Here is a 144,179-nt window from a genome sequence, read left to right as displayed (position 1 = left end):
TTCTTTTAAACTGTTTTCCACAAAGTTCACAATGATATGCTTTCTCTCCAGAAAATGTCTTCTTTTGTGGTGTTAGGTTATCATCACATTGATGTACATTAGATGGTTTTAAGTTATATCCACTTGACTTTCTTTCTCTGCTAATATTGTTGTTTGAAAATTTTAAGTCTTCTATAAAGTGATTTTCTTGTTTTATTACACAACCAGTAAACTGACTTCCAATATAGTTGTCCACACTGGTCTTCATATCTAAAGTAGATATGCATGATGTTACAAATTAGATAATAATAAATAAATCACACATTATATAATTTGATGAACATCTACGTATATTTTTATGTTGAAACATGATCAACACAAATATCAATATTAAAAAGATCAAAGATATAACTAAATTTTACAACTTATTAAAAAAATGTTTCTATCTATCTTTATCAGAATAACACATTCAAGAGACATTTTAAGTTAATAAAATATAAAACTGCCTATACAAATATAACAGTAGTGTGTAACATTAACCAGTGCCTTTCTGAATTAGCTGTCAGTGTTTTCTAACTTCAGGTGATAGTTTAACATGTTAAGTAACACCAATACTTTATCATTCTTCTTTAAAAGTACTGCATGTGTAAAATGAATATTTATAAATTCCAAGATTTAAACTAAATATTTATCTATATATATTATTTATCAACTTTAGGTATCAGACTCTGTTTCATTACTCACTTAAGTATGTCAAATTAAATGACTGGAGATTTGGTATTATTAAAGTCTCTGGTTCTATAGGTGTCATTCAGGATAACTACATTTACAGAAATAAATAAATAGCAGTAAATTCTTTGAAGAGGAAGATATAAAAATATAACAAAAGTGGTCATTTTGAAGATGGCTTTTATTTAAGTTTTGAAAAGTGTTGTCATTTTATCAAATTACATAACAATTTCCAAGTGGAAGTAACAAAAGACTTACCAAAGAGAGATTAATACACTTCATATTAATCTCATTAGATTCAATAAATCTTAAACGATCAACAAGAGTTCCAGTACTTTCTTACCTGCACTCAGTCTATATATTTGAAGACATTTCTGAACTGGTAGATCATGTCACTACTCTCTATCAATAGTATGGTGCCATCTACACTGCTATTCCTGCTTAATTTAACTTTGTTGATTGGCATTGTATTTTATCAATTGTTTTAATTTTTGGAATTTGATTTCAATTGTTTGAATAGTCTTGCATTTGAAATGTTTTTGGTTCCCAATTTTTGCATGTTATTCGTATGAATTTCAGGTTTAGATTGTCAGAAACTATAACACAAATGGAAGGAGTTCCTAGGATGCTGATTTTAGATTATCTGTCGAGGAAGTATGGGCCTTAATTTGCTGGCAGACAGAATCCTATGTTTGGCCAACAATTTCTTCTTTTCAACATAAGCACATTTCTGACCAAGAATACCATCAGGTTTAACAAACTTTACTCTCTTTTTATGTAGCTTTTTCGGTTAGTCACATTTTACAGGAGATTTTACTTTCCATTCCTGGGTGAGTTAGTTCATCAACTTGTTAGGCTGGCATAGTTTAACTTATCTACACAAAATTTCTTTTCATCAAATTCATTGCATAACCATGTCCTTGGCTGATTATCTTTGTCATTTATTGGAGGAGATCATTCAGGATGGAAATTGGACTTTTCCCAACATCTTTATCACTAATTATTCTCACAATCTGCCTATCTTGCACTGGTGATATTCATCTTCCTCCCATAGCTATTATAAACACATCTGTCCACCTTTGACTGGGGTAATTTTTATCAATTCTTTTCATTCATTTTTTTTTTCTTTTTAGTGACTAGTTTTAAGCACAGTCACAGGCTGACAAAGATTGAGATAGCTTTTTGTGAGGAAGGTAAGTACATATTGGAAATACATTTTGATAGCTTTTTGTGAGGAAGGTAAGTACATATTGGAAATACATTTTGAGTATAAGAAAAAATTATTTAACCCTTTCATCATGAATAGATCAAAGTGCAAGTCATAGCTTTTAGACATTTATATTCAAAATTTGGTATCAGAATATAATTAAGGAAATGAAGTGTAGTATTATATAACTTTTAAGTTGTTAATTTCATAAGGAAATGTTAAAACAAGTATCCTCAATCTTCCCTTGAATGAGAGCTGCAACATTTGTTCTCCCTCCACTCTCTTTCTGAGAGGTACAAAATTTATTGCAAATTATTCCTCATAGTATAAACATTATTAAGGAAAAGTCTACCTTTAAGAGTCTTCAATGTTCTTTGTTTATAAATTTACAAACATTTTACACATGTTGCAAATAAGTTCTTCTGTATTTTGTACTGCATCTTACAATACGTTTTGTAGTTTGAACATCAGTACCTACATATTTAACCAAAAATCCTATGCCCTTTACTGGATGGTATTAGCAACAAAATTCCATGAACAAATTTCCCATTTGGGTGTTCAAGATTTATAATTCTCCTACACTAAAAATGTATTTCTGATTGGTACTTACCTCCTGTCACAATATTAACTATTCCCATTTGGTGCTGTCCTCTAACTGCAAACGTTTTTATTAATGCATGCCATAAGTCTTATGTTCCCCAATGTTGGAAATAAAAGAGTCCAACACATTTCTCATGTAAATGATTATGTGTCACTTGTTAACCAACAGAAGTATGACATGTACCCCCAAGATGGTTGATATAAAGATGAAATAAAGTAGAGAACAATGTTTCAACTTTTCTAGGTCATCTTCAGGTTAACAAAGAGTTTGCAACTGACAGTTGCCAGGAATGTCTTCAAGACGAGAGCATAAATGGGTACGGGATTATAGGAGGCATTGGAGCATATGTTAGGTTATTAATTGGCATAGATATTTGTTTAATTTCACTTTGAGCTGTTGTATAAGTCGGGCTTCTTTGATTTTGTGTCTGTTTATGTTTGTCTCCCTACTTAATATCTGGGTGTTTTCTATGGTTATGTTGTGTTCATTTTATTTGTAGTGTTCAAAAATGTGAATGTATTCTTTGAATCTGGTTTCCATTTTTATACTTGTTTCTCCAATATAGAAGTCATGACAGTTGTTGCATTGTATTTTATAAATAATGTTGGTGTTCTGTTTGTCAGTGTAGTTTTTACATAGTATGGACTTTAGTTTTGTACCTGGTTTTTAATAAATGTGGTGTCTAGTGGAATGTTGTGATTTGTTATAAGTTTTTTTCCAAATGTTGGTTATTGTTTCACTGGTATCAGGAATATATGTTATGCAGCACTGTAGTTTGTTGTTTCTTGAGACTTATTGTTATTTGTTGTTTTTGTTGTTGTTGACCTAGGATGTGTGTGTGTACGTTTTCAATAGAATTTGGAAGAAATGTATAGTTCAGTGTGGGTGATTTTTCTGTGGACTTCTGTTTTGAATTGTGTATCAGTTCTTGTGATGTTGAGGTTTAGAAATGCTACTTGATTAATTTTCTCATGTTCACAGGTGAACTTAATGTTGGGATGTATGGAGTTAACACAGTTGAAACAACTTTATATGCAAAAACGGCTCGTTTGGGTTGAGAAAATATTTTACATAGAAGAGCGAACAACGTTTCGACCTTCTTCGGTCATCGTCAGGTTCACAAAGAAAGAGGTAACTGACCGGAAGCTGACCACATGTTCGAAAGGGGTTGTGTAACTGTATGTCGAAATGTAGAGGGCGGTATTAGATGTTTGAATATATAATTTTATTTATATTATTATATTAATATAGGTATAAAGGCGTTCCTTTATATTGGTTTATTTTGGGTTTAAGTTGTTGTATAAGTAAGGCTTCTTTAATTTTGCATTTGTTTATGTTTGTTTCTTTATTTAGTATTTGAGTGTTTTCTATGGTTATGTTGTGTTTATTTGACTTGCAGTGTTCGAAAACGTGTAAAGGTGACTTTTTATGTTCTTTGAATCTCGTTTCCATTTTTCTACTTGTTTCTCCAATATAGAAGTTGTGGCGGTTATCACATTGTATTTTATAAATAATGTTGGTGTGGTGTTTGCCAGTGTAGTTTTTACACAGTATAGACCTTAGTTTTGTGTCTGGTTTTTGAATAAATTTGGTATTAACTGGAATGTCATATTTTGTTACTAATTTTTGCCAAATGTTTGCTGATGTCAGTAATATATGGTATACAGCAGTATATCGTTTCGTGATTTTTTAATTCATAAGATATATTTACTTTAGTTGGTTGATTTTGCTTTCTGTCTAGGCGTGTGCATATAATGTTTTCTACGGTTTGTGAAGGAAACTTATTGATGTTGATGAAGTATTGTTTTATTTTGTCTAATTCATCATTAATTTTATCTGGTGAGCATAGTTTTATGGCTGTGTTTATTTGGTTTCTCAGTATGTTGAGTTTTTGTTTTGTTTCATGTGCTGAGTCCCAAGGAATGTATAGTCCAGTATGGGTGATTTTTCGGTGGATTTCTGTTTTGAATTGTGTGTCGGTTCTTGTAATTTTGAGGTTAAGAAATGATATTTGATTGCTTTCTTCCTGTTCACATATGAAGTTAATGTTGGGATGTATAGAGTTAATGTGATTGAAAAAATTAAGTATGTGTTCTATAGATTTGAATCCCAAACCGTGTCATCTACATATCTGTACCAGTATAGTGGTGGATGTAATGCTGTGTTAATTGCTTGTGTTTCAACTTGTGTCATAAAAATATTGGCTAGAACTGGTAGTACTGGGTTGCCCATGCTTAGGCCATTTGTTTGTCTATAGTTTTGGTTGTTGAACATGAAGTTTGTCTTTATCGTGGTGAATCCTATGAGGGTTGCTAACTGGTTACTGGGAATTTCTATAGTTGGGTTAGGGTCTCGGATATAGAGTTCTAAGGCTATCTTGCAGGCGTCAGTGGTTGGAACTTCTGTAAAGAGGGATATAACATCGAAACTGGCCATTAAGGCTTTATGATTAAGTTGATTTAGATTAGAGTTGAAATTAAAAGAGTCTTTGATGAATGAGCTGGCTGATGTTACATATTTGGAGAATGCCCATCCTATGTATTTACCAAGATTGTAATTAAACGATTCATATGTGGACATTATTGGTTGTAATGGACAATCTGGTTTATGAGGTTTGGGGATGCCGTATATTTGCGGTGTGCATGAGTCGGTTTTACGTAGGTAGGAATAAAGTGTTTGTGAAATTGTGTTGGCTTTTTTCATTTGTAGTAGTAATTTATTCAGTTGCGTCTCGTGTTGCTTTGTTGGATTTGTGTGTATTGGTTTAAATTTGTTCGTGTCTGATAGGATGTTATTCATTTTTTGGATGTATTCATTCGTGTTCATTATGACTACAGCGTTACCTTTATCTGCTTTTAGAATTTTTATGTTTTTGTCTTGTTTTAGGTTTTTAATGGAATTAATGTCTCTTTTTGTAAGGTTGAAACAACTAAGAGTGTGTTCTGTAGATGTGAATTCATCAATTGTATCACAAGAACACACATATATTTTTACTTCAAGTAGGTTTCCCACCATCACAAATTACTACGGAGGAGTGTGACATACTCGTGATGCATGTTGTTCTCTCTACACTCCTCTACCTTACTCTCACTTCAAAGTTTAGCAGAAGGAGTGAGCATCAGCAGTAGTGAAGAGAAAGAGTGGGAAGTATGAGTGGTGATAAGTACCCATCAGAAATATATTTTCAGTGTAGGAAAATTATATCCTTCAATATGGCACTAACCTGCCCTCACAATATATGCTATTTTTCACTTTTGTGTATGATTCAAGAAAAACAAGGGCAGAAAACATGAGGTGTAATGTGGCTAGGGTGCATCAGATCATACATGGCAAGTATGCAACATCCAATATATCCTCTACTGGGAACAGACATCTTGCAATGGTAGAATGAGAACACCCAATCAAAGGTGGTGAACTGCAGATGATGGCTGAATTCTAAGTGTTACAAAAGTGTATATGGTGTACTAGTTCACATTCATCCAAATCCTCCTCCATGGGAAACTGATATCCCATGAAAGAAGAACGAGGACCCATTCTGTAAGTGCAAATTAAGCATGGATGCAGCTAGTATAAAGGAAAGTGAGAATTGGTTCACTCAATTCATAACTTCCTCTGTAGGGAAGCCAATATCCTATGAGGGAAGGACACGGGCATCAAATTTGTACATACAACACTGAGAGAGGTCATGTTTTGTTTTATCTTGCACTAGCAGAACACCACCAGCCTACTCTCAACTGAACTGTTATAGCCATCTGTGTTGAACTCATCACCCCAGTGGTTTGGTATCAGAAAGTGGCAAGAACTTCTATACTCCAATTAAAGGGAGGAAATAATGAGATGAGGAGTCCAGAGGATCATCATGATTGGAGACAGTGCAATGGATGACCATAAAAAAATTTGGAAAAGCAGACCCTATCAAGTTTTTCACTCAAGGCATGATATGAATGGGAAGCTATCCCTGTCTTCTTTACCCATATCATCCATGGTTTATACAGTCTGGAACAGACGTATTTATGAAGCAAATATTGCATGGTTATTCACCTGCAAGTGATCTTGTGGAATATCCCTTCAGTATCATGACTGTGTGAAGTAATAGACAAGAGCACACAAACAATATGGTGTACAGTTTGTATTTAATACTCACCACAGAGTAGTGTTGAAAAGGTGAATGTGAAGCAAGAAGCCCTATAACAAAAGAAAGCATTAAGAAAATCTTACCCACTGTCTATGCTGCAACAAAATGTGACATGAAGCCACAGGCAGTAGGCAGTACCCCAAGGATACAGAACTTGCTATGCAATAGAAATAATAGAAGATGAATATTAGTACAGTGAACATGCCCAAAGCCAGAATCTCATTTGAGATTGACTTAGAGAAGAACAAGGGGAAAAGGTGAAGAGGCCAATGGGAAGTGAGGAAAAATGGAAGATAGGAAGGCAAGATGAGTAATGAACCAACAGATGAAACAATAAACTGAAGTGATTGATTGATTGATTGATTTAGTGTTTTATGGCACAAAGCAGCGAGGCTATCTGCGCCAGACATTCGGTAAAAATGTAAAAATAAAATAAATAAATGTAGTAATAGACATAAATGGAAATGAAGATAAAACAAAAAAGTATAAAACCAATGTTGACACCTAGTCTACAATGTTAAGATAGAAGGCAGAGTATAAGAAGTTGTAAGGTATTTACTCTAGCAAAAAGGTAATGATCATAACCTGCCAAGAAGACTAACAGGTAAGTTCAAGAACCACCATCAGTCACCTGAAGTTGGTCTTTCCAGTCCTGGTTCCGGGTTATGTGTCATAGCAACCAGTATCAAAATGTAAAAGAATAGAAGTTTTAAAAGATACATAGCAAAATTGTAACAATGAGTAGTCAAATGTCCAGTAAAAAGATAAAGTCAAGTAAATGGAGTAAAATTTGTAAAAGTAAATGAAGGTAAAAACAAAACAGCAATTAAAACAGAAAATGGTGTAAAAACCAATGCCAATGGTGACATCCAGTCAACAAAGTTGTAAAGAACTACCTGTAGCAGAATGGTAATGATCATAACCCGCCAGGATGACTAACAGGTAAGTATAAAAACTACCGTCAGTCACCTGAAGTTGGTCCATCCAGTCCTGGTTCCGGGTTATGAGTCAATATGGCCAGTACTAAAAAGTAAAGTAGTAAAAGTGTGAAATGATATGGAACAAAAGTATAATAACAACTAGCCAGGAGAACTAACAAGTAGTTCAAATGGATAGTTCAAACAGTAGCGTTAGTCACCTGAAGTTGGCCTTTCCAGTCCTGGTGTCGAGTTATTTAATGTTCTGGCCATTGTCCAATGTCAAATTGAAGGAGAGAGATTAAAACTGTAAAAAAGAAACCACAATTAAAAAGGTGTAATGAATAAATATGCAACACTTCAATGAGATTAAAAAGATTAATGGCCATTAAAAAATTAAAAACATTATCAAAATGGACAGAGTCACCATCACCAATAACTCTGTCCAATGTTACAGACTGACCCTGGGAAAAAATATGTTTAAAATATTGCCGTCGTTGAGAATTGTAACAATGGCAAGAAAGTAAAACGTGGCTGATAGTGATTTGAGTGTTACACAAACTACACATTGGTGCATCAGTTCCAGATAAAAGAAAATGATGAGTTAAAAAACTGTGACCAATGCGTAGCCTAGTGAGAACAACTTCCTCCTTCTGAACTTTACGGAAGCTAGACGGCCAAAGTCCAATTTTGGGTTTGATTTGAAAAAGTTTGTTGTCGCGTTGCTCACTCCAAGTGGACTGCCAGCTGGCACGGAGCCGAGCCTTGAAGACAACACCATAGTCCATGTATGGAATAGGCACAGGAGTGATGGTGCTGAAGCAGACATATTTAGCTGCCATGTCTGCAAGCTCGTTCCCGCGAATTCCAACATGGCCTGGTATCCAGAAAAACTGGATTGAAGTAGCTGCTAATGAGAAATGGGCCAGTCAGTATCGAATATCAGCGAGAATAGGATGTGAGCTAACGTGTAGTGATTCCAAGGCAAGTATAGAACTAAGCGAATCAGTATAAATAGTGCAGTTGGAGTACTGCTCAGCTGCAATATGATCCAGGGCAAGAGATATGGCATACAGTTCAGCAGTGAACACAGAAGCTGTAGAAGGGATTCTGCGCGCAACTACTGACCCATAGCAAACCATAGCAGAGCTCACTGAGTTACCTGATTTGGAACCATCTGTATAAATGGGAACTGAATGATTGTTTGAAAGATATTCATTGAATAAAAGACGGTACTTCCAATCTGGAGTATCTGCCTTTTTTAGGTGACTGAAAGAAAGGTCACATTTGGGGCTGTAATAAACTATGGTGGGATGGGCCGACCTGTGGAATCTGCAATGTTATTCAAGGACAGACCCAATTCATCCAATTGCCCGGATCGAAGGCCAAACGGAGCAATGACAGATCGTCTGTTCTGAAAAGTACTGCCCAACCGAGGAAAGAAAACACATTTCCAGGTGGGATGCTTTGGTAAGGAATGAAGTTTCGAAGTATATTGTAAAGATAGTTGCAAACGGCGAAGGTGTAGAGAAGGTTCATGAGATTCAATGTATATACTTTGAACTGGAGAGGTATGGAAAGCCCCAGTGCAGAGTCAAAGTCCTTGGTGATGAATGGGGTCCAGCATCTTTAAGACCGAGGGTCTGGCAGAGCCATAGACCATTAATCCATAATCGAGTTTCGATCTAATAAGAGCATGATATACCTTTAACATTGAACAACGATCTGTCCCCCAACTGGTAGAAGAGAGAACATGGAGGATGTTCAGTGCTCTTGTGCATTTGACCCGAAGCTGCTTTAAGTGTGGTATAAAGGTCAGTTTACGATCAAAGATAAGCCCCAAGAACTTGGTTTCCGGGACCACTGGCAGCAAAACTTCACCGATATGAAGTTCAGGAACAGGGTGAATACCCTGTCGACGGCAAAAGTGCATGCATACAGTTTTGGAGAGAGAGAAATTAAAGCCCTTCGCCAGAGTCCACTTCCGTACACAATTGAAGGCAGTTTGTAGTTGCCGCTCAATATATCTCATGTTTGACGACTGACATGAGATGTGAAAGTCGTCGACATACAGCCCATTCGCAACAGTGAGAGGGAGTTGTTCATTGATGACATTTATCTTTATACTGAAGAATGTAACACTCAATACACAGCCTTGAGGGACTCCAGGTTCCTGTACAAAAAAACAGGAAAGTGTCGAACCCACACGAACTTGGAATCTCCCGTCCATTAAAAAATTTTCAATAAACATGGGTAGATGGCCACATAACCCATATGTATGGAGGTCTCAAAAACGCCATACCTCCATGTTGTGTCGTAAGCCTTCTCTATGTCAAAGAATATTGATACAAGATGTTGGCGGTTGAGAAAGGCTTCTCTGATAGATGTTTCAAGACGAATTAGGTGGTCTGTGGTGGAGTGCTGTCGACGGAACCCACATTGGGTGGGCGAGAGGAGGTTGTTTGATTCAAGGAACCAAACAAGACGAGCATTAACCATCCTATCTAATGTCTTACAGAGACAGCTCGTCAAAGCAATTGGACGGTAGTTTGAAGGAATCTTGGGATCTTTCCCTGGCTTAGAGAAAGGTAAAATAATAGCCTGGCGCTAGGCATCAGGAAAAACATTCTCCTGCCAGATCCGGTTGAAAACAATCAGAAGGACATCAAGAGAAGCAGGAGATAGATGGTGCAGCATGTCATAATGAATATCATCAGGTCCAACAGACGTACTGGCAGACTGATGAAGGGCCATTTTTAGTTCCAACAGGGTAAAGGGACAATTATAGTCAAAGAAACAGTCAGTTCGAAAGGAAAGAGGTGATCGCTCTGCCTGAGTCTTGATGGCCAGGAAGATGAAGGAACAAGCAGAGGTGCTAGATACCCGGCAAAAGCTTTCACCTAGAGTGTTAGCGATGTTCCGAACATCAGTCACCTCCTGACCGTCAGAGAGTAAGATCGAGAGGGGGACAGAATTGTAGTGCCCATTAACCTTTCAAATCCTGTGAATTCGAGGGTAAACTGAAGTGAGAATGGTAAAAGAGAAAGATCCTAGAAGGAAGAGGGTTGTCTCGGAATAAATAGCCAGGAACAGGAACCACTGAAGATAACTGTGTGGACAATAAAACAACGAAGAGCACATACTGGACATAAAAGTCCAGACAGATTGTGATGAGGGTAAATGACGAGAAAGGAAATTAACCAAAACAACAACAACTCATGGTTAGTTGAAAACAAACGAAAGAAGGAATAAACTGGAGACAGGAAAGGACATGGACTGTGGTACAGTGTTTAAATGATAGCATAGCAAAGAAACATGACTGATGTCATTTGAAAGTTAAGGGAGGGAATGCCCTTGAAGAGAAAATAGAAATAAGAAAAACCAAGCAAGAGGAGCAAAGAGGAGTAATGAAATGGAACATGAAAAAAAACAATCTGGAAGCACTAGAATGCAGAGGTGGTCAATGTGTCCAGAAAGAACAGGAGATGTGGTAACAAGAAATGAAGGGAATGAAATAAAGGAAGTGACACTTAATGTGAAAGCCAGACCACAAAGCCAGGAACTGGACAGTAGACAGGTGTGAAAATGAAGGACAGGGAAGTTGGGATGTAGGATTAGTAACAGCAACTGAAGAAGGAAGAAGAAGAGAGGCAGAGAAGGAATAACTGAAACTGAAGTAATTTCATGATGTTGGAGAAACATGAAGGTTCAAGAATAATAGAAATGAAATAAAATCCTTATAACCCAATGAAGTAAGATAAGACGACATACGAGTGAACTAGAAAGGTATAATCTGAAAGACCATGAATGGAGTGTTAAGAAAGATGGAGACAAACAGATAAAGTAATTAGAGTAAAGGATAAACAAAAGACAATATGTTCAACTAAATCCAAGTAAAGGCAGCCATAGGCAAAACCTGATGATGTGGAACAAGAAAGAAACTAATTGGTAAAATAAGGATGAGATAACTGCACCAATACTAGAGGCAAATCACTGACTACGAAGGAAAAAGATCACTCCATTGTGTAAACCAATTTCAGACTGGAGAACAGAAGTATAAAGGCACCCTGTACATGATACAACAAACTAACCAGAGAATCATAAGACCAAAAGATTCAAGTGGAAAAACATGAGGATCCAGGCTAGGTGTATCAGTGAAAATATGAGCCACAACTGTTAAGTGGTCAGACTAAAACATGACTAACCAACCCCTAGTTAAAGGAAATAACAATTCCAAGACTGCCATATAGCAAGCAGCTTAAGGATGATAATAAAAAGAGAATGCACAGTCTCAAACCAACAACTGAAAGTCAGATTGTGGTTGACAAATGCATCCCAGTCCTGAGGTGTATGTCATACACCTGTGGAAAGAGGGTAGTAAAGCTATCAAGATCCTTGTCAACTATGCCAAGTACAAAAGACACAGGTAAAAATAAAGGATGTCCATAAAACACTCAAATTCCTGGAAAATCAAGGCTGATAAATCTCCCAGTGCATCTCAAAGTATGACCTAAGGTATGGTTACAAACTAAACAGGCAGACTCAGCATTGTAACATGAACTTTAAAATACATGTTTGACTAAACAGGCAGACTCAGCATTGTAACATGAACTTTAAAATACATGTTTGACTAAACAGGCAGACTCAGCATTGTAACATGAACTTTAAAATACATGTTTGACTAAACAGGCAGACTCAGCATTGTAACATGAACTTTAAAATACATGCTTGAATTTCATCAAACAAGCAAAAAGTTTGGGTAAAGACAAGCTTTCAAAAAAAAGTGAACTTAAACAAATCAAAGTGGTAAGGAAACCACTTTAAGACCAATCTAGAACAAAATGAAAGATGTCTGCACTTGAATGCTGCCAAACAAGATGTGAGGGTTAGTTTGGCTGGTTGGTTGATTTAGTGTTTTATGGCACAAAACAGCTAGGCTATCTGCACCAAACATCTGGTAAAAAGGTGAAATTAAAGTAAATTTAGTAAAATTCATAAAAAGACGTAAAGGTAAAACAAAGTTTAGAAAAAATATAAATATCATAAAACCAATGTTTACATCTCGTCTACAATGTTAAGAGAAAAACTACAGTAATGCAAAATGTAAAGGACTTTCTGTAGCCTAATGGTAATTATCATAACATGCGAGGAAGACTAACAGGTAAGTACAAAATCCACTGTCAGTCACCTGAAGTTGGCCTTTCCAGTCCTGGTTCCGAGTTATTTGATGTTATGGCCATTTTCAAAAAGTAAAGTAGTAAAAGTTTTAAGACGTATAGCAAAATTTTAATAATATCTCACCAGGATGACTAATGGGTAATTCTACCAGCAACGTTAGTCACCTGAAGTTGGCATTTCCAGTCCTGGTTTTGAGTTATTTAATGATACAGGCCATTTTCTAATTTCAAATCAAAGTAGATGGACTGTGATCCTTAAAATAAAACCACATTAAAAAAGGTTTAATGTATAAATTACAAAACTTAAATGGCATTAAAAAGATTTATGGCCCTTAAAAAACTAAAAACATTACCAAGGTGGACAGTGTCACCATCACTAATAACACTGTCTAACATCATGGACAAAGCTTGGGACAGAACATGTTTAAAATGGTGCTGTCATTGAGAGTCGTAACGATGGTAAGAAAGTAAAATGTGGCTTATTGTGATTTGAGTGTTACACAGACTATACACTGGTGCATCGGTTCCAGATAAAAGTAAACGATGAGTTAAAAAACTGTGACCAATGCATAGTCCAGTTAGAATAACTTCCTCTTTCCAAAGTTCTCTACTGGAATCGCTTCACATTGGTCCACACTCTGTTCTCACCGATATTCAAAACTGACTGGTACCTTTCTCTTCAACATCTACTTCTATCCAGTTTTTCTGGATACCGGGCCACGTTGGTATTCATGGGAACAAACTCGCCGACACTGCAGCTAAATCTGTCTGCTCTGACACTATCACAGCTGTGCCTGTTCCATACATGGACTATGGTCCTGTATTCAAAGCATGGCATGAGCAAAGAGAAAACAAGCTTTTCCAAATAAAACCCTAAACTGGACTTTGGCCATCTTGCTTCCTCTATAAGGACTTAGAGAGACAGCTCATCAAAGTAATTGGATGGTAGTTTGAAGGAATCTTAGGATCCTTCCCAGGCTTAGAGAAAGGTAGAACAATAGCTTGGTGCCAGGCATCACAGAAAACATTCTCCTGCCAAATCTGGTTAAAAACAATGAAAAGAACAGCAGGAAAAGCAGGAGATAGATGGTGTAGCATGCCATAGTGTACATCCTCAGGTCCAATGTACTGCCAGACCGATGTTGGGCCAGTTTGAGTTCCACCAGTGTAAAGAGATGATTAAAGTCAAAGAGACAATCAACTCAAAAGGAAAGAGATGATCGTTCTGCTTGAGTCTTGATGGCTAAGAAGGTGGAGGAAGAAGCAGAAGTGCTAGATACCTGGCAAAAGCTTTCATCCAGAGAATTGGTGAAGCTCCAGTTATCAGCTACTTCCTGGCAAGATCTAGAGGGAAACAGAATTATATTGCCCATTGACCTTTTGAATCTTGTCCCATATGACTTTGGAACTGATAGTAGAAGATACGCCAGTTGTGAACTTAATCCAAGATTCGTTCTGGAAAGAGATGAGGTTTGAGAGTGTGGGATATCTACAGAAAGTATCCCAGGCCCATTCTTAAGCCTTCCATGCCATGTGACAGGCAGGATTGCACCACAGACGAGGATACCATGGAATACATTAAGCAGATGCTTGTATAATACAGTCAGTTACTGCTGCCACACAGTCCTCTATTGATGGCAGGATCAAGTTCTGCAAAAGCAGTGAAAGAGGGCCAATTTGTGTGATCCAGCTTCCATTGGGGCACACAGGTCGGGTGGCATCGACCACGGTCAGTCTCTCTCAAAATTATAGGAAAATGATCACTGCCTCATGGATTATTATCAACATTTCATGAAAATGGGGAGAATAGTGAAGGGGAGCAAACTGAGAGATCAATAGCAGTAAAGGACTGACTAGGTGTATGAAAATAAGTAGAATAACCAGCATTGAAAAGAGAAAGGTTGTGATCAGAGAGCATATGCTATACAGAGCAACCCTTCCTATCAATATCAGTACTTCCCCAAAGGGGATGATGTCAATTAAAGCCCCCCAGGATTAAAAGGTAGATGGCAACTGCTCAATGATAGTGTTTTAAAATGCTGCACCTCTTTTTCTTCCAACCATTTAGGGCAAAAACAAAAGTAAGACAGGTGTAAGCCATTACAATTGATGCAGTGAGGGTCCATTTCACACTCACAGGCATCATGGTTCTTGCCACCACAATAAGCACACGAATGATGTCTTTGAGTGACCAAACCTCTGACACTGGAAACATTGGAGAGGGTTTGGAATGTACAGCCATATCCTGAAATTAAGATAACCTGCCTTGATGGTAGCAGGTGGATGTGGTGATGTAAATGTCAGAACAAGGATATTGGTTGGCATCATAATTCTATCTTTGTGAGTGGAGATACGCCTCACTGCAGAAACTCCTTGAGTGAAGAAACCAGTGAGAATCTCGGACTCGGGGATGTTCTTCAAATCCTTGTCAACAGTAACTCCTCATGATGAATTCAAAGTAGCACGAGGTGTAACCTCAATAGGTATATCCTCAATTAGCTTTATATTCAAGTGGAGTTCACTATGTTGAGATGTGGATGTTTCCACTAATATGTTACCAGATCGAAGCTTCTTTACTGATTTTGGAGACCCAGCAAACTCCAGGTTTGTCTGAAAGAGAATGTAGAATAAGAAAATGAGGTACAACAGTGGTCATTTACCTATGGACTGTTTTTTCACTATTTTATTTAACTTTTATTTGGAAGATCCATAATAAAAAAAAAGGAAATTCTGGTGCCCACTGACCCCACCCACCATGGAGCCTAATAAGAGGATGCACTACAAAGTCAATACAAAGACACTGCAGCAATGCCAGGGTTTCAAGAGCACTATACCCAAACACCAGCATCAGATACAATGTTCACAACACCTGTTGAGAACATCCAACACTGGTACTTGGTTGACCCTAACCCAAGAAGACCAGCTGATTGGCCCAAGGGGGGCCACCCCAAGGCCACCTGTCTACAGGAATTTAAGGCCAAAGTGATGTGTAAAGGTTGGACCCCTCAACCAACCTTCATGGGTTGCCACACAAGGCAAATGTGGGTGGATTTTTAGTTCCCAGAGGAGGGAAACTGAAAGAACAGAACCTTCCCTGGGAAGTCTCCTCATCTGGTATAGGAATCCACACCGAGGGGAAGGTTAGACATGGGAATGTAAAGAAAGTCACATGAACATGTCAAGGTTATACTGATTAACAAGTGATGCATGATGATCTGCATGAGAAACATGTTGAAATCATCCAATTTCAAAAGGAAGGAGCATAAGGCTTATGGCATGCATTAAAAGAAAGTTTGCAGTTAAAGGGCATCACCAAACACGAATAGCTAATCATGTGAGTTAAGGTAAGTACCCCATAGGAAAAATAAGTGAAGTATGTCCAACAATCATTTCTTTATAATAAAATACAATTTCAAAATGAAAGTTCTGTCTTTATAAAACAAAAACACAACTTTCACTAAGACTGCAGATGAGGATTTGACTATATCTTAACCAATGTGAGTTTTAAAGTGAGTACTCAGAAACTGGAGTTCTTAAGAAAATTATTATGTATTCAATAGGCAGTACCACTTTTAACGTATAAAAACATAGTGTAATCTACAGCTGATAGTTAGTACCACAAAATTCTGCCCTACAGGTGACATTTTTGCTTGTTCTTGATAACCAATTTAAATTCAATGTTTTGATTGAATTGAATCAATGATATATCACATTACACTGTTTGAAGCACAGTGTTTACTTCACTTTCAGTCTGAAAGTTTTTCTCAAAGTGTTTAGGTCAACAAGTAAAAGGAAAGCTTTAAAAAGGTGCTTCTAACATAGTCAGAAAGCCAGATTAATTATGATAGTTATCTTATTAAACAAAAATTTATTATATATAGTTGCACCTAAGTCTATAAAAGTAGGCTTAAATGTATTCAGAAATAGACAGCAAAGAAAACAAAGAGATCAGTGATATATTTCTTGTTTTTGGTGTATATTTTATATTCACCATTTTAAAAGTAACTAAAAATTACCAATTACAATGATCTTAAGTTAAATTAAGTAAGAAAATGAATAATAATAATATTTTCATGAGAAATCCAGAGGTTATGTTTACAAAACAGTGACACAAGCTACACATTCACCCAATAATTTATAAGTGCAGGATTATTAATTATACATGGGTCCAAGTGCAATACAGCAATAACATTGGGTATGAATATATACACACTGTTAGGAGTTTTAAGTTATTTGACATAAACAAATTGTAGTATTACTTTCAACTTGAAGCCATTCTGTACAGAAAAAAATTGACAATTTAGATATATTTGGGTTAATTTTTTATGATTGTTACAAAATTTGGTTAAATCAAGAGATCATATATAGAGTTAACGTAAATAAAATAATAGGTACGATACTGTTTTACTCAAAAAATCATTTCAAATTTATTTAGGATAGTTTAGAGATTATTCAAATAAAATTTGACAGATTTAAGTTGAAGAAAGTACTTTTAATCTTATGAATAAAATCACTTTGTGCTTGGAGTAGTCAACAATAGAGTTTGTACAGTAAGTGTTGAGCCAATGTCAACAAACTTAAGTTTTAGGTGATGTTTGTACTTACCAGATGTTCTTTCTAACCCTGATTCAATATCTCTTTGATATTCAGTTTCTGTTTTCAGATTCATAACATTATAACATGAATTATCCTGGTCCTCATCATCACTGTAACTGAATTTAGAAATAACACCTTCTTGTAGCATTTCATCAGATAGCTTCATTTTCACTCCAACAGACATGTTCTAAAATAAAAAAAAAACACTTGAAAGGGTTAACAGAAATAACTAATAGTTATTATTTCATATAGACTCCACAGTTTACTAATTTAAAACATCATGCTATAGTTCATAAACCTAACATTTCAAATTTAGTAATGTATATACAAAGTTCTAAAACCAGTTAAATACAAAACATTTCATGTCTGATTCTATGGGCAAACAAAACATTAAAAAAGGAAGTTATTCTACAAGAAATTCAAAATAACCACTTATGTAAAACAGACAAGAAATAATTCTAAGGGAAATATCCAGTATCAATTTTCTTACTTAAAGAGGCAATAAATTATTAAACAGGAAAGACTCAATAATGTCTCTTATTTACCCAAATATTTACATTTTACTTCAGTAAAATATCAGAGGTACCTAGAAACATTGGGTTATAAGCAGTGAGAAAAACAAAATATTTATAAAAAAGTAGATAATCAAATACATAACAAAAATATCTCAAATTTATTTTTATCATATTCTTAACAAACATATTCAAGGGCAAGAAAACAGCATATTACTCAATAGTGCACACAGAATCTGTAAAGAGGGATCATACAATTATTTGCTATAACAATCTATGGCAGCAACAAAAGAGCCATGAGATTTCAAACCATCCATAAAAATGGGAATAGAAATATGGTTTTAAAGGTGTTCAGGAGTACTGGACTTCTTCAGATTATTTAAACAAAGATCACACACTGTAACAAGCGATGGTAGAATGGTCTGATCACCAAATTCAACAATATCATTTTATTGGTGATCCACTTCAGTATGTTGCACCTGGATACTAAAATAAAAAATCATCTATTTACCAGTTCAATAAGCTGTACCTGGATACTGAGATCAAAGATCATCTATTTATCAAAAGTATGGCCTACTAACTCATGAAGACACAATGACAGATAGGACACTATGGTAAAACCAGAGATTACCAGTATACTGTAAAAAAAAATCCAAATGTCTGATGTGAAGCTGGAGTCCATACAATTCAATGTATAGACACTGGACTAGAGAAGTGTGTAGAAAGTCCTGATGTTCTTGATGATGTAGAATTCCTGGTTGAACCACAGACACAATCTAGCTTTGATTGAAAGTGTAACTTACTAGCAATTTAGGCCAATCCATATTGGCTAAATTCTTACACTGGATACATATTATTATGACAAGTGCTAGAAAAAGCATTGTAAATTCGTGGACATACTACTGTACTAGCAGAGAATGACAGCTACTGTAAAGAAGTGTTCTGTACTACAATTCGTAACATCCTAGCCATATATCTCAAAATAAAATTGAGCCCAACTGATTTTTTATTGTAGTGAAGCATCACTTACTTTACAATAACTCCCCCAGCAGCTTGGAACCATAGAAAGATGTGTTTTTTTTTGTACTCTACTACAAAACTGGGGTGATAATTCTAATAAGGCTGAACACATGAGGGTAAGCATGGACCACTGTCATCTGGCACAATTACTGAAATTTGATCCTCATAAAAAGACAAGTGTATGGGTTACCAATATGACCAAAGTGGCATTCCATGTTAAATCATCCAGATTTTGGAAAATTTTCCAGGTGACCCCCTCAAAATGCCTTGAAAAATTCACCCATATAATGAAAAATTGCCAAAGATTAGATCAATATCTCTAATAGTTTCTGATTTACAGCCCTGTAAAATTTAATTAATATTTTGTTATTATTTGGCAAATTCATTTTCTGACACCTTTAGCTGCTTAACCCTTTCGGCACAGTTGGCGATCGCAGTCGACTTAAAGGCTCAGCACAGCAGGCGACCTTCCTTTATTCCTGTTATTCTTATGTATTGAATTTAACATATATAATATTGGGTACAATCACTAAATATTTCAGGGACTTTTGTTGAGATATTGCCAAGATATCATGCTTTTTGTACTGATACCGTAATTAGTTCAAGTTTCACACATGTATATTCAGTGCCGAAAGGGTTACAGCTGCAAGAGTAACAGTGGTAGAAGGCTAAAATTTGCTACACTGACTGAATTAATTTTACAAATTCAAAAATGGTCTCAAACCAAGTTTATCTATCTTAGTATTTTCATAGTGAGGCTGTAAAATCACCTCAAAACCCAAAATCATAAAAAAACATTGGTTTATTTAATAAGCCATAGCTCTAAGACTTAATATAATACAAAGCTGAATTTTGTTTTCAAATTTCCTATAACATATCAGTTTATAAATCAGCAATTGTTGTATATAAGGTCTGTTAGATCTCCTTAAAAAAATGAGCTGTATGCAACTTTTTATGATTTAGCTAAAACTAGCCCTACTTCAGGCCACAGTTTGACCATGTCACCAGTTATTCAGCCTTTTCAGATTTTTACCAGATACTCTTACATCTCTGAATATGATCTTACAAAAAAAATCAGGATGGTGTTCAACCTTCTTTTTGAGTAATAATTTTTTAATGTATCCTCTGACACTGAGATGAATCAAACACCTGATTTTAGCATTGTAACTCCACAGATCAGTCTCACTAGGGCACTCTGCCATGAGAAGAAGAGACAATAGAATATCCATGTAAAAAGGCAGTGTGATCAGAAGAGCAATAGACAGTGCTGACTGTAAGTAAGAGAAAGCGGGAACATAAAAACAAAATGAGAAAATAAATGGGACAAAAACAACTGATCTACCTCCAATGGAATCAAAATCTTTGGAGAAAGGAGTCAAGGAAGAAATTAAGCAGGTTTTAAAAGATATACGGGATAGAAAGCTGAAAAGTACAAATATTTCAACAGTGATGATCATAAGCAAAATGAATAAAACAGCTGAAAAAAAATTCCTGAAGAGAAATGGTTGAGCACAAAGCTTTGTTTTGTTTTTATTTGATAATATTGTAATTGTGGTAAGTAAAGAATGGTGAGTGCAGAAAATATGAAGATGTAAGCAGTAGGATGGAGAAAATGTAATGTAACATTAAATAAAAAAGGGCAATCCATTAATGTGACTAGAAACTCCAAAAGTAATAAAAAAGAACAAACCTGAACACAGGCAATACAAGGGAAAGAATAACCTTATGATCATGTGCTAATGCTCATAGGGAGAACGTGCATGTAAGTTGTGCCACCCTGCTCTTGATAGAGGAATATAATGTTATAATTGTTACATTACAAGCCAGTGCAGTACAGGTGTAATTTTGGAAGGTTACTTAAGGTTTGTGGTTGTTGCACTAAATTCCATGAGAGTGGTGTGATATTTTATAGCTCATAATGGTGCACAGAGGTAAGTTCTGTTTCTGAAATTATACCTGTATATTATATTAAAGAGTATTACTTCTGTAATTTTACATAAAGAACCAAAAAATATACATTTTTCAAGCCTTAATCAATTTCTAATTACATGTGACTTTTGTTTGAAATTATATTCATTCAGACATTGTGCATTTGTTACTGTGTTAAACTTGCAATAAAATATTCTTTATTTCTCATTCAACCCATTTCTACAATTGGGTATCTTATCAAAGTTACCTGTTATTTGTTTGCTTAAGAAAGCTTTTATTAGTTTAAAACACAAAATTCACAAGGAACATATGCATTAAATAAATTTGTAAACCTATACAAATATATATGTTAACATTTTCTTTATAAATATATTTTTTTCTTTGGTAACCGCTGCATTAGTAATTTGTGGTGAAAACAGGTAACAAAATAAGAGAAGATTCTATTAGGCAACGCTAATAGGCATTTAGATCTGAATATATTTTGAAAGATAATTTAAGTATCGTTTGTAATTATACTTGTGGATAAAAAGTTTCAATTATTCCTAAAATTTGTTACTTCACTTTGAAACTTTGCTTACCTAAAATTGAAAAAAGAAAAGCTCAGTCTTAACGGATAGTTGTCAACAAGGTATGTCTTCTCCGGAGGTTCAAAATTGTGAGAAACGAACTTGCGTGTTAAGGCTCTAATAAAATGTAAGGAATCGTCGTTGTTTATTACAAATACTCTTCAAGACACACTATGTGATAACCAGTCTAAACATTCCACTCTATAAAATATCATTTCTGTTCTTTGAAGGATATTTATAGAAATTGTTTTCATAGAACTATTTGAATACCCCTTCAAAAAGTTTTATTTAAAATAGGTAGTAAATAAAAGTGTTTCTTCCATTTTACTTGAAGATTTCCTTGAGTTTCTTAATCTTCTTGATAGCCTTTCTCCACCTGGTGTCAGTAATTTGAAACAAACATGCTTGTTTATCTTCAGAGTAAATTTCCTTCTTTATTTTTTACAATCCACTGGGACAATCTTTCTCTGGTTTTCATATCACATTTATCATTCAGTTATTTTTCTTCTGAATTGTGTTCTTCCAGTCTTACTTCTTTGAAACTGTCTTCTCAGGACACTATTGAACATTTATACACGATTTGTTGTAATCGTGATGGAGGACAGTACAACCCATGTCCTTCTAAACCCCATAAACAAGAATGTTGTATCAGAGTATTTTCTAACTGTACTTTAAAATAATGAGCAAGTTCAATGCTTTACTTATTTTTAACCTTAAAAACGGAGAATCGTACACATATTTAACAAGTTTTAGATATCTTTGTTTCGCCCTTTTTGCTTTCCTCTATGTTTGTTTTGGTGAATGGTAGAGTACATATGTGTGGCTTTTCTAAAACATCTCTGTCTCTTATCATCTTACCACACCACTATCATAACCAAGATAATATACAAGGACAAAAGTTTTCACAATTGTTGATATCCTCTGATATAACGTGGAAATAATGTCTTTTAAAGTTTTTTAACATTTCGCTTCATGATATTTCTTAATCAGGTTTATAGTTTCAATAGAAGTTGTTATACCCCTACAAACCTATTGTGTGCCACCACAGCACCGATCATTTCTTTTACTCCTTCCATTAAAAAAAGAAGCAATATGTTTCACCAAGTTGCAATGATTTGGTTAGAAGTTTATAACGTTTATTTGTAGTACAAAATATATAATTTCTTATCGTCTCCAATGATAATGACTCCTTTAAGAAACTAAAAGGAATATACTTTTCTTCCTGTCAGGTTTTTATGTATATTTGGTCTTAGAATTCTTCCAAAGTAGGTGTCTGTAACTCATTGGCGATAAGTTCGACAATAAAAAGAGATCACATAGTTCGCTTGTTTTAAAATAATATATTCAAAACAACTCAAACAACATACAAAAATTCTTTACATTATGAAAAATCTGAGATATATCTAAAACTCTAAATAATTCTCTTTTTCTTGTCAAAGCTCCACTTAGGATGATTCAATTTCTTTAAAATTCAATTGAATAGAGAAATTATTTTTCTCTACTCTTATCAGTTGTATTTTGAACTTTAAATAATTATCTTTTCTGTTCTAAAAAGTAGGGTTTTCTGTGACACGTTGTCCCTCCTTTTGAAACACTTTCCTGCTCCTTTAGGTTATGTTGATGAAATAAATTAAACAGTATCTCTGAACTTGAAAAATTCAAAGTTACAGATGCGTGTTCAATCGTAGCTTGATTTAAAGTTTCAAACTCAAGAATTGGGCAATGGGCTTTTTCTTCCTGAACTTTATGTTTTTCATCTCTTTTTCCTGGATAAATTCGCAACACCATTTTGATTTCTCTTCCAGGCCATGTAAAGTAGTTTTTATTTGTTGAAGAATTTCTTACTCTTAACAGATCAAGCAAGCTTTCCCCAAATGAAAATTTCATCCAAGTAATTTCCTTGTTTCAAAAAATCTCTCTATGAATTATTATTTACTGAAAAGTCGCGACGTACCAACTGCTGTTCACTTAGGTTTTTGCTTATTTTTATGACACAGTTAACATCGGGATTTTAACACTTACAGAGAAACATTACGAAAATCTAACTCTTAAAACTTCATTTATAAAACTAAAACTTTATAAAAGTTTGTGTTACCTGTAGAAGAATAAACTTCCAGTAAGATGGAGGGGTTACTGTATTTTGTATCCAAAAGTGCTTTTAAAACCATTTATAGAACTATAAATAAATATACAGCATTCAAACTTATTCAGTTAAGATGAGCAAACACTTTTAAAAGACACTTTGTTATAAACCTCAGTTTTCTTAAATCTGCTTGAATGTTAAGTGAATAAAGTTACACTAAATATTAACACCATCGCTCATATGATCACGTGAGCTTTATTGATTTTCCTTGGTTAACCAACAACTCACAGCTCTAAATAATTAAAGAAAGTACCCAGTTTTAGCTAGGTAACTGTTTTACTGTCATATGAACAAAATGAATAGTTAACATGGTTTATGGAGCAAAAGTAAACAAACAACATACACGCCTGCTTAACGACTTTATTGATATCCCACAACAACATACACGCCTGCTTAACGACTTTATTGATATCCCACAACAACATACACGCCTGCTAAACGACTTTATTGATACCCCAGAACAACATATACGCCTGCTAAACGATTTTATTTACTCATACATCTGAATAACATACATGTCTGATTGACTATTTTACTGGTACTTCTGTTCAAAATGCATGCCTGACTGAATACGTTACGGAAGCATCTGCACAACATACATGCCTTGTTGACTACTCTACTGATACCACTCTACAACATACATACCTGTTTGACTACTTTACTGATACCTCTGAGCACCATACATGCCTGGTAGACTACTTAGTGGTACATTTGTACAACATACATTCCTGATTACCTACTTTACTGATACATCTGAACAACATACGTTCCTGGTTGACTACTTTACTTGTTCATCTGTACAACGTACGACTTTAAATGAAAATAATAATTATAAATCTGTACGGACAGTTTCACTTAGATATACCTTTAGACCTTTTTAAAGATTTATTCACTGTAAGTCACAAAGATGTGAGAAACCAATCGAGACTTATATGTTTGTTTACATGTGAAGTCTGACGAGATTCCGCAGTATACAATTTACCTTTTGTTTTTAACCCTTAATCCCATAGGCTATGGACGTATTTTTAGCAATAGAAAATTTACCTATTATTTTATAACTTCTAATCCCAAATCATATTATTGTATTTGTTAAGTAATTCTCATTTCTTGACATACTAAATACTCAAGCCTCGTTTTTCGTACAATTTTCTTAGTGGTTTACTTTCTACAGACTATTTATTTTACCCTTTTAAGATATTGCAGAATTAGATCTCAACAACAATCAATGAAGGCCAGCTTTGAAAGCAGCTGTAGATAATATTTTAATGTGATTGAATATAGAACATTATCTAGTATTTGTTTTAAAATTACTGTGAATAGTGGTGTCTGTCCATCCGTTCATTTGTCTTCTGTTTATAACGGCCACTTCTCATGTTGAGTGTGAAAAGCTACGGATAAAGGTAAAGTTCAATAATAACTATTTAAATAACGGTATAACAGGTATGAATAATGTTGACAACAAACAGGATATTCTACAATAACTTGTCAGGAATTAATAACACTATCATTCACATATCAACATGTGACATAACAGTATGTTATTGTTGACTAGTTTTTAATATGAATGAAATACTCAATCACCACTTCTTGTAGTTATTGGTATAAGTTGGTTTGTGTCTGAGAGAAACATAATTAATAATTTAACTTGTTAGATAAACGTTTCCCGTTATGAGTTATGAATGTTTCTCTATAATTAGAAATTAGGTAAAGAATACAGGTTTAGAAAGTTGGAGAAATAACAGCAAAATATACTGGTTATTCAAACAAAGAGAACTTTAACACTGATTGTTTGAAAAATTATGTTTGGTATTTTGTCTGAGATGTTTACCAACTTTAGGTTCCAATTACATACAAATTTGAACACATTTAATCCTATCATTTGGTTTGTTTTCTTTTTTGAATTTCGCACAAAGCTACGTTCGAGGGCTATCTGTGCTAGCCGTCCCCAATTTAACAGTGTAAGACTAGAGGGAAAGCAGCTAGTTATCACCACCCACCGCCAACTCTTGGACTACTCTTTTACTAACGCCTCCACGGCTGAAAGGGTGAGCAGGTTTGGTACAACGGGGATGCGATCCTGCAACCCTCGGATTACGTACGAGTCGCACGTCTTAACACGCTTGGCCATGCCTCTATCGTTTGGTTGCTATCATATAACAAGTACCATGTTTTATATCTTTTAATATAATTCAGTTCGTATATGGTACAGCACTTATTGTACAGAGTTACAACGTTAAAATCAGGGTTTAAATTATTCTCAGTTAGCACAACAGATAGCCCGATATGGTTTTACTTCAGAAAGAACACATACATATTATCATTTAATTTTATTTGTTGTTATACTTGGAAAAATGCATATTTTACAATATATTTTTCAACAGATTATGTATTAATATTTTATTCAGGTATCTTGTACTTCATATAAAGTTACCAGTTCTGATTTTATTTAAATATTGATTTTAGATATTATTACATTATTATTTGTCATATAAAATGTGGAGTTTTGTTTACATACTTGTATTCATAGTTAATGGTTTGTTTTGATTTACAGAATTCTACCAAATATACTTCAGCATAATTATCTGAGATAACTTGAAATTACTGGTTCAAGTGTTAATGGAAACTATAAGAAGAAACGAAGGAGAAAAGATATTTCTGTTTGTCTGCCACATTAATTGGCTGAATTCAGAGTATTAGAAATGTTTGATTGACAGACACAAACTTTATTTTGGAAGGACAATGTAATAAGATTCGCAAAATGTTTTGTTAGGCATCGTTTTGAAAAATATTTAAAACTATACACACAAAGAAAGTAACACCAGATTATTGTACATAGTCTTAAAATATCTAGTTTCATACTATTTTCGATACAATATCTTTTTGTTCACACATAACAGCTATTATTGTTCAGTGCAGAATTCAATATGCGAAAATATCTTTGGTTTCACTAGCCTTAAAAATCTCACCTATTCTATGTTCCAACTTGACTCATCTGCGTTGTAGCATGTAAATGAGCAAGCACAACGCTTCACTGAAACATACTCTACTATCAAAGCTGGAAGCTGGCTTCCTATTTACTGTAGAACACAGTCTTCAAAGTTGACAGAAAAGAAGTACCAGAAGTGTGAGGAGAGTAAAGTATCTATCGGAAATATATTTTCAGTGTAAGAAAACATCAACTTTGATACGATATTTTACCTAAAAACACATAATAACAGGAATCTCATTGAGAATCTCACATTGACTTGGTGGAGGAATCTAGACGAGCAGTCCTCGGAAAGTGTCCACAGAATGTCGTTGGAGTGTGACTTCTCTTCTTGGAGGAACACACTAGTGAGATAACGCACAAACCAGGTATACTTTACTTGTATCTTGAAAGTACGAGTCACGAAGTTGGGTGTAAAAAATAACATTCTTGACTGTAGATACGCTGGCTGGTCCACCCTCTTTCCCATGGTGGGGGAGGAACATCTTAGCAAACAAAATACATATAAATTAGTCCACCTTCTTTCTCAGGATAGAGTGAGGAGCATCCTTGCCAACACAATACATTTAAAGGGGTCCATCTTCTCTCCCATGGTAGGGTGAGGAGCATCTTAGCAAACACAATACATTAGTTCACCTTCCTTCACAGGATAGGGTGGAAAACACCCTTGTCAGCACAATACATCTAAATGGGTCCACCTTCTTACCTATGGTAGGGTGGGGACAATGCTATCAAACACAATGTACATAAATTAGTCCTCTTTCTTTCCCAGGAGAGGGTGGGAGCATCCTTGCCAATACAATACCTTTAAGTGGGTCCACCTTCTTTCGTAGGATAGGGTGGAGAGCATCTTAGCAAACACAATAATCTAAATAGGTTCACCTTTTTCACATGGTAGGGTGGGAAACATCCGAGTTAAAACATTACATCTAAAGTGGTCCACCTTCTTTCCCATGATTGGGTGGGGGCATCCTAGCCAACACAATATATCTAAACTGGTCCACCTCCTTTCCAGATCAGATTTCCAAAGAAGCAACCTGAAGGAGATGGTATTAAAGGAGTTTCTCAGCCGACTGGTATGTTCTCTGGCTGGTACAGCTCCTTCTGAAACAAGACGGTTAAGATGTCTACTCTGTTAGTTTGCCTTAGGGATTTGCTCTTTAGGCAATTGCCATCTTAACTCATGAGATTTCTTATAATGCAGCATGTGTCTTCCAACAATCTTAGAAACACCAACTTTGTATTTTCTAGTTCTCTTTATAGTTTTGCGCTCGTGAAACTTTAAAAAATTGTGTTTTTTTAAACTTCCTAGTTTTTAATAACAGAAAATGCTTTGTTTTTCGAATTACTTTTTTTATTTAGTAACTTAGAAGTCCATATTACTATTTCTCTATCCTTTCTGAGAGAAGAATTTCTTCACATAAGTGAAATTTCAACAGTGGCGAGGAAAGGAAAGTTACGTGTTGATGACATGACAGCCACTTTTCATATATTCGTGAACACCATTATGTACCCTGCAACTTCATTCATATATATTTGACTCTCTTTTATCCTTTCGATTTCAATAGGAAATTTAGAAGGCGGTCAGCTTGTTTGTTTACGTTCATCTACTTCTAAGGTTATGTGAACTTCCCATTGAGGACAGTATTCGACCATCCTCTCATTATGTGGGCTTAATTTCTCATGTATGTTCTTTTCCAGGTCTTTTTCTCTCTTTTACAATCCCGTTTGTATAAATCTAATCCTGATGCATTACTTGCTTATCCTCTTTTACTTACATTTGCATACATACTGATTTCTTTTCAGACCAACTACATTTCCAGGACTATATGTCTGGTCCTCGTGGTCTTATTGATTCCTACATTAAGAATTATAGTTATTTTTACATGCACTATCTAGATTCACAAACTGTGGTATAAATTTTGAATGTTTGGACAGCTGACCGACCCATTTAGTTCAGTTCAACTATCCAGTACACAATTACCCTGTCTTTTCGTGAACCTTCTTTGTTTACCTTCTTGCACTTTACGTCTTCATTTCATGTCAGAAGTATTTCATAGAAATGCTGCTTCCTTTGGAATGATTCTTGTTCCATCATGATTTCTGCTGTGACTTGTTCCATACAATTTTTACTCCTCTGGTCCCACATGTCAAATTAAGGATGGATTACAACAATTCTTACACATGGGCTTTCACTCCAGTTCTTTTCTCCCTTACTATCAGTGCTCAAACTGTCCAGTTTCATCCTCTTTAGAATCTATTCTGTCCTCTTTAAATGTGAAAAAAATTACGAACCCTCTTACAAGGAGGGTATTGAGTTATTAATGTGTCCAAAGTATTCATATGGAAAATATATCTTCACTTCATTGGACCATTACTCCATATTAAAGTTTAATCTCAAAAGCCTTTCTTCCTATTCCCATTTCTGAGTTCTGTAGTTGCCTCCTTTTCTTCGTCCATTGTTACTTTTTGTTGTTTTAAATACTACATTGTCTCCTATAATTTCAATTACGTGGTCAGAGTGTTTGCTCAACATCTCCTATCTTCATAGGAGTCATATCTTCATTCTTCTGGTGGTGGAAACCCATCTTGGGTGAATTGACAAAATGTTTTAATCCTTACTCACTCCCACCCAATACTTTATCCTCTTGACCCAATCATTTTACCTGTTCCTTAATGCGCTCGAGAAACTCATGTTGTGGCGAGATAATCCATTACCACTGGTTTGGTTTCCTCACTTTGAATCGCACCAAACCCACACCTTTTCAGAAATGTTTATGTTTACTGGTTAGGATACATCATTGAACAATAATCTCATCTTAAACATATGTAGTAGCATAAGCAATTCCTCCACATCAGTGTGCCCAACCTCTGTTCTGTTCATTGGACGTGTTTGTATTTCTTACCACTGCTAGTGAATTGTTTCCTTATGATCCATTCTGACAATTTCGTGGTGATTTTTACATCAATCTTAGAGCAGGTATGAGATCTTTAATTCTGTTTTAAAACACTCGACCGTCATTATTCGGCATCTAGCCAATGGATTTGCTATATAGCTTCTCATGTATTTGAAGCGATGAACTTGAAAACAGATCATCTGTATCATGAACTGCCTATCAAATAGTCGCTTCACCCACAAGTTTTCTGATGCGTATGTGTTCATTTGGGTAATTACGACTTATTTCCTCGTCAATAATGAAAGTTCATGAGTGAAGCAGTATAGAGGGAGCTAGTAAACAATAACATCTTTATCCATTAATAACAATTACGTGAGTTTAGGTTGAAGTTGCTTAAAAACAAGTGTCATGCAGATACTCAAGGCAGATGATCACAGAAGATATAATCTCTGTGTGAAATGGTAAGTATCTAATGGAAACACACTTTCATGTAAAAAATGTTAACTTTCCAAAACCAGATATCTTCTAAACTGACCAGCAGGAGATAATAAAATTCACTCCATTTAAACACGAATCTTAAATTTCATATTGCTTTTCATACCCCTTTCACCTGAGAATATTTTTCAACACATTTCTCAATTGGTCAGAATTTTCTTTCTTTTCGTTCAGGTTGATGCAGATGATAAATTAATTCAATCAAGATTGGACCAAGTTACCTATGTTTCTGCATGTTTCCTTCTCAAGGTTTTATCCGTCACTCAGTCCACACCTACATCTGTCCTTTTTATAACACATTTATTGCTAGTTCTAACTTATTTTCCAGTCCTTATCCTTCTTCACAAAATACCTTCTCTTAGTACTTCCCCTTTAAATATCGATCAATCATCAGATTCGGTGTCACATTATCATCCCGCTATCACCACTCTTTGGTTTTAAACGTGGTTTTTGGATTAACTGTACATATAGCTTATTTACTTTTCATTTCCATATATCATTTTTCCTTTGTGGTATACAAGAGAACGTTATAACTGGCGGGTACAATCTTCTGCTGGTTACTTTTGGAAGAACTGGTTTCAGAAAGGTACTGGACCAATCAAATAATGTTAGTTGGTTAAGAAACCCCCTGTCATATCTTCTTCAAAATGTTGATTCTCAGGTGGTCTGGTATAGAAAGGAGATAGACTAGTCTAGAGGGCCTGGCATGGCCAAGCGCGTAAGGCGTGCGACTCGTAATCCGAGGGTCGCGGGTTCGCGCCCGAGTCGCGCTAAACATGCTCGCCCTCCCAGCCGTGGGGGCGTATAATGTGACGGTCAATCCCACTATTCGTTGGTAAAAGAGTAGCCCAAGAGTTGGCGGTGGGTGGTGATGACTAGCTGCCTTCCCTCTAGTCTTACACTGCTAAATTAGGGACGGCTAGCACAGATAGACAAACTAGTCTAGATATACTGTGTTGGCTACGATATGACACATTACCATGGGAAAGGTGGGCCAACCATCATATCTACAATTAAGGATGTCATCCTCTTTTTAACACCCAGTTTAGTGAAACATACTGTCAAGATGGGCAAAGACTGTATCTAGTTATGAGCGTTCTACCACATGTGTTTTTCTCTATGTTGAGATGTCACACTCCATAGAGATGAATTTGGACACTTTCCGAAGGGTGCTCATCACTGTTTCCTCAACCAAGTCAATGTGAGTTTAGGTAAGATATCGTAATAATTTCTTACACTTATACCACGACTCAGACTTCTGGTACTTCTTCTCTTGGAAGCAGTTGCGAGAGTAGAAGTAGTCACGTTCCTGTTGAAGCCTTGAGTTGGTGAAACTTGTGGCGGCAGAAACTGAACGGTAAAGCCAATTTTCCTTAATATTAAATTATTAACTTTGGTACTGTGTCAAAGAGTGATATATATCATTGAATAGGACATTACTTTCACATATGTGTTTTTTACTTGTGACATAAAGCGTCCTCTATAAGTCATTGCAGTTTCACAGATTGAATAATGAGGTCATTTAGTATTCAGTATTTATGTTGGTATTACAGACTGTTGTTACAGGAAGTATTTTTACGTCATGAAATGGAGCAATTAAAATGTTTATTCTGATTTGGGGCACAAAAAGTCCAGGGGTTCGATTCTCCTCGGTGGACTCAGCAGATAGCCCGATGTGGCTTTGCTATAAGAAAACACACACACTCACAAATAGTTTTTAATAGGTTAAAGCAGTTTCAGAGATTGACTTATTTAATTTATTTGGTATTCAGTGTCAAATATAGGTGTTACACACTGTCTTTGTCAAGAGGTGTTTTACATCGTGAAACAAGTATTTACTGAACCTCAAAATATGTGTTTTGTTTTGTGATACAAAGAATCTGTATTAAGTTAATGATATTTAAATGATCGAGTAATGAGGTGCAGTTAGTGCCGATTGCCGTTATTACAGACTGTTTGTCTCAAGAATTGTTATATACCAAGGGACAGAGCAAATGTGTTTTTATTTGTGATACAAAGAGTGTGTAGTTGGTTGAGGCACTTTCAAAGATTTATTAATTGAATGTATTTATTGTTCAGTGTCGGTTATAAATATTAAAGACCGTGTTAAGAAATGTCACACATCACAGAATAGTGCATTTAATGATCTACACAGTTGTGTGTTTTATTTACTACACAAAGGGTCATTAATAAATTAATGCAGTTTCAAAGATTAACTTTTAAAATAAATGTTGAAACATTATTTATAGCCGTGCACTCTTTAGATTAAAAAAGGAAATTATATGTATATATATTATTATTCAAATGAAATTTATTACTACAAGTATTAATAAATTCAATTGTATTTGTATGATATATAACCTATGAAAGGCGTCGAACATTCTGGTGTAATAAAAGAAACTTTAGCCCTCATCAGTAGGATTTTTAATATTTCAAAACTGTTATTTTTCTAAGGATTACTTTAATTTTTTGAGAAATATTGACATTATTCCTTTGTAGATGTGATGGTTCCGCGTTTCACCTTGTCCCATCTTGAGAGGTTACAGTTATGCTGTCATTGAATTGTATAAAAAGTTTTGAAACACGAGAATAAACTTTAAATTACAAAGGAGATAATAATGATATCGTAGAGGTTTAGCTGAGTAAAGTATTATAATATGTTTGCATCTTCATTCTAAATGCTATTTTTAGGTGTTTAACACATTTTAAACTTATTTTAAGAAAAGCATTCAAGTACGTTTGGCTTGAATCTGAACGCCATTCCGCCTATAAGCGGAGTTGGCATTCCGCATTTTACCTCTTGCCGTAACATTATATTTTACCTTCTTAACACTGTAAACTCTTTGCTAACCTGAAGATGGGTTAGGAAGGGCGGAACGATGTTCTTTGCTTATCAATAAAAGTATTAATACCCACACCATCCGTTCTGAAATACAAAGCACGTAGCATCTGTTCTAAGCAGCCTTAAGAACGTAATAAACAACGGCGATTCCTTACATTCTATTAGAGCCTTAACACGCAAATTCCTCTCTCACAATTTTGAACCCTTGGAGAAGACATACCTTGTTGACAACTATCCGTTAAGACTGAGCTTTTCTTTTTTCAATTTTAGGTAAGCAAAGTTTCAAAGTGAAGTAACAAATTTTAGGAACAAATGAAACTTTTTATTCACAAGTATAATTACAAACGATACTTAAATCATCTTTCAAAATATAAAATATATTCATATCTAAAGGCCTATTAGCGTTGCCTACCATCATCGTTCAATATAACTGTAATGCCATTTCCCTTGGCAAAACTGTACGCCTGTTAAGCAAGCGAACATAAGGGAGTATCAAACAGAAATAGTAAAATCTATCAAATTCACCAGGATAAACGTTCGCACACATTGAAAACAAGAACCACCCCATCTTGATTACGAATTTCAAAGTAATCTGATCTGGATCATTCAGTATTGAACTTTTATTTAAAGAAAGTTTATCAGTTTTAAATGAACTCCAAACATTTAAAATTAAATAACATAGCTTCATTACAGTTAAGTCTGTTCTGAGTATTTGATTGTTACAGTTGTTGCTTTATCACATGTTTTTGTTTATATTTTAATTTACTTGTTCCCTTTATTCTGTATATTAAATATTTTACATAAAATGTTTAAACTTTGTGACCTTACGATGACCTAAAAAAGTTGAAACGTTGTTTGCTTGTTCCTCCACATTGAATTTTCTCAATCCATACCAGCGACTTTTACATATATATTGTAATATATATGTATTTATATATATATCAATATATATATATTGATAAATAATTTATCTGTTCAATATAGGTTGTTCAAATGAAGAGGGCACATACATATTACAAAACATCCAAGAATTGTTTGTTACTATATGTGTGTCAAATGTTCATTGTTGCTCTTCTACTGTTTAGGAATTTGTATGTTTGTAATTTGTAAAATTACAGAAGTAATACTCTTTAATAAGTATACTATGTTCTTTTAATGCAGTGCTTCTAAGCATTAATTTTTATTTTTCCATTATATCCACCAAATAAAACTGTCATGAAACTGGGTGCCTTAAATATGCTGTTTAGTAGATGTTGCTTACCACAATTACAATATTATCAAATAAAAACAAAACAAAGCTTTGTGCTCAACCATTTCTCTTCAGGAATTTTTTTTCAGCTGTTTTATCCATTTTGCTTATGATCATCACTGTTGAAATATTTGTACTTTTCAGCTTTCTATCCCGTATATCTTTTAAAACCTACTTAATTTTTTCCTTGACTCCTTTTTCCAAAGATTTTGGTTCCATTGGAGGTAGATCAGTTGTTTTTGTCCCATTTATTTTCTCATTTTGTTTTTATGTTCCCACTTTCTCTTATTTACAGTCAGCACTGTCTGTTGCTCTTCTGATCACACTGCCTTTTTACATGGATATTCTATTGTCTCTTCTTCTCATGGCATAGTGCCCTAGTGAGACAGTGATCTGTGGAGTTACAATGCTAAAATCAGGTGTTTGATTCATTTCAGTGTACGTATGGTCAGAGGATACTTCAAAAAATTATTACTCAAAAAGAAGGTTGAACACCATCCTGATTTTTTTTGTAAGATCATATTCAGAGATGTAAGAGTATATGGTAAAAATCTGAAAAGGCTGAATAACTGGTGACATGGTCAAACTGTGGCCTGAAGTAGGGCTAGTTTTAGCTAAATCATAAAAAGTTGCATACAGTTCATTTTTTTAAGGAGATCTAACAGACCTTATATACAACAATTGCTGATTTATCAACTGATATGTTATAGGAAATTTGAAAACAAAATTCAGCTTTGTATTATATTAAGTCTTAGAGCTATGGCTTATTAAATAAACCAATGTTTTTTTATGATTTTGGGTTTTGAGGTGATTTTACAGCCTCACTATGAAAATACTAAGATAGATAAACTTGGTTTGAGACCATTTTTGAATTCTGTGAAATTAATTCAGTCAGTGTAGCAAATTTTAGCCTTCTATCACCGTTACTCTTGCAGCTGTAACCCTTTCGGCACTGAATATACATGTGTGAAACTTGAACTAATTACGGTATCAGTACTAAAAGCATGATATCTTGGAAATATCTCAACAAAAGTCCCTGGAATATTTAGTGATTGTACCCAATACTATATATGTTAAATTCAATACATAAGAATAACGGGAATAAAGGAAGGTCACCTGCTGTGCTGAGCCTTCAAGTCGACTGTGATTGCCAACTGTGCCAAAAGGGTTAAGCAGCCAAAGTTGTCAGAAAATGAATTTGCCAAAAATAACAAAATATTAATTAAATTTTACAGGGCTGTAAATCAGAAACTATTAGAGATATTGATCTAATCTTTGGCAGTTTTTCATTATATGGGTGGATGAGCACATGTGAATTTTTTTAAGGCATTCTGAGGGGTCACCTGGAAAATTTTCCAAAATCTGGATGATTTAACATGGAGTGCTACTTTGGTCATATTGGTAACCTATACACTTGTCTTTTTATGAGGATCAAATTTCAGTAATTGTGCCAGATGACAGTGGTCCATGCTTACCCTCACGTGTTCAGCCCTATTAGAATTATCACCCCAGTCTTGTAGTAGAGTACAAAAAAAAACACAAACTTCTACAGTTCCAAGCTGCTGGGAAGTTATTGTAAAGTAAGTGATGGTTCACTACAGTAAAAGATCAGTTGGGTCCAACTTTATTTTGAGATATATGGTTAGGATGTTACGAATTGTAGTACAGAACACCTCTTTACAGAAGCTGTCGTTCTCTGCTAGTACAGTAGTATGTCCACGAATTTACAATGCTTTTTCTAGCACTTGTCATAATAATATGTATCCAGTGTAAGAATTTAGCCAATATGGATTGGCCTGAATTGCTAGTAATTTACACTTTCAATCAAATGTAGATTATGTATATGTGGTTCAACCAGGAATTCTACATCATCAAGAACATCAGGACTTTCTACACACTTCTCTGGTCCAGTGTTTATACATTGAATTGTATGGACTCCAGTTTCACATCAGACATTTGGATTTTTTTCACAGTTTTCTGGTAATCTCTGGTCTTACCATAGTGTCCTATCTGTCATTGTGTCTTCATGAGTTAGTAGGCCATACTTTTGATAAATAGATGATCTTTGATCTCAGTATCCAGGTACAGCTTATTGAACTGGTAAATAGATGATTTTTTATTTTAGTATCCAGGTGCAACATACTGAAGTGGATCACCAATAAAATGATATTGTTGAATTTGGTGATCAGACCATTCTACCATCGCTTATTACAGTGTGTGATCTTTGTTTAAATAATCTGAAGAAGTCCAGTACTCCTGAACACCTTTAAAACCATATTTCTATTCCCATTTTTATGGATGGTTTGAAATCTCATGGCTCTTTTGTTGCTGCCATAGATTGTTATAGCAAATAATTGTATGATCCCTCTTTACAGATTCTCCGAACGCTATTGAGTAATATGCTGTTTTCTTGCCCTTGAATATGTTTGTTAAGGATATGATAAAAATAAATTTAAGATATTTTTGTTATGTATTTGATTATCTACTTTTTTATAAATATTTTGTTTCTCTCTGCTTATTACCCAATGTTTTTTGTAGATACCTCTGATATTATACTGAAGTAAAATGTAAATTTTTTTTATTAAAAAATACATTATTGAGTCTTTCCTGTTTAATAATTTATTGCCTCTTTAAGTAAGAAAATTGATACTGGATATTTCCCTTAGAATTATTTCTTGTCTGTTTTACATAAGTGGTTATTTTGAATTTCTTGTAGAATACCTTCCTTTTTTAATGTTTTGTTTGCCCATAGAATCAGACATGAAATGTTTTGTATTTAACTGGTTTTAGAACTTTGTATATACATTACTAAATTTGAAATGTTAGGTTTATGAACTATAGCATGATGTTTTAAATTAGTAAACTGTGGAGTCTATATGAAATAATAACTATTAGTTATTTCTGTTAACCCTTTCAAGTGTTTTTTTTATTTTAGAACATGTCTGTTGGAGTGAAAATGAAGCTATCTGATGAAATGCTACAAGAAGGTGTTATTTCTAAATTCAGTTACAGTGATGATGAGGACCAGGATAATTCATGTTATAATGTTATGAATGTGAAAACAGAAACTGAATATCAAAGAGATATTGAATCAGGGTTAGAAAGAACATCTGGTAAGTACAAACATCACCTAAAACTTAAGTTTGTTGACATTGGCTCAACACTTACTGTACAAACTCTATTGTTGACTACTCCAAGCACAAAGTGATTTTATTCATAAGATTAAAAGTACTTTCTTCAACTTAAATCTGTCAAATTTTATTTGAATAATCTCTAAACTATCCTAAATAAATTTCAAATGATTTTTTTAGTAAAACAGTATCGTACCTATTATTTTATTTACGTTAACTCTATATATGATCTCTTGATTTGACCAAATTTTTAACGATCATAAAAAATTAACCCAAATATATCTAAATTATCATTTTTTTTCTGTACAGAATGGCTTCAAGTTGAAAGTAAAACTACAATTTGTTTATGTCAAACAACTTAAAACTCCTAACAGTATATATATATATATATATATATATATATATATATATTCATACCCAATGTTATTGCTGTATTGCACTTGGACCCATGTATAATTACCAATCCTGCACTTATAAATTATTGGGTGAATGTGTAGCTTGTGTCACTGTTTTGTAAACATAACCTCTGGATTTCTCATGAAAATATTATTATTTTTCATTATCTTACTTAATTTAACTTAAGATCATTGTAATTGGTAATTTTTAGTTACTTTTATAATGGTGAATATAAAATATACACCAAAAACAAGAAATATGTCACTGATCTCTTTGTTTTCTTTGCTGTCTATTTCTGAATAAATTTAAGCCTACTTTTATAGACTTAGGTGCAACTATATATAATAAATTTTTGTTTAATAAGATAACTATCATAATTAATCTGGCTTTCTGACTATGTTAGAAGCACCTTTTTAAAGCTTTCCTTTTACTTGTTGACCTAAACACTTTGAGAAAAACTTTCAGAGTGAAAGTGAAGTAAACACTGTGCTTCAAACAGTGTAATGTGATATATCATTGATTCAATTCAATCAAAACATTGAATTTAAATTGGTTATCAAGAACAAGCAAAAATGTCACCTGTAGGGCAGAATTTTGTGGTACTAACTGTCACCTGTAGTATTACACTTTGTTTCTTGTGGATCTTGCCAGGAAGTAGTTGATACCTGGAGCATTGCCAATACTCTAGGTGAAAGCTTTTGCTGGGTATCTAGCACTTCTGCTTCTTCCTCCACCTTCTTAGCCATCAAGACTCGGGAAGGTAGAGGTTATCTTTTTTCTTTCGAGCTGATTGTCTCTATGACTATAATTTTCCATTTACACCGGTGGAACTCAAACTGGCCCTACATTGGTCTGGCAGTACATCAGACCTGATGATGTACACTATGGTATGCTACACCATCTATCTCCTGCTTCTATTGCTGTTCTTCTGATTGTTTTTAATCAGATATGGCAGGAGAATGTTTTTCCTGATGCCTGGTGCCAAACTATTGTTCTACCTTTCTAAACCTGGGAAGGACACCAAGATTCCTTCAAACTACCATCTAATTACTTTGACGAGCTGTCTGTAAGACCTAAGAGAGGAAGCAAGACAGCAAAGGTCAACTGCCAGCTGGCACGGAGCCGTGCTTTGAATACAGGACCACAGTCTATGTATGAAACAGGCACAGCGGTGATAGTGTCAGAGCAGATAGATTTAGCTGTGGTGTCGGCGAGTTTGTTTTCACAAATACCAACGTGGCCAGGTATCCAGAAAAACTAAATAGAAGTAGATGTTAAAGAGAAATGTACCAGTCAGTTTTGAATATCAGCGAGAACAGGGTGTGGACCATTGTGAAGCAATTCCAGTAGAGAACTTTAGAAAGAGGAAGTTGTTCTAACTAGACAATGCATTGGTCACAGTTTTTAACTCATTGTTTACTTTTATCTGGAACTGATGCACCAGTGTATAGTCTGTGTAACATTTAGAATACAATAAGCCAGATTTTACTTTTTTGCCATCGTTACAACTCTCAGTGACAGCACCATTTTAAACATGTTCTGTCCCAAGGTTTGTCCATAATGTTAGACAGTGTTATTAGTGATGTTGACACTGTTCATCTTGGTAATGTTTTTAGTTTTTAAGGGCCATAAATCTTTTAATGCCATTTAAATTTTGTAATTTATTCATTACACCTTTTTTAATGTGGTTCCCTTTTAAGAATCACAGTCCATCTACTTTGATTTGAAATTAGAAAATGGCCTATATCATTAAATAACTCAAAACCAGGACTGGAAATGCCAACTTCAGGTGACTAACGTTGCTGGTAGAATTACCCATTAGTCATCCTTGGTGAGATATTATTAAAATTTTGCTATATGTCTTAAAACTTTTACTACTTTACTTTTTGAAAATGGCCATAACATCAAATAACTCGGAACCAGGACTGGAAAGGCCAACTTCAGGTGACTGACGGTGGATTTTGTACTTACCTGTTAGTCTTCCTCGCATGTTATGATAATTACCATTAGGCTACAGAAAGTCCTTTACATTTTGCATTACTGTAGTTTTTCTCTTAACATTGTAGACGAGATGTAAACATTGGTTTTATGATATTTATATTTTTTCTAAACTTTGTTTTACCTTTACGTCTCTTTATGAATTTTACTAAATTTACTTTAATTTCACCTTTTTACCAGATGTTTGGTGCAGATAGCCTAGCTGTTTTGTGCCATAAAACACTAAATCAACCAACCAGCCAATCTAACCCTCACATCTTGTTTGGCAGCATTCAAGTGCAGACATCTTTCTTTTTGTTCTAGATTGGTCTTAAAGTGGTTTCCTTACCACTTTGATTTGTTTAAGTTCACTTTTTTTTGAAAGCTTGTTTTTACCCAAACTGTTTGCTTGTTTGATGAAATTCAGGCATGTATTTTAAAGTTCATGTTACAATGCTGAGTCTGCCTGTTTAGTTTGTAACCATACTTTAGGTCATGCTTTGAGATGCACTGGGGGATTTATCAGCCTTGATTTTCCAGGAATTGAGTGTTTTATGGACATCCTTTATTTTTACCTGTGTCTTTTGTACTTGGCATATTTGACAAGGATCTTGATAGCTTTCCTACCCTCTTTCCACAGGTGTATGACATACCATACCTATTCTATCTGTGATTCCCTTTGGCCTTAGTCGGTTCTTGAAAACTGCATTTCTAAGGTATCTAATGTTTTTAATTGCTCTTCAATTTTATGACTTTTGTCTTACCATTTTTTGTTAGTTATGTCTTTTTCTCGTTACAGAAAATAAGGTTGCCTTATGGGAGCTCATTGGCTGCCTTTGTTCATCAGTGGAGCCTTTATATATATCTTCTTGGGTCTCAGTCTCTTGCCATATGGTTTCTTTACCACTTTCTTACTCCTCCTGAGTCCAGTATGCCTGTTTCTTTCTTCTTTCTTAGGATCCCAGGATCCTATATTAACTCATTCCATTTGTTTATGTCCTTCAGTTCACATAGGCATCCTACCTTCCCTTTGGTGGGCCATTTGGCTCACCCTTTCTGCTCATTTCTCTTCTTCTCCAGGAGATAGTTTTTGATTACTCCATTTCTATCCTTTGATCAAGCTCATCCAAGGTCTTTTAATGGGTCCTTGCTAAGGTTCCTGTAGATTCTTTCAATCCCATTCTTTATACTATTTTGACTATCCTCTCTGTGAGAATCATGTTTCCTACTTTGCAGATGGATTCTCTTTTCTTTACAGATGGGTCTCCTCAGGACTGGGATGCATTTGTCAACCACAATCTTTCAATTATTGGTTTGACACTGTGCATTCCCTTTTTATTATCATCCTTAAGCTGCTTGCTATATGCTGGTTTTGACATTTTTATTTCTCTTAACTAGGGGTTGATTAGTCATGTTTTAGTCTGACCACTTGATAGTTGTGGCTCATATTTTCATTGCTATACCTAGCCTGGATCCTCATGTTTTTCCACTTGAATCTTTTGGTCTTTTGATTCTCAGGTTAGTTTGTTGTATCATGTACAGGGTGCCTTCATACTTCTGTTCTCCAGTCTGAAATTGGTTTACACAATGTAGTGATACTTTTCATTTCTCGACTTCACTTGCTTCATAGTCAGTGTTTTGCCTCCAGTGTTGGTGCAGTTATCTCATCCTTATTTTACCAATTAGTTTCTTTCTTGTTCCACATCATCAGGTTTTGCCTGTGGCTGCCTTTACTTGGATTTAGTTGAACATACTGTCTTTTGTTTATCCTTTACTCTAATTACTTTATCTCTTTCTCTCCATCTTTCTTAACACTCCATTCATGGTCTCTCAGATTATACCTTTCTAGTTCACTCGTATGTCATCCTATCTTACTTCATTTTATTGATTTCTATCATTCTTGATCCTTCATATTTCTCCAATATCAAGAAATAACTTCAGTTTCAGTTATCCTTCTCTGCCTCTCTTCTTCTTCCTTCTTCAGTTGCTGTTACTAATCCTACATCCCAACTTCCCTGTCCTTCATCTTCACACCTGTCTACTGTCCAGTTCCTGGCTGTGTGGTTTGGCTTTCACATTAAGTGTCACTTCCTTTATTTCATTTCCTTCATTTCTTGTTACTACATCTCCTGTTCTTTCTGGACACATTGACCACCTCTGCATTCCAGTGCTTCCAGATTGTTTTTTTTCATGTTCCATTTCATTACTCCTCTTTGCTCCTCTTGCTTGGTTTTTCTTATTTCCATTTTCTCTTCAAGGGCATTCCCTCCCTTAACTTTCAAATGACATCAGTCATGTTTCTTTGCTATGCTATCATTTAAACACTGTACCACAGTCCATGTCCTTTCCTGTCTCCAGTTTATTCCTTCTTTCGTTTGTTTTCAACTAACCACGAGTTGTTGTTGTTTTGGTTAATTTCCTTTCTTGTCATTTACCCTCATCACAATCTGTTTGGACTTTTATGTCCAGTATGTGCTCTTCGTTGTTTTATTGTCCACACAGTTATCTTCAGTGGTTCCTGTTCCTGGCTATTTATTCTGAAACAACCCTTTTCCTTCTAGGATCTTTCTCCTTTTACCATTCTCTCTTCAGTTTATTGTTTCGTCTGTTGGTTCATTACTCATCTTGTTTTCCTAGCTTCCATTTTTCCTCACTTCCCATTGGCCTCTTCACCTTTTCTCCTTGTCCTTCTCTGAGTCAATCTCAAACGAGATACTGACTTTGGGCATGTTCACTGTACTGATATTCATCTCCTATTATTTCTATTGCTTAGCAAGTTCTGTATCCTTGGTGTACTGCCTACTGCCTGTGGCTTCATGTCACATTTTGTTGCAGCATAGACAGTGGGTAAGGTTTTCTTAATGCTTTCTTTTGTTACAGGGCTTCTTGCTTCACATTCACCTCTTCAATACTACTCTGTGGCAAGTATTAAATACAAACTGTACACCATATTGTTTGTGTTCCCTTGTCTATTACTTCACACAGTCATGATATGGAAGGGATATTCTACAAGATCACTTGTAGGTGAATAACCATGCAATATTTGCTTCATAAATACGTCTGTTCCAGACTGTATAAACCATGGATGATATGGGTAAAGAAGACAGGGTAGCTTCCCATTCATATCATGCCTTGAGTGAAAACTTGATAGGGTCTGCTTTTCCAAATTTTTTTTATGGTCATGACGATCCTCTGGACTCCTAATCTCATTATTTCCTCCCTTAATTGGGTATAGAAGTTCTTGCCACTTTCTGATACCAAACCACTGAGGTGATGAGTTCAACACAGATGGCTATAACAGTTCAGTTGAGAGTAGGCTGGTGGTGTTCTGCTAATGTGAGATAAAACAAAACATGGCCTCTCTCAGTGTTGCATGTACAAATTTGGTACCCTTGTCCTTCCCTCATAGGATATTGGCTTCCCTACAGAGGAAGTTATGAATTTAGTGAACCAATTCTCACTTTCCTTGATACTAGCTGCATCCATGCTTAATTTGCACTTACAGAATGGGTCCTCATTCTTCTTTCATGGGATATCAGTTTCCCATGGAGGAGGATTTGGATGAGTGTGAACTAGTACACCATATACAGTTACACTTTTGTAACACTTAGAATTCAGCCATCATCTGCAGTTCACCACCTTTGATTAGGTGTTCTCATTCTACCATTGCAAGATGTGTGTTCCCAGTAGAGGATATATTGGATGTTGCATACTTGCCATGTATGATCTGATGCACCCTAGCCACATTACACCTCATGTTTTCTGCCCTTGTTTTTCTTGAATCATACACAAAAGTGAAAAATAGCATATATTGTGAGGGCAGGTTAGTGCCATATTGAAGGATATAATTTTCCTACACTGAAAATATATTTCTGATGGGTACTTATCACCACTCATACTTCCCACTCTTTCTCTTCACTACTGCTGATGCTCACTCCTTCTGCTAAACTTTGAAGTGAGAGTAAGGTAGAGGAGTGTAGAGAGAACAACATGCATCACGAGTATGTCACACTCCTCCGTAGTAATTTGTGATGGTGGGAAACCTACTTGAAGTAAAAATATATGTGTGTTCTTGTGATACAATTGATGAATTCACATCTACAGAACAGACTCTTAGTTGTTTCAACTATGTTAACTCCATACATCCCAACATTAAGTTCACCTGTGAACATGAGAAAATTAATCAAATAGCATTTCTAAACCTCAACATTACAAGAACTGATGCACAATTCTAAACAGAAAAATCATCCACACTGAACTATACATTTCTTGTGACTCATAACATAGAACAAAACAAAAACGCAACATATTAAGAAATGAAATAAACACAGTGATAAAACTATGTTCACCTGATAAAATTAATGATGAAATCAATAAAATAAAACAACACTTCATCAACATCAACAAATTTCCTCCAACATCATTTGAAAAATTACACACGCACATCCTAGGTCAATAACAACAAAAACAACAAATAATAATAAGTCTCAAGAAACAACAAACTACAGTGCTGCATTACATATATTCCTGATATCAGTGAAAAAATAACCAACATTTAGAAAAAAAACTTATAACAAATTACAACATTCCACTAGACACCACATTTATTAAAAACCAGGTACAAAACTAAAGTCCATACTATGTAAAAACTACACTGACAAACAGAACACCAACATTATTTATAAAATACAATGCAACAACTGTCATGACTTTTATATTGGAGAAACAAGTAGAACAATGGAAACCAGATTCAAAGATCACATTCACATGTTTTTGAACACTGCAAATAAAATAAACTCAACATAACCACAGAAAACACCCAGATATTAAGTAGGGAGACAAACATAAACAGACACAAAATCAAAGAAGCCCTACTTATACAACAGCTCAAACTGAAATTAAACCAATATCTATACTAATTAATAACCTAACATATGTTGCAATGCCTCCTACAATCCTGTACCCATTTATGCTCTCATCCTGAAGACATTCCTGGCAACTGTCAGTTGCAAACTTTGTTAACCTGAAGATGACCTAGAAAAGTTGAAACATTGTTCTCTACTTTATTTTAATAAAAGTTTTGTACCCATATCAACCATCTTGGGGATACATGTCATACTTCTGTTGGTTAACAAGTGACACATAATCATTTACATGAGAAATGTGTTGGACTCTTTTATTTCCAACATTGGGGAACATAAGACTTATGGCATGCATTAATAAAAACGTTTGCAGTTAGAGGACAGCACTAAATGGGAATAGTTAATATTGTGACAGGAGGTAAGTACCAATCAGAAATACATTTTTAGTGTAGGAGAATTATAACTTCTAATTGTCTGAATCTTGAATAACCAAATGGGAAATTTGTTCATGGAATTTTGTTACCAATACCATCCAGTAAAGGGCATTGGATTTTTGGTTAAATATGTAGATACTAATGTTCAAACTACAATACTTATTGTAATATGCAGTACAAAATACAGAAGAACTTATTTGCAATATGTGAAAAATGTTTGTAAGTTTATAAACAAAGAACATTGAAGACTTTTCCTTAGTAATGTTTGTACTGTGAGGAATAATTTGCAATAAATTTTGTACCTCTCAGAAAGAGAGTGGAGGGAGAACAAATGTTGCAGCTCTCATTCAAGGGAAGATTGAGGATACTTGTTTTAACATTTCCTTATGAAATTAACAACTTATATAATTAAGTTATATAATATTACACTTCATTTCATTAATTATATTCTGATACCAAATTTTGAATATAAATGTCTAAAAGCTATGACTTGCACTTTGATCTATTCATGATGAAAGGGTCAAATAATTTTTTCTTATACTCAAAATGTATTTCCAATATGTACTTACCTTCCTCACAAAAAGCTATCAAAATGTATTTCCAATATGTACTTACCTTCCTCACAAAAAGCTATCAAAATGTATTTCCAATATGTACGTACCTTCCTCACAAAAAGCTATCAAAATGTATTTCCAATATGTACTTATCTTCCTCAGAAAAAGCTGTCAAAATGTATTTCCAATATGTACTTACCTTCCTCACAAAAAGCTATCTCAATCTTTGTCAGCCTGTGACTGTGCTTAAAACTAGTCACTAAAAAGAAAAAAAAAATGAATGAAAAGAATTGATAAAAATTACCCCAGTCAAAGGTGGACAGATGTGTTTATAATAGCTATGGGAGGAAGATGAATATCACCAGTGCAAGACAGGCAGATTGTGAGAATAATTAGTGATAAAGATGTTGGGAAAAGTCCAATTTCCATCCTGAATGATCTCCTCCAATAAATGACAAAGATAATCAGCCAAGGACATGGTTATGCAATGAATTTGATGAAAAGAAATTTTGTGTAGATAAGTTAAACTATGCCAGCCTAACAAGTTGATGAACTAACTCACCCAGGAATGGAAAGTAAAATCCCCTGTAAAATGTGACTAACCGAAAAAGCTACATAAAAAGAGAGTAAAGTTTGTTAAACCTGATGGTATTCTTGGTCAGAAATGTGCTTATGTTGAAAAGAAGAAATTGTTGGCCAAACATAGGATTCTGTCTGCCAGCAAATTAAGGCCCATACTTCCTCGACAGATAATCTAAAATCAGCATCCTAGGAACTCCTTCCATTTGTGTTATAGTTTCTGACAATCTAAACCTGAAATTCATACGAATAACATGCAAAATTGGGAACCAAAAACATTTCAAATGCAAGACTATTCAAACAATTGAAATCAAATTCCAAAATTAAAACAATTGATAAAATACAATGCCAATCAACAAAGTTAAATTAAGCAGGAATAGCAGTATAGATGGCACCATACTATTGATAGAGAGTAGTGACATGATCTACCAGTTTAGAAATGTCTTCAAACATATAGACTGAGTGTAGGTAAGAAAGTACTGGAACTCTTGTTGATCGTTTAAGATTTATTGAATCTAATGAGATTAATATGAAGTGTATTAATCTCTCTTTGGTAAGTCTTTTGTTACTTCCACTTGGAAATTGTTATGTAACTTGATAAAATGACAACACTTTTCAAAACTTAAATAAAAGCCTTCTTCAAAATGACCACTTTTGTTATATTTTTATATCTTCCTCTTCAAAGAATTTACTGCTATTTATTTATTTCTGTAAATGTAGTTATCCTGAATGACACCTATAGAACCAGAGACTTTAATAATACCAAATCTCCAGTCATTTAATTTGACATACTTAAGTGAGTAATGAAACAGAGTCTGATACCTAAAGTTGATAAATAATATATATAGATAAATATTTAGTTTAAATCTTGGAATTTATAAATATTCATTTTACACATGCAGTACTTTTAAAGAAGAATGATAAAGTATTGGTGTTACTTAACATGTTAAACTAGACAAATCATTATAAGATATCATGATAATTACCACCTGAAGTTAGAAAACACTGACAGTTAATTCAGAAAGGCACTGGTTAATGTTACACACTACTGTTATATTTGTACAGGCAGTTTTATATTTATTAACTTAAAATTTCTCTTGAATATGGTGCATTACCATCATGTTTTCAATGTTATTCTGATATAGATAGATAGAAACATTTTTTTATTAAGTTGTAAAATTTAGTTATATCTTTGATCTTTTTAATATTGATATTTGTGTTGATCATGTTTCAACATTAAAATATACGTAGATGTTCATCAAATTATATAATGTGTGATTTATTTATTATTATCTAATTTGTAACATCATACATATCTACTTTAGATATGAAGACCAGTGTGGACAACTATATTGGAAGTCAGTTTACTGGTGGTGTAATAAAACAAGAAAATCACTTTACAGAAGACTTAAAATTCTCAAACAACAATATTAGCAGAGAAAGAAAGTCAAGTGGATTTTACTTAAAACCATCTAATGTACATCAATGTGATGATAACCTAACACCACAAAAGAAGACATTTTCTGGAGAGAAAGCATATCATTGTGAACTTTGTGGAAAACAGTTTGAAAGAAATATTAACTTAAAACAACATCAGAAGATACACGTTGGGGGGAAACCTTACAATTGTACAGTGTGTGGAAAACAGTTTAGAACAAAAAGTCATTTAAAAATACATGATAAAATACACACTGGGGAGAAACCCTACAGTTGTACAGTGTGTGGAAAACAGTTTGGAAAAAATAGTCACTTAAAGCAACATCAAAGAATACACACTGGGGAGAAACCTCACAGTTGTACAATGTGTGGAAAACGGTTTGGTACAAAAAGTCATTTAAAAATACATGAAAGAATACACACCAGGGAGAAACCTTACAGTTGTACAGTATGTGGAAAACAATTTATAACAAATGGTGATTTAAATATACATGAAAGAATACACACTGGGGAGAAACCCTACAGTTGTACAGTGTGTGGAAAACAATTTCATGCAAATAGTTACTTAAAACACCATCAAAGAATACACAGTAGGGAGAAACCTTACAGTTGTACAGTGTGTAAAAAACAGTTTGGAACAAACAGTGAATTACAAATCCATGAAAGAGTACATTCTGGGGAGAAACCTTACAGTTGTACAGTGTGTGAAAAACAATTTGGTAAAAAGGGTCATTTAAAATACATGAAAGAATACACACTGGGAGAAACCTTACAGTTGTACAGTGTGTGGTAAACACTTTGATAGAAATGGTAACTTAAAACAACATCAAAGAATACACACTGGGGAGAAACCTTACAGATGTACAGATTGTGGAAAACAGTTTGGAAAAAAGAGTGATTTAAAAATACACGAAAGATTACATACTGGTGAGAAACCTTACAGTTGTACAGTGTGTGGAAAACGGTTTGGTACAAAAAGTCATTTAAAAATACATGAAAGAATACACACTGGGGAGAAACCTTACAGTTGTACTGTGTGTGGAAAACCGTTTAGAACAAAAAGTCATTTAAAAATACATGAAAGAATACACACTGGAGAGAAACCTTACTGTTGTACAGTGTGTGGAAAACAATTTCATGCAAATAGTTACGTAAATCACCATCAAAGAATACACACTGGGGAGAAACCTTACAGTTGTACAGTATGTGGAAAACAATTTGGAACAAAGAGTTACTTAAAACACCATCAAAATATACACTGAGGAGAAACCTTACAGTGTACAATGTGTGAAAGACTGTTTGGAACAAACAGAAAATTAAAAACGTGAAAATACAAAATGGGGAGAAACCTTACTGTTGTAAAAATTATTGAAAAAACTTCAGATAAAGCAGTTTCTTCAAGTATTATTAAAGTATATGTACTAGATAGAAATATTACAACTGTGAGTTTTGTAGAGAACTATTATAGAATATCTCTTAACTTAAAAAAAACATGAACAAATACATACTGAAATCTTAATCTTTGTCTGGTATGTAATATAGACTTTGTAAAAAATATTGTATTGAAATATCATAACGGAATACATACTGGAGACATGATTTACAGCTTTGCATTCAACTGAATTCAATTTGGAACAAATAAGAGATTAGAAATACTTCAGAAATTACACACTTGGGAGAAACCATACCATTTTGTTGTATACAGTATTGTGAGGAATTTAGAACAAACAGTCAGTGATAATGAGAAAACCCACTTGTAGAGAAAAGTATATATGTAAAAATGACTGGTTTGGGTTGAGAAAATTTTTTATCTAAAGGAGCGAACAATGTTTCAATCTTCTTCGGTCATCGTCAGGTTCACAAAGAAAGAAAAAGGTAGCTAACTGATAGCTGACCACATGTTTGAAGGGGGTTGTGTAAGTGAGTGTAGGAATATAGAGGATGTACTTAGATGTTTGATTATATTTATTAATATGGGTATAAAGGTGTTCCTTTGTATTGGTTTATTTTGGGCTTGAGTTGTTGTATAAGTAAGGCTTCTTTAATTTTGTTTTTCTCTTTATTTACTATTTGGGTGTTTTCTATGGTTATATTGTGTTTATTTGATTTGCAGTGTTTGAAAACGTGTGAAGGTGACTTTTTGTGTTCTTTAAATTTGGTTTCCATTTCTCTTCTTGTTTTCCAATATAGAAGTCGTGGAAGTTATTAAAACCAGGCACAAAACTGAGGTCTGTACTGTGTAAAAACTACACTGACAAACATGACACCAACATTATTTATAAAATACAATGTGCCTGGTTTTTGAACAACTTCCATGACTTCTATATTGGAGAAACAAGTAGAAAAATAGAAACCAGATTCAAAGAACACAAAACGTTCACAGGTTCTTTGTGAACCTGACAATGACCGAAGAAGGTCGAAACATTGTTTGCTCCTTTACATAAAAAATTTTCTCAACCCAAACCAGCCATTTTTACATATATAGTTTAGAACAAACAGTAACTACCAGTGAATGTGATAAATGTTCAAAAGTTGTTGAATCATAAAAGACAGGATTAAGGTATATAGATCTATCTTTGGTGTGTAATTTAGAATTATTCAATGTTAGTGTTAACATGATAAAGTGACAACAAATTAAAATTAAGAATGTTAAAATTAAACCTGAATGGAAATTGCTGGAGGCAACAGTCATTAGTTCTGTAAAATAAAACAGAAAGGAAGTGGTAGTTTTAGTTCCTTAATGTATAGATAGTGAGTACTTATTCAAACCAGTATCTTTATATTAATATTTCACCATGTTCTGAGAATGTACTGCTATAATTTATTTAGCTGGAATTGATATTCAGAAAACTTTACAGTCTTCTGGATTCTGGAACATGAATGTTTCCAAATCTCTAGTCTCACAACTTTTCATGTTAAATAAAGTAATCATACAGGTTATACTAAGATTATTCTGTTCTGTACATGATAATGTATAAATAAAATATTGTTAAACAGTTTTATTTTGTCTTCATCTTAACATTTCTAGTTATTTAAATTACATATCCACAATTTGAGAAAAACAACAACTTAATCAGCCACTAACAATTAACCCAGAAATCAGTGACTGAAAGTAATGATGATTGCTGTGATACTGTACCATGTTTTTACCATTAAATACACTTAGTCTTAAATATGGATGGATACATACTTTTTTAAGTAGGAATTCAATAGAGAGAAAAGGTTTATAAAGTGTGAAACTGTGTAAGTTACATCATTATTTTTTACCTATAATGTTTTGGTATTGATGTTGGTGTTCATTGTAAAAATAAATTTAATTTGAAAGCTCATCTAGTAAAATAAGTATGAATTATTTATTATTACATCCTGATGCGGCATTTCAGTTTGCAAGCTCAACTGACAATCATGGGATCAAAACCTGTGGCTGTACATGTTTGTTCTTTCACCTATGTTATGTAACAGTAATCCCACTATTGGTTGAAAAAGAGTGTCTTTAGAGTCTGGAGTAAGTATTATGGATTAGCTTTCTTATTAGAGATATTACTAATAAAGAATACAGTTTTGTAACCTGTAGAAAAGACTTCAAAATGATGAATGAGTCAAAATAACGAGAACATACAATGGAGGGAAACCTTACAGTTGAGCAGTTTTTAGGAACAATTTTAAGTAATTGTAGCTCAAAAATAAATGAAACAACACATAGTAGTAGATAGAAACCACGCATCTGTTTAGTGTATGTCAAATGTAATATATCATGATTGTAATGAGCTATGTGTGTAAAATTTTATAGATTGGAGCTGCATTGGACTGTGTATGTGAAAATTATAATATAATGTGGTTGTAATGGACTCTGTATGTAAAATATTATACATCATGGCTCTAATGGACTGTACCAAGAGATTCAAGCAAGGAAACTTGTTAGCATACTCGTATGTAAATTTGGTATGCATGGTTCTTTATTTGAGATTAGGGAGCAAACAGTTAATTAGACCTGGACAGTTAATGCAACAATTTTTTAAAGGTAATATTGACGTTTTATAACCTGCTAAATTGTTGCTGTCCTGTGTATTTAAACTGTTTATGAGTGCCACAAGCCTTCTGCAACCACTGTTAGAATTAAAATATTCTAAGGTATGTCTCGTGAAAATCATCATGCATTGCTTCACTAATAAGAGCATAATACACTCACTTGATGTGTGACTCCTTTGTATAATAAGAGCATAATACGCTCACTTGATGTGTGACTCCTTTGTATAATAAGAGCATAATACGCTCACTTGATGTGTGTGACTCCTTTGTATAATAAGAGCATAATACGCTCACTTGATGTGTGACTCCTTTGTATAATAAGAGCATAATACCTCACTTGATGTGTGACTCCTTTGTATAATAAGAGCATAATACGCTCACTTGATGTGTGACTCCTTTGTATAATAAGAGCATAATACGCTCACTTGATGTGTGACTCCTTTGTATAATAAGAGCATAATATGCTCACTTGATGTGTGACTCCTTTGTATAATAAGAGCATAATACGCTCACTTGATGTGTGTGACTCCTTTGTATAATAAGAGCATAATACGCTCACTTGATGTGTGTGACTCCTTTGTATAATAAGAGCATAATACGCTCACTTGATGTGTGACTCCTTTGTATAATAAGAGCATAATACGCTCACTTGATGTGTGACTCCTTTGTATAATAAGAGCATAATACGCTCACTTGATGTGTGACTCCTTTGTATAATAAGAGCATAATATGCTCACTTGATGTGTGACTCCTTTGTATAATAAGAGCATAATACGCTCACTTGATGTTGTGACTCCTTTGTATAATAAGAGCATAATACTCACTTGATGTGTGACTCCTTTGTATAATAAGAGCATAATACGCCACTTGATGTGTGACTCCTTTGTATAATAAGAGCATAATACGCTCACTTGATGTGTGACTCCTTTGTATAATAAGAGCATAATACGCTCACTTGATGTGTGACTCCTTTGTATAATAAGAGCATAATACGCTCACTTGATGTGTGATTCATTTGTATAATAAGAGCATAATACACTCACTTGATGTTGTGACTCCTTTGTATAATAAGAGCATAATATGCTCACTTGATGTGTGACTCCTTTGTATAATAAGAGCATAATATGCTCACTTGATGTGTGACTCCTTTGTATAATAAGAGCATAATACGCTCACTTGATGTGTGTGACTCTCTCTTTGTATAATAAGAGCATAATACACTCACTTGATGTGTGTGACTCTCTTTGTATAATAAGAGCATAATACGCTCACTTGATGTTGTGACTCCTTTGTATAATAAGAGCATAATACACTCACTTGATGTTGTGACTCCTTTGTATAATAAGAGCATAATACACTCACTTGATGTGTGACTCCTTTGTATAATAAGAGCATAATATGCTCACTTGATGTGTGACTCCTTTGTATAATAAGAGCATAATATGCTCACTTGATGTGTGGCTCCTTTGTATAATAAGAGCATAATACGCTCACTTGATGTGTGTGACTCTCTCTTTGTATAATAAGAGCATAATACACTCACTTGATGTGTGTGACTCTCTCTTTGTATAATAAGAGCATAATACGCTCACTTGATGTTGTGACTCCTTTGTATAATAAGAGCATAATACACTCACTTGATGTTGTGACTCCTTTGTATAATAAGAGCATAATACACTCACTTGATGTGTGTGACTCCTTTGTATAATAAGAGCATAATACACTCACTTGATGTTGTGACTCTCTCTTTGTATAATAAGAGCATAATACACTCACTTGATGTTGTGACTCTCTCTTTGTATAATAAGAGCATAATACACTCACTTGATGTTGTGACTCCTTTGTATAATAAGAGCATAATATGCTCACTTGATGTGTGACTCCTTTGTATAATAAGAGCATAATACGCTCACTTGATGTGTGTGACTCTCTCTTTGTATAATAAGAGCATAATACACTCACTTGATGTTGTGACTCTCTCTTTGTATAATAAGAGCATAATACACTCACTTGATGTTGTGACTCCTTTGTATAATAAGAGCATAATATGCTCACTTGATGTGTGACTCCTTTGTATAATAAGAGCATAATACGCTCACTTGATGTGTGTGACTCTCTCTTTGTATAATAAGAGCATAATACACTCACTTGATGTTGTGACTCCTTTGTATAATAAGAGCATAATACGCTCACTTGATGTGTGACTCCTTTGTATAATAAGAGCATAATACGCTCACTTGATGTGTGACTCCTTTGTATAATAAGAGCATAATATGCTCACTTGATGTGTGACTCCTTTGTATAATAAGAGCATAATACGCTCACTTGATGTTGTGACTCCTTTGTATAATAAGAGCATAATACGCTCACTTGATGTGTGACTCCTTTGTATAATAAGAGCATAATACGCTCACTTGATGTGTGACTCCTTTGTATAATAAGAGCATAATACGCTCACTTGATGTGTGACTCCTTTGTATAATAAGAGCATAATACGCTCACTTGATGTGTGACTCCTTTGTATAATAAGAGCATAATACGCTCACTTGATGTGTGACTCCTTTGTATAATAAGAGCATAATACACTCACTTGATGTTGTGACTCCTTTGTATAATAAGAGCATAATATGCTCACTTGATGTGTGACTCCTTTGTATAATAAGAGCATAATATGCTCACTTGATGTGTGACTCCTTTGTATAATAAGAGCATAATACGCTCACTTGATGTGTGTGACTCTCTCTTTGTATAATAAGAGCATAATACACTCACTTGATGTGTGTGACTCTCTCTTTGTATAATAAGAGCATAATACGCTCACTTGATGTTGTGACTCCTTTGTATAATAAGAGCATAATACACTCACTTGATGTTGTGACTCCTTTGTATAATAAGAGCATAATACACTCACTTGATGTGTGACTCCTTTGTATAATAAGAGCATAATATGCTCACTTGATGTGTGACTCCTTTGTATAATAAGAGCATAATATGCTCACTTGATGTGTGACTCCTTTGTATAATAAGAGCATAATACGCTCACTTGATGTGTGTGACTCTCTCTTTGTATAATAAGAGCATAATACACTCACTTGATGTGTGTGACTCTCTTTGTATAATAAGAGCATAATACGCTCACTTGATGTTGTGACTCCTTTGTATAATAAGAGCATAATACACTCACTTGATGTTGTGACTCCTTTGTATAATAAGAGCATAATACACTCACTTGATGTGTGTGACTCCTTTGTATAATAAGAGCATAATACACTCACTTGATGTTGTGACTCTCTCTTTGTATAATAAGAGCATAATACACTCACTTGATGTTGTGACTCTCTCTTTGTATAATAAGAGCATAATACACTCACTTGATGTTGTGACTCTCTTTTTGTATAATAAGAGCATAATACACTCACTTGATGTGTGTGACTCCTTTGTATAATAAGAGCATAATACACTCACTTGATGTGTGTGACTCCTTTGTATAATAAGAGCATAATACACTCACTTGATGTTGTGACTCTCTCTTTGTATAATAAGAGCATAATACACTCACTTGATGTTGTGACTCTCTCTTTGTATAATAAGAGCATAATACACTCACTTGATGTGTGTGACTCCTTTGTATAATAAGAGCATAACACGCTCACTTGATGTTGTGACTCTCTCTTTGTATAATAAGAGCATAATACGCTCACTTGATGTGTGTGACTCCTTTGTATAATAAGAGCATAATACACTCACTTGATGTTGTGACTCTCTCTTTGTATAATAAGAGCATAATACGCTCACTTGATGTGTGTGACTCCTTTGTATAATAAGAGCATAATACACTCACTTGATGTGTGCGACTCTCTCTTTGTATTTCTCATTTGGCAGTACATGCACTCTGGCATCCTTTTTTGTCTTGATTTGTGCTTCAGAATAATACTGTTATTGAAGTGATTTTAATTTAAAATAGTCAAAATTTTGAGGGCAGTCAGTAGCATTCGTCCATATTATAGTCACATTTGTTCTGCTTTAAATGTCACCACTTTGGTAGTCTCACGTTCAACAGGCACTTTACCACAGGCTTTGGGTGCTGGTGACACGTTGGGAGATTTCTGTACGTTTATACACGAGAAGATTGAACTTTATACAGGTAAACCTTTATTTCAGGTGGTACTCTAATTTCTTCTGAATATGTGGAACTTGGGCAGGCTGAGGAAGACTTTAGTTGTCTGTTTCTGCCTCTTGAATGTGTCCATACCCTTCCTGAGAATTTTGTTTGGCCTTCCATGGTTTTTAAAACTTTATATTTCAGGTATGTGATGTTTTGTTTCTTGCTCCTGTATCTTATGGCCTATGTCTTTTATTATTGTATGAATATACATTCCAACACTACTTGGTTTACTTCCACCTTCCAACATTTGAGTTCATTGATGACCAATTTGCCTCTTACTTGAGCAATGGTGTTAGTATACCTTCTTCCCCGCAAGCTTCATATCATATGTCCTCGCATATCAAAGGGCTGACAGTCAATATCTCGACCAACAACTTTTGGATTCAATTTTATCCATTTGGTGCAGGAGGGGGGAGATTGTGAAGCTTCTGTTTTTCTCATCCATGCTCAGTGTTTTTGCTTCCAGCTTACCCTCATGACTCTTTTAGAGTTTCTTTCTACTATCCTTCACCAGTATGAAACTTCAAAGAAATCCTGAGGGATTTTCTCGTGATTTTCTCACTCTTCCTGTTGCTTTGTTTGTTGCACTTAGCTCTGGCTTTGGAAATATTATTTATCTATTGTTAGGACCTTTTGCGTTGTGTTGCTATCTTACCTTAAACCGGTTACCTGTTTCTTATCTCCAGGATTTGTGTATGGCTCCATTTTTAAGATGTTTCATCTTTGATTTGGCTCTAGAGCCCGTGGAGTCTCGGATGGCATCACTTCAACAACAATTTACCCTTTTACATCTTGTTGCCTGTTAATCTCAGTCAGAGCCAAGAGTAGCACCAATTTCAGTTTCTCGTTCTTCCACTTCCCAGCCATTACCTGTTCTATGTTCTCATGATACCACAGTTTGTCATTGTTTGTAATAATGCACAATATGCCACCAACAATTCTGGTTACTACCTGGTGGGAGCTTCCCTTGTAGTCTTCTTTCATATGTGGTGGCCTTTCACCATAGATATTTGGGTACTTCAGGTTTTGTCAGAGGGATTCAAAATTTATTTTCTAACCCTATCTCCCTTGTCTCAGGTACCTGTTTCCTTCCCTTCTTAGGATTTCATAACTTGCCAGCTTCTATCAGAGGTGGTATAGGACCTCATCACCCAACAGGTTATTGAACTTCTCACACATCCTACTCTGGATTTTCATTCTTGCCTGTTTATGGTTCCCAAAAAAGACAAGGAAATGGAGGTCCATGATCATTCTGTCCCACCTTAATTGTTTTTTTCACCTTCCATGTGTCACCATGGAGTCATACCCCACTATGCAGTGGAAAGTTTTTATGGATGATCAAATAAACATCTGCAAAGCTTATCTGCATATTCTAATCTCAGTATGATCTTGTCCTTATCTTTGGTTCATCTATCAAAAGGTGGTGTACCAATTTTGCATCTTTCACTCTGAGCTGCCTTCTGCTCCCTATGTTTTTTGTCAGGTGACAAGAGCTTTTGTTCTTTGTCTTCATGCCTGGGGCTGAATTTCCAGTTTTACATTCGTAACTCACTACTTCTGGCCCATTCCGAACAGGGGTCAGTTATTTGTTTTCATCAGCTCCTTTTCAAGCTGCTTAAGTAAACTGGTTGATCATATTGGAGAACTCCATCCTTCATCTTACCCAATTTCTTGTGTATTTGGATGTCTTTGTCAAAACACTTCAACTGGGCCAAACCATCTCTTTGTTTCCAAAAAAAAAGTATTAGTAGTCCCGAACTGCTTGACAGAAAAACAAAGAAATCACCAAAGCATTTGTAAATAACATAGTCACTAGGTATGATATACTGACAGATGGAGGTAGTAACTGTAAGTTAATGAAAAAAGTTTGCAACTTACTACATATAAGGAAAATTGAAATTACATCATCCATCTGTTAAACGAGTTAGTAGAATGAATTAATAGAACTATTTAGACATGACCTCTCAGTATTACGAGGAAGGTCAGACAACTAGTGAAGAGCAGATCCATTTGTTGTTATTAGCATATAGGGGTGCTACAATGAGTCTACTCAAGAAAGTCCGTTCTTTCTCTTTTACATGGTAAAGATGTTGTTACCCGTGCAAGAAATACAAACTCCTAAAAAATGAGGTATGAGATAGGTTGTGATTTCAAGGCAGATTTGTACATGAAATGCAGTTAGCCTATGAGTTAGTTAATGAACATTTAACAAAAGCTGCAGAGCATAGAGAGAAGCAAGTAAATATAAAGGCACAAAGTAGTGACCTAAGGTTATGGGACAAAAAGGAATTACTAAAAAGCTAGCAAAGTTATAGAAAGATCGAAATACAGTTCTTAAATAAACTAGTCCAGTTAGTGTTTAGATTAAGGAGATTTATGGAAAATGTAATTAATTAATAGATTAAAGAAAGTAAAAAAGATATAGACTTTATTAAAACTCGTCCCTTCTCCCCTTGGAGGTTAAAGTGCACGTTTGGAACTTTAGATTCAAAATTTTTGTGAAATAAAATTTTTACTACTTACGTCATTGAGAATGGGATCAAAACGTATTTTATAATTTAAAATTATACATGTTTCAATGTTTTTTAATTTAAAAGAAAATTTTAAGTATTGGGTTTTGTTTGTCACATATACGTCCAATTGCCATTTCGCTCTGTTTCTATTTTAATATGCCCATCATACAATATGTACAAGTATCTAACGAATTAGAAACTTGAATTTGAGATATAAACAAACTAAATATAAAATAAGAACATCCAACATTTATTATTTGCTGAGATGTCGATATATTTAGCGAATTATTTGAAGGTTCTTAACTAGTGCCACCTACTACTGAGTAGTTTATAACTAATAGAAACAGAATTTTTCCCTTCTACGTAATGCTGACAGTTGTTATAAGTGACTTAAAGGCGAAAGAAATAATTTTGCTCAAACTGTAGATGTGATCAATAAGTCGTTTCTCTGCATAAGAATTTGGATTTTTTTCAATCCACATGTATTTTACTTAGATACGTTACTAAATTACAGGATTTAGAGTGTACCAATACTGTTATTTGCTATTGTGTTTTTTTTTTATTTTTCAAACGTAAGTGTTTGAAGTCTACAAATATTATCATTTCTACACACCCCACCCGCAAGTCTAGACAAGGCTCAGTGATAGAACAGGTGCAGAATTTCGTTACACGGGTACGTACTCGAAATCAATGTTGTTCAACGTGTTTCTCATTTACTTTCTATGTTTTAAGAAGTGTAACTGAAATTTAAACAGTTATGAGTGAATAATAGCATTTATATTTATAGGCATATGTAATGTACGATAGCCGAAGTAGTATACTTTTATAAGCCAATGCATTTGTATTGTACAGATAAGCACTGTATTTGTCATTCTGATTGTATAAATTGAGGTAAATTTAAAACCACGTTATACCATATTCGAAACTTGACAACTTAATGCAACAGAATAGTAAATTTTATAATAATGTACCAAAATGACATCACACGCATATACTGCGAAATTCGACAGACATCAAATAGATGAGCAGTTGTATTGAAAGACTTGCAATGTAAATGGATCGGCACGGCTCAGAACCTACTACATTTATTGAAGCAGCGCAACTTTGAACCATATAACAAATATTTTCACACGTTCAAATTACAATTTGATTACCCTTGGAAATTTCTTTTGTAAGTATTGTATGAAACATAAGCCCCTTAGTCCAATACTGTGTTATTGGAGCAAGGACATGTATGAATGACACTTTTATATTTTGCACGTGGGTTGTTGCTCTCTAGGGTTTGTTTGTTTTGAATTTCGCGCAAAGCTACTCAAGGGCTGTCTGTGCTAGCCGTCCCTAATTTAGCAATGTAACACAAGAGGGAAGGCAGCTAGTCAGCATCACCCACCAACAACTCTTGGGCTACTCTTTTTACCAACGAATACTGGGATTGACCGTCCATTATAACGCCCCCACGACTGAAAGGGCGAGCATGTTTGATGTGACGGGGATGCGAACCTCAGATTACAAGTCGAGTGCCTTAACCATCTGGCAATGCCGAGCCTTTGGCGGTAGTGAAGGTATTGCACAATTAACTCAGGATAATACCGTAAAAACTCCAGTAACACCACGATCTGATGTAATAACCCATGACTATGACCTTATATTATTAATGTCGTTATATTACGCGGTCTTATATGAACTGAATGTATCTTTATCTTTTTTTATGTACCTTGTACTATCGAGTTTAACAACCTTTGCCTTTACATGAAGGTATGATTTAACTGGATCTAAATAATCATCTCCTAATCCAGTTATAGAAAGTTCGATATGTTTTCTATTGGTCAGTGAAGATAGACAGTCCACTGACTTTCTTCAATCACTATTTGTAGGGGTGGGGGAAAGAAAATAAGTCAGGCTCAGATTTTGTATAATGATAGGTTTTTTTCTTGTCATTTGATAGGAGAGCCGTGGTTACTTGTCAATAAAGTCTAGAGTCGATGTTCTTCGTCTTATAGCTTAGGTATTCTGAATATGGGACCTTTTGTTTCTTCTTTTTATTGATTAGAACTTCTCTAGCTGGATTCTGAGCTCCTTGTATTGCTCGTCGTTTTTCAGTATTGATAAAACATTTTTCGTGTTTGACATCAGAAGCTAAATTTATACAATATTTAACTGCCTTACTTCTTATGGCTAATGTTTTGGTTTCTGTTTCAAAAATAGTATATCAAACGAAATAGGTTACTTAAACATGTGAAGAAATACTTAAATTCATTGTTATATTGACTTAGGTTAGATAGATACACCAGATCAGCCTGCCATTATTCATTGGTTCCTGAAACGATAACTCGGTTTCTCGAAAATGTATATTTACCGGTTCGTGTATCTTGTCGACTTAACTTGTCTTTTAATCTGACTTACTTACCTAGCGCTTTTACACAGTGTATGAAAGTGAATAAGCTTTTTATAGTTAGTGATGGAAATTATAATAACCCACATGTATTGTCTTGTATTTATTGTAATTAAAAGTCACTAAATGATGCAAATCAGCATCACAGCTAACTTTCGAGAACTTAAAATATTCAGTGTTGCCCCACTCCCTTATCAGTCTAAAGTGAGTGCACTTAACCTCCTAGGCACAGAATAGACTAGTACTGTATAAAAACAAATTATTATGAAGAAAATGGAGGTATTTGCTGATCTTACTGAAAGTTTTAATTTAATTTTTTTTAAATTTATTATTGTATATTGGTTTCGTGTTGTGTGGCGCAGAGCAACTAGGCTAGCTTCGCTTTACTGTATGTAACAATAAGTTTTTTGAGAGAATTAATAAACAAGGATATATTTTGAAGATGTTGTATGATATCTGTAATATAATAAAATGGATTTGAGAAACCTTTAAAAATATTCACATCTCACTGATGAATGGAGAAAACTATGATGTGGATGGGATAGAACTAAAGGAAGAGCTAGCTAATCTTACTTCGTTTTTAAACATAGAAATAACACCACTAGATGCATTCAGTTATTCTCATACACTGATGGGTGACTTCTCAGTGGTATATCTATATGTTTCCAGACACACAATAATATAAACCGAGTTTGGATACTTGTAGTAGATAGAGCGCAAATAGCCCATTGTGGAGCTTTATGGTTATCGTCAAACGAACAAGCTAATAGATGAAGAAAATATAGAGTGCGGCAAATAGAAATAAGTGAGAAACTTCATTTTTTGTTTATAAGTTTTAGGAATGTTACCACTAAATGTGAACAGTGGCCGGGAGTCTTGCCTTCTGTAACATTTTTGTACTGTTTATGAATCATTCTAACTGAATCTTTTGAACTAGATATATTTTTTTTCAAGTTCAAGGAAGGTTTTTATATATTAGTTAGATCTCCAGGTTACAGCTGATGTGATTAGTTATTACCATAAACTTACATCATCTTTAGCAACTTTAATACTTGTACATGACCATTAAGGAAAACTTGTATCCGTTTCATAATGCATATATACCTAAAATCAACATGGTGTAGTTAGAAGTAGCTGGTGAGTTAATATATTAACCAGACATTTTTGTTGAACTAATAATAAGAAATAAACACTGAACAAACCCATAAAATAAATCTACTTATGATGCTATTTGGTGTAAATGATGTTCATAGGTAATCTTTCAGTTTTAATTGTATAGGTCAGGAATTTGATGAAACTGAGAGTTGAAGACCTTCTCAGTAACTGATGTTGCAGATAGTACGTTTGATATATTGTTATAAATTCTTTACTTAAGATATTAGAAGTACCACTTTAAGTTTAACAATTATTACATTGTTAATATCATCTTATCGAAAGGTTTTTCAGAAACCAAGTATAAAACTTGTCATCATTTAGATTACCGCTTTTCAACTTGTTTTAATACGTGGTTTCCTCTATAAACATCCAGGGGTTTTGAGAATATTTTGGTTCTGCAGAATGCAAGAGTTCTGCATATTCTATACTAACTACACAATAGTCATATAATTGCGATATGACTACATCATATTCGTTTATTAGTATAGATAATTTTTTACTGTCACAACTTAAGTCACTACGTTGTTTTAAACTAGTTAATGAGACCAGATACAATATGTGTTTGGATCATGTAAAAATTAACTATTTGACGGATTAAACTTGTATGTGTGTGTGCCCGAGTAGTTGACTCAGTAAATTTTTCATGTTTTACATGTATGTGTGTTGATATATAGCTATATTAAACACAAATATCCCGTTTATAAATACTGATATGGTATTACAGAGTGTTTTTTGTAATGAATGATGTTATGTGACACAAGTTTAACACTACAAGAGTTCTTACATTAAGAAAACGTTGAGAACCATGGATTTAGATTAGTAACATTTATTCTTCAAGTCGTTCTTAAAATCTTAAATTAAATTTGTTTAATAATAACTGGGTCAGAACTCTAAATGAATATATACGTCTTACAATGACAAAATAATCTTAATCTTAAATAAATCCTGGCTATAAATTCTGTACAGATTGAATGTTATGACATCTAAGGATGTTCCAGAAAGTTGTCAGGAAATAAATCATTTATCATGTTCCTAAGCTCCTAATTACAGTTACCTTTAACCACAACCCAGACTCAATCCTTTTATTTACTCTGGACATCAAATCATCATACACTGTAATACCGCAACAGGAGGGTTTAATAGCCTTAATAAAGTTTTTTGTTGTTGACAAAAGTCCTGCACTTCACTGATGTGGATTTTATGAATAGGTTAGCGGCATATCTATGGGAACTAAAATGGGCCCCAATTTTGTAAACCTTTTTCATTGTTTCTCGATAAACGTATGTTTACACTGTATGATGATCCATTACCTCTACTTTATCAGATATGTATGGATGACGTTGTTGGAATCTTCACGGGCACCTTGCCCGAGCTAGAAACGAAAATTAATTGCGTAACTTACGACCTTCATTGTCTTACACGCTTGACACTTCCGTACCATTCTTGGATATTTTACTCTTTATATGTTCTGATAAAGCAGCAACCAGTGATCACTATAAACCTAAAGATACCCAGAAGTATTTGCACTTTAATTCTAACCATCCCATACACATGAAAAAGATCATTCCCGAAAACCCAGTTCATCATTATACTACGGCAACTTTGTAGTAAACCTGACGATTTCAGTTCCTGCTCAACAAAATTTGAATCACTTTCCTAACCGTGACTACCCCATGAACATTGTGAAAAAAAGCTCGCAACACTGTTGCAAATAAAGATCACAATTTATCTTCATTTCCCATGGAAACAAACTCTAAACTCTCCTGTACAATGCAGCCCCGTATCCTCACATAAGATACTTACATCAAACACGTTAAAGCCATTATTCAAAATAATGTTTCACATTTTAAATGAATCTAATACCACTAACCAAATTTTTCGAAAACCTCCATAATTTTCTACCGTCACGATACCAATATTGGAAATGGCATAACTCATAGTAGTCTTAAAAAAAACCCCTTTAAGAGACACAAATGTTATTGCAGGTAGCTACACTATTAGTAGAATACGCTCTAACACGTGTGCTTATATTGATCCAAAACATCCGTGCAGGGTCCTAAATCGAGTTTTACATTAAGGATCTGTAAAACTACACATCAAAGTGCGTCATACATTCTACTGTTTGCTCATGTTGGGAAAAGTTATGCATAGGAGAAATCAGTATCTGAGAACATATTACAGACTTAACAAATTGTAACGAAACTTCAATTTTCACAACCATACCCGAAACCATTTGAAAATACTTTTTTGAAGAAGACCTTTATAAACAATGATTAGGCCCTGCATGGCCAGGTGGGTTAAGGCATTCGACTTGTAATCTAAGGATCGCGGGTTCGAATAACTGTCGCACCAAACTTGCTTGCCCTTCCAGCCGTGGGACGTTACAATGTTACAGTCAATCCCACTATTCGTTGGTAAAAGAGTAGCCCAAGAGTTGGCGGTGGTTGGTGATGACTAGCTGCCTACCCTCTAGTCTTACACTGCAAATTTAGGGACGGCTATCGCAGATAGCCCTCGTGTAGCTTTGCGCGAAATTCAAAAAACAAACAAACATACCACGAATTACAAGAAAACAAAATATTTTTGACCTGGAAACTTTCCACCCCGATTGCTTAAATGAAAGCTTTGGCTTCCAGTTATATTTCTCGTTTTAGTTTGATTCATACAGTAAATTATGTATCCGTTCTCTTAATTTTTAATTTAACTTATTTTTAAAACTATAATGCACATATAATTATATATGTATGTGCGTGCGACCCATGTTTTTGTATGTTTTTACGTACTTGTATATAAATTTGTGTGAATATATATATATGAGAGTATATTTATGTATGTGAGTGTGTGCACGCACTCGTAATTGTGTGTTTGTATGTATATATGTATATTTATATACCTTCCTACCGTTTCGAATTCAAGTGTTTGTAAGCATTATTATACATGTTTATTTGTTACATTTTCATGCGACCTTTGATTTAGAATGTTTTTATTTGCTGATTTATTGTTCAATTAGAGATAACAAAAGTAGGGCTTAGCTCGTAACGTATCCACAACAGTGTGTTATCTATCTATATGTATGTAAATATTACGTGTTTGCAAGAGCTGTTAATATTAATTCTACTGTAACTTGTGAAGTACTGTTTAAACCAAGAAGACTAGACAGTGGTGAAGGCCAGGAGAAATTAAATGTAAAAAGAATAAAAATGCAGATTAAAGTTTAGCAGAGGAAATTAGTATATGTACGTATTTATAAGGGTTGGTTTAACTTTTGCTGTTGTAATGCTAGAACTTTAGTAAATACTTGAGAAATAAAATACTGACTTTAGGGTTTGGTAGGAATGAAGGATTTTCATATAATGGAAATAACTAAAACGTTGTTAAATGTAGATGATTTTAATGATAAAAGTTTCTTTCAAATACAGGGTAACAGATATTAAGTGTTGATACTAAAGGTGGCGGAGGAATGCTCTACTCGTAAAATGTCAGTCACATCCTGTTGAAATTGAGGATATTAAATATAATAGCAAAGAGATTTAATACATTTTGGATTCTGTTAGTGGATATCAAGGGAAAAAGGCTTTTAGTGGGAATTTGTTACAGACCAGATGATAGTGATGAAATTAGTAAGAAACTTTACAGCGAGATTAACATTTCAACTGTTAATGAAGTCATAATTATGGATGATTTTAATTTCAGGAATATAAACTGAGAAATGCTAGAGTAAAGCCATGAGGGAGAAAGGTTTTTGGAAACTGTTGAAGATGGCTTTTTTTTTTATCAAAGAATCAAGGAACCAACTGAAAACAATGTTATTTTAGATCTGTTAACTTTAAATATAGAAATGATCAATAGGGTAGAAAGTAAGGAACATCTGGATGCGTGGGATTAGTGTTGTATTAGGTTTGATGTTTTGCTGCTCATGGAGATAAGGAATAATGAAATTGTGGTCACAAGTTTGAAAAACAAACTTTTAAAGGATGCAACATGAATTATTTATTGTGAATTGGGCAGCTGACTTGCTTGGAGACAATAATCAGATAAGGAAAATTTTTAAAGATAAATTTTTAAATATTCAAGAAAAACATATAGAAAGAAAAAGTAATTTCTCTTAAAAAACAGGTTGGCTCACAAAGAATTTAAGAGATAAAATTAAAGAAAAGCATCATAAATTTAAATTGACTGGTATTATAGAAGATAAATTTAGGAGATTATAGAAAATCAAGTTAGTCAGTGAAATATGAAATTATGACATAAAAAGAGATGTACAAGTAACATTTGGCTGGAACTAAAAATTAACAGCAAGTATTTGTTGAAATACTTTAAGAGTAAACAAAATGTTAGATTGGAGGAGAACACTTTAGGGATAATAAAGAAAGTTGAATGTCTGATAACTGTGAGATGGTTGGGTTATTAAAATTTTCTCTTTCTTCCTTTTATTAATGAAGATTTAAGTAGTATTCTTTATCTTAAACAGTTGTTAGATGAAGAAAAGTTGAAAATGCATATATTCTGAGCATAATGAAATAAAATTAGTAGTTTTAAAGAATGACAAAGCTACTGGCCCAAATAATATTTCTCTGAGGATTTTAAAGGAGGTCAAGAATTGGATACTGAGCCACTTGCCACAGTTTTTAAAAGTACTTGAAAAGAGGACAAGTACCAATGGATTAGAAATTATCTAATGTCATTCCTACCTTTAAGGGATGTTGCCACGGTAATTATAGACCTATTAGCCTTACATCAGTTGCTTGTAAATTTTGGAAAGTCTGAAATTGTTACTGTATATATAGATGAGGGTAAGGGTGTAAATATGGTCTGTGTGGCTTTTCAGAAAACAATTGGCAAAGTATCACATAAAAAAGAAACTTGTCTCTAGGCGTGGGAGATAAGTTGACTAATTGGATATAAGAGTGGCTTGATGGAAGAAAACAGAGGATTGTTATAAGTGGAGTTCAGTCAAACTTAAATGTTGAATGTACCTCAGGGTTCAGTCTTAGGACCACTGCTCTTTTTGATTTAGATCAATGATATAGATGAAATAGTGGTCAATAAATTACTTAAATTTACAGATGATATTAAGGTATCTGTTGTTTCTCGCTGTAGAGAGGATGCTGCTGCTTTACAAAAGAATTTAGAACATTTAATGAGTAGAGTCAATAAATGGCAAATTAGTTTTAATTATAATAAATACAATGTAATATATGTGGGTTATCATAATTGGAATTATATGTATAACAATATTATGAAAGAAAAGGATCTTGTAACAGTTGATCAGTCTCTAAAGCCAACCAAGCAGTGTGTTGTTGTCAGTGGTAGGGCAAACATGATTTTAGGTTGTATCAAAAGAAATATTAAATACAAGTCTAAAGATATTGTAATTTCATTGTATAGGTCATTGGTTAGGTCACATTTTGGATATTGTATTCAGCTTAGGGCTTCTTACATAAGGAAAAACATCAAATTGTTAGAAAGAGTTACTTGAATGGTTTATGGGATAGAGGGATTGTCATATGAGGAGAGGTTGAAACCTCTCAAATTGTGTTCTATTGAAAAAAAATGTGATTAGACTGATGTGTTTAAGATTGTAAAGGGAATTGGTAGTGTTGATGGATCTATTAACTGATTCATACATGCTTCAAATGTCACTTAAATAATAAAAAAATGTAGATTTATTGTATATTATTTTTCAGTGACTTGATTGAAATGCTCAACAGCCACTTTGTGCAGTGGATGGTATAAGTGTCTCAGAGTGAAAATAAGAGTACAACACAGTTAAATTTTTTAAAGTCCATGAATTAGTATAAATTGATGGATCAACTTTATTCATCACTGGATAGGAGTGGTCTTCCTTATAGTGTAATATTTTATATTGATGTTTAAGTGTTTTAGACTTTAGTTTTTCTCAGAAATATAGCAAACAGAAGTGTGTAATTTTACAGTTAAAGATACATTTGTTTTAGTCAAATTTATTCTGATTTCTTATACTTTGTAAAATTAAATACTGGAAACAATTACCTTTACAATGGGCCATTGCATAAATCTGAATAAGATGTGTAAGGATGACACTGTGATACACTTAACACTACTGATAATTTGAAACACTAATTTCCATTGGTTATTTGTATCCAGTGATGACATTTTGCTGGTACTCATTAATATTGAGTACTGAAAGTTTGTTTTTTATTTGAACTGCTTTGTCATTTTTATGTTTATGCACAGATTTTCTTTTTCCCAAACACTTGTCCACTCATCTGTGTGCCTCTGCATTTATGGGGGAGATATCATATCTGATTGTATCTGTAACATTCATCAGTGTAATTGTGAATTCAGTTGGTTATTTTACTCAATATATTTTAAAACTGTAACTAACTAAATGTAACACTGCTATAACAAGGGTTAAACAAAAATAACTTATTAAATATAAAAACAGAAATAAAAAACAACTAATTTACAAATTTTATCATTTAAAAATGAAACAAAAAATTAGTAAACCAACGTCTGGCAACATATAAGATAAACAATATAACATAAATATAAATGTGGTTAATTTTAACAAATATTAAAGGAAGTAAGAGAAAGACCAGAAAAATAAAAAGTCTTCTTCAACAGACAATAACAGTGTTACACAAGTAAATCACTTCTAAATATAAAGAACAATAGAAAAATAAAAAGTCTGCTTCAAAATAGAATAACAGTGCTCTACAAGTGTTTTAAATTATCAATATTTCACATTATTTTAAGTATAAAAGTAACAATAATAAGAGTGGAATGTAAATGATTAACAATCCTCACAGTTAATTAGTTGGAAAATCACAGTAATTGTCCAGCTTTTACCACCCTACGATCATCAGTGTGATATTAAACTTGTTTGTTTCTGTCGATTCATTAAGAATGTCCAGGATCATCTCAGGTCAAGAGATATTCTTAACAACAATGCTATTTTTGAGGAATCATAAGAACTGTCAAAATGTGTATCTGAATTATTAACATGTATAACGTAGAATAAAATAATTCTATGAGTTATTTATTAATGACAAATGAGTTAAAGTATGGAGTGTTTGAAATGTCATTTACTATATCTCCTCTGTCCTGTGCTGATATCAGTTGACCAATACCAAGAGTCTACTGAAAGAAAAATACTGTTTTTTTATTCACATCTTAACCTCTCCATGATTGTTACAAAATTCTTAGTTTATTAATATTTCTATAAAGTTGTTCTGGAAGTCAACATAAACTTTAAAACAGTGTTGTCATAAAAGTTTTGATCTCGTTTTAAGTCCTTGTCCATATATAATGTAAGTGTTCATAGAATTTAATGTTCAAGTTATCCACAGATTTTAATGTTCAAATTGTTGTTCATAGAATTTAATGTTCAAGTTATCCACAGATTTTAATGTTCAAGTTGTTGTTCACAGATATTAATGTTCAAGTTGTTGTTCACAGATATTAATGTTCAAGTTATTGTTCACAGATATTAATGTTCAAGTTATTGTCCATAGAATTTAATGTTCAAGTTGTTGTTCACAGATATTAATGTTCAAGTTATTGTTCACAGATATTAATGTTCAAGTTATTGTCCATAGAATTTAATGTTCAAGTTGTTGTTCACAGATATTAATGTTCAAGTTACTGTCCATAGAATTTAATGTTCAAGTTATCCACAGATTTTAGTGTTCAAATTGTTGTTCACGGATATTAATGTTCAAGTTGTTGTCCATAGATATTAATGGTCAAGTTATTCTCCATAAATTGTACTGTTCAAGTTGTTATCCATAAATTTTAATGTTCAGGTTGTTGTCCATGTGTATCAGTGCTCAAGTTGTTGTCAACAGATATTAATTGTGAAGTTATTCTCCATAAATTTAAACTGTAATACTGTCAGTATGTTCATACAACAACTACAGTTAAAAGATTATCATGATTTATAGCCATACTAATATTAATACTACAAGTAGTAGAAATAGAGCTAAGTACTTCTAGTAACACCAGAGGGTTTGTAGTAGTTATAAAGGTTCAAGAAAAATTATTTCACTATCTTAGTATTTGTACCATAGTTATGAAATATACTCTTCAAAAAAAGAAATGCAAAAGGCAAAATTTGAGACAAATTGTTAACAAGTTTATTCCAGGTAGTTCTGTATGACATGTGTGAAACTTTGCACATTCACTGCTGAACATCCAAAGTCTGCAAAGGCGAAGTCCACGCTCACTAGTTGAAGTTTAACGTCACTCAACTTCAATAACGAGTATGTCCCCCGTGAGCATCAATAACTGCTTGGCATCTCCTGCCCATGGAAGTGATGAGATGACAAATCACATCCTGTGGAATGGCTGCAAAGCTGATGCAAGCTGAGGTAGAGTCCGCGGTTGAGGTTGTCACTGTCGCAGACGTCGGTCCAACTCATCCCAAAGATGTTTGATGGGGTTTAAATCTGGTGATCTGGAGGGTCAGGGAAGAACGTTGATGTTGTGGTGTCTCAAGAAGACAGTGGTGAGTCGGGCTGTGTGAGGACGGGCGTTGTCATGTTGAAAAATGTCGTTGATGTTCACCATGATGGGTTGCACATAGGGCCTAAGAATCTCGTAGACAGTTGCGTACGGTCTGATCGGAAATCCTACACAGCCCTGGTATGGTTGAGGCAGTAGATGTCGCAGTGGTGGTCCTATCCCAAAGGTGACATAACCGGATATAGCGATCTTGTGCGGGCATGGTCACATGAGGTCTGCCAGATTGTGGACGGTCACAAGGTGATCCATGTTGTTGGTGATGATTCCATAGCCTTGTGATGGTGCTTGGGTGGACATTCACAGCTCTGGCAACATCTGATTGAGATTTGCCTGTTTCCAAGCTACCAATGGCGTTGTTGCGTTGTGCTTCAGTCAGTTTTGGCGTAACTGTATTGCATGTTGGTGGCTTAACAGTGAGCTATGGAAATCGAGAACCCGTCACTTTTATAGGGATTTTGCACATGTTGCACTTGCAGAACATGCAGATCTCTCAATCAAACAAATTTATTGGACACAAATGTGTTTTGGCGAAAAATCCAATGTTTTCCTCCGTTTTCAAAGTGCACAACTTTTACTGTCATTTTGGTCTGACAATAAGTGACTTAACACGTGTAACATCACATACTCTGAGCTTGTAACGTTATTACATATATTTCTCTTTAAAATAAAAAAATATCCCTTTTGCATTTCTTTTTTTGAAGAGTATATATTCACATTATTTCTTGAATTTAAAGTTATTGTTTAAACATGATTAACACATTTTAACAATACTGTTTTAGGTCTTTATGACAATGTGTATTCATTGTTTAATTTACAGTTCTTGAACTGATTTGGTGGTCATTCGTATGACAAGGAGTAACATCATAACCTGACTTACAAGTTAGTGTGTAGTGTATTTAACTGTTCCATGTGTGGATATGTATGGTAATGTATGTATGATATGAAATAAGTTCTAATCAGCTTTTATAAGTGTTTCAATAAATAAATAGTTAAAAATATAAGAAAGATCATATGTACATATAAGAATAGTTGATGAAATATTGGAGCACTATGAAAGAAAATACAGTTAGCACTTTTATCCCTTCAGAGGGCATGTCGTCACTTTTGTAGACTTACACTCAAAATTTTATTAAACTACAATTAATGACAAATATAGTGACATATATTCAAGAAATTGTAATTTATAATTCAAATTTGATTGTACTTTATTTAATCTTTTAATTTAAAAATGTCCTAAATGTCAGTTTCTGTGTGGTACCTGATATTGTATCATCTCCTTTGGTTCAGATCAGATTTTACAATGTCTGAAGTTTTTTAAGAATTATAAATCAGATTTCTGTTATTCACAAGCTAAAATATATATTAAGCAGGTTTCTTACTGGGGTCCCACAGGAAGGGTTCTGGACACTCAATGTTTTTTTTTTTTTTTTTTTGTCAGGTGTCTCAGTGAACTTTTTCAAGGGTGTCATAGGTAGAATTTAATAAACTAAAAAAACAAGGGTAAAATAAAAATTTTATTTACAATGTACATTACATGTTTGCCTTCTGCAAGAGGAAACATTTGTGTTAACATTTAGTGAAAAGCTTTATTTACAATTTACATTGCATATTGTTTTACTTTATGAGTGCGAAGTAATTTTCAATATAAGATTAAAAATACAATTTTCTTCAACTCAAAATTTTCAAACATCAAACCCAAAGAACCTTCTAAATAAATATTAACCTGTTTTTGTGTTTATATGCAGGTTTTGATAAGAATATAATGATGTAACCATGGAAGTATTAAAGATAAAGGCTGAACCATTTTGTGATGAGAAGCAGGATGTGAAATGGATGAAAAATGAAGATGAAACATTTACACTACCAAGTAGTAAGTGTTTATGTGTATAATTTAACACTCCTACAAAAATTAGGGCCTAATAGGCCCCAGAGCCACTTGAAAGATTATTATTAGGCTAATAATTTTGTATTTAAATGAAATTGCCATTAACTGACCCTATCCCTTTATATTTTAAGGAGCAATAATATTTTGACTTTTCAGACATTTGCAAAATAATATTTAAAAAAAAATTTTAAAACATCCACTTAGGGTATTTTGGGGCCTATTAGGCCCCAGATCAAAAAACATAAAAATGACTTTATTTATTTCCTGAATAATTCTAGAACAGGCCTGGGCAACCGAAAAAAGCAAATTATAGTAAAAATATATTAATTTTACAACTACTTTTCAAAAGATGGATATGTAGGATAATAGCTCTACTCCAACAATAATTTTATACGGATTAATAATTCCCAATTTGCCCACGCCTGTTCTAGAACATTCTAGACACTTTACAGAAGTATTTAGAATAATCTAGAATATTCTTGAAGCTTCTAGAATATTCTAGAAGAATCCACAAATCCTATATATATAGGAGCTGAAATCTTCAAACTGTGTCAAAAATGATATCTCTTGATGAAGCTGTACATTTACTGACAAAACCATCCGACGATGAAAGTGAACATGATAATGTCGAAGACTACTCTGAAAGTTGTGATGATGATTCTTCTGAAGCCGAAAATGATGAACAAATCACGCCGTACCCTTCTGAAAGTGAAGAAAGTAATCAAGAAGATCTTACTACGATGCCAGTGAACGAAATTTTGTCCAAAGATAAGAATTTTAGTTATTCAACAACACCTTCAAGGATCAACAGGAGAACCGCAGCTCTCAATATATTCAATGGGAACCCAGGCATTACAAGGCAAGCTGCTCCAAGAGTCTCTACACCATTCAAAACATTCAAAATTTTCATTTCTGATAATATGATGGAACAGATCATTCACTCAACAAACACTGTCATGAAAGAACCAATTTTTGAAGAAGACCTCTGGAAATGGATTGCAGCTAATCTTTTCTTTGGAATAAGCAAATCCAAAAATGCATCGATAGACGAAATGTTTTCAACCAAATTCGGTTTGCCATTTTTGCGAAAACTGATTACACAAGACAAATTCAAAAAAATGTGCTCAAAAATCAGATTTGACATCCACTCTCAAAGAAATAGAGAAATCAAAGATGCTGCCATCTCTGGAGTCTGGAATATTTTCATTGAAAATTGCAAAAACAGTTACAACCCAAGCGAATACCTGACAGTGGATGAACAACTATGTAACTTCAAAGGAAGAGTTGGCTTCAGAACATACATTCTGACAAAGCCAGGCAAATACGGAATAAAGATTTGGTGCCTAACAGATGCAAAGACAAGTTACCTCCTCAACGCTCAAATTTACACTGGAAAGGTTGGAAATATGACAGAAACAAATCAAGGAGAAAGAATAGTCAGAGAACTGAGTCAGCCATTTCTTGGAAAAGGAAGGACAATAACGACAGATAATTTCTTCACAACAATGACACTTGCCAAGTACCTACGAACAAAAAGAACAGGACTTGTTAGAACCATATGGAAATCAAGAACCTTCTTGCCTCCTGAAATAAATGCAAAATCTATAGAGTTATCACCAAAGTTTTTCTACCATGATGACATCACTCTTCTCAGGCACTCAGACAAACCAGGGAAATATGTGCTACTACTGAGTTCTCAGCATCAGTCTGGTGAAGTAGAAGAGAATGGAAAGCCCGAAATCGTTAATCTTTACAATGCAACAAAGGCAGGTGTCAACACTCTCGATCAACTGGTGAGATATTATACAACAAAGAGGCGATCAAAGGACTGGTCAGTCTGCATATTCTATAACATTCTAGGTCTTGCTGCGTACAATGCTTTCATTCTATACTCGACAAAACATCCAGAATTTCTTCGTCAACATAAATCAAGAGCCAGAAGAGAATTTATACGGCAATTGGTGCTTGAAATCAAAGATATTTACTGCAAAGATAATGACAAAATAACCTCATGTGAGTCGCCTGCAAAGAGGGCAAAAAGAGGATGATGCCGTTTGTGCGGCAGATCAAAAGATAGACAGTTGAAAATTGTTTGCTCAAATTGTAAAAAAAATGTTTGTCAGAGCCATTCTAAAGTTGTTTGTAATGAATGTTGCTAAATCACTGTGTTTCTATTGGAAAAATATATGGGACCTGATAGGCCCCAAAATCACTTTAGTGGATGTAAATATTGTTTTCGTAGGAGTGTTTAATGTTTTATACTTTTTCTAACACAATCAGTGTAAAGTTACCCTGCTTAAGAGTTTTCCAGAATTTACCATCACTCATTGGAAATTTTTTGTTCATTTCAGCTGGCAGTTGGGTACATCAGTAAAAATTAGTTTGGATTATTTTGATTGTAGATTAAATCAATCTGAAACCTATCACAATTATATTCTTTACCAATGCCTGAAACCTTTAAAATCACAAGGAAGACATCTTCTATTCTCTGATTGGTAGTTTAGGCAGAATATTCATATCGAATTGACTGTAAATTGAGTGACAGCAGGCTGTTATTAATATTTGTAGAAATTTATTGGTGACTGTGTAATCTACTTATGCTGCTCAAGCATAGAGGACAGCATTTCAGTAGTCTTTGGCCTTTTGTCTTCATGTCAGTTTGTAGGTCTTATATAGTATCCAGGTAGATTGATATTGATATGTTTTGATTGATTGGATGTTCTTTGTCCTGACTGATGGAGCTACTTGGTGTAGATGCAACCAATGGTTGTCATAAGTTACTTATATCCTTAGCCAAGTCTGCTTAATAAGTGTTTAGTTATGTAGTGTTACTGATTTTGTTTCACACACATTATTGTGTTTTCTAAATCTGCAATTTCTCTTGATTTCCACCATGGTTACTTCTATTTTTGGACACATTTATTTTTCTTACCCATTGACATGGTTACTCTTCCCATTTGTTTCTTCTCTAGAACCCTTTTATGTCTTGTAATCTTTCACCCATCATTTTTGTGAGTTAGGTTCACTAGCTTATTTGATTAGCTTACTCTTTCCTTTTCTTTTAAGGTCTTTATAGTGTTTCTGCTCATCATTTTGAAATACCACTATGTCTCTGCAGGTCATTTTATCTGTCATTTGGCAGAGGTTGTCTAGGCCAGAATGTGGACTGCTACTCATACCTTTATCTTTCATTACTTTCTCTATGTGACTGTATCTTTTTCTGGTGGATATTGTTTCTCTCCAGTGACAAGCCTCTGTACATTGGGTTGATGCTGACTTGAGTTAGTGTATTTTTTTTTATACAGGATATTTTCCTTATATCATTGTTGCATATTATTGCCTAGTCAGGTATGCTTTACTTTTAACGTGTATCTCAAACTTTTATAGTCTTACCACATGCTGTTGAGATGGAATGTTCCACAAAACCATCAGTGGTACATATATATATATATATACGTGTGTGTGTATTTCTATTCTGTATTTGGTGTACCCTCACTCATTGACTATCATCAGTAAAACAGAAAGATTGTTAGCTACCCTTGCTACTCTCTTGATTTAACCCTTTTGACATGAGTCATGGGTCAAAGGCTGTTTATTGATTCACATTCAAAAATTTATTCAACTAATATTTTATAATTGTATGTCAGTCACTTCAGTATCCAACTGAAGATTATAATTCAAATTGTAGTATTATTCATTGGTTATTCATGATGATGTAAACCCACTTGAAGTAAAAATGTATCTCAGGATGGCTGATATGGGTATTAATACTTATAAAACAGAGACTAACATTTGGACCTTCTTAGGTCATCTTCAGGTTAAGTTGAAATGTTGTTCTCTGCTTTATTAGTAAAAATGTTAATACCCATATCAGCCATCCTGAGATACATATTTATTGGTTAATTTCTTAATTTAAAAGTAACTGTTAAGAAAACACCTAATTGTCGATTTTTATGTGTCACATGGTATCATTGGTAAAAATTAAGTGTTTTTAATGCTTAAATACAAAATCTGTAGTTTTTTATGAATTTGTGACTAAAATTACCTAAATTGACAAGCTAGAATATAAAATAAAAACCTCCTGTCTTTTCAGATTGGGTGGTATTTTGTTTTCTCTGCTGATCAGAATTACTTCAGATTTAATGATCAAATATAAAAAGATGGGTTAGCTATTTGTTTTGTCCTCTCTACTTCACACAATTTAGGTAAGAAATTGTTTTGTGATAAAGATAATACAAAATGTGTTAAATATTGGTATATAGATGTTGACAATCTGATTTGTCTCTGGACAGGATCCAAAAGTTAACTTGACAGTTTTGTTACTCTTATAAATTCACAAAACAAATTTATTAAATTTACTGTGGAATATGGCGAAAATGGAAGCATTTATTTTTAGACTTAAATACTGACATAAATATTGGTATAAATTCCTTCAAAACTTCAGAAAACTGACTAATAGTGACACCATCATACATCAAGACATCTCACAAACTTGTTGTGTTTTATAATTTGTTACACAGACTTATAACTGTACCTTCATCATCTGAAGATTATAAAACTGAATTAAAAACTATAAAACAAATACCTGTTAACAATGGTTATATAACAAAGTCAATAAAAACATTGTTTAAAACATTGAAAGCCATAAATTTAAAATGAATGTACTCTCATATTGTACCAAATGACAACAAAAACAAATTATTTAAGATAAAATACACTGAAAAACCTTTTTATAAAATATATAACCACCGAAGAAAGAAATCTACAGAGTGGCTTCCAACTGTAAAAATGAACCCAGTAAAAATATTGTATAACAACAAAAACAGAGTAAAAACGTACAACCACAATAGTGTTTACCAGTTAACATGTCAAAACTGCAATAGTATATACATAGATCAAACAAAACATTCCATAGAAATGAGAACTAAAGAACACTGTAGAAACTGGAAATTACAAAAAATGGATTCAACCTTTGCATCCCACCTTTTAAAACTAAATACCAATTTGATCTGAAAAAAAACTGCAAACCTTTACATATCTGTGAGAAAAGGTAAAAACTAGACAGTCCAGAAATTTTAGAAACAAGTAGAAGTCTAAAAACAAATCCAGGAAAATGTTTTAAATGACAAATCCAACTTAAACTCCTCCCTACTTGCATGTTGGTGAATGGCTTCTGGTCCTGTGTTTAAACATATATATAAACCCTGTTATGAAACACTTGAGTGTATATCTGATGATGCCTCTACTGTCAGAACTATGATTGTTAATAAATAATCTATTTGTGAAATATACAATTAGTTTAGGGCCCAGCATGGCCAGCTGGTTAGGGCACTTGACTCGCAATATAAGGGTCATGGGTTTGAATTTCTGTCACACTAAACATGCTGGTCCTTTTCACCATGGGAGCATTATAATATGACAGTTAATTCCACTATTCATTGGTAAAACAGTAGCCCAAGATTTGTCATTGGATGGTAATGACTAGCTCCCTTCTCTTTAGCATTACAGTGCTAAATTAGAAACAGCTGTCACAGATAGCCCTCGTGTAGCTTTGCATGAAATTTTAAAACAAACAAACCATGTAAAAATATGATGTATAATGAAAAAAATGTTAAAGTTAGATAAGTAATGTTGATAGGGTTAGAAACTCTATGGATCTAATACAAGTTACTGAAAAGAATAAACATTTATGTAATCAATGTTATTGTTCTTAATTCATTATAAGCCTTCATACCTTTCTGTTAATAAGTGTTAATAAAGTGTATATCTTTTGGTATAAAATTGGATTCTGTATAATTTATTCCTTGCTTTAGTTATAAATTTCCTTGAGTTGGTTTGCTTATGTATCTCTTCACAACTACATACCTGAGTTTTTAAATAACCCAATTGTAATTGATGTCTTTTGACCCAAACAGTGCTTCCCATTCTCACGATAGAGCAGCCAGTTACATTTTTGAGCGAATGATCTTAATTGACTCACAAAGGAAATTACCGACTTTTGACTGGTGTGCACAGAATTCCCCAAGAAGCTCAGTAGGTAGGAAAAAAAAGCCTGGGGCAGCTTTGTCACAGTAGTTCAGGAATTCTTGGGCCGAAAAATATGTGGAACTGGTTGAGGCTCTGGTGAAGAACTATGGCAAAATGGGCTGCAGGATATCCTTGAAAGTCCATATCTTTGATGATAATTTCAAGGAGAACACAGGAGCATACTCAGAGAAGCAAGGCAAGCACTTCCACCAAGATGTACTGGACTTTGAATGCAGCTACCAAGGAGTGTATAATGAAAACTTGATGGGAGACTATATTTGGGGACTGATACTCTCTAACTTCATTATTTGGATCCCAGTCTGTGGCAAGTGGCATCTAGCCAGATATTCTTTAACAACAGATATGCACTGTACACCATGTTGAATAGCACTTTCCTTCCATGGTTGCATATGCTCACCTTTGAGATGGGGTGTTTTGCAAGATTGATTGTTGGTGAATAATATGACATTTACTTTGTATATTGGCCTGTCCCAGACTGTACCACCCATGGACTTCATGGTTAGAGCAGAATGGGATATCTTCCCATATCTGCCATGCCTTAATTTTATAAATTGTTACAGCCTGCTTTCCAAAATGGGGATTCATGATCACCTATTGCACTGTTTCAGACCTTGATGTTCCTCAGGGTTCTCCAATGCATTCTTACTCTCCTTTTTTTTTTTTCTAGTGGAGTATGAGAGTTCTAACAACTTTACAGTTCCAAGCTACTGGAGTGGTTTTCCATGGAGGAACCTTGCTGGATAATTTCCACATAAGATGGCTATAATCATTTAGTTCAAAGTAGGGCAGTAGTGTTCTGCTAGTGAGACTGTTCTGATTGTATCCTTAGAGGGTAAAGAGTATACTTGGATCAGAAGTAGTGTGGTTTTCTCTTCTTGATGTTCAGATATGACTCTCTCATCTTGGATGTAGTTGAGTATGGTAAAGAGTATACTTAAAGGATTGTCTACACTAGGATGCAGAAGTAGTGTGGTTTTTCTCTCCAGATGTTCAGATATGACTCTCTCATCTACAAGGGTATACTTGGAAGAGTATACTTGGTTCAGATATGACTCTCTCATCTACAAGGGTAAAGAGTATACTTGGATCAGAAGTAGTGTGGTTTTTCTCTCCAGATGTTCAGATATGACTCTCTCATCTACAAGGGTAAAGAGTATACTTGGATCAGAAGTAGTGTGGTTTTCTCTCCAGATGTTCAGATATGACTCTCTCATCTACAAGGGTAAAGAGTATACTTGGATCAGAAGTAGTGTGGTTTTTCTCTCCAGATGTTCAGATATGACTCTCTCATCTACAAGGGTAAAGAGTATACTTGGATCAGAAGTAGTGTGGTTTTTCTCTCAGATAGGGTAAAGAGTAGATGTTCAGATATGACTCTCTCATCTACAAGGGTAAAGAGTATACTTGGATCAGAAGTAGTGTGGTTTTTCTCTCCAGATGTTCAGATATGACTCTCTCATCTACAAGGGTAAAGAGTATACTTGGATCAGAAGTAGTGTGGTTTTTCTCTCCAGATGTTCAGATATGACTCTCTCATCTACAAGGGTAAAGAGTATACTTGGATCAGAAGTAGTGTGGTTTTTCTCTCCAGATGTTCAGATATGACTCTCTCATCTACAAGGGTAAAGAGTATACTTGGATCAGAAGTAGTGTGGTTTTTCTCTCCAGATGTTCAGATATGACTCTCTCATCTACAAGGGTAAAGAGTATACTTGGATCAGAAGTAGTGTGGTTTTTCTCTCCAGATGTTCAGATATAACTCTCATCTACAAGGGTAAAGAGTATACTTGGATCAGAAGTAGTGTGGTTTTCTCTCCAGATGTTCAGATATGACTCTCTCATCTACAAGGGTAAAGAGTATACTTGGATCAGAAGTAGTGTGGTTTTTCTCTCCAGATATATGACTCTCTCATCTACAAGGGTAAAGAGTATACTTGGATCAGAAGTAGTGTGGTTTTCTCTCCAGATGTTCAGATATGACTCTCTCATCTACAAGGGTAAAGAGTATACTTGGATCAGAAGTAGTGTGGTTTTTCTCTCTAGATGTTCAGATATGACTCTCTCATCTACAAGGGTAAAGAGTATACTTGGATCAGAAGTAGTGTGGTTTTTCTCTCCAGATGTTCAGATATGACTCTCTCATCTACAAGGGTAAAGAGTATACTTGGATCAGAAGTAGTGTGGTTTTTCTCTCTAGATGTTCAGATATGACTCTCTCATCTACAAGGGTAAAGAGTATACTTGGATCAGAAGTAGTGTGGTTTTCTCTCCAGATGTTCAGATATGACTCTCTCATCTACAAGGGTAAAGAGTATACTTGGATCAGAAGTAGTGTGGTTTTCTCTCCAGATGTTCAGATATGACTCTCTCATCTACAAGGGTAAAGAGTATACATCAGAAGTATGTGGTTTTTCTCTCAGATGTTCAGATATGACTCTCTCATCTACAAGGGTAAAGAGTATACTTGGATCAGAAGTGTGGTGTTCTCTCCAGATGTTCAGATATTCTCTCTACAGATGTTCAGATATGACTAGTCTCATCTACAAGGGTAAAGTATATTTGGATCAGTTGTGGATCAGAAGTTCAGATATGACTCTTTCATCTACAAGGGTAAAGATGTTCAGATAGTGACTCTCTCCAGATGTTCAGATATTCTCTCTACAAGGGTAAAGAGTATACTTGGATCAGAAGTAGTGTGGTTTTCTCTCCAGATGTTCAGATATGACTCTCTCATCTACAAGGGTAAAGAGTATACTTGGATCAGAAGTAGTGTGGTTTTCTCTCCAGATGTTCAGATATGACTCTCTCATCTACAAGGGTAAGAGTATACTTGGATCAGAAGTAGTGTGGTTTTTCTCTCCAGATGTTCAGATATGACTCTCTCATCTACAAGGGTAAAGAGTATACTTGGATCACTTGGGTCAAGAAGTAGTGTGGTTTTCTCTCCAGATGTTCAGATATGACTCTCTCATCTACAAGGGTAAAGAGTATACTTGGATCAGAAGTAGTGTGGTTTTGCTCTCCAGATGTTCAGATATGACTCTCTCATCTACAAGGGTTGAATTGTAAATGCGTGACTGGTAAAAACTCCATAGAACCCTGCAGAAACCTGGCATGTCTGTCAAGGAACCCTGGTTGAGAAGTACTGGTTTAAGTGGTGTTCAGTCCTGGATGTAGCTTCTTTGGCAATGAGTCCCTTGAATGAAAAGTGTGTGTGTGTGTATTAATCACAAGTTGTTCTATTTCAGTAACGTTACTTTCCTGTTGTTGACTATTATAACATTTTCTATCAGCATATGAAAATGTAAGTCAACCTGATATGAAATTTTGTGACTAAAGTGACTTTCAAACAGATAACTTGTGTCATCTACTGCTGATGGAACTATAACTGGTAGAGTGGAGAACTATGGGTTAGATTTGTCATTACTTCAAGATCATTCAAACCAAAAACCTTGTGTTTGTTGATTTGCTTCTTTTCATAAGGTTTATAATTATTCTCTACCTTTTCATGGTAATTGGTACTTTCCTGGTGGATGTTAATGTATCTATAAACCACAGATGAAGTTATACACTGTATAATATTTGTGTATGATTTAGTGATTCATATACAGACTTGTTATAGACAAATGTACATTATTTATACTTCTACTAACAGAAGAAGCTGGTTCCTTACAAGAAAGATCCTTAACTACTATACTGAAATCTGGTCTGTTAAAAGAGGAACAAGAAGAGAAGTATGAAACAACAGAAAAAACTGAGGTAGTTTGTTGACTAAATATTGTACAGTTTAATTATTGAGGTGATTGTACAGCTGTAATGGTGTCTTTTGGTCTAGAACTGAATCATTGTTCAGATATTTGTTTCTATAGTCTTAAGAAATTCATTACAAGTTTAGTAAACTGATTTCTATAGCTGTCATAATGTCATTAATGATAGAAGTCCACAAATGTTACTGTTCTTATTGTAACATTTATGTTAGCTGTTCACCAGGGGCATAGATTTTTTTACACCCGATGGGGGGGATGATTTTTACAACCACTTATGTGGACTGTTCAATTTGCAAATTGGTAATATCTGATTACGTGAACTTGAAAGCTGTAAACATGCAGTTACAGAGTAATCTTGTTGCCACGATACTTCAAGGTTTCTATGTAGGTTTGTATAAGTGAGGTGTTGTGAACAGTTTTCAAAATGTTAATAGAATAGAGACAAATGTCACAAATTAACTGCCACATGAATTTATTCCTGCAAACTGCACAGTATAAAAGATGGCCATTATACTTGACAAGGTTACTAATAACTTTCATTGCATGAATTATGTTTTCAAATATTAATAAAATTAGTAATTACCATTGATAAGTTTATATCTACTGAAAAACTGTCCATGTTGTTTGGTAAAAATAATTAAAATGTCTTTGCAAACTCTTGAAAATTACACATCAGTACAATGTAGCACATAATTATTCATACTTTTCATTGAAGTAAGATTCATTTAGTCCTCTAGTCTACATGTTCCCAAACGTAGACCTCCTTTGTGATAATCTGTTTATAAATTATTTCATAAGCTCTTCTATATTTATCTTCTCGACCTCATCTTTGTGAGTGTGACAAACTGCCACATGGTTGAGGCGGCACTGAGACATAGTTGACCTTAACCACGTCTTCAACCATCTTAATGCAGAAAAGCTGCGTTCACATTCGCAGCTGGATGCTGGACATATAAGCAAAATTTTCATGAGAAGAAACACTTCACTAAACATCTGCTGGCTTGTTTCATGCATTTTACAGTAAGCATCCTTCTCACCTTTCAGAGATACTGCTTTTGTTTCTCCTTTGAACATGGGCAACTGAAACTCAAGCCATTGTGCAGAGATTTGTGGATAGAAGTTTATAACCGAGTTGTCAATCTTGCCAGTTGTGATCATGTTCTCAAGTGCCAGACATTGCTTCAAGTCATTGTTGTCTGCATTGAATCTAGTGGTCAGATGTTCTATGACTGTGTCCACAAATTCAAAATATTAGCTTCTGTAGTAATCTCTAGCTGTTGCAGAATGGTGTGCTGAGCCATCACTTGTGATCCTTCTGGGGGGGGGGTCTGTGAATGCGTGGTAGTTCAATAGGAACCAGATCTACGGAAGTTACCTTTTTCTCAGCTTCATCAAATATCTTGTTGTAATTTTCCTCTGTTCGCAATTGCTCAACTGTCACTGCAGGTGCTTCAATCATGCCAGATACTGTCGCTGATTTTGCTTGGAATGCACGGTTTACTTCCTCTAATGCAGCTAATGGATGCTGATCCATCAACAATTCTAAAACTGTCTTTTCTTTGTCAAATCTGTCCAGCAGACCTCATGCTTTCTCTGCTACATCTGATTTTTCATTTGCTAATTCAGACAAAGAATCAACAATGTCACTGTCGTGATCATTAGCACATGTAATTGCAGATAGGCAGCACAACCAGTGTGTTGGACACAGTGGTCGGATGTATTTAACTGAACCATTGTGGCAGTCTGACGATACAATATTTTCAAAGATTGTCTTGTATTTGCTTGACCTCTGAAGCAAGACACCAAGTTCATGTACTCACTGGATAGAATCTCAAACACATTCACAAGCTTCAACTGCATGTTTTATTATTAAATTAGCCTTGTGTGCTCTGCAGTGAAAAAACAAAGCTGACGGTTGCTTCTCTTTTATTCTTGCCTGGCATCCACTGTACGCACCACTCATGTTAGCAGTTCCATCATAAGTTTGTGCTCTTAATCCTGACAGTGGTAAATTGAGTCTAGTCAGTACATCAAGTATAGCCGAGGATATTGTTTCACTAGTTGTATTGGAAACACTGTACAAACCAAGAAATGTCTCATGGACGTCAAGGTTCTCATCAACGTATCGTACACATATTGCTTCCTGTTCGGCACCTGTAACATCTTGAGTGCCATCAACTATTAATGCAAATATTTTACTTTGCTGCACTTCGTGTGCGATGTTCCTCAGTATTTGATGGCTGAACATCTCCATTATTTCATTCTGAGCCTGGGGTGATGTGAATGTTGTTTTCTTTGTCAAGTAGGCTGTCAACTCAGGATCTTCCTCTTCCAGGGGCTTCATTAACTACAGGAAGTTCCCCTCTGTATCAGTATGTCCACATAATGCTAAACCTTGACTCAGTAAGAAATGTAAACTTCTGAATAATATGACCAGACTTCTTTTGTATTCTTCCTGCTGCTTCTTTTTTCCATCATGTAGCTGGACAGTCATTGGAGTTACATCAAGTGAACCTTCTGGAGTTGTAGCGAATCTGTGCTGAGAGGAGGATTGGTGTTCGTTGAATTTCTGTTTTCCCTTTTTCCAGTTGCAAAAACTGGTGGATATGAAGGTATACTCCACTGGTTTCTCCAATTTCTTTGTAAAAGGCCTCTATTTTTTGCCTTGGCACAATGAAAGCATATGCAGCCATGGGAACTCATCAAACCACTTGCCCTGGAAGTTGATATTTTGAGATTTTGTTTTCTGTTGTGGTATTAGTTGTGCATCTGGATGATATGGCTTTCCACACTGTATCTGTGGAATGTCAGATTTTTCATTACTGCACAAACTTGTTTCACAACTATCTGGTGGTTCATGATGTGCAGTAGTTACACAAGCATTTTCAGACTCGTTTTCTGATGAACAATATTTCCTCTGTATGGCAAGTTTCTATTCTTTTGCTTGAGGTTGTTGGATTATCTACATTTACATTGTCACTTGTAGTACTAGTAACTGGCTTGCAGAACTGTCTAATATCAGAACGTTTCAGACGCTTGCTTGTCATAATTGGAATCTGTTTCCCAGATGACTCAATAGGCTAAAATACAGTCTTTATTGAAAAACTGTAATGTACAATGAACGAAGATAGAACAGAATGGAAGTAGGACTGAACTGTACAATGTATTTAAGTCAAACACGTGAACCTCACAGTGACTACCAAGCCGACTGACCATCTGGGCATTGCTGGGACAATAATGTGTGCTAGTTACAACACAAGTAATTGCAAGTTTCTTGAAAAATATTTAAACAATTACAAATATATTATATTCCTGTTAAAGCTCATCAAACACGTTGTGATATAATGACTATAAGCACGTCTATTAAATAAAAACACCTAAACAAAAACTAGCAATATAATTCGAGTAGAGGCTTCAGGCCGTTGAAATCGCTCCTTTTGTGTTCTAATTATACAAGAAAATACAATATTTTTACTATCTATCATAAGAGAATATATTGTTCTTTTACCATAAAGCACCAGCATTTTATTAGTGATAATCTGAAATTTCATGGATTAATGAGGGCCACAGACAGGTCTAATGAGCCCTGTTGTAAAATCGAGGCTCAGACTAAAGGGAGAGGAGGGGAGTGATGTAGGGCATGTCTGGATCTGAGTGGTTCAAACCTGTCGTTAACTGTACACTAAACGTACACTATGATCTGCAGCTTCAGCAGGTAAAGAAAGTAAGGTGTTCAACAATAAAACCGGTTAGACATGCATAAGAATAAATGACTTAGGAAAACCGCACAATATACACATAAGATTGATGCAGCTTCAAGCTATAAATGGCCTGCCATATCTAGATCACAGGAGTTTACTCCTGGGAGTAATATTTTCGAATTTCATGCTTTGTTCAATCTGTTGTGATGAAAATTTTACTTAATCTTACACTACGTACAAGACGTAGGTAGATTCTGTGATAGTGCTTGCAAGTCTTGCATGTATACGTAGGCCTACTGACTGATACTTACAAACTGTCGCTTAGATCGAAAAGCTTAGAAGCACACCTATATTAAAGATGTACATTTCAGCTACTGAAAAATCCTACATCTAGGCCTAATTATGTAATTCGATTGGTAAGTACATGAGAATCATAAGAACAAACACAATTTGTAGGCCTGTCATGCAATAAAACAATTCAACAGACAAAACTTTAGGGGGGGATGATTGTATGCACCATACCCCCACCTAAAATGAAGGGGGGATGTATACCCCCATACCCCCAGGGTCTATGCCCCTGCTGTTCACAGATGTTACTCTGTTCTTATTGTATCATTAATGTTAGCTGTTTATAGATATTACACTGTTCTTTTTGTATCATTAATGTTAGCAGTCTATAGATGTTACACTGTTCATATTGTATCATTAATGTTAGCTGTCTATAGATATTACACTGTTCTTTTTATATCAGTAATGTTAGCTGTTCTTATTGCAACATTTATGTTAGCTGTTCACAGATATTACACTGTTCTTATTGTGACATTAATGTTAGCTGTCTATAGATGTTACACTGTTCTTATTGTGACATTAATGTTAGCTGTCTATAGATGTTACACTGTTCTTATTGTATCATTAATGTTAGCTGTCTATAGATGTTACACTGTTCTTTTTGTATCATTAATGTTAGCTGTTCTTATTGTAACATTTATGTTAGCTGTTCACAGATATTACACTGTTCTTATTGTGATATTAATGTTAGCTGTCTATAGATGTTACACTGTTCTTATTGTACCATTAATGTTAGCTGTCTATAGATGTTACACTGTTCTTATTGTATCATTAATGTTAGCTGTCTATAGATGTTACACTGTTCTTATTGTATCATCAATGTTAGCTGTCTATAGATGTTACACTGTTCTTATTGTAATATTTATATCAGCTGTTCACAGATGTTACACTGTTCTTATTGTAATATTTATATCAGCTGTTCACAGATGTTACACTGTTCTTATTGTAACATTTATGTTAATTGTCTATAGATGTCACACTGTTCTTATTGTATCATTAATGTTAGCTGTTCTCAAATATTACTCTGTTCTTATTGCAACATTTATGTTAATTGTCTATACATGTTACACTGTTTTTACTGTGTCATTAATGTTAGCTCTCTACAAATATTACACTGTTGTTATTTTATCATTAATGCTAGCTGTCTTCTGAAAGTGTTTAAATGTTTATATGTTTGTTTATTAACTATAATTAACACTGAAATCTTATATCACTATGTTTCAGCTTAGTAAACTGTAGAAAATATGTACTTTTTTACTGTTGATATATCAATATTTACAATAAGAACAGTGTAACATCTATAGACAGCTAACATTAATATCACAATAAGAACAGTGTAATATTTGTGAACAGCTAACATAAATGTTACAATAAGAACAGCTAACATTAATGATACAAAAAGAACAGTGTAACATCTATATATTGTTTGTAACATGAATATATTGTTTGGTTTTAGAACATATTTGTCACAGATAAAACAGAACAGTCCGACGACCTAACACAAAGTGATGTTATTTCAAAGTTCAGTGAAAGTACTGATGATAATCTGGATAGTTCAAAATATGATGTTATTGATGTGAAAACAGAAACTGAATTCCAAGAAAATTTACATTGTGTTAATTCCATGTTGGGCACTTCATCTGGTAGGTATAAATATGTAAAAAATTGTATATTCATTGACAATGACTTGAAATAATTTGTTGAATTTTGTGTAACTTTTAAAAGTTACTGAAGTTTTAGATCTATGAGATCTGTAGTTCATGTTCCTCTATTTTGGAATTATTGTGTTAGGTGTTTTCAGATAATAAGAATGATAAAATAATTGATGATAAAATTAAGTTTGAATAGAAATAATAATCATTGCTATTGTAGAATGAACAGAAGGAACTTTTCAACTGAGCAGCTTTTGTCTTTCACTTGCAACTTGCGTAGTGTTTGGAACAAATTTCTGTTTCAACACATGCAGAGAGTGTGCTGCTGTGAGTACTGGCCAGAACCAGTTTCTGTAGATTAATATTTCAACAAATGAAGATTAAGTGTTGCTGTTAGTAGTGCTAAGAACTGGTTTATTTAAATTAATATTTCAACAAGTGGAGAGTAAGTGTTGCTGTTAGTAGTGCTAAGAACTGGTTTATTTAAATTAATATTTCAACAAGTGGAGAGTAAGTGTTGCTGTTAGTAGTGCTAAGAACTGGTTTATTTAAATTAATATTTCAACAAGTGGAGAGTAAATGTTGCTGTTAATAGTACTAAGAACTGGTTTATTTAAATTAACATTTCAGTGTGTACAAAGAATGTGCTGCTGTGAGTACTGGATGGTACTAATTTGTGCAGACTTGTATTCTGGTATGATACGTTAACTCCCCCACATAAGCAACTGTTCAGTGCTGCTCTTTATATGCAAATTGTTTCTTACACATGTCACACACTTTCTACTTCCCATCAGAAATTACTCATTCCAATGCATGTCTCATCTAAATTATCATGCAACAACTTGCCACTAATGAATGTGCCCCACACTTGTTACACATGTGACTCCCTTTATTTTATTCTACTGGACTATCACTTCTTGTTTAGCAGTGTTCATGTTTAGACTTTTAAAATTTTACTTTATTGTGTTTCATTTTTATAAGTGAAATAGTTACACATTCCAGTCTTTAATATTATAGATTTTTCTCTCTCACACATTTGTATTAATTTATGAAATTGTATGTTTGATTTATTATTCATCATGAGTTTGAAGATTCACGTTACCACTTTGGGTATTACACCTTCTACAGGCACTTTTTCACAAGCACAAGATGTGAATGATCCGTCATTATATTTATCTGTAATTAGTTGCCCAACCTAGTCCAACTTCTTCAAGAACAAACCAAACCTGTTCAATCTGATGAAGATTGTGATATCCTTTTTCACTACTGTATTTTGCTGTGTCTTCTCATGCCTTACGTGAGGAATCAGCTAGGCCTAATACAGCATTTGTAGACATAATTTCTCAAGTATATGATGTCTTGTCCCTTTCTCCAGTTTCTTATAAATCCCTTATGACTGTGTGATGGTTCTTCTCCTTATTTAGTCTTCCCATTCTTCCCAGATATTAGGATACATGCTTCCCAGTTTTTTGAGAGTGTATAGATTGCCATGGGCTACAGATCAGTATGCTTTGGCCTGTCTGTTTCTAGACTCAGCAGTTAGGATGTATTTTGCCAGTATCAGAACACTTCATTATTTTACCAATGTGTTTAACCCATGCCCATATCATGATGTGGCTTTGTTCCATGTTCATTTGGTGGCCACTGATCTTAGAGAATTCCATGTAGCCCCTTTTCTTCAGTGGTATGTATTCAACCATGTTTTAACAGTTTGGAATTGCTGCATCAACACTCTACCCTTTTATTTTTGGTGACTCATTTGTCACAGTCAGAACCAGGACAATCCCATATCCGTCTTTCCTGTCCTAGTTCTTCTTAGCCCATACCTGTTCCTTTTATCAAAAGTTACTAATCAAGTTGTTTTCTTTGATGTAGATTAGCATGATACCAACATTACCAGTGAATACACAGTGGGAACTCAATTGTGTGACTTTGCTCCACATTTGTGAATTTTTCATCATAGATTAATGAGTTCTATCAAACGGACTTGTCTACAATTCCTTTCTTCATGTTCTTTCTTCCAGGTGCCCATTTCCTTCTCTCTACCTGTGATTCCCATTGCTAGCCAGTATTTGTCAGAAGCAGTTCGAGACCCGTTGTCTCAACAAGCCACTGAACCTGTGAAACATCTTTATCCCAGTTTTTATTCCAGGTTATTTGTTATCTACAAGAAAATCTGAGACTGATAATCTGTCATAGATTTGTCCCACTTCAGTCATTTTCCCAATATCCCCAATTTTATTATAGAATCATTTCTCACCCTCAGATAGTTTATGGTTTATGGATGACCAAGATGGACATCATTAAAGCTTACTTACATATCTTAGTAGTTCAGCCATCATAATTATGTCATCAGTTTGTCCATTAAGGGGTGAGTTATTAGTTCAACCCTATGTGTTTTTCAGTTTGTCCATTAAGGGGTGAGTTATTAGTTCAACCCTGTGTGTTTTTCTTGAGTAGTTCAAGATTTAGCTCATCATCTTTGTGGAACACATTTTTCATTATTATATGAATGAGTGGTTGTTAGCTTGTTCCAAACATAAGTCAGTCCATTATGCTCTTTGGTTGCTCCAGGAGATGGCACAAGTAGGTTAGTTACTGGAGTAGTCTTTCCTTTATCCTACCCAGTATCTGATTCATTTGGGCATTTTTGTTCAACACCCATCTCAGGCTGAGTAGCTTTAATAGAGGTAGCAAGGTTCTATTGTTTTTAGGGATGTAGTTTTTAATGGCAGCACTTAACTCATGCTCGTATGCAAGCTTTACACATCCAGTAGAATCTTGAATGGAATCCTTTGCAGACTGTTACTACTCCTCTTCCTCGTACCATTGTCAGTGATCTATGTCGGTGGTTGGACAGAACCCACATGTTGGCAGGTGTCCTTTTTCCTTCTCATTATATGTATGTTTTCATGATGCTTCCCACCAGGGATAGAGGAATGGATAGGTCAACAGGATTCTTTGGGATGTTGGTTGTAGCTGTGAAGTGTTATCATTCAACACACTGGAGCTTCTAGCTGTATATTGTGCCTTGAATCATTTCATCCATCTAACTAGACATTGTCTGGTAATGATTCATTTGAACAATTCCACATTAGTTGCTCATCTTAGGTCCCAAGGTGGCACCTGTTATTGCTCTGTGTATTACATACATTAAATCTTCTTTTCTGGGCCAACATGCAAGATATCCATATCATTGCATGTGATATTTTGGCTGCTTTCAATTTTTTTCATGGATTGTCATCCCTATCCAGACAAAACATATCAAATGGAGAGGTCTCTTGATCCTCTCCTTTTCAAATATCTTTGTTTTCATTGGAATACTCCTCATACTGATACCTTTGTCTCATTTCTCAACTAAAAACAATCTCTGATACCTTCCTTCCAGACCTCTCATCGTCTGCAGTGGGCTTTTAATATGGTCCTTCCTTGTCTGACTTTGCTCCCATTTGAACCACTTTCCCTATGTTTCTAGTTTCACCTTTTCCTTAAAACTTATTTCCATCTCCTATTAGCCAATGGTAATCTTCAGTATAGTGTACTTGCCAGCAGTGTTTTCCATACTCTCTATCATTCTACATATCCTCTTTATCAAAATCATTCTTTCCTCCACAAAATTCAGCAGCTAGGAAGGGAACTCCTGTACTGCCATTTTACATTCTTTCTATTTCACACTCTTATCATCAGACTGATTTGGATAGACTTCTGTGTCCTTTATATACTTTTGGATGTCATATTGCCTGCATGGTTTCTATACATGGTGCTCATTCTGCCTCTATTCGTTGTCAACCATCCTCTCTTTGTGATCTTTCTTCTTTGGCCCTCATCGAGTGGGTTCAACTTTTGATTTGATTGGTTTATTTCTCTTCATGTATTGTTCCACCAGACTTTGTTCTCATCAAATTGGAAACCTTACTTTTTCTCTGGCATCTCATATTTGTCATCAGCTGGAGGAACTTCTTCAACTGTTCAATTGCACATTAATTTTTTTTTTTCACATAGAGGGCAGTGTTGAATGAGAATAACTATTGATGTAAGTGGAGGTAAGTATCTGTAAGAAATACATTTTGAGTACAGGAAAATTAAAACTGTAAACATATACAGAGAATGTTATGCTGTGAGTAGTGAATGAAACTAGTTTCTATAAAGTATTATTTATAAACATGTATAGAATGTTGATTTGTGAATAGTAGTTAAAACCAGTTTATATAGATTACTATTTCGACATGTACAGAGAATAACTGCTGTGAGTAATGGTTGAAATCAGTATATGTAGATTGGTATTTCAACATACACATAAAGTGTTCTGTGAATAGTAGTTAAAACCAGTTTATGCAGATTACTATTTTGACATGTACAGAGAATATACTGCTTTTTATAGTGGTTAACACCAGTTGCTGTATACTAGTATTTTGACATGTACAGAGAATGTGAGTAATGGATGGAACAACTTTCTTTATATTAGGATCTAAATACACTGAAAATGTGCTACTATGAAGAGTAATGGGAACCAGTTTTTGTAGATAATATTTCAACAAGTAACAGTAATCTACTGCTGTAAATAGTAGTGGGATCGAATTTCTGTAGATTATTGTTTCAGCAGATGAAAAATGTGTTACTGTAATTGATTCTGATAGATTTGATTTTGTCAAAACTTACATCATCCAGATTCTCAATTTTACACATTGAAACAAGTACTTATGATAGATGACTGAAAGTAATTTAGAAATAAAGTAATGTGTGATACTATTTACACTAACTATGATTGTTGCATCATATATTTTGTTCTTAGATACAAAGACCAGGGTGAACATCTGTTGCGAAAGTCAGTTTCCTGAATGTTATGTTTTAGGAGAAGAAGATCACTTTACAGAAGTGAATAAGTTCCCAAAACCAAACAGTAATGTTTGTGGAAAAATAAATATAGTTATAGATAATCTAAAACAGTCTGATATATGCCAGAGTATAGATAAACCACACAATAATATAATCTGTGGAAATGAACCTGTAATAGTAGATTACCAAAAACAACAATCAGGAATACATAATGAAGAGAACCCATATCTTTGTACAGTGTGTGGAAAACAATTTGGAAGAAACTATAGCTTAAAAATACATCAGAGAATACATACTGGAGAGAAACCTTACAGTTGTACAGTCTGTGGGAAACACTTTGGAACAAACAGTACCTTAAAAATTCACCAAAGAATACACACTGGAGAGAAACCTTACAGTTGTAAAGTTTGTGGAAAACACTTTCGAACAAACAGTGAATTAAAAAAGCATGAAAGAAGACATACTAAGGAGAAACCTTACAGTTGTGTAGTTTGTGGAAAACACTTTAGAACAAATGGTGATTTAAAAATGCATTGGATGATACATACTGAGGAGAAACCATACAGTTGTGCAATTTGTGGTAAAAACTTTAGAATAAATGGAGAATTAAAAAAACATAAAAAAATACATACTGGAGAGAAACCTCACTTTTGTACTGTTTGTAAAAAAGACTTTAGAACAACTGGTGAATTAAGAATACATAAGATGATACATTCCGGGGAGAAACCTTACAGTTGTGCAATTTGTGGTAAAAACTTTAGAATAAATGGGGAATTAAAGAAGCATCAGAATGTTCATACTGGAGAGAAACCTTATTGTTGTGGAGTTTGTGGGAAACAATTTCAAAGTAACTCTAATTTAAATGTGCATCAAATAATACACACTGGAGAGAAACCATACAGTTGTGAAGTTTGTAGAAAACAGTTTCGAAGTAACTATTATTTAAAAATACATCAAAGAATACATACTGGAGAGAAACCATACAATTGTGAAGTTTGTGAAATAAAATTTCGAAGAAAATCTTATTTAAAAATACATCAGAGAATACACTTTGGGGATGAACTTTAATGCTACCTAGTGTACACACACTGGAAATAAAATATACAGTTTTACAGTTTGTTGAAACAGTTTGAAATCAGGGCTGGCCTTAATAGGGTGTTGGGCCTTAGGTGAGTACTCAAGTTCAGATACCAGAAGTATATGGTTGACTAGGCCAGTGATGTGCAAAATTTGTGGCAGTTACCTCAATGGCCTTGCCCTAAGGCTGGTACTGTTTGTCAAATTAAAATTGCACAGATGAAGTACATTGCTGATAAGTAATATTTTTGTCTACTGTGTTGTGAAGAATTTCAAATGAATGAATGTAAAAATTGTTTAAAAGTTTTTGAACCACATAAAATATGAATACATGTATGGATCTATTTTTGATGTGTTTAGTTGTATGTAAGAGGGAGAAGTGATAGGATAACAACAAACCAATTAAAAAAAGATCTTAAAATTAAATCTGAAAAGAAATAGAGGGACAAATTAGTTATTGTTTCTGTTAAACAAAACAGGAAGAAACTATATCTGACAGTTTTTCTTCCTAATTTCTTTATATATAGATAGTGAGTACTTATTCAAACCAGTATCTTTATATTAATATTTCACCATGCACTGAGAATGTACTGCTATAATTTATTTACTTTGGTTTCATATTCAGAACATTTTACAGCTTTCTGGATTCTGGAACTTGAATGTTCCTAAATCTCTAGTCTCATAACTTTTCATGTTAAATAATCATTCAGTTTGTACTAAGATTATTCTGTCTTATACATGATAAAATAATGAATAAAGTGTTGATAATTTTATTTTGTTCAGATCTTGGTATTTCTAGTCTATGAGTGACAATATACCCCTTCTGAAAAGGAACATTAAAGTATTTGCTTCCGTGATGACGAAAAAACCTGTCAATGACCGAAGAAGGTTGAAACGTTGTTTGCTCCTCTACTAGTGCTTTCTCTACCCATACCAGCCGTTTTTAACGTATAAAGTATTTGCTTCATTTGACGTGTTAGAAGGTATTAGAAGACATTGTTATAACCAACCACTTAAAGTAAAGAAATATCTCAAGATATTTAAGTGGTCACTGACCAAGAAATCACTGACTGAAAATAATGTTGGATGTTGTGATACTGTACCATCAAATTTCTATATTTTGAATTCTAGACTTAATCCTGAGTATGGACTTAAACCTACATTTGTGTGATTTCAACAGTAATTCAAGATAGAGAAAAGTTTTATAAAGCACGAAGCTATGGAAACTGCATCATATTTGTTTTTTTACCTAGAATGTTTTGATGTTGATATTGGTGTTCCTTGTAAAAAACCTGTTAAATTAAATTTAAAATATCATCAAATAAAATAATGTATGAAATATTACTATTAAAATCTAGTGGGATCTATTGGTTTTGATGCTGAACTCACAATATATGAAACATGGGGTCAAACCTGTTATTACTGAACATGCTTGTTCTTTCACATGTGTAATGTTACAGTCAATGCTACTATTGGTTGGTAAAGAGTGGCCCTAGAGTTTGCAGTAGATTTTGTTGACTAACTTTCTTCCATTTAGTGTATCACTAGAGATATAAGTGATAAAGAATTTTATTACTAAGTTTAAAGTTTGATATATGAATAGTAACAACAGCAACATCTTCATATGTCAAGCAGATGAAGGTGAAGGAGAAGTTATCATAACAGATTAATGCATTTCTTAGAAGAGAACCCTCACACTCTTACTATGAGGAGATGCCAAACTGGAGATCTCTGTGTGACCTGTAGTGTTAGGCACAGGCAGTGTCCCAACAGTAAAACATACAACTCCAACATATGATTAAATTTGTTGATCTTTTTCTATGACAATGATTCTTTCTTTCTTTGATAATGTATTGAGAAACGGTACTTGAGGAATATCTGTTCGAACATTCCAAGACCCAGCACGACCAGGTGGTTAAGGTACTCAACTCATACTCTGAAGGTCGTGGGTTCGAATCTCCGTCACACCAAACATGCTCGCCCTTTCAGCCGTAGGGCATTGTAATGTTACAGTCAATCCCACTATTCACTTGTAAAAGAGTAGCCAATAAGTTGGCAGTGAGTGGTGACAACTAGCTATACAAAGTTTGTATAGTAAATCTAAACAATAAATTTGAAGTGTACAATCTTAACTATTTTCACAAATAATATCTCGGAGTTTCATAAATATTATCCCAGTACATTCAAAAACAAAGTTACTTGTGAAACTGGTAATGAAGCTGAGGTCCTAGAATGAGAATAAATTCCAAAAGAGATATTTGTTACAGCTCCCTGCGATTCAACGGCAAGTCTAAGTAGTTGGTTTGTTTTGCTTGTTTTTTGAATTTCGCGCAAAGCTACTCGAGGACTATCTGCACTAACCATCCCTAATTTAGCAGTGTGAGACTATAGGGAAGGCAGCTAGTCATCACCACCCACCGCCAACTCTTGGACTACTCTTTTACTAACGAATAGTGGGATTGACCGTCACAGTGTTGCGCCCCCACGGCTGAAAGTGCGAGCATGTTTGGTGCGACGGGGATTCTAACCCGCGACACTCAGATTAGGAGTCAAGTGCCTTAACCACCTGGCCATGCCGGGCCGTCTAAGTATTTACACCGGTAAAAAAAAAAATCGAAATTTAGATTACAATTTGTAGCAGAGCATAGATAGTCCATTGAGTATACTTATTATTAATAGTAAATATATAACTTCTTGTAAATGGCCACTAACAAAAATAAACTGGAGTTCAGCAGTTAGGGGCTAAACAAGAAACAATTATAAGCCAGCTCGTGGGTAGGTACTGGTGATTACGCCATGCCGGTAGCAAATGTTTAGATAACAGGAACTAGATAATCGACAATATAAAAAAAAAAAAAATTATCATAAACATAATCTGAAGAAATATTTATAACTGTTGTACTGTCTATTTAGGCCCGGCATGGCCTAGCGTGTTAAGGCGTGCGCTTCGTAATCTGAGGGCCGCTGGTTCGCGCCAAACATGCTCACCCTCCCAGCCGTAGGGCATTATAATGTGACGGTCAATCCCACTATTCGTTGGTACAAGAGTTGGCGGTGGGTGGTGATGACTAGCTGCCTTTCCTCTAGTCTTACACTACTAAATTAGGGACGGCTCGGTGCAGTGGGCTGACAACCAACTCACTTAAATACCTGTTCATGTAACCGCTAGTGATTGCGGCCCTATGTTCGTTGACGGAATCGAGTGGTAGATGAATGAATGAATGACTGTCTAATTGTCCAAGAGCCACGATAAACCAACTAAATGAAGAATAAGGTTTCATGAGAAAAATAGCATGGATCAGTTACTTTGTCACTGTTATAAGGTTTAATCATATGAATTTTAACAGTCTCCATCATGTAATGTCACTTGTCGTTCATTCCCACGGCTCCACTGACTCAGCTAATATGTGGTACTTAGTCTTATCCATTTTTAGTTGGTCACTAACAAATATCACAGTGAAGTGTGAAAGTTACATAGTAACACAAACAACCCAATATAAGAAGCTCTCGCTGATTTTTCCATCACTTTTCTTTCGATTTACCAAATTTGGACGTGATATTCTACGCATTTATTATAAGAGTAAATTTAGCACTTTTAACCTTATATTCAGAAATTGACGTGTATTATTACAGCAGAAACTTCAAAAGAAAGCAAATAGATGCCATACTTGTTTAAAAATGTGGCACAACGCGAGAAAGTGCGAGTCTGTCATTAACAAGCAGCTGGAGCTACCAAAAATTTGGTACTGCCATAAAAACAAAATCAGAACAAGTCATCAGATCCACCAAAAGAAGAAAATACCACCATCAAGATTAAACAGTGCATGATTGAGGGTTAACGAATGGGCCAATGGAGACAGTAGTAATTGGAGTATGTAACAAACAGAGAGAGGTATAAAATAAATTACGACATACCAGTAGGTGAAGACTATGTTAGGAACAGGGAAATTAAGGTCCTATGAGACATTAAATGAAGCAGCAAGAATCGGTAAAGTATCTGATTGGTAAAGTATATCTTCTTTGTATGCATGCTGATGGGACGTTGGGTGTCCTATAGTAAGAATAAAGGCAGACACTCCGTATTATATAGAATATCTTGAAACATATTGCATCAAAGCACCTATCTATGACTTGATGATTGGTAATAAAAAAGCAGTTCAAGTTTAAAGGAACAGTCAGAAAGAAGACTAATGAGAAATATGAAGTCATCACAAGATTTCATGAAAGGAAAAGCAAACAAGACATCAAGCATCTCATAATTCTATGAGAACTAAAAGAAGAATAGAAGAAAAACCTTCACTGCAGAAACTTTGGAACAGTATGTGGAAGAAATTCAGCTACAGGAAAAGGATGAAAGGAAGTGCATATTGGACCTGTCAAGACAGTTCTACGGAGAAGTTAAACAGATTGTACTACCAACAGGATACCAGACTCAAGTGATAAAGTTGGCTCAACTGTGGGAGAACGCCAAGAAGTTAAAAGGATGCAGAATTATCAACAATTTCCAATAGCGGGGATTATTAAAGATGTGACCAAATTCTACAGCTCATATGACATCTACCAAAGGAAATATCGAAAGAGAAGAAAGCCAAGGTGCCACTAAGGGAGATACCTCTCATAGTAGAATTATTTAAAAGGATATCCATGGGCTTGATTGATCACTATCACCTGTTTCTGAAACGAACACTCAGTACTAGCTGGAAGTATTCAATTATGCAATACTTTATCCAAAAGCTACACATTGCTCAAGACAGAGAGAACAGCAGAAGCTCTCCTCGAAGTGTTTTGCAGAGTAGGCTTTCCCAGAAATGTATTGAGTGACAGGGTGGACCCGATTTACTCCAGACTGATGCAAGAGGTGTGTAGAATAATCAGTACTAAGTAGCTCTTTATCACCAACTAGAAACCTTAGATATTATGGTTTTTGGTAGAACGTCATTGGAGTCTCAAAAGAGTATGCTTAAGATGTGCCAGGAGGAACTACATGACTGGAATAAGGCAGTATTATTTGCTAAACGAGAAGTCTCATAAGCTACTACAGTATTTTCACCTTTGGAAGAACAGTACGAGTTATAATTTATATATTAAAAGAGCTGTGGATACAAGAAGAAGTTTAAATCAAATGCATGTAAAACATTGGTTGTTAAAAGTCCACACAGTCTGGTTCAGTTACTTTAAAACCCATTTGTCATGACGAATTATTTTTATATACTCGGTGTTTTCACACTAAAAATCAGTGATAAATTTCTTTATGTTACCCCATTTATTACCACAGTTGTATCCATAGCTTTAAACAAGTCTCTTTTACGTCAAACGTCCATCAGGACTAGTTCAATCTTTTTAGAACCACTTTCACAAGACAAATTATTTTTCTCCATACTCAATATTACAATAAAAGCCGTAAAACGTAATTTAGAAATTTTATGTTATGGCTAAACTCGCACGCAGCGTAACTTCACCTTTTTACTTTTACTGTCTTACTTACTTGCACTAACTTGGTCGCCTGTTTTTAAAGTTATAAAAATTAGTATATATATTCTGTCTGACTGAAGCCTAGAACTTTCTCTAAACTATGAGTCATTGTGATGTAACAATACTTATTTAAAGCAACGAGGAAAATTCAGAAGTTTCGAGCAATATGACATCAGTTCACTTTATGTTTTACTTTATCATAAAGATATCCATGACTCTACCAAAGAAAGACATAAATTAAACGGTGATAAAAGGAGAGACATCTGTCAAGTGAATGCTGCTAAAACTTTTTCACCATGGTGATGTGCAATGAACATATGAACAGATAGGTATGTTTATAAACTCTAGAAGGAAGATTAAAAATCCTCCAAACTCCGCTATTTATCAACATAATACAGAAACAGATCGTCTTCAACTTTAAAATTCTCTTACACAAGAAAAATTATACATAAAAACTCTCCTTCGCTCCCGGCCCACCATGGCTAGGTGGTTAAGGCACGCGACTCATAATCTAAGAGTCACAGGTACGAATCCCTGTTACACCAGACATGCTCGCCCTTTCAGCCATGGGGGCGTTATAATGTCACGATCAATCCCACTATTCGTTGGTAAAAGAGTAGCCTAAGAGTTGGCGTAGGGTGGTGATGACTAGCTGCCTTTCCTCTCGTCTTACACTGCTAAATTAGGGACGGATAGTGCAGATAGCCCTCGTGTAGTTTTGAGCAAATTTCAAAACAAACCACGCCATCGGTCCCTAAATAATACACAGTCTTCACCTAATTTAAACTTATTCAAGTAATTCAATTGTGCCACATTTTATTTTCTCATCTTATATTTGTATATTTAAATTATTTATTTCTTATGTGCATACTTCTGTAGTAATTATAAAAACTGCTTGTTTGTTTGTTTTTATACCTCTAGATTACTAATGGTGAAACTGTGAGGATTCAGAAACGTTTAATAAATCCTTCCTATCATTACGTTCGTGTTTGGTTTTATCATTATGCTCTCGTTTGTTCTTTCTTTATTTGCCAAACAACCATTCGCCAACTCCCTATTTTTGATGCTAGCATTCACTCAATGGCGCGAAGGCATGCTTGGTCGTCATAACCATTTTCTTATACGACAGAATATATCCAGTCTCTTAGAAGCAAGCGAATATTTTCAAGAAAGGCAACCTAGCAAATAAACCACAGAACTACAAACCAACCAGCCTAACCAGCTGCGTAGGCAAAATGTTAGAAAGAATAATAAATAACAGTTTATTTGTTTTTGAAATTTCGCGCAACCAGGCAAAGCTGCACGAGGGCTATCTTCGCTAGCCATCCCTAATTTAGTAGCATAAGACAACTAGTCATCACCGTCCACCACCAACTCTTGGGCTACTCTTTTACCAACGAGTAGTGGGATTAACTATCACATTAACGCCTCCACGGCTGAAAGGGCGAGCATGTTTTGGTGTGACGTCAATTCGAACCCGCGATTCTCAGATTGCGAGTCGATCGCCCTAACCACCTGGCTAATAAGAAGCAAATTAAGTTCATACCTAAGACAAAAAAAATTCTAAATTAGCAGAAGTACAAAATGGTTCCAATAACTTTAAAAACAACCGATCACATAATTAAATCAAATGAAACTGAAAAGATAGTTTTAATAATAACAATAGAGAACATGTGATCTAGAGAAGACTTTCAATACATATTTAGCACTTATTTAAATACATATAAGGTTTCTGATGATATGAATGGAACTACCACGAGCTACTATTTATTGATTATAAAACTTCCTATAAGATAGGAACTACAGGGTGAATATTGAGATCCCTTACTCAAATTATTTTACTCCTGAGCCAGATGCTCCACAAGGAAAGGTAGTTATCCCTTCTTGTCTTCATGTATTCAATCGACATGCCGTTAATCGATACATATTCCTGCTATACCTCTCTATCTGCAGATGGTGTAAAAATTTTAAAAAGCAGATGCAAACTTACAAGCTGCTTTAAATGAAATAGCAAAATGCTACCAAAAGAAGATAATAAAAAATAATAAACCAAAAACACAAAAACTCATGCTTGTAAAATTGGATAGAAACATACGAGAAATCTCTTTAAAAATACAAAAACTCGTTCTTGTAAAATTGAATAAAACATATAAGAAATCTCTTTAAAAATACAAAAACTCGTTCTTGTAAAATTAAATAAAAACATATGAGAAATCTCTTTAAAAATACAAAAACTCGTTCTTGTAAAATTAAATCAAACAGGTGGCTAGCGAAAGTGAGTAAAACATTTACTTGTACCTGGTGGAAGAAAGTTTTAAACTGACAACAACATTAATTATGTAAAGAGTAGACATATATTTTGAGTTAAAATACCAATCGTACAAAACTGATAAGTCTAGAAATTCATACAAGCTGTTAAGTCAGTAGAATGCATCCAGGACATTAAAGAGTCATGTGGTCCTTAGAAAACAAAAGTCATTGCAATGCATACATGTAATGAAGGAAGCAAACACGTGAGGATTAAATGACTTTGCAAAGAACACTTTATCAAACTTTCTGAAACTATTCTCAGACCTGATGTAAGACTAATTGGGCTATAATCACTGGGAAAATTTTTATTACCTCCTTTCAAAAGTGGCGTGACATTAGATAACTTCTAATTATTTGACACCTGCTCACTGTTCAAGGTATTAGGAAAAAAAGTAGAAAGGGGCTCACACATCCAATCCTAATCTTCTTTAAAATCCTTAGGGAAATAGTGTTTGGCCAGGGAGTCTTAGCCCGGCACGGCCAGATGGTTAAGGCACTTGACTTGTAATCTGAGTGTCGCGGGTTTGAATTTCCGTTGCACCAAACATGCTTGCCCTTTCAGCAGTGGAGGCGATATAATGTGACGATCAATCCTACTATTCGTTTGTAAAAAAGTAGCCCAAGAGTTGGTGGTGGATGGTGATGACTAGCTGCCTTCCCTCTAGTCTTACACTGCTAAATTAGGGACGGCTAGCGCAGATAGTCTTCGTGTAGCTTTGGGCAAATTCAAAACAAACCAAACCAGGGAGTTTTGTCTGAGTAAATGAGTAGCCCACAAGTTGGCGGTGGGTAGTAATGACTCAGTGGCGGCGCCAAGGGAGCTTGGGGGTTGAGTCCCCAGAAATGAGCCAAGCCCCCAATATTGTTACCTACATATATTCATAAAATATGGAAAACACAGTCATCGTTGCTGCTTAGCAATTATCATCAAAGAGACATAGATCTGTAGAACTCAACGTCTCCATTAAGACGGAAGTACGTGTCATGAGTCCCATAGCAACGTACTGAATGCACTGAAACTCATGTGTTGTATTGCCGCTCCCTCTATAATGCCATTCTATCTTGAGCTTTGACGAAGATTAGACAACCACGTTGATTTCAAGTTACAACAGAACAGACGCATTGTTTTGAAGTAATATTGATTATAAACATAACATAATGAAATACAGTTAGCCTAATAATGACCTTACTTTTCCTCAGAGTGTATTAACTTCACATGAGATAATTCGTGTCTACAGTGTAAACTATGTCTTTATGCTATATTTCTTTTGATTTGTAGCTTTACTCTCAATGGTATATTAAATGCTCAATCTAAGGTAATCTTGATTTTCTTTATTATTATGTATTACCTTGGGTGGAATTTAGGTGAGCTTCCTCTTTTACATATACGCATATTTTCATAAACAGATTATTTCTAATTTATAATAGTGAATCATTAATCAGAGTATGAGTTTCCAATGAAAACTGCATTGAAAACGCAGTTCAAAATAACACACCTTTCTGAACTGTACCTTAGTATTTAAATTATTATAATTTACCGTCTTCACTTCATATTGATGGCATTTTGGGAAGCCCCTACACAGTTTACCTCAGCCCCCCCCCCTAACGAAAATGTCCTGGCGCCGCCACTGTAATGACTAGCTACTTTATCACTAGGTTGTTACTGATAGATTATATTAGAGATGGTTGGTACAGATAGTCCTGAAGAAGCTTTGCGCGATATTCAAAATAAACCAAACTCTTTATCTGTCCGACAAGAGAGTTAATACTAAATAAATTTTTGAGCCACTAGGCTTATTTTAACACGTGGATTGTTCAGATTGATGCTAGAAAGCTGTGAAACGTTGACTCAGAGAAACAAAGGGCTTGTGTTAATCTTGATTCGAGCGAGAATAGTTGAAGACGGCGACGATGTGATGATAACAAACATAAAGTGTTGTAGGACTGGGGAGAAGAAAGATCCAGACCGAGAATGCTTATAGTACTGACTTGATGCAAATGTGTACATATACACAGACACTGATTACATAATTTAAATTTCGCTTTTGATTTTAACTGCAATTACGCTTAAATGTAATAAAAAACAGTCCTTTCTAGAGCTGGGATCTGTGAATCCGAAAACCAGAAATTTAGGTATGAGGGAAATAGGAGTGCCCAGAGAAATCACTTTCACGACCCATACTAGCCATTTTCAACTATATAACTTCCACGGCTAGACCGTCGAATAAAATTACTCGGACAACGTTCGAGGTAAGAGGCTGAAAAGAGAGTTGTTATTATCACATAATTTCGGCCGAGCATGGCTAGGTGGTTATGGCACTCGACTCGTAATCTAAGGTTGCGGGTTCGGAACCCCGTCGCACCAAACATGCTCGTCCTACACGAGGGCTATCTGCGTTAGCCGTCCCTAACTTAGCAATGTAAGACTAGAGAGAAGGAAGCTAGTCATCACCACTCACCGCCAACTCTTGGGCTACTCTTTTACCAACGAATAGTGGGATTGATAGTTACATTATAATGCTCCCACAGCTGAAAGGGCGAGTATGTTTGGTGCGACGGGGATTCGAACTTGCGACACTCAGATTACGATCCGAGTACCTTAACCACCTGGCCATTGAGGGCCTTTCCATATTGGCCGGTAGTGACTAGATAGTAGATAGAATCATAAAAGGTTATTTACACACGTATATTACGTTTACAAGTAACTTTATATACACTTCGTGGTTTGTTTTCCTGAATATGGTGGAATTATTTCCACTGAAAGATGTAGATTTTTAAAGTTTTTTAACTTATCTTTTTAAATTTTGCAAACAAATTATTGTGCAAGTAGGAAATGTTGATACCTCACTTGTTTTATCAATTTTATTTACAATCAGAATTGATTCCGTTTTCCAAATGTGGCAAAAGCAGCTTTTTCTGGATACTATCACTTTGTTCTTACCATAAACAAACTCATCAGATCTTCAATAAAAGTATGTTTTATGTTATAGTTTTGTTTATTATGAATACGTAATTTTCTTCATGAAAGCAAACAGTAGACTAAATACATTTCTAATGTCATGATAAAATTTTCTTTTGACGGTTCGTATCAGTAATACGCCGTATTTACTTATAAATTTCTTCCTCTGGGCTAACGGCCCGGCATGTCCTAGCGCGTAAGGCGTGCGACTCGTAATCCGAGGGTCGCGGGTTCGCATCCGCGTCGCGCTAAACATGTTCGCCCTCCCAGCCGTGGGGGTGTATAATGTGACGGTCAATCCCACTATTCGTTGGTAAAAGAGTAGCCCAAGAGTTGGCGGTGGGTGGTGATGACTAGCTGCCTTCCCTCTAGTCTTACACTGCTAAATTAGGGACAGCTAGCACAGATAGCCCTCGAGTAGCTTTGTGCGAAATTTCCAAACAAACAAACAATCCTCTGGGCTATCAGTAAATCTACGACTTACAGCGCTAAAATCTGGCGCTCGGTTTCCACAGTGGATTTCTTCAAATAAACTTACTTATACATCCTGTTTTTATATGCAATTAAATGTAATGCATACCGAGAACAGACAAACATTTTTTAATATAAAACGCATCTTCTTCTATTGAAACATTATTACTCAAAATATAAAAATAATTTTCTGCGACCTCTGTAAAAAGTTTCAGTATCAATTTATTTTATTTTGAAATGCTGCAAATGAAATGTTCTGAAAACTCTCACTTTTAATTGGCATAACTCAAAGATTGAGATATTCATTTTATATTCTAACTGAAAGACTTTATTGTTTCAAATGTTTTAGTAGATTACACAGTGCATTTTAAAAAATAAAAGCCCTATGGTGGTGTCGCTCCAGAATTTTGCAGTGGCTGAGCAGTAAGTCACAAGAGTAATAATACTAAAGAGTCCGTTTCAATACTAGTTTATGGATACAGCTGAGGTATGTCGTTGGGTAGCTTTTTGTTTAACAACAAATAAAAAAGTGTTCCAGAACATAAATTACTTTACCTTATAAGAGACGGTCCTATTTAATAAGAAACAAGTGGAATGTAGCATGGCTGCAACTATTATAAAAATAATATATATATTCTTTTATTAAGCGGGGATAACATGAATCTCTGATAGTGTTTTGTGTGGCATGTTTCTAGAGATAATCAAGGCTTGGATTAGAAGGTAAGTTTCCAAGTAATCTATGTTTCAACATACGAATATGCAGAGAATATTTGCCTCTAACTCTTCATCAAGGGCTAAGCAGCGTTCTTAAAACTGCTTGAGCTTACTTTCTGTTAGAAGAAGCAATAGTAAGTAAATTTAAAACTGTGTAGGTATTAATACTGTGGTAATTTCTAAATACCTCACAGTTTAATTTGTCTTTGAACGTTTTTTGTCAGCAGTGTAAGTTCATATTTATTCCATTTTTTTCTGTTATAATATCCAGTAAGATGGCATATTCCAAAAAGGGTGAAAAACCTGTTCTTTTGACACAATTTTTATTCTATTATTTTATGCTTGTTTTCTAAAATATAATAAATTACAAATATGGACCAGTCATAATCAAAACATAAACCATTCCTTTTGTAAAACCTAAACAATATAGGTTCAATTTACAAAAAAAAACAAAAAAATCGCCCTTAAATAAATAAAAATATTTCCTGAACATTCATCAGATGATAAGTAACTGTTTACAGAATCCTCTTTTAATAGTATGTATAATAGTGTTTATGTGCCATTTAAAGGTGAACATTATGTGTAATGAGATTTCTTTGCAACTTAATTTTAAAAATGCAAAATGATAAAAATAGGTCAAAATAATCAAAAATAGCTAACACTCGGTATAGTAGTATCAAAAATGGTAATCATTAAAATACTTTTTAATGCCTTGAAGTTAAATTTTCCCAACCTGTTAGGTTTCTGCACCACCTGCAGAGCATAATGTTTCTGTAACACTCAGGTTTGCATCCCTTGTACCTCTTTAAATGAACATTGGTGAAAGCAAGGAAGGCAGTCTGTTTTGAAACACAATCCAAAATGTAAAAAAAACATAGAAAAAAACCATCCGAAAACTTAGAAAATGTACAAAATAAGTCATTAAAAATACAGAGAAGATACTGAAAAGAATGATTCAAAAAATGCTCAAATTCTTTTAAATTACCTTCATCAACTGAATTACATATTAAAACCTTTTTGTTTCACAAATTATACAGGCCTGTGAATTTAAACTTCATAAAAGTTTTTGTTTTGTTTTAATAAAAGTTTTCAACAATTGATTTATGCATGTTTCAAAAAAATATTAATTTGTTTCTTATTACTTAAGGATTCGTTACAAATCAGGAAGAAAAAAAACTCTTTCATCAAATTATTTCATTTATTGCAGTAAACAAAAGAAACTAGAAAAAAGAGAACATCATTGATGTGAAATGAATGTGCACCTTCATTTATACTGGTTTGTGTGTGTGTGAAATCTTTGTCCTTTAGTCTCTAAACTGTATAGTGTAGTTTTTGTTTTATGTATTGCATTTGAATCATCTGGTTGTTATGGTCAAGAGTAATCAGTCATCATCCCAATGTTACACCTTCCATGATACCTCCTCAACCTATCTGTGATATACAAGAAAAACCTCTTCCTGGTTCTTTGCTCTTGACAAAGAAGTTTACAGGGAAATAGTTCATATGTGAGTATAAGAAATGAACTTTCAAGCTCTTATTACAGTCCAACTCTTTGAATTTATCAAGCATGTTACTGGCAATAATTTCGTAATTATTGTTGTAGATTTACTTATTGTGACATTATACTTCTAGTTGTACAATGAATCATATTGTTAATTTATATGTGTGAAGCAAGATATATTAGGTACTATTAATAATACTTTTTTCATTATTATAGCAATTTAACATTACTTGTTTCATTTAGTAAAAAATATTTGTTTAGGTTCTTGTTTTAATTAATACATAACTCTATTGTCTTAAATTTCACTCAGTTTCAGTTGAGAAAGTAGCACAGTGCCTGTTATTCAGTGTTAACCCTTGTAGTTTCAGTGGCACTACTAGTGACAAGACCGATAACTGCAGTTAACAGTGTAACACCTAATCTTGAGTCTTTACTTGTTTAAACTGTTGGTAAATATTTTCCTACTTATTTTATTAATGTCACATATTTCAGATAATGTCATTGTTTTATTGAAAAGATGTAACAAAGGTAAAACTTGTAATTTGATATGAAGGTTAACAAGATAATGTGATTTTTAAAAATTGTATTTATTGAATTTTGTAACATGTATAGAGGATGTAACTTCTGTTTCTTATTTCTCTATAGATTAGGTGAAAACGTTTTTTTACAGAACGTAAAGGTGAAACTTCTAAGTAACCATGGAAGTATTAAAGATGAAGGTTGAGTCCTTTTCTGAGGAGAATCATAATAATTTATCATATATGAAGTTAATGAAAAAGGAAGATGAAACTTTCACAGTAACTAATAGTAAGTCTATATTTAGTATTTTAATGTTTTGTGTTCCAACCAACATTATAATATGAATTTCACCTGTTTTGATTTAGTAGTGTGACTGAATTTATCATCATTAATTATAAATTTCTTACACAGGATTTTTTCCCATCTCAGATATTTATACCAGCTAGTAAAATTGTTTATTTTGGTCTTTGGTGTCAGAAAACTGAATATAGTGGCACTTTTGTAATTTTATTCAGTATTGTCACCTGTAAATAAGTTAAACTTGAGGACTTTCATCATACCAACATAATCACCTTTCACATTGGCTTATTGGTTGGAAGTCTCTTCTCTAAATGGTGTTATATTGACTGTTTGATTATAGAAGTCCGTCAGTGATTTGTCTGATTGATAAAGATATTTGGGTCTGACAATAAATTTAGAAGAGATAGCTTACATATTTCACTGTTGTATGAAGTAATAATCGCCAATAAATATGTTTGGAAATAATTTGATGTACAAGGAGTATATGATGTTTTGTTGGTCCTGGTGGAACAATATATATATGTAATGTATGGATTGAATATGAGTGTACAAGGATTATATGATGTTTTGTTGGTCCTGGTGGAACAATATATATATGTAATGTGTGGATTGAATATGAGTGTACAAGGATTATATGATGTTTTGTTGGTCCTGTATGAACAATATATATATATGTAATGTGTGGATTGAATGAGTGTACAAGGATTATATGATGTTTTGTTGGTCCTGGTTGAACAATATATATATGTAATGTGTGTATTGAATATGAGTGTACAAGGATTATATGATGTTTTGTTGGTTCTAGTTGAACAATATATATATATGTAATGTATGGATTGAATATGAGTGTACAAGGATTATATGATGTTTTGTTGGTCCTGGTTGAACAATATATATATGTAATGTGTGGATTGAATATGAGTGTACAAGGATTATATGATGTTTTGTTGGTTCTAGTTGAACAATATATATATATGTAATGTATGGATTGAATATGAGTGTACAAGGATTATATGGTGTTTTGTTGGTCCTGGTTGAACAATATATATATGTAATGTGTGGATTGAATATGAATGTACAAGGATTATATAGTGTTTTGTTGGTCCTGGTTGAACAATATATATATGTAATGTGTGGATTGAATATGAATGTACAAGGATTATATGATGTTTTGTTGGTCCTGGTTGAACAATATATATATATATATATGTAATGTGTGGATTGAATGAGTGTACAAGGATTATATGATGTTTTGTTGGTCCTGGTTGAACAATATATATATATATATATGTAATGTGTGGATTGAATATGAGTGTACAAGGATTATATGATGTATTGTTGGTCCTGGTTGAACAATATATATATGTAATGTGTGGATTGAATATGAGTGTACAAGGATTATATGATGTTTTGTTGGTCCTGGTTGAACAATATATATATGTAATGTGTGGATTGAATATGAGTGTACAAGGATTATATGATGTTTTGTTGGTCCTGGTTGAACAATATATATATGTAATGTGTGGATTGAATACGAGTGTACAAGGATCTCATTGATGCTATGTTTGTCCTCATTAATTAACATATTTGTACTAACTATGAGTGTACAAATGAATTATTGTTTTTTTGGTTGTTCTACAAGTTTGGTTCATGAATGTTGAGCTACTTTTATTAACTACATTGTTATTTTCAGTTCAAGTCTGTACCAATATACCAGAACTTACCCTTATTCATCTGGTGAATAAACCAAGTCTTTTCTTAAATTATTTTTGTCTTTTGTTTCTAAGAGACAAGAATTATAAACTGATTTATTTTTTGTATCTCAAGATGGCTGGTATGGGTATTAAGTAGAGAACAATGTTTTGACCATCTTAGGTCATCTTTAGGATAACAGAGATGACCTAAGAAGGTCAAAATGTTGAACTCTGCTTTATTTTAATAAAAGTTTTAATATACATACCAGCTGTCTTGAGATACGTTTTTACTTCAAGTTGGTTTCTTGTCATCACAAATGACTTTTCATGACATTTATTCAGTTTATAACTCACATGTTTGTTAATACATGTACTTAACATATTTCTGTAAGACAAGAGGATGTGATATTTTAATGTGAATTACTTTTCATGAGATACCTTCACTTAATAACAGTAGGTTTAAAATCAGAAACTTAACACAGTTCTTTACAGGTTGTTATAATCACTCGACTCCATGTATTTTGGGCATGTTTTGTATATGTTCTCCATTTATGGCCAAAACTACAAATGAGATTATTTTTGAAAATAAAATTTTTTAAACCCTAAAGAACCCAAGAAACAGTTTTAACTGCCACTATTTTCTTTACTTTAACTTCCAAGTCTACTCCATAGACATCTTTGTTTCACTATATATATATAAAACCTATTGTATGATGAAGCAAATCAAAAATTAATAAACTACCCATAAACAAATTATCAACAAAAGTATGTGGTTGGTTCTACATGTCTTCTTGATAGTCAGCACAGTAGTGACAGTGGCAGATAACTTTGATGACAAAGGAAGGATGGGCCAGTGGGAATTAAACTTGTGAGATTTAAATCATGAGAATATTTACTCTCTCAGTAAAAAATAAAACAACCTAAGCTGGACAATAATAGAGTAAAAAAAATAGCTTATAAATTTACAGTTAGACAGAGCACAGATAACTCATTCTATAACTTTGTTTACTAACAATTAAATTTTTGTTGGTGAGTTTCTTTTCCTGTCAACATAAATTTAATAAATAAAAGATTACACAGAAGCCTAATCTGTTCTTTTATACTACTTATGCTGCAGCAACTGTTAACTTCACAACTCATCAGTGCATCTTCCTGTTTCTGAAATAAAAGCCTTACCTTCGTGCCCTTCAGTGTGAATTCCTGTACGTGATGAGGAGGACCTCCCAGGAAAAGTTCTGTTTTTTCAGTTTACCTCCTCTAGGATCTAAACATCCACCCACCTATTTGCCATGCGTGGTGACCCATGAAGAGGAGGAAAGGATACTGGTGGTTGAGGGGTCCAACCCTATTACACCACTTTGGCCTTTAATTCCTGTAGGTGGGCAGCCTTGGGTAAATCAGCTGATCCACTTCGGCTAGGGTCAACCAAGTACCAGTGTTGTAAGTTCTCAACAGGTGTTGTGGACATTGTATCTGATGCTGGTGTTTGGGTATAGTGCTCACAAAACCCAGGCATTGCTGCAGTGTCCTTGTTTGACATTGTAGTGCATCCTCTCATAAGGCTCCATGGTGGGTGGGGTTAGTGGGCACCAGAATTTCCATTTTTTTTTTTTATTATGGATCTTCCAAATAAAAGTTAAATAAAGTAGTGAAAAACAGTCCATAGGTAAACGACCACATCTTGAAGATTCTGAGCAGCAATCTTCAACATTTGTACCACCTGTTGTACCTCATTTTCTTATTCTACATTCTCGTTCAGACAAACCTTTAGGGCAAGTGTCCCCCTTTTTTATTCAGAAGGGACTGGAGGGACTTGCTGGCTCTCCAAAGTCAGTAAAGAAGCTTTGATCTGGTGACATATTAGTGGAAACATCCACATCTCAACATAGTGAACTCCTTTTGAATTTAAAGCCAATTGGGGATATACTGATTGCAGTTACACCTCGTTACTTTGAATTCATCACAAGCAGTTGTTGTTGAGAGGGATTTGAAAAACATCCCTGAGTCTGAGATTCTCACTGGTTTCTCCACCCAAGGAGTTTCCAAGGAGTGGAGGTGTATCTCCACTCACAAAGATGGAATTACGATGCTGACCAATATTTTCATTCTGACATTTACATCACCACATCCACCTGTTACCATCAAAACAGGTTATCTTAATTGCAGAGTACGGCCATAGATTCCAAACCATCTCCTATGTTTCCAGTGTCAATGGTTCAGTCACTCAAAGACATCATATCATGGTTCCTTTAAGTGTGCTCGTTGCAGTGCCAAGGACCATGATGCCTATGAGTGTGAAATGGACCCTTATTGCATCAATTGCAATGGCTCTCACCCATCCTACTTTCGTTCGTGCCCTAAATTGTTGGAAGAAAAAGAGGTGCAGCATTTGAAAACAATTCATAACATTACCTATCCTGAGGCTCGAATATTGCTGTCTACCACCTCATCTCGGACGTATGCTGCTGCACTTCGTTCCACAACTACTGTGGGAGTGTAGTCAGATCTCTCTGATCACAACCTTTCTCTTTTCAATGCTGGTTCTTCTACTTATTTTCATGCACCTAGTCAGTCTTTTACTGCTGTTGACCTCTCAATTTGCTCCCCTTCACTGTTCTCCCATCCCTCATGGAGGGTTGACATAATCCACGAGGCAGTGATCATTTTCCTATAATTTTGAGAGAGACTGGCTGTGGTTGATGCCACCCGACCCACATGCCCCGGTGGAAGCTGGATCACACAAACTGGCCCTCTTTCCTTGCTCTCACAAAACTTGATCCTGCCATCGTCTGTAAGCCATCAGTAGACGACTATGTGGCAGCAGTAACTGACTATTATACAAGCAGCTGCTCAATGTATTCTTGAAACCTCGACACGTTTTCCACAATATCCTCTTCTGTGGTGGAATCTTGCCTGCCACATGGCACAGAAGGCTAAAAGATGGGCCTGGGATACTTTCCGTAGATATCCCACACTCTTGAATTGCATTGCTTTCCAGCAGGCCTGCGCACATGCTCGATGGGTAAGACGCCAAAGCCAGAAGGAATCTTGGATTAAGTTCACAATCAGCATACCTTCTACCACCAGTTCCAAAGTCATATGGGACAAGATTCGTGGGCAATACAATTCTGTTCCCCTCTCAATCTTGCTCTCTGGTGGCCAGGAAGTAGCTGATACCAGGAGCATTGCCAGTACTCTAGGTGAAAGCTTTTGCTGTGTATCTAGCACTTCTGCTTCTTCCTCCACCTTAGTCATCAAGACTTGGGCAGAGCGATTACCTCTTTCCTTTCAAGCTGATTGTCTCCATGACTATAATCGTCCCTTTACACTGGTGGAGCTCAAACTGACCTTTTATCAGTCTGGCAGTACATCAGTTTGACAACTATGAAATGCTGCACCATCTATCTCCTGCTTCTCTTGCTATTCTTCTGATTGTTTTTAACCAGATCTGGCAGGAGAATGTTTTTACTGATGCCTGGTGCCAGGCTATTGTCCTACCTTTCTCTAAGCCTGGGAAGGATCCCAAGATTCTTTCAAACTACCATACAGTTGCTTTGAGGAGCTGTCTCTGTAAGACATTAGAAAGGATGGTTAATGCTCGTCTTGTTTGGTTCTTCAAATCAAACAATCTCCTTTCGCCCATCCAGTGTGGGTTTCGACGACAGCACTCCACCATGGACCACCTAATTCAACTTGAAACGTCAGTCAGAGAAGCTTTTCTCAAATGACAACATCTTGCATCAATATTCTTTGATATTGAGAAGGCTTATGATACAACATGAAGGAATGGAATTTTGTAAGACCTATATATATATGGGTTGCATGACCATTTGCCTATTTTTATTAATTTTTTTATTGGACAGGAAATTCTGAGTTCATGTAGGTTTGACATTTTCCCATTCTTTTCTACAGGAACTTGGAGTCCCTCAGGGCTGTGTTTTGAGTGTCACACTTTTCAGTACAAAAATTAATGCCATCACTGAACAACTCCCTCTCACTGTTGCAAACTGCTCTATGTCTATGATTTTTACATCTCATATCGGTCATCGAATATGAGGTATATTGAGCAGAAGCTACAGATTGCCCTCAATTGTTTACTGAAGTGGACCACAACAAACGGTTGTAACTTCTCTCTCTCTGAAACTATTTGCATGTGCTTTTGCTGCCAACAGTGTATTCACCCTGATCCTGAACTCCATATTGGTGAAGTTGTGCTGCTTGTGGTCCCTGAGACAAAGTTCTTGGGGCTTATCTTTGACCGTAAGCTGATCTTTATACCACACATCAAGCAGCTATGGGTCAAATGTACAAGAGCACTGAACATCCTCCGTGTCATCTCTTCCACCAATTGGGGAGCAGATTGATGTTCTATGCTAAAGATATATCATGCTTTTATCAGAACAGATGATCTGTCATTGCTCCTTTTGGCCTTTGTATCCAGTCATAGTTGGATAAATTGGGTCTGTCCTTAGATAACATTTCTGTATCCATTGTTCAGCCCATCCCACCATGGCTTCTTACAGTCCCTGAATGTGACCTATCTTTAAGTCATCTGAGAAAAGCAGACACTCCCAATTGTAAATACTGTCTGCTATTTTCTGAACATCTTTTGAACCATCATTCCATTCCTATATATATATATATATACAGATGGTTTGAAATCAGGGCTCTGCCATGGTTTATTGTGGTTCGGTGGTTACACGCACAATCCCCTCTACAACCTTTGTGTTCACTGCTGAACTGTATGCCATTTCTCTTGCCCTGGATCACATAGAAGCTAAGCAGTACTCAAACTGCACTATTTATACTGACTCACTTAGTTCTCTACTGGCTTTGGAATTGCTTCAAGTCAGTTCACACTCTGTTCTCCCCGATATTCAAAACCAACTGGTCCATTTCTCTTTAACATCTACTTCTATCCAGTTTTTCTGGGTACCGGGCCACATTGCTATTTGTGGGAACGAGCTTGCCAACACTGTAGCTAAATCGATCTGCTCTGGCACTATCACCACTGTACCTGTTCCATACATGGATTATTCAAGGCTCGGCTTCATGCCAGCTGGCAGTCAACTTGAAGTGAACAATGTGACAACAAGTTTTTCCGAATAAAACCCAATGTTGGACTTTGGCTGTCTTGCTTCTGTAAGAATTGGAAAGAGGAAGTTGTTCTAACTTGGCTATACATTGGTCACAGTTTTTAACTCATCATTTTCTTTTATCTGGAACTGATGCACCAATGTGTAGTCTGTGTAACACTCATGTCACAATAAGCCACATTTTACTTTCTTGCCATCATTACGACTCTCAACAACGGTACCATTTTAAACATGTTTTGTCCCAAGGTTTGTCCTTAACGTTAGTGTTATTGGTGATGGTGACACTGTCCACCTTGGAAATGTTTTTAGTTTTTTAAAAGCCATTGATCTTTTTAATGCCATTTAAGTTTTTTAATTTATACATTAAACCTTCAACTGTGATTCCCTTTTAAGAATCACAGTCCATCTAGTTTGATTTGAAATTAGAAAATGGCCATAACGTCAAATAATTCAACCAGGACCGGAAAGGCTAACTTCTGGTGACTAATGCTGCTGTTTGAACTACCAGTTAGTCATCCTGGTGAGTTATTATTAAAATTTTGCTACAAGTCTTTTAAAACTTTTATTAGTTTACTTTTTGAAAATGGCCATAATGTCAAATAACTCTAAACCAGGACTGGAAAGGCCAACTTCAGGTGACTGACGGTGGTTTTTGTACTTACCTGTTAGTCTTCCTGGTAGGTTATTATAATTACAATTATGCTGCAGAAAGTTCCTTACAACTTGAATTACTGTAGTTTTTCTCTTAGCGTTGTAGATGAGATGTAAACATCAGTTTTATGATATTTATATTTTTTCTAAACTTTGTTTTACCTTTATTTCTTTTTATGAATTTTGCTAAATTTACTTTAATTTCACTTTTTTACTGGATGTTTGGTGCAGATAGCCTAGCTGTTTTTTGTCATAAAAAAACCAACTCCACCACCACCACTTCCCTTCGTGATGATGGGAAACCCACTTGAATTAAAAATATATCTCAGGACGACTGGTATGGGTATTAACACTTTTACTTATAAAGCAGAGAACATGTTAACCTGAAGATGACCTAACAGATCAAAACATAGGCTTATCTTGAACAGTTTTCATCATTTGAGTTGCTAGCTTTCACTTTCATCTTCTCTATCTCAGTAGCTAAAAGTAGAATCAAGTGGAATGTTTAGCAGTTAAAAGTATAACCCACACAGAATTACATAAGTAAGAAATATTGATGTTGTTAATAACTACATCTAAAAACATTTTAGAAAATTATATCATAAAAGTTTAGAAAAGAGAGTATTCAGAGTATTACATTATAGTACTAACACATCCCTACTATCACATATTACACTATAGTACTAACACATCCCTACTATCACATATTACACTATAGTACTAACACATCCCTTCTATCGCATATTACACTATAGTACTAACACATCCCTTCTATCACATATTACACTATAGTACTAACACATCCCTTCTATCGCATATTACACTATAGTACTAACACATCCCTTTTATCGCATATTATACAAACCTTGTCTGAATCACTCATGTTACACCAAAGATTATTTTTTTACAACTTGTATTTGGTGCAGCACAAATACTTTCGTAACAAACCAATGAACCTTTTAGAATGTACTTTGTTAGCTATCTGTGTTGAGGTTTACTGTATTACTATAATGCTAATGGTAGAGTTCAGTATCATAGAATGATTATTTTAACATATTGGTTAAATTCAACAATGGCAAAATCCTAGTTTAGTTTAACTGACCTTGTAACCACCATAAAAAATTAGGAAATAGATACAAATTATGCTCTTCTGTTCTGCAATTACTACATGTTATAATAAGAAACCACAAATGTTTAGTATAAACAGCTTAAATCTCATAACATTGTATATAAAACTTTGTTATTTTGTTGGCTTTTCAGCAGTATCTGATTAACATCACAGAATTAATAATAAATAAAGAAATTTAGAAACCAATGATCTGTACTATTTTCAATTGTTACATAGTTTGTAGTAACTTGCTGTACCTTGCTAAGTGTGTAGAAACCAATGATCTGTACTATTTTCAATTGTTACATAGTTTGTAGTCACTTGCTGTACCTTGCTAAGTGTGTAGAAATCAATGATCTGTACTGTTTTCAATTGTTACATAGTTTGTAGTCACTTGCTGTACCTTGCAAAGTGTGTAGAAACCAATGATCTGTACTATTTTCAATTGTTACATAGTTTGTAGTAACTTGCTGTACCTTGCTAAGTGTGTAGAAACCAATGATCTGTACTATTTTCAATTGTTACATAGTTTGTAGTCACTTGCTGTACCTTGCTAAGTGTGTAGAAACCAATGATCTGTACTATTTTCAATTGTTACATAGTTTGAAGTCACTTGCCATACCTTGCTAGGTGTGTATGAATGATGTAAAAGAATATTTATTTATACATTTTAAAATAACAGAAAATCATAAATTATGATAGAATACCACAGAAATCCATTATGAATTACTAGGCTTAGTAACAAAGCTCTATTTGTGTGTTAAAAAAAATAATCTCAGTCATGTTTTGTCTTACCACTTAGAATGTACATAAAAAGTTTCCTATATAAATACTTTGTAGAGGCTTGGAGAATCATGTGGGGTTATTCTGACCTTTCAGTTGCCCCAGATAGCATGTAATAGACAGAAATAGGTGTATTTAAGCAAACATTTCAAAAAAAACATAGAAGTGGTTTGGCCACTGTGTTTGATTCATTAAATGTAGCAATATATCAGCAAATAGAAATTATTGAAATTTTGTATTTGATTCTAACCTATTACTAACAATAATTTAACTTCCTAATTTGTAAGAAACTATAGGTCTTGTATATGAACACCATAAGCATATAATCTGTACATATACATTGCAGTAACATTTGCTTTCCAAAGACCATCTGACTATAATTCTTCCTGGGAACTGTTAACTCAACTGCTTCCATACATTTGTAGTCTTATCAGTTTTGGTTAACAGTATTTTAACTACAGAAGTATGTTTACATAATGACTGTTCTTCTTCATTGAGAACTTTCTTCTACCAGGTATAGGAAAGTGTTTTACTCACTTATCCTGGCTACCTGTTTAACATCCATGTGGGTCTACAACTGACAATGTACATAGTGGTTCAGGTGTATTATCAGAACTTGACATTTGTTGAAAGTCTGTACATTGGAACACCATGTAAGAAGTTAGAGAAGTGACATGTTATCCTAAGTGCATTATGTGAATGTTGTTTATAATAGAGATGTTATTTTGATTCTTATGATGTACATTATTTGTACTTTTAGTTCCAGCTGATTCATTAGAAGAAAGTTCTCTATGTACAGTTATGAAGTTTGATATAACAAGAGAGGAACAAGAAGAAAAGTGTGATGTAACATCAGATAAAAGTGAGGTAATTAAACTTTTTATAGTTATTAAAGATAATATGTAGTGTAACTGTGGCTTTATGGACTTTGTTTGTTTGGTATGTAATTAGTAATGATATGTTTGTAGTCACAAACTGAAGAATCTCACTATAAGTGTGCTACATTGTTGTGAATACACTTATTACAGCTGTGATATTGCCAATACAGTAAAATTGATGTACTGTCATTTAGAAATGTAAACATGTTATATAAACAGCCAGTATCCAGTACTGGATATTGTTTTATAGAATCAATTTACATTCAGAATACAGAATTGGCTGTGGGTAACATGGTGGTTGTAGTCTTTATTTTAGCTTTCACACATATCATCAATACCAAAGTAACCTGAGACTGAACATTTGGTTCAGAACAGTATCCTTTGTCTTGGCTACATTTGAATATCTGAAGATATTTATAGAATTTGGAATGATGGTTTGAAAAACCTAATTATTTTTGGTCATTTACTAAGCCAAGCCTGATTCTGTTCCATTAATTCCTAAGCCAGGTTCACAATATCAAGTTTATTTTTTAACATTCTCTACCTGATGAATTTCTAGACACTTCTACAACTCTATTTGGAGGTGAGTACATACAATTTCTAGACACTTCTACAACTCTATTGGATGGTAAGATTGGCAGTAACATGTACAAAAATTCCTTAAAGAACTGCTATTTCTACATTTTCTCTCCAATAAACCATGGACCATGAAGATAGTCATGACTTTTAACTAAGTAACAAAACTTTCACATGTTTGTAAAATACAGAACAGAGATCATGGGAAAATTTTAAAAGATGTTACAACTGTAACATTATCTTTCTGACTCCTGTTACTTTTATTTGTCTTAGGATGAATAATATAATTAACAAAGATGTGAGGGAATTGGGTTTACTTGTATGTCTGATAGAAAAGACTTAACATTTAATTAAATATCATTTGGTGTGCTCAGTGTGTAATCAGACATTGTTGTGTACATGAATGTGGAGAATTCAGTGTTTAATTTTACATTACATTATAATGTGAATGTTCAAAATTTTGTGTTTAATCAGACATTGATATACGATTTGTACGTGTGGAGATTGGTATTTAATTAGACATTGCTATACAATGTCAACATGTGGAATTCACTGTTTAGTTAGACATGATGTGAATTTGTAGAATTTGATGTTTAATCTGACATGTTATTATGTATATGTGCAGAATTCAGTTGTCAGATATGTGTATGTGTATTATTCAGTTATAATCAGATATGTGTACATGTAGAATTCAGTTATAATCAGATGTTATCTGATGTTTATAATTCAGTGAGAACATGTAGGATAATGTGTTTGATCAGACATTGTTATATAATGGAAATCTGTGAGATTTGGTGTTTGGTAAGATATTGTGAATGTGTAGAATTCAGTGTTTAACACAAATCTTGTACAATTAGTGTATTTCTCATTCTTTTCAGACAAACACTGTACATGTACTTTACACGCATGCTTAGCTAATAAAAGTAAACTAAAAATGTATCATTCACATAGAGAGTGGAACTTAACATTCTTTGTGTTGGTGTTATCAGATTCTACCAAATGTTCAGTGTTTTTTATAAGGAGTGTTTACACACTATTGAAATGGGTTGTGTTGTAAGTCTACTTTGATGATGTATCTGTATTCTTTGTGTTTGGTGTTATCAGATCCTACCAAATGTTCAGTGTTTTTTTATAAGGAGTGTTTACACACTATTGAAATGGGTTGTGTTGTAAGTCTACTTTGATGATGTATCTCTATAATATAGTTGGATATTTCTACACATTTAGATGTCTGGTCTGTGGTTGAACCATGCACTCTGTACATCACCAAAATCTTCATTTTACATCAGAACATTCTGTTCTTCATTGGTCCAGGATGTATACATTTAGTTGTGTAGACTTCCACTTAACATCAGATATTTGAACCTTTCTTTATGACATACTGCTAAGCTTCAGTCCCACTACATAATCCAACCTGTCATAATGCCTTTAGTAGGCTTTGTTTTAGGAAATAGATGATCTCTGTTCTTGTCTTCAGTGTAACTGTCCAGGTATAGTTGACTGAACTGGGTCAGCAATAGGTGATATTGATGTATTTTATGATCAGCCCATTCCTCCATGGACTGTTCCCATCCCCAGTTATTTATGTACTTCTGAATGGAAGTACAGACTTCAGTTTTTTGCTCAACTTCCCAACCATCCTTCCGTTTTTATTTTTATGGGTGGTTTAAAATCAGATAACTCTTCTTTCTTTTCTTTTTTTTGGCTCTGTTGCTGTGTTTTGTGGTAAACAACTATGTGATCCCTTCTTGTCCATCACTGTTCAGTTTTATTTCCAACCATGTTGGTAATTATGGGGAAAACATTGCTAACATCACAAGAAGTCATCTGATCTGCTAGTGTCACAGCCCTGTCTTCTCTGTATATTGGAATGACCAACATCACAGGAATGTTTTCAAGGTTAAGCCTTTCCTTGTTTTCCCATCTACTTTCATTAGTAGAGAATACATTTCTAAACAGGCATAATTGGTGGAAATGACAAATGAAGTTGACTAAAACTTACTGCTAGTTCTACAAAATGGAAGCAGTTGGTTTAATAGTATGACTTAGATCAACATGGTATTAGAATGCAGTAAATAGTATATAACATCACTATCGTTGCAAAAATAAGTACCGTGAATATAAGAGTGAGCATTTCTCAATACTATGATACACTTCAAATCTTGTGATCTCATGACAAAAGGTATGGTCTACAAGAAGAGACATATCTATCCTTTTCATGAAATAATTTTGATAGACTGTCCTATAAATTAACATAAAAATCATTCACCAACATGATTTGATTCATTTCTAAGTGTCTTGCACTTTACATAAAGATACAGAAAGCTAAATGTACATTTATGAAATTATTAATATTTCTTATCTTCCTAGTTTAGGAAATTTTGTTTTTGAGTTTGTAGGTCAGCATGAAATGTCACATCCAAAGTAAAATACTTTAATAGTGGTTTTACTCATAATTTGATGCATTTTAAGCCAACACCATGATCTACAATACTGGCCAAAGGTCTTGTGCAGCATCTACGACATACTCGGTTATTTGGACGTGTAACTTAAAGTCATTGTATGTTTAGTGTAGATTGAACACGATTATTTTATATATTTATAGGAGAGAAACTCTGACTATCTCAGTGTTCGTGTGCAATTTTTCCTGGACATGAGGATGTCATCCAAACTATTTCTCCTTAAAATGTTTCTTTTCCCTGACAAAAATAACACTGTAGAAACAATGTTCAGCATTATATACATGTTTACTGTCATAAGGTTGTTGTTGATTATAAAACTACTTTAAAAGTGAATAACTTTCTGCCATCTCTGTTAGATACCTTTTATTCTTTTATATAAGAACATAGGTAACTGTAACTCAAGGAGAAATGTGTGATAATATTAACATAGGTAACTGTAACTCAAGGTAAACTGTGTGATAATATTAACATAGGTAACTGTAACTCAAGGAGAACTATATTACTAATTTATTCTGTTACTACAGTGAGCATTACTAAATGTTCACAAGCCTTGTAATAAATTTGTTAATATTTAAGATATTAAAACATTAAATAATTGATAATTACACTTCAAAGAAGTTTGTCTAATATACTGGTGAGGTGTATTTGTAAACAGTGGTAGTTTTAAACAACAAAGGTGAGTTGTAGATCTAAGACTGTAAACAACAACTTATAAACAGAAAATAATTTCTTAGTGTGTCATCAAATATAGATAACTTCATAAATGTACATTTAGCTTTCTGTATCTTTATGTAAAGTGCAAGACTATAGAGTTAAATCTAATAACATTGATGAATGGATTTTATGAGAATATATAGGAACCCTCTTTATAAAATGGTTTCATATGAAGGATAGATATGTCTTGTAGGCCACACCTTTTGTTGTGAGATTACACAACTTGAACTATATCATAATATTGAAAAATGTCCATTCAGTACTGATGGTACTTATTTTTTCAATGATAGAGTGATGTAACACAAACATTTAGACAAAGTCAAGCTTTTCTAATCTAGTCACCAGCAGTTGTACATCAGTGATATGATAGAATAGCACACCCTATTTGTATGAGTAGGCACGTGATGACCATCTAACAAACAGCAGCCTTGGCATCAGACAGTTTTATTTAGTTTTATGCATAAATCATCAAGTTAATTGTAAATGTTGCTATTTTGAATAATAGTAAAGCTACAGTAAGTCATTCATTTATTTTATTTACATGTAGCAAAATAACCACCTTTCTATGATGATGTGTAAAGTAAATTATTGGTTATAATAGTTGTGTCGTTGATTTGTGAAAGTGAATTAGTAGGAGTTCAACACTAAACTAACACTATCTATAGTAAACAACATTGTACCAGAGAAACTTTAGTGACACTACCTATTTTGTCAAGAACACATTTATATGGTAGACAAACTAGTGAAAGCACATGATATTTAATTAAGTATCTTTTTTAGGACAATAATTGGAAAAAGTAGACTTAAACATAGAAATTAAAAACTAATCAGTATGTTTAAAACCAGAATCAGTTGGTTATTTTTTTTACCTTTATTATAAAAACAACAAATTGAAATATTTTGTCAAGAACATTAGAGAAAATGCAATCTTTCTTGTTAAGCTGTTGCATTATATTTAAATAAATATCCTTTTGAGGACAAGAATTGTAAAAAGTTTTTTTAAATATAGAAACTAAAACTTTAACAGTATATGTTAAATGTATATTAAGTCATACAAAAACAATTGGCTGCCTTGTTCAATATTTATATTAAAAAAATGTTAAGCATGATCAAATCTTTTTAGGAATGCATTGAAAACTTGAATATTATCATTTTAGGAACACATATAAATGAAAAATAATAAAACCTGTATGCTATCCTACTGAAGTATAGAAACGCCTTTAATCCTTTCATTACAGGATAAGTGGAATCCACTCAGCTCATAAACATTAAGAGTATCCATGACAGCAATTATACTATGATTGTTAATAATGTATGCATATATGCTGTTTACAAAGCTTCCATACATAAAATATGTTTTTGAATTAAGTATTAATATTTGTTAATCAAAGATTTTTTCTAAACTTTTTTTTTTATTAGAATGTTGAATATCCAACATTCAGAGTAATTTTCACTTTAAGATTGAAAATACTTTTATACATCAGAAATTTGTATAACATTATATATTTATTATTTTTATTATATTGACCATTCAGCCAATGCTGGCTAACATCACAGAAGTTATAATAATGAGGCCCATGTGTACTGTTGTTACCATATCCAAGTATATAAAACTGACTTTTACAAAGTGATCTGTCTTTGGTTGTGTTTCATTGAACTAGTATTTTGTAAAATATGGTCACATTCCAGTTATAGTGTATTATATACGTCATTACTTTTTACAAGTAGGTTCTGAAATGTATATTCCTTAAAACAGAACAACAAATAAATAAGTGAAGCAAGACTATTATATCTTTGTATTTGTTTGCTGCTTGGTATAGGCTGATAAGCCATTCAAAATTTCCCATGTGAAGGATGTGAATTTTTTTATTTTAAGTTTTCTATATACCAACAAATAAGCAACAAAATCATAAATAACTCTACTGATACAGTATAATCTATCAGTCTTACTAAGTTGTATTTGAGTCTATAAAGTATGAAATTTGTAGCAGGCTGAAGACTCAACTTATCTCCTGGAAATCTTTTCTTGAAAGAAGTAGATGACATTATTTTACTTAAATGACTGAGAAAACTGCTAGGGGGACTTTCTGAGTTCTTGATTGGTTATTCACATGTTGTAGACAGAAGTAATTGTATGTAAGGAAGCATATCCAAAGTGGAAAGAGGTGGGTGTGGCCACTATGTTTGATTCATTACATGAGTGATGTTTCAGCAAAGAGAAAATATTGGAAGTTCTTATTTGTATATTATAGCTTTTGTATGTTGTTCATTGGAGTTTGTAATTTGTATGAAACTATAGGATTTGTATTTTGACATCACAAATGTCTAATTTAATTCAGTGCTGGAATCAACATACCACAACACACAAAAATTGATTTTAAGTATGTTTTTATATTTACTTTTAAGAAATTGAATAATGTATAATACCATAATTTGTAATTATGATCTACAGTTTAATCCCAAACACTGACATGAATTCATAAAATCATAGTTTCATGAAATTTTGAATGCAAGTCAACTAATGTAATGACATGGATTTTGATCCTTAACTTATTTGGAAAGGGTTAAATGCAAGTTGGATTCTGTATGTAATTCTTAGCAGTGTTGCTCACCTGTGTGAAACACACACAAATAAATGTGTAATTGAAGACAAAAGCATATGTTCAGACCTTTATGTAGCATTATGGGACTGTCAGCTTGTACATTATATCCAATGATTAAATTATTAGTTTTAAGACTTTGCTAGTATAATATCATGCTGATCTCCATCATACCATTATACCATCTGTTTCCACTTTATGGAAATAGCAACACTTTTGTTGACAACTTCCTTTGCCATGTCTGCCTGTCATAGAAGTTTAGCAGTGGTCCCTCTGATGCCATGTTATGGAACTGTTATGTTATGTTTGAAGACATCTTCATCTCAGCCCCTTCTCTACTGTGTGCCTTCTGGTGACACTGTTTAACTACTTCATCATCATATCTGGTGTGTATGACATCATTATCTATTCTCTCCTCCCTGAGGCATCCAGTCGATATGAGTTAGCATACTTTGGGCACAGATGTGAGTGTATAACTACTAGTGTTTCCTGTAGAATAACTTATCTTGTGTGAATTCAAAATATGGAACTACAGTTGAAAGAAATAAAACTCCATTTCTCTAAATTTGTTCCTATATGTTTTGTTTGTCTGTATAATCAAATGTGAAGTTAGTATTTTAATAGTTTTACAACAATTTACACATATAACTAAGTTTGAAATGTTAGATTTACTAGATATATCATCATGGTTTAAATCAGTGAACTGTGGAGACTATATGTAATGATAACACTGATTGTTATTTCTATTAACCCTTTCAAATGTTGTTTGATTCTAGAATATATCTGTTCATGTGAAAACAGAGAAACCTGGTGATCTGCTACAAGATGATGTCATTTCTAAGTTCAGTTACAGTGATGATGAGGACCAGGATGGTTCATGTTATAATGTTATGAATGTGAAAACAGAAACTGAATATGAAAGAGATATTGAATCAGGGTTAGAAAGAACATCTGGTAAGTACAAACATCACCTAAAACTTAAGTTTGTTGAAATTGGTAAGTACATATATCACCTAAAACTTAAGTTTGTTGACATTGACTCAACACTAACTATGAGAACTTTGTTGGTGCAACCAATTTTGTAACCCTAAAGTAAACATGAGAATTTCTAAACTGTAACTTTCAGTATATTTTGGAAATTCACTCAACTTTACCTGTCTTTTGAATACCTGGAGTTAGTGTTCAGTTGCTCCAAGTGTAGAGTGATTTTTTCATCTTACAATTGTCAAATTCTACTCGAGTGATCTCTGGTATCCTAAATCAATATCAAACGGTTTTTCAGTAAAACTATATTTTATTTACCTTAGGGCTATAAATAATCTATTGATTTGACCCACCTCATAACCATCATAAAGAAAAAGAAACAAATTACCATTATTTTCTTTCTAGATTCACTGAATTATAATGCTAAATTATAATTTATCATGAATAGCTTAAAGCTCCTAAGAGTATATTTCTATTTATACAAATTACCATTATTTTCTTTCTAGAATCACTGTCAATTATAATTTATCATGAATAGCTCGAAGCTCCTAAGAGTATATTTCTATTTATACTTAATTTTGTTGTTTCATTGTCCTTTCACTCAAGTCTAATCCTGCACTAGTTTGAAATTATTTGGTGAATGTGTAGTTTGTTATTGTATCTACCAGCTATACACAAGCACACTTTGTGAATTACTTATATTATTATTCATTACTTTGCTCAGTATAACCTAATAAGTTTGGTTTTTATATATTTGTTACTTTAATGATAATAAAGACATACTCACAAAACAGGATACATTTAAGCATACTTTTTATACTAAGGGTACAAATACACTAAATGTTTGTTTACCTAAATAATGCACCCAAGGACACATAACAATAACAAACACACAAACTAAACAATGTTCTAAAATTATCATAATTTATGTTTTTCTAACTGTGGTATTAACACCTTTAAAGCTTTTCTTATGCATGTATACCTAACATTGATTTCCTTGTGGTTATAAATAATGTATAAAAATAGAGAGAGATCTATCGACAAAATGTGTAAGAGAAGATGTGAAAAGTGGGTCTGATTTTCAAGACCCCTCTGTATATTCGGCATTTGCAACTGTTTCTTATGTATGCTTCCAAACTTCACTCTTTCCCACATCATCTTACTTGGGCAGATAAGTCAACCATTACGATTTGAGCATAATCATTATGATTTTGGTGTATACATTATGACTATACCCTCATACAGACAAATATTACAACTTGTTACAATTCCCAAATTATTATATATTATATAGGCCTATACAATAAAGTGATAAATTGTTTTCCCAGGGCTTGAAAGGGGTGAAAAGAAAATTTCTAGTGAGATACAAATAAATTTTGATAATAAATAAAAGACATAGTCAAAATGGCTAGTTGCGATAATCATGTTTGTGCTTGAAATAATAAAAAATATTTGTATCTCCGACGTCTACCAATAGTTTGAGTGCGGTGCTTCTCCATACTGGGAACGTGGGGGAATCCATAGTTACATCATCAGTGCTTGTCAGCCAATCAGCGCTCCCGTAGATGGGTATTTCTCGTTTCTAAGCGGTATAGAAACACCAATGCAATCGTTCTCAAGATGGAAGAAAAATGAGGCCTCATTCACCAGATTGTCTTGTTTCTGGCAAATCTAAAAGGATTAAAATTGTGGATCAAAAATTTAGGAAAGAGTATAGTGCAAAATATTTGGTCATTGCATTAAAAGTTAGTGACAGTCGTGAGTTTTGTACAGTTTGTCACATCCATTTTTCTCTGGTGCATGGCAGGATAAACGATTGTTCCAGACATACAAAATCGGCATCTCGCTAACAAAAAGCTGAGGCAACGACAAAAACTATGCAGATAACGACATTTATGGGTAAGAATTCAGAATATGAAATTGTAAATGCAGAAGTGATGTTCACGCAATTCGTCATTGCTCATAGTTTACCCCTAGCTGTAGCTGATCATGCAGGACATCTATTCAGAAAAATGTTCCCAGACTCTGATATAGCAAAAATATGGCTGTGTTAGAACCAAAACTACAGCCATTGTACAAATGTTGAGTTGTGAAGATAACAAAATGATTTCAACCGTACTTACTAACAGTGTTTATAGTTTAACCACAGATGGATCCACAGACGTGGTGACTCACAACTGTATCCAATAGTTGTACAATATCTTAAACCCTTTGCTTGGAAAATTTGTTTGTTCTCTTTTGACAATGGTAGAATGGAAAGAAGCTTCAACGGGAGAGAATATTTTCAAGCTTTTGGACCACGAACTGACAAATAGGAAAATTCCATGGGAAACCTGTCTTAGTTTTTCTTCAGACAATGCCTCAGTTATGTCTGGTATAGGTAAAGGTGTGATGGGACACATCTCAAGACGACAGCCTAGCATTTACTTCATGGGTTGTGCCTGTCACCTCATGAATATTGCTGCCCAGAAAACTTCCAGAGAACTGCCCTGCCCAGTTTCTGATATACTGATAGATATCTACTATTATCTGGACAAAAGTGCTAGCAGAAAATAACATTTCAAAGAGTTTCAAGGATTATATGACAAAGAAACAAGAAAAATTCTATAACTTGTTAGCAGAAGATGGCTATCACTTGGGGTGTGCCTCAACAGAATATCTGACATGTGGAAGCCATTGAAGAAGTATTTTCACTGTGAAAAGGAAAAGCTAGATTCAAAACTATCTAAACGTGCAGCTCAGTCAGGCAGCAAGACTTTAACAGTCAGGATATCCTCTCAGCCACACAGGGACACAGTCAAGACATCCTCTCAGCCACACAGGGATACAAGACAACAGTCTCCAAAAGCAGACAAAGTAACATTTGATATAACTCAATATATATTTAGGCAGTCTGACCTTGAACTAAAGAAGAGACAATCAATGAAAAAAAGAAAAAGAAAACAAAAGCTAACAAGGAAGTAACCAAGAAAAGTTATGTGTAGAGCAAGTTAGATAAGTTAACAGTTTTATTGGACAACAACTTGTTATTTTGTCTTTTTCTTCAGTTTGCAGTTCCTTTATTTCAGCAAGCTAATTTGATATTGCAAAGAGAAGAACCTTGCATACACATTATGCATAGAATTTGGATTACACAAGTTAAAAATATACTTGTCAGATACATCAAGCCAGTGAAGGCAACATCACTGAACTTGATTACAACAATGAATCCTTATACAAATCTGATGAGTCAGTTTCTATTGGAAATGCTGCCAAGAAATACATTGTTAAATATGAAAAGGACCTGGACCTGATCAGCTTCTACACCAGTGTCAATAAATACTATATTGCAGCTACAAATTACATGATGAAACATTTCCCTCTAAATGATGAACTTCTGATTCATGCAGAGGTTGCTGATCCAAAACAGAAAGTCAGCAAAGATTTCTCTTCTCTTTGCTTCTTCACAGAGGGGTATCCTGTCCTTGTCAGTACACGAACACAACACTATTGACGAGTTGGAAGGGCAATATTTGAACTATCAAATTGATACTTCCTCAGAAACTGTCCTTTGGTTGAATGTTGACAAGTTTTGGGTTCAGCTATCTACAGTTAAGGATGGAAATGGCAACCAGAAGTATGACATTCTGTGTAGGGTTATGCTTGGAATTCTTACAATCTTCCATTCTAATACTGACAGTGAAAGGATATTTAGTTTAGTGACTAAAAACAAAAGCAAGTTCAGACCAAACTTGAGCACCTCAGTTTTGAGCAGTATTATAACACACAAGATGTGTATGTAGTCAAATGGACAATGTTGTTATAACTCCCAACCATCCAGAGACATTCTCATGAAAGCAAAGGCTGCAACAGCTGCAAAACTATTACAATAAGCATCATAAACATGATATAAACTAGTCCTTACACAAAGGCTTTTTCTGCTTACTGTTTGTGCATGTTCAATGTTGTTTTACCAGTATGTTTGTTACTCTGAACTAAATAAGACATAATTTCAAAAGAATTTTTTTAATTTATTTATTAAATACACAAAACACAGTCATAAATGAGCAATCTATAGCAATAATAAATAATAATAGTTATAGTAATAATATAAAAGTAAACAGCTTAGAGACATTGGTCAGGCCTAGTAGCTGCAAATGATAAAGGGCTCTGTCTGCAATCATTATGCTCAGTCATTTAAAATGGTTGGCATCTCTGCTTGGGGTTGAGATTTCCATCCTCAGTGGGCCACACTTTTTTATAATACAAAATCTGTCATTGTTCCTTTTAGTCTTCGTATATGGGCACAATCAGAAAAATTGGGTCTATCTTTGAATAGCATAGCAGTATCAACAGATTGGCCTCTTCCACCATGGCTAATTACTGTCTCCAACTTTGACCTATCTTTGAGTCAACTGAGGAAGGCCAGTACTCCTGATTGGAAATATCACTCTATATTTTCTGACCATCTTTCAAATGGTCCATTCATTCCCATATATACAGATGGTTCAAAATCAGGTGATTCTGTAGTTTCTGCCATGGTTTGTTACAGTTCGGTTGTAGCACACAGAATTTCCTCTACAGTTTCTGTGTTCACTGCTGAATTGTATACCATTTCTCTTGTCCTGAATCATATTTAAACTATGCAATATATGAATTCTACGATCTATACCAGGGGTTCCCAACCTTTTGACACTCGCAACTTGAAAATGTAATTGATGAAATAAAATTAATGTTATCCCAAGCTACTTATAACAAGGCTACGCGACTCCCCTGGGAGGTTGCGACCCACTGGTTGGGAACCCCTGATCTATACTGATTCCCTCGGCTGTCTATTGGCCCTGACATCATTCCATGTTAGTTACCATCCTATTCTTATCAATATCCAAAATAAACTGGCCCATCTCTCTCTATCATCTATCTCTGTTCAGTTTTTTTGGATACCAGGTCATGTTGGTATTTGTGGGAATGAGCTAGCTGACAGAGTGGCAAAGTCCATCTGTTGTGGCTCTATCATCACTGCCCCTGTTCCATACATGGACTATGGTCCAGTTATCAAAACCCGACTGTACACCAGTTGGCAGTTGACCTGGAGTGAGCAACGAAATAATAACCTTTTTCAAATCAAGCCTTCTTTCACATCTTTGGCCATCTTGTTTTTGTAAAGATTGAATGGAGGAAGTTGTTTTGGCTACACATTGCTCACAGTTTTTTAACTCACCACTTCCTTTTATCTGGTACTGATGCACCAATGTGTGGTCTGTGTAGCACTCAAGTCACAATCATACATATTTTATTATCATGCTATCGTTACAACCAAGAACGATGATGACATTTTAAACATGTTTCTAAGGTAGGTTTGCCAATGTCATAGGTAATACTGGCTGCCTTACTCATGTTTTTACATTTTTAAGAACCATTGGTCTTTTTAACTTAATTTAAGGTTTTTATTGCACTATATACTGTTTTCACATGATTTCTTTCACACATTTTAATTTTTATTTTGACCTGAACCCAGGATTGGAAAGGCCAACTTCAGGTGGCTCACAGCAAGTTCGAACTTAATGCTTCAGTCTTCTTGGCGGGTCTTAATTTTACATATTTTTACCTTAATTTCCATATACTGTTATAGTATACTACATCTTGTTTGACACAGATAGCCTAGTAGCTCTGTGCCAAAAAACATGAAATACCTACCTACCTAACTGATTTTCTAGATTATGATTCTGTAAATGAATAATATTGAAGACTTAAAATTCTATTTTTCTTTAATAATACCTGTATTAAAATGAGAAAATTATGTTCAATTCTTGACCTCTTAGTTTGTTTTGTTTTAAATTTTGCACAAAGCTACTTGAGGGCTATTTGCACTAGCTGTTCCTAATGTAGCAATGTAAGACTAGAGGGAAGGCAACTAGTTATCACCACTGCTAACTCTTGGGCTACTCTTTTACCAATGAGTAGTTGGATTTACCATCACATTATAATGTCTCCAAGGCTGTGAAAGGGCGAGCATGTTTGGTGTGATGGGGATTTGAACTCGCTACCCTCAGATTACGAGTCGAGTGCCTTCACCACCTTGCCATGATCACTTAGAGGAATGATAAATTAATTAGGGAAGAAATGTTGTAACTCTAATGATAAGGAGATTTACCAAATATTTCCTTACTAAATCAAGAACTTAAAAGATACATAATATTATAATTTGATTCATTAACAATGTTTTGATTTAATGTTTATGTGCAGTGGTAATAAAGTAGTTTATAAAGTTTTATATATAAATAATTCTTAAAACATTGTGACATACTTTGAACTAACTGTAGTGAGAGAATAAAAAAAATTGATTAAATTCTTGGTGATATTTTAAGAATTATTTAACCATATGAGACAGGATTAATTTTAAGTATACAGATCTGTGTTTAGTATCTATGTTGTAATAATAATAAACCACTTCAAATTGGAAATTATCTGACAGTTAAGCCAGGAAGGTACTGGTTGATATTACACCTTACTGTAATATTTCTAGACTTTATTTTAGTAGACTTTGGTAGTTTTAGACTTTATTTTCTAAACAAAAGTCTATCTTCAGCATGGTATGTTACCAACAATGTTTTCCATGCTATTTTGATATAGGTAGAAAAGTTTTTATAATGTATTAAACTTAGTTGTAGCTTTAATATGTTAATACTGATATTGGTGGTGATTATATTAGAACATTAAAGCATTGTATTATATATTTATTATTAACTAATTGGTGACATCATTTATGTATTTATTTTAGATATAAAGACCAATGTGGACACCTGTTACAGAAGTCAGGTTCCTGGTTATCATGTTATAAAACAAGAAGGTAATGTTACAGGAGATGTAAAATCACCAAACAACAATATTGGTGGAGAAACAAAGTTAGGTATAAATAACCTAACAACATGTAATATATATCAAAGTTATGATAAACTACACAGTTATGGAAAAACATTTGATAAACTAACACAACAAAAGAGGATACAGTCTGGAGAGAAACTATATCATTGTACAGTTTGTGGAAAACAGTTTGTAACAAATAGTACCTTAAAAACGCATCAAAGAATACACACTGGGGAAAAACCATACCATTGTGCACATTGTCAAAAACAGTTTGGAAGAAAGGGTAATTTAAAAACGCATCAAAGAATTCACACTGGAGAGAAACCTTACAGTTGTACAGTGTGTGAGAAACAGTTTGTAACAAACAGTGAATTAAAAATACATGAAAGAATACACACTGGAGAGAAGCCTTACAGTTGTACAGTGTGTGGAAAATTCTTTGGAACAAACAGTAAATTAAAAACACACCAAAGAATACACACTGGGGAGAAACCATACCATTGTGCACATTGTCAAAAACAGTTTGGAACAAAGGGTAATTTAAAAATACATCAAAGAATTCACACTGGAGAGAAACCTTACAGTTGTACAGTGTGTGAGAAACAGTTTGTAACAAACAGTGAATTAAAAATACATGAAAGAATACACACTGGGGAGAAACCTTACAGTTGTACAATTTGTGGAAAACAGTTTGGAAAAAACAGTCTCTTAAAGCAACATCAAAGAATACACACTGGGGAGAAACCTTACAGTTGTGCAATTTGTGAAAAACAGTTTTGTACAAACTTTGCCTTAAAATCACATCAAAGAATACACACTGGGGAAAAATCTTACAATTGTGAAGTTTGTGGAAAACATTTCAGAACAAATGGTGAATTTAAAACACATCAAAGAATACATACTGGTGAGAAACCTTACAGTTGTACAGTGTGTGGAAAACAGTTTAGGACAAACAGTAAATTAAAAAGACATCAAAGAATACACACTGGTGAGAAGCCTAACAATTGTATAATTTAGAACAAACAGTGAATTAAAAATACATAAAATTTATACTGGTAAGTAATCTTAACATCGAAGAATTCATACTGTTGTATGTGTGTGTTGAACAATTTATGTCATAGTGTAAGGTAAAAATAACATTAAAACCTTTCAGTTGTACAGGTTGTGGGAAACAGTTTGGAACAACAGTTTGATTAGTGATTACAAACATTGAATACAAAAACACAAATTACACATTAAGGTTTCACTCAACTTCAGTTGTCCTCCAGTTTTCTATAATGTACAGTGAGCATTATTTACCCACAGACTCCTCTTCAGATTGTGTTGAGGTGTTGCCTGGTTTACACGTTGTCTTCTTTCCTTCAGGTAACTGGAATCTTCACTGTCAAAGTGTGTTTTGTAATAATTTGCAACCATAGATTTCTACTAATGTTTTAATTTATTTTTCATAGGAATTCATAGTGTAGAAATTACACTTGTGTCTATAGCAGATAAAGTGCTTAAAGTTAGGAACTGTTTACATCTATGTTAGTGATTACATTCAACCAAAATGGGAATGGTCAGTCAAGAGTTTTCTGTAAAAGTAGAATTGTACTCATGTAATTCATAAAATTTGTAGAAATTAAGTATGACCAATGTTCACTTAGCTTTTATTATGAATCTTGCAACTTTTATAATTTTTCATGATAATGTGATTAAACAACAGGTTATAATTTAAAACAAGGATATTATATGTGTGGAAAAATATTATTTAGATTAAACAGTGGGTTAACTAGTAAGATATACATTGTTTCTGTTGTACTAACTAGTAAGATATACTAGTGCCTTGATTTTTCATTGTTTCTGTTGGGCTAACTAGTAAGATATACTAGTGCCTTGATAATGTATTGTTTCTGTTGGGCTAACTAGTAAGATATACTAGTGCCTTGACTATTCATTGTTTCTGTTGGGCTAACTAGTAAGATATACTAGTGCCTTGACTATTCATTGTTTCTGTTATTGGCATTTTTTTTCTTTCTCCTTATCAGTACATATAATTGAGGCACTTGTATGTAGTTATTTACTTTCTTAGCAATAAATAAATATTAATGGTCACAGGGTGTCAACAATCACTTGATAGTATTGCCTGAACTAACTGTCTTTGGTCCCATCTGAGTTACACATGGTGCAATAGTAGAAACATTTACTGTACAACTGCAGAACTACATTCCCAAAAACACAGGAAGTACTGAAAACATACTTAAAATCCTAGAAACAAAGTTCAGTATGGGACTCAAAGAATGTGAAAACAGTTCCACATTTCCAATATTTCGGAACTATTTTAGATTTAAGTTCTTTTAACACAGACTTGTGTACAAATAAAATGGGATAAAGTACTAAATGAGTACCATTAGCAAAATTTCTAGTGTCCCTGGCACCTGTGATTTGTTGAGGCCTGCACCAGAGAGAAACCTTATAGTTGTATGTTGGGTGCAAAACAATTTGTATGAACTTGTAATTTACAAAACTAGACATACTTTAAGGAGAAACTGTATAGTTGTCAAATAAATGAAAATAATTTGTGAAAAGTATTAATAAAAGAATACACACAGGGTAAAAGACTTACAATTGTCAAGTTTGTGGAAAACAATTTGTGTGTAACTACAACTTAAAAATATCTAAAAGAATACACAGCTGGAAAAAGCACATTTGTATAAGCTCTGGTTTTGATATCAGTGGTTGGCACAGCACAGGTAGCCTGTTGTTTAAATTTGTAACATTAAAGGCTATAATATTCATTAAATTAAACTACACTTCGAAATATGATCATTTTTCAAGCTTTCACTTAAACTCCGTTAAATTAGCAACATCCACCACTTTTAAAGGTAACCTTTTCAGAAGTCCAACCATCATTTTCGCTGAAGACGATATTGTTGAAATTTGTGTTTACTTGTCTTATCATTAAATAGGATAAACGCCATAACATCCATTAGCAATCTTGTATTCTTTAATTTATGGAAAATAATTTGGATTGAACAATTAATTGAAAATACACTACAGAAGACATTGATAAGAAACCATACAATTGTTCAGCTTGTGGGAAAGACCTTGAATCAAATAATTAAAAATACATCAAAGAAAACAGTGGTAAGAAACCTTGTAATTCAATTTTGTGGAAAATAAATGTATTCTAAAGACGATTGATATGGGTATTAATGAAAATAAACTACGGAACAACGTTTCGACCTTCTTAGGTCATCTTCAGGTTAACGAACTTTTATTAAGATTATATACATTCTTTATTTAGTAGTGACATAATATGTAATCACTTTATATATTAACTAAAATCAAAATTTACAAGAAAGCAGAACTATATGGTCGTCTAATACCTGTTATGTAATCATGGTAAACGTATTCAATTATGTAATCAAATAAAAAGATTACAACAACCAAATATCTTTGAATATGGTAATAAATCTAAACACCATTAATCTTTATGTTGTAGTATCTTGATAACCATAATTGTAATAAAAATAAAACAATATATATAAGAACGGTATTCCTGTAACTATAACAGTCCATTTTGAAATCAAATCACGAGATAAGTTTCAGTGCTGTAATAACTAGACAGTAAGAAAACAACATCGTACATAATAACTTGGTGTATATATTTTCACTCCTGTAGTGAAAAGCTACATGATACACAAACAAAAACTGTTCAATAAAGTAATCGAAGCTCATTATTCTGTTATTAATTACGTGTGAAATGCATTACTCTCCAACATTTCTATAATACCAGTGATTAAAAGAGACAAACAAAAAATAAAATTGAAAAGTTAGAGACATGTTTTTGATGTCTGTTGTCTTTATTTTCGTATGTTATTCCTAAGTTTTGTTATTTTTTCTTCAAAAGTTGCTAATGAAGCTGGGAAAGTAAAAAAATTAAACATCCATTTGAACCTTACACTTGGTACAATGTTCGTTGAGCTCGAAGTGGTAAATACAATGTATTGTATAGACGATGGATACAGTAAGTATGTGATAAGTTGCGTGTACAAATGACATGTTGATACAGGGTAGTATGTGATAAGTTACGTGTACAAATGACATGTTGATACAGGGAAGTATGTGATAAGTTACGTGTACAAATGACATGTTGATACAGGGAAGTATGTGATAAGTTGCGTGTACAAATGACATGTTGATACAGGGAAGTATGTGATAAGTTGCGTGTACAAATGACATGTTGATACAGTAAGTATGTGATAAGTTGCGTGTACAAATGACATGTTGATACAGGGAAGTATGTGATAAGTTACGTGTACAAATGACATGTTGATACAGGGAAGTATGTGATAAGTTGCGTGTACAAATGACATGTTGATACAGGAAGTATGTGATAAGTTACGTGTACAAATGACATGTTGATACAGGGAAGTATGTGATAAGTTGCGTGTACAAATGACATGTTGATACAGGGAAGTATGTGATAAGTTACGTGTACAAATGACATGTTGATACAGGGAAGTATGTGATAAGTTACGTGTACAAATGACATGTTGATACAGGGAAGTATGTGATAAGTTACGTGTACAAATGACATGTTGATACAGGGAAGTATGTGATAAGTTACGTGTACAAATGACATGTTGATACAGGGAAGTATGTGATAAGTTACGTGTACAAATGACATGTTGATACAGGGAAGTATGTGATAAGTTGCGTGTACAAATGACATGTTGATACAGGGAAGTATGTGATAAGTTACGTGTACAAATGACATGTTGATACAGGGAAGTATGTGATAAGTTACGTGTACAAATGACATGTTGATACAGGGAAGTATGTGATAAGTTACGTGTACAAATGACATGTTGATACAGGGAAGTCCCGTGATGATAAGCTGGGCGTACAAATAAAACACAAATTTTGTTCTTGGATAGTACGTGTTTTTTCTTAATTGCTTATGTTGTAAAAGTAAAGAAAATGGCCATTACTCCTTTCAAACTTTGCTTTTATGACTTGGGTAATGAAATTTAAAAATATGTTAATTTTCTATGTAAAAACGGGCAAATTTGCACGTTTTCGTTTACGTTAAGTCGGTGACACTTTATCTGACTTGCACATTTTCATCTAACAAATCCCACTCCTTGAGTCGAGATGTCAAAAGCTCGGCATTCAACTTTGTTAAACCAAGATCTCTGATCAAGTCATTGAGGTTTCTTTGATTGGGATAGTATGGGTTTCTCTCACCAGCTGTACCTCTGAAATTGTAATCCGAATCTTCAACGTCGACCTCCTCTTCTGATTTGTTGCTCTCTTCTGAAGATGGCTGCTTTATCTTTGATGGAGTGGGTACAGGGAACTCAAGGCACTAGGCCAATGGATGATAGAAGGTCCAAATACATAACAGCAGATTGCTTTCTATCGCCAGCCCGATGTTTCGAAGGGTCCACCATGCAGAAGTAGCAATTGCTTGAGTGGTCAGTGGGTTCACATCCAATTCTTGGAATAGCGAACTTCATGGCTCTTTTTTTCCCCTCTGTATCAGCAAGCAAAAGAGCAAAATAAATTTGGTATGAAAAATAGATTTATTTCGTCTACAACTAATGTGTAAGAGGTCCATGCAAAATATTTTATGTGATATTGTTTCTATACTATGAGAACTTTCAAAAAGATATTTAAAAGGTCTAAAATTTGTATAATATAAAATCTTACTATTCAAGCAAGCAAAAATTGTCCGTAATACGTTCTAGAGTTTTCTTGCAGTGCTAGCAGGTAAAATGAGGTGCCCTGGGTTTGTCTTGATCCCCGACAGGCTTTGTTTGTTTGTTTGTTTTGAATTTCGCGCAAAGCTACTCGAGGGCTATCTGTGCTAGCCGTCTCTAATTTAGCAGTGTAAGACTAGAGGGAAGGCAACTAGTCATCACCACCCACCGCCAAATCTTGGGCTATTCTTTTACCAACGAATAGTGGGATTTACTGTAACATTATAACGCACCCACGGATGAAATGGCGAGCACGTTTGGTGCGACGGGTTATTCGAAGCCGCGACCCTTAGATTACAACTCGAACGCCTTAACCCACTTGGCCATGCCGGGTCTCCCGACTGGCATGCCGAAATATGCCTTATAGGCTTCACATATTTTAGCAGATGCTGTCACAGAGTACTTTTTCGCTCTTGTCTTGATAAATTGGCCACATACATAGCAGAATGCGTCTGGAGAATGCTTGCAGCTTCTTGATGCCATCTCTGATAAAATCAGATAGGTCTATGTGCTTACTTAGGCAGCTAGAACAAAACTGAAGTGGTGAGCCCCTGTATATATATATATATATATATATATTACTGTGGAAAGTTCTAGAAATTTCTAAAAGGTCCTTGAAAATTCTCGTATGTTCTACAACGTTCTTGAAAATGCTTGTAAGTTCGAGAAATTCTCTATCAGCTACTCAGCACTGAATCTACCTGGAATGTTCTGGAAAATGGGTAAATTTGAAAATTTCATTACCCAGGTCACAAAAGCAAAGTTTGAAGAAAATAAAAGGTATTTTCCATTTACTTTAGGCATATAAGCAGTTTAGAAATAATCCTTTCTGCCTAGGAACAAGAAAAAGTGAAAATTTTGTTACATAGTGATACAGGGTAGTCCCGTGATGCATATGGTACTTTGGTTTCCTTTGTGTATAATTTAGTTTCGCCATCTATGAGTCAGTGGTAAATTTCTCTGAAAAAGTGGAAATCAAACTTCCTTTCATACTAATTAATGTTAGATAGTCGATGTACCAGTATACATGTTTACTTGCTCACCCATTCAACAAACTTGTGAAGAAAGATACTCGGAAGCTTTAATTATCAGTCAACTCAGTATAACAGTTTTTCATAGCTAAGTCCTCAAATTTGTGTATGTCTGCTACCTTGTAATCTTCCACAATTGTTGATCTTTCTTTGTAAAGTATGTAAGTTGTAGCACAGTTTAGTGAGTTATGTAATGTTAATGTCAACAGTACCTTCTAATAACACTTTCAGTTCACCTTTTCTTCATCACTACCCGAATGTTCGACGATAAGTTGGTTGACCTCTCACTGTTTCATGTAACTACCAGTTAATCATAGTTCGCAACTTCAATGTTCATATTAATTTCGAATAATGCTGTTCAACTCTCGCTACACTTTCTCACCGATACTTCAGCTAATCATATTAATTTAATAATTTTCTAGTAACTCATTTATATTCTACTAATCTCAGTTATTTTTGTTAGACTACATAACTTTTACACCAAGCTACATTCTCTGTCTATATCCTAATTTAAATTTGATGTCTTGCAGTCATTCAATTAGATTACCTCATTATCTTCAGAGTATGACATTCTTCTAGTTCTTTTTCTGAGTTGTTTTTCTATCTGAACTTTATAAGTCCATCTAATTTATATTTTCGCCAAAAAAATCTTTAGCACAAATATTTCATTAAAATATCTAATTTTCTGCACACAAAATACTTGTAATCTTTATTAGAATTCTACCAAGTTTTTGAAGATGCACGTGCTGTATCAAAAGTTATAGAGCAAATACTTACCGTGTGCAAATATGTAGACAAATTCGTGTACATTAATTACATCGAGCCCGTTGCGAAAGTGGTTTAATTAATTGTCGTCTGTTAATTTTGGATAAGTATGTTGATTGTTAGAAATAGCTATAAAGTGTTCTTCGTTTTTGTGTTTAAAGCCAAGGAAACATTTAATGTTATGGAGTGGAATATTATTCGGTATAATTTAAACATTCTATTTGTTGGCGCTAAGGGTATCTATAAATATATGCAACGTACATCTCGCTGCAGCTGTTTTACCTCAGTCCAAGTATATTACATGTAGATTCGACGTGACAATGTATGGAGATAAACTGTAAGTGCAGGGGTAATCTCATTTCAATTTCATATAACACATTTTTTTCATTTGACTTGGCTTTTTGTCTCCTGCAACATATAGTGTCTTAACTCACCAGTTTTAGGAAATACGATAATTTTTACATCAAACAAAAGTTCATGAGTATAATTGTTAATATTGTTTATTAAATACATTTTCAATCATCCTTTCTTGGGTGTTTTTATTGCTTGATGTTTTGAAAATCATGCAAAGCTACACGAAGGCTAGCTGCGCTAGACGTCCTTGATTTAGCAGTGTAAGACTAGAGGGAAGGCAGCTAGTCATCACCGCCAACTCTTGGGCTACTCTTTTACCAACGAATAGTGGGATTGACAATCACATTATAATGCTCCCACAGCTGAAAGGGCGAGCATGTTTGGTGTGACGGGGATTTGAACCCTGAACTTTCAGTTTGCGAATCTGCCGGGCTTTTCTATTGCTTAAATAACTTCATTCTCATATAATTCCTTTGACTATCAATGCGATATATTTTATAAGATGGTTTGTAATTTTTCCTCATATATCACATTTGAATTATTTTTCCCTAGGTTTAAAAATTAAATTTTTATGAAACTTGTATACTTTAGCAAACATTCATCGATAAGAAATTTTATTAGTAGTTTTTCTATATTAGGATATCCACTACAAACTTTTAGCAGATTCACTGATATTATAGTTTTAGAGTGAAGTGTTTGCCGCAATTAACAGGGGAATATTTTATTAACATGATCCTACTTTTATATTTATTTTCATAGTTCAAAACCTTTAATCTACATTTTACTTTTTCATGTGTTTTATTTCCTGTTTTACATTAATAATCGCTATCCTATTTTTTACACAAAATGCTATAATCAACATTATTATCTTTGTTGTTATGTACTACATTTTTATAGGCTTATTTAATGTTTCGCTAAATGTGTTTTAACGACTTGATTTCAACATTGGCGTTCAACTTTTATATTTAATAATCACTAACATTTTAAACACCACGACACAAGACGATATGTTTAGTTTGATTATTTTTATTAAATTCGTTTTACATTCCTTCATATATTAATAAAAAGTTTGTAATTAAATGGGTGCTTTCGATGAGTTTGAATAACTATTTGAGAATAATGACGAGGTATGTAAGTACAAAGAATATGTTATTAAAACTTCAGTTCGCTTCCATATGTTATAAGAATTAAAACGTTTTATTATTTTAGCTTACAAAGTTCGATCGAATCTTTTAACAATCTTAGCTTTAACTTCGTTTATAGTACAACCAATGAATATTTTGTTCATTAAATAATTTGTGGTTTAATTTTTAATGAATTCTGTTCTTTTATGAGTTGAATTCTTTTTCAATTTCCTATCTTTAGAATTTCATTTAAATGTTTTTATTGTTTCTTCTCTAGTTTTAACTTTGGTTGGAATAGCCATAGCACATTTGCTAAAAATGTCCAAAACCATCCTAACGGAATTTGTATTATTATTGTAAGATTTAAATTATGTCATATGGATTAAATCTGTTTCCCATTGATTATCAGTATCACTTATGAAAACTTTTCTTCGTTTAAATTTATGTCTAATTGTTTGTTTGCTTTTGTTGTTTTTGTATATTCGCATCAATGATGTAAAAATTCTGTTCCTTTTTGAAGTGGTTGAGTTATTCGTTTTAATTCCTGTATATCGCTAAAACCTCTTTCTAGGTTGTAATATAATTCTTCCCTTTTTTAAAATTGCATCTTGAACAGAATTTATATACTCTAACATTACTTGATTAGATATATATCTATCGGTTGTTACTTTATTTATTTCTCCACCCTGAATTTGTAAACGATGGAATAATTAAAGTTTTTTTCTAATGTCAGTTGGAGTTGAATAATAAGTCCGTGGTAGGATAAACTTCAAAGAAACATTAATTAGAATATATTACAAAACTCAATGATAAACGTTGTATAACATAGAATTAAAATTTTATTTAAAATACCATTAACGGTCACAAAAAAGCACTGTTTCGGCATTCTTCCCGTCATCCTCTTTTATATACTGAAATAAAACATTAACTGCGTTTGCAGGAATTTGGACTTCAATTGCTGCTGTAAAAATAATTCGAGGAAGTGATCACTTCAGAGGTGGGTGTCCCCCAATGAGAAGAACTTAGCCCTATCCTGTTTATCGTGTATGTCAACAGTATGACTGTCAAAGGCCCAATTGACTTAAAATTAAACTGAATACCTCACATTAACAGTATAAAAAACATAAAATAAGCGAGTTAACTCAGGGGTCTAACTGATAACAACCAAAGAGCTTCACCAAAAAAAAACAAAAAACATATTAGACAATATAAAGACATACATAATACCAGCCGTAGAATATCCATTTACATCATGTATCAAAAACATATCAAGAAACAAGACTGTGTTTTCCTTATAGCAAAGCCACATCGGGCGATCTGCTGAGCCCACCGAGGGGAATCGAACCCCCTGATTTTAGCGTTGTAAATCAGTAGACTTACCGCTGTACTAGCGGGGGATAGAAACAAGACCAAATACATAACTATATTTTAATGAAAATATAGAACCCTCGTGATCAACGAACTCAGTATTTCTGCATAATTATTCAAACATATCAACTATATCAGACAGACTCCTAGGTAAATTGCTTCAATGTTATAAAAAAAATTAATAAAATGAACTGAAGAGCTAACAAAAGAATTACATAATACGTGATGAAACAAGTCCGAAGTACTTTTCCATTCTAAACATCATCAATAATAAATTCACACACCAAACATTGCTACATAAAAACGTAACTCTGGTTTAAAATGATTTTATATGTATGATAAAAATAGGGTTATATGTGTATATATATGACTGCTAAGCATAACTGTATTCTGAACATTGACCAATGGTGTGATCACGTATAAGTGAAGCTAATGAAAATATACGTGTTAATATATAAACCTACGAACTGTAATGACACGAAAATGGTACGTTAATTAAAACTAGACAACAGACAAATTTTAATATACTGTAAGTAATGCAACATTATAACAAGAGTTATTACTTAGGATTCAATAATAGTCCAAACAAAACAACAACAACTCCTGAAAAGTAGGAAGAAGTTAACGCCTGACCTCTCTGTTCCAAAACATGGACGAAATCCCAGTGAAGAAGTAAGAGTTCAATATCCATGGTGGGTACACCACAGATAAATAGTTGGTTATACAACAAACTCTGGAACAGATATCTACGGTGAGTACACCACAGATAAACAGTTGGTTATGTAACAAACTCTGGAACAGCAGGTGTTTTGTTTTGTGGTAGACGATCTTCCTAAACATCATTAAAAAAGAAGGAATAAATAAATAAAAGAAAAAAGGACAACAATACTTAAGTTAAAAAACATTGTTTGTTTATAAAATCAAGATACACAGATAAACATTTCGAAATTCTAAGGAACCCATCTTCAGTATCTAAAGGAAAATAAAAGGATTTCATCATTCTTAAGTACGTAACTAAAATAATTGGTCATGATGTAAATAAATTATTTTACTCTAGATACTGAAAACGTAATCTGCAGGATTCCGAAACATTTTCCTTGTTTTTGATGTTATAATGTATGAGCAATATTACTTTTTATTGTGAAACCATTCGTCTTGAAAGAGCCCCTAGTGACACAGAAGTAAGTCTGCAGACTCACGCCGCTGGTAGCTCATGAGTTGGTGGTGGGTGGCGATGACTAGCTGCCTCCCCCTCTAGTCTTACACTGCTAAATTAGGGACGGCTAGCACAGATAGCCCTCGAGTAGCTTTGTGCGAAATTCCAAAAACAAACAAACGAACTTTTACCAACGAATAGTGGGATTGATTGTGACATTATAACGCCACCACGGCTGAAAGGGTGAGCAGGTTTGGTAAGATGGGGATTCGAACCCGCTACCCTTAGATTACGAGTCGAACGCCGTAACCCACATGGTCATGCTCGGTGCGATGGGGTTTTTGTGAAGAAAACCCAATGTATGTATATTTGAGTAAGTACAAATATTAAAACAAACGTATTATCTTGCATTTATGTAATTCATTACAGGTTTGTCATTCTCTATCTGAATAAATCTGTATAAATTTAATCATTTGATGTAATACAACTTTTTATACTACAAATTATTCAATTAATACCATAATGATAATACAAATACTTTCACAGAAGTGATGCTATTTCCGTACTATGTAA

General features: G+C 34.1%; 3 protein-coding genes across 4 annotated transcripts in view; 2 read left to right on the top strand and 1 right to left on the bottom strand.

The window, feature by feature from the left end:
- The window catches only part of LOC143226865 (uncharacterized), a 24,541-nt gene extending 2,786 nt beyond the window's left edge, over window positions 1–21,755 (bottom strand). Inside the window, exons 1-4 of one of the 2 annotated variants that reach the window (XM_076458382.1) lie at window positions 21,381–21,733; window positions 17,351–17,528; window positions 7,790–7,875; window positions 1–249 (exon numbers count right to left, since the gene is read on the bottom strand). The exon at window positions 1–249 is cut by the window's left edge and continues 2,786 nt beyond it. In XM_076458382.1, coding sequence (XP_076314497.1) covers window positions 1–249; window positions 7,790–7,841 — 301 coding nt within the window. In that variant the 5' untranslated portion in view covers window positions 7,842–7,875; window positions 17,351–17,528; window positions 21,381–21,733. Of the gene's footprint in view, window positions 250–7,789; window positions 7,876–17,350; window positions 17,529–21,380 lie in introns of both variants that reach the window. The other variant, XM_076458381.1, reaches the window with a different exon arrangement.
- Window positions 21,756–32,436: 10,681 nt separating this feature from the next.
- On the top strand, window positions 32,437–135,494 carry LOC143227569 (uncharacterized). Its single transcript, XM_076458997.1, is given in 13 exon segments — window positions 32,437–33,001; window positions 36,916–37,093; window positions 47,239–48,084; window positions 48,087–48,110; window positions 48,113–48,609; window positions 78,070–78,346; window positions 81,698–81,801; window positions 87,315–87,501; window positions 92,303–93,412; window positions 107,544–107,657; window positions 117,762–117,868; window positions 125,008–125,185; window positions 131,976–135,494. Coding segments are annotated over 12 exon segments (4,722 nt in total). The 5' UTR covers window positions 32,437–33,001; window positions 36,916–36,918; the 3' UTR covers window positions 133,079–135,494.
- Window positions 135,495–143,701: 8,207 nt separating this feature from the next.
- LOC143226867 (uncharacterized) overlaps window positions 143,702–144,179 on the top strand; it is a 16,361-nt gene continuing 15,883 nt past the window's right edge. Inside the window, exon 1 of the mRNA XM_076458391.1 lies at window positions 143,702–143,979. The gene's annotated coding sequence lies outside the window, so the exon portion shown is untranslated. The remainder of the gene's footprint in view (window positions 143,980–144,179) is intronic.

The sequence above is a fragment of the Tachypleus tridentatus genome, chromosome 9 (genome assembly GCF_004210375.1).
Source record: "Tachypleus tridentatus isolate NWPU-2018 chromosome 9, ASM421037v1, whole genome shotgun sequence".
Classification (NCBI taxonomy): domain Eukaryota; kingdom Metazoa; phylum Arthropoda; class Merostomata; order Xiphosura; family Limulidae; genus Tachypleus; species Tachypleus tridentatus.
Note: the sequence above shows the minus strand (reverse complement) of the source record. Positions and strands in the feature narration are given on the sequence as shown.